The sequence below is a fragment of the Aplidium turbinatum genome, chromosome 6 (genome assembly GCF_918807975.1).
Source record: "Aplidium turbinatum chromosome 6, kaAplTurb1.1, whole genome shotgun sequence".
NCBI classification, from domain to species: Eukaryota; Metazoa; Chordata; class Ascidiacea; order Aplousobranchia; family Polyclinidae; genus Aplidium; species Aplidium turbinatum.
The window spans coordinates 30372113-30516291 of NC_137477.1; the positions used below are offsets into that span (position 1 = coordinate 30372113).

The following is a 144179-nucleotide window of genomic DNA, read 5'->3' on the forward strand; positions in this document are numbered from 1 at the left end:
AGGTTATTTCGCACGCAACCACGAAAATTAAATTATCTTTACCAAACCACTTTTTTAGTTAAAATGTAACTCGACTTGGATTACTGAGAAAGTGTTGGGAAGTCTGGTGGGCGAAGCCCCCCCAGCAACTAGGATAATCACAGTAAAAATTGCTTCCTCCCAGTAGAAATCTGTTTAAAGAAGCCCTGAAACATGGCAATGAGGTTATTCTTGCAAAAGCTCAAGGTCCACAATCAACACCCAGACGGTCCGGATTAGGACCGCGGGTTGAGTAGCCCTGACCTAAAATATGAATAAACAGGCTACTGAGTATAACTATGTTTTACCTTTTTACCTAGAAACCACTTGCACACTCATCTAACATAGGCTTCAACATTATTCATAACTTCACTAGTAAAATTACCTTTCAAATTCTTAGATTTCTTAAATGTAGGCATATTTATTTTGGTTCCTGCAAAACGTGTTGTTTAGAGATTTCCGATGGGACCAATTCAACAGTCTGTTTACTGTTGAATTAGTTCCTGAGCTGAGTGTTGAATACCACAACTAGCATTTTTACACTTCACTTAAAAACGTTCTACTTGTGATAGTAGATGTAAAACTATGCAACTGCCTACACTAACTGCCAAGCAATATTAACCAACATCACAGCTTGGTCAGTGTGCTGTCAAGACTATTAATCAAAGATTAACTGCACCCTTCGAAAATTTTTTTTTACATTCAAAATCGAAAACTTTGTTTTTCTCTTATGCTTTAACCGCGTGCCTGATCGCATAGATGCATCATCTTTATTTAATTAAAACTTGGAAACAATAAAATCAAATAAATTTTTTTGCAAGGGTCCAAATACGGCAGGGTTGAATAGGTCCCACATGTCCCCTAAAGTTTTGGGCTACTGGAGTGACCAAAACATTAATAAAAAAGGAGAAAGATTTCTACGTTTTGGTTAACCACAATGTCAGCTTTATTTTTAGCCTGCTCTAAACGAGAATTCTAAACGAAGTGAAGTCAAAAGATTGGACTACTACCTGACATGCCCTTGGAAATGGACAATTTTTGTTAGACATAGTCCTACGTGCCTCTGAAAAATTCCAGTTGTTCCCGAATCTCGTGGCCCGAATGTCACGTTGAACGATTGAACTTAAATTGGAACTATTGATTAGCCTACATATTGGAAATGCACTCGATAGCTAATAAACCAGTGGGCATTTTAACGTAGGCCTATTACACTTTCCCAAAAAACAATAACGCAATCATGCGTAACATAGTCTACGATTCCTCGCTAATCGGCTGATTGCAGTCATGTGACTCAGCACTTCATATTGTGAGCGTTCTTCTCGAAAGTTTATTGATACAAATCAATCAATCATTTTATTTTTCGTCATTAACGCGTCCGGGACGAAAAAGATACTAACTACAAAAATCTATAGCCTATAGACCTACCAGCACGTTAATGAACGGGAAAAGGTGGCAAAACCTTGAAAGGTTTAAAACGTGCCTGAATAGAAAATCATGTAGGCCTAGTAGGCTATAGGCCTATATCAGTAGTTAACACGGCCACAAAACCCAAAAAACAAATAGCAAAAAACAAACCAAAAACAGAGAGAAGCACACATGTAGCCTAGTAATGAATGACAGCCTAATGAAAAGTGTTGCGGATTAAATTTGCCAATTTCAATATTGATGTGGATGAGCAGTCATAATAATATTAATAATAGGTTGGAAAAAGAAAACCGGACATAAAAGAAACCCATTCTCAGGCAAAAGCCCGTTTCGATGTGGCCCGGGAGAGCAGGTGTTGAGCTCTTTCTGTGGTCAGACTGCACATCACACAGTAGCCTAAGACGTTGAGGTTTGAGATCCAGTTTAAGTTATTGTTTCTTGTCCTGGTGGGTGATGGAATGGATGAGCTAGTAGATGATGATGTCCTGATGGTGTTGATGAAGCTCTCATCCCCTTTTGCGACGTGTCGTGTTGATTATGGAGTGTTGCGTTTGCTGTTATCTACAAACATAAAAGTACAGCACAAGCAATCGACATTATTGTTAGGTAGGCCTAATCTTTTGTAAATTATTTCGGATTTCCACTAAAATATTCACAAGAATGCAAAAAAGCCTTTCTACGTTTTCTTTCTATTGCGTGTTCGTTTTGCTTGCTTTTCTTTGCTATGAGCTAAACGCATCAAGACATGTTCCCCTTACGACCATCAGCACTCTTGATAACGTACCCTGGCCGATCTTCATAGCAACTGTCCATACAAATCTTAAATATATCAGCTAAAGCTATGTGGGCTAATAAAGCTATAGCCTAAATATATGTTGTTTATTTGTTTTTTTTGTAACATTTTCTTTTTTTATTTTCCCTTTATATCTTAAATTTTTCTGAAAGTGTTGCGACCGTGCCAAAGTTCTTTCAAATCAATAACTTACTTCGGTCTCAAGCACGTTTTAACGTTCGCGTTTTGTTGCTTCTACCTTTTTCTCGACCTTTGCTATGTTGACGTGTATTGTTTTGATATGATGGTCAGAAATAAAAACAACTGAACTGAACTGCTTAAATGTTGTTTTAGTTTGTGAACAAAAAGTGACTTTGTATCAAACTAAACTAAGTGAACTTATCAGCCTAATGTATTGGAGTTTGGGCAAGAGATATAGTCATTTGGATTGCTTAGGATCGATTCCCCCCTCATGTCTTTACTCTTTTTTCTTCTGTAACTGAACTGAGTGCAAACAAAGTCTTTGGCTGCAATCAGGTGGTTTCAAACATCATTGATGTCATATGTCACGCATGATTGCGTTATTGCTTTGGAAATTGATTGATTGATTGAAAAGTGTAATACGTTAAAGCATAGATATCTTATATATAGATATGCAACTCAGTGGTGCGTAACGATGTTTGAAGGCTAACAGCGTAGCTATGGCTGTATGCATTGACTTCAAACTGGGCACAGCAAAACAACTTTATTTTTAATATAATTTTTTGGTTTTTGTTTAAATAAAACTTTCTTTGTTTTCAAGTTGACGTATGGATTGCTTGTGATGACGTCACATTCTCGTTCCGCATGGACTGTTTTATGGAGATTCTGGCGATTGAAAACAAATCATAGTCACAGAGGGTACCTCTAAATACCCATTGTCTGGCATTGTAGGCATTGTCGGGCATTGTCAGGCATTGTCGGCTTTTTGGGGGGTTGTGGAGCATTTTCAGGGGTTGTCGAACATTTTCAGGGGTTTCAGGTATTGTAGAGTAGGCTAACTACTTTCAGGCATTGTTGGGAATTTCTAGGCATTGTGTAGGATTTACAGACATTGTCGATCATTATCAGTGGTTGACAGGCTTGTGAGGCATCGTCGAACATTTTCAGGCATTATCGAACATATTCAGGGGTTGTCGAGCATTTTCAGGGGTTGTCAGGCATTGTAGAGTAGCTACTTTCAGGCATTGTTGGAAATTTCCAGGCATTGTCTAGGATTTCCAGGCATTGTCGATCAATATCATTGTTTGACAGGTTTGGCAGTCATTATGGAACATTTTCAGGCATTGCCGAACATTTTCAGGGATTGTCGAGCATTTTCAGGGGTTGTCAGGCATTGTAGAGTAGCTACTTTCAGACATTTGTTGCGAATTTCCAGGCATTGTCTAGGATTTCCAGGTATTGTCGATCAATATCAGTGTTTGACAAGTTTGGTAGTCATTATGGAACATATTCAGGGATTGTCGAGCATTTTCAGGGGTTGTCAGGCATTGTAGAGTAGCTACTTTCAGGCATTGTTGGGAATTTCCAGGCATTGTCTAGGATTTCCAGGCATTGTTGATCATTATTAGTGGTTGATGGGTTTGTCAGTAACCTCTTTACCAAAATTGTATTGTCAGGCATTGTCGAACATTTTCAGGGGTTGTCTAGCATTTTCAGGGGTAGTCAGGCATTCTAGATTAAGCTACTTTCAGGCATTGTTGGGCATTTCCTAGCTTGTCTAGGATTTCCAGGCATTGTCGATCATTATTGGTTTTTGACACGTTTGTAAGGCATTGTCGAACATTTTCATGCATTTTTATTCGCAGCTCTGCATGCGCAGCAGAATGATCCCTTTCTATTTTGCGTAGGTTGTAAACGTATTTACGGTATACACAAACACAGCAGCGTTTAAATGACCTGGCTATCATAAGTATCGACAATGCCTGACAAACCTGTCAAAACCTGGTAATGATCGACAACCCAAGAAAACGTTCGACAATGCCTAACAAACCTATCTACCACTGAATATGTTCGACAATGCCTGGAAATCCTAGACAATGCCTGAAGATGTCCGACAATCAGTGGCGTAGCAAGGGGGGAAGGAGGGGCGGACCGCCCCGGGCGGCACGTCTGGGGGCGGCACTTTCAGACTACGATATTTGATTTTGATTATAATCTGATAAAAACGCATTTCATTTTCACACAGGGCCGGATTTAACTGATGGGGGGCCCGGGGCACTTTTAGATCAGGGGCCCCCGTGAAAAAAAATTCGCCTATGGCGCGAAACACCCCCTCGACGTCTACAGTAGCATCAATCCAGCACTGCACAGCATTTTGCAGAAACCACCAAAGCTAAAAGAAAAAAAATAACACAAAATCACATTTTTTTCACGTAGGGGGGCCCTTTAAAAGTCGGGGGTCCGGGGTACCTGCACCCTCTGCCCCCCCCTAAATCCTAGACAATGCCTTGAAATTACCGACAATGCCTGAAAGTAGCTACTCTACAATGCCTGACAACCTCTGAAAATGCTCGACAACCCCTGAAAATGTTCGACAATCCCTGAAAATGTTCGACAATGCCTGAAAATGTTCCATAATGACTACCAAACCTGTCAACCACTGATATTGATCAACAATGCCTGGAAATCCTTGACAATGCCTGGAAATTCCCGACAATGCCTGAAAGTAGCTACTCTACAATGCCTGACAACTCCTGAAAATCCTCGACAACCCCTGAAAATGTTTGGCAATGCCTGAAAATGTTCTATAATGCCTAACAAACCCGTCAACCACTGATAATGATCGACAATGCCTGGAAATCTTAGACAATGCCTAAAAGTAGCTACTCTACAATGCCTGACAACCCCTGAAAATGCTTGAAATTTCCGACAATGCCTAACAACAAGCCTGTCAACCATTGATAAGTAGCCTAGGTAAAGACTTTTTTTGGAGCTGTAGTTCCAGGACAAGCTGAAGTTTTATTCAATTAATCTACTGAGTGTTACCAAAATGAAAGTTACTGGTGGCTACCGAAAGCTGTGCTATAGCATTTGGTAGCCTAGTTATGGTGTGTACCAAACATTAAAATTGTCTTGGTTTGGCGGTTGGATCCGTGATGCTAATGAAGCTGTCTCAGCAGGGGGGAGGATGCCCCCTGCCCTCAAATTTTCTCTGGATGGGGGGCAATGGTGCCCTTTTAAGGTCATGTAAGCTACTGCACATTTTGCAATATAGGCTAACAACTTCTGCTATTCGCTTTTAGCCAAATTATAGGGCCTATAGCCTACAGTAGGCCCACACAAATTATCCCGTGGACACATTTTATACTTTGCAGCAGATTGTGATGCTATGAATGTGAAATTTACCTTTCGTTTCTTGTTCAAGTTATTGCAATTATTCATCTGTCTCACATTTCGACTTTCATGGCTAATAGCGGGAAAACGAACGAGTTGCCCAGCATTATCGCTACCGTACATCTCACCCTAAAATCGTTCCGGCGCCCCTCTATCTCAGGTTTGTAAACTGCCTACAACAAGCTTTAATGAGTCACTGGAAATAAGCTTAAATGGTAGGCCTAGTTCCAACGATCATGAAACAGAAGTTGCATAACCTACGTGAAGAAAGATTATTGTCTTGATTTTTCATAGTAGGCTATTCTGTGAAAACTTGAAATATACGCCAAACAAAATATTCCAAAGGAGCTCAAAAGCCGCCACTCGCCAAGCCCAAACCGTACAATAATAGCCTACCATAGATACGCTAGCCAAGCTGGCAACCTTGATTGTTGATTGTGTCCATAAAGTCAGTCGAGCGTGACGATAATTCCACGATTGCTGAGTTGCATATCTATATATAAGATATCTATGGTTAAAGTGCCTTACCCAATTTTGCTGGCAGTTTTCGTCATGCATGCCTAGAAGTGTTGCCAACCTTGGAATTTTCCTGCAGGGTTAGGCTTGTTTTTTTTGTTTTTTTAGTTTTCGTACTTTTTTTAAATTTGCGAGTTGCTTGTTTTTTTAGGTTGTTTTTTGTCAATCTCACTTTTTTGACTTATTTTCAACACTAAAAGTAAAAGTTTTTTTTATTGTCGACAACATTGAATCCTTTGGATTTCAAGATTTGTATTTAAAATTTTTTATTGTTAAACTGAGTACTTGATTTGGTTGCAATATCGTTGGGCTTGTTTTTGTTTTGATTTGCTTGTTCACTTGACTTGCTTGTTCTTAAAAATAACCTGGCATCACTGATGCACAATGACATTATGTCTTTTGATCAGGGTTACTCAACTAATCTCAACAAAGGTCCAGTTTGACAAGTTGAATATTTTTAGCCGTCTGGTGAATAAGTTATTACACACGCAACCACGAAAGTTAAACTATCTGTACCAAACTACGTTTTTAGGTAAAATGTAACTCGAATTGGATTTTTGAGAAAGTATTGGGTATGGTACCGTAAAATGGGGTGACATTGATATACGGGGTGACATTGATAAAACAAAAGATTGAAGCATTACTGGGCTGCAACACGCTTGGGGTTGCACATTTTCGGATCTGAGATAGATTTTTAAAATGAGGTTGGAAAAATATGCGGACAATGCCCAGCGATGCCTGACAATTCCCAGGGTTGCCAGTTCCATGGTTTTCATTCCAAACTGGACCATTTTTATTTCTGAGTTAAGGAAAAATTTTGAAATTGCGAGTTGTGGTCTGCTTGATTCGTTTAATTTAGTTTTAACCGACGTTCATGTACTCATGTACATGTACTGTACTCTAGGAGTCGAAGATTCCCAGCAACTAGGATAATCACAGTAAAATTTGCTTCCTTCCAGTAAAAATTTGTTGAAAGAAGCCCTGAAACATGGCAATGAGGTTATTATTCCAAAAACTCAAGGTCCCGCATCAGCACCCAGAAGGTCTGAATTCCTGATTTAGAAGAATGAGAGGAGCTGGTATACAAGTCCCCCCCCTTGGTAACTCATGGCAAAGAAAGGACTCAACCAAACATATAGGGTGAAACTACTTTACCTTTGCTTTACTGTTCACACACTTCAATCCACATGTTTTGGTCAATTCCTTTTTGTCATGAGTTGCCAAGGGGGGGGGGGGGGGGAGGGAACTTGTATACCAGCTCCGAATGAGATTTAGATAGATATATCAAATATAATTATTAATCTGGTTTGGTTAGTTTTTAATCTTTATCCTCGGACTGACAAAGCCTTGATAGGTTATTCCTGGTAGTTTCGCATACTTGTAGAATGTAGAGGCTTTTGACGCAGGACCGGTTATCGAGATTGACAGAGTGCAGTTTTCTGATTGTTAAAGTGTTAGGCTAGCCTATTGTATTTACATGTTTTGTATTTTTACATATTGTATTTACATGTTTTGGTACAATTTTGTCGTAATAAACGTTTCACAGCAATTGCCGATGCAATTTCAACTTTTGCTGTTTGGCCTCGGCAACGTTTTTGCCGAGTAAAAATATGCTAATTTTGAAGACTGCGTGAGTATTGACAGCAAGTAAAATAGTCCGAGGTGAGGTCTTGATGTTTCTGCTGATTAAACTCCTGCTGCGAGTAAATAACACCGGAAGAAATTTCTGAACAATTTTTGTCCTAATTAAGCGCTCATTTTCCGACTACATTTTTATTGCCATAGCAGTATGGCCATTATGACGTTTGCGGCAGCATTTACCACGGCAATTGCCGCGTGCCGCCGCTAATTTTGAGGACTGGTTAGGTGCCTGCCAAATAAGTGTGCACACTGTGGCATCAGGATATTCAGGTGTGGTGTCCATTCATTTAAGTGGTATTCCCAGTAAAGTGTATTTCATTAGGTGCTTGATGGTAATTTTGTATTTAAAACCAACAATATGATGCAACATATGATAGCATATGATATTTCACGTAGATAACATAATTGGCTTACTCTATCCAGGGAGCCACGCGTATTAAGGGTAAGTTCAGTGGCGAACGCAGGATTTTGTTACTGCGAGAGTGGGCATTCGATATAATTTGACACTTTTGATCAGGAGTAGTCCAATGCTGCTTTAGTCTGATTAAGGTTGATCTATGACTATGCCGCGGTCCAAATGATACGAACGTGAATGATGCCATTCTTAGGGGGTACCTCTAAATACCCATTGTTAGGCATTGTCAGGCATTGTCAGGCATTGTCGGGCATTGTCGGGCATTGTCAGGCATTGTCAGGCATTGTCAGGCATTGTCGGGCATTGTCGGCTTCTCGGGGGGTTGTGGAGCATTTCTAGGGGTTGTCGAGCATTTTCAGGGGTTGTCAGGCATTGTAGAGTAGCTACTTTCAGGCATTGTTGGGAATTTCCAGGCATTGTCTAGGATTTCCAGGCATTGTCGATTATGATCAGTGGTTGACGGGTTTGTTAGGCATTATAGAACATTTTCAGGCATTGTCAAACATTTTCAGGGGTTGTCGAGCATTTGCAGGGGTTGTCAGGCATTGTAGAGTAGCTACTTTCAGGCATTGTTGGGAATTTCCAGGCATTGTCTAGGATTTCCAGGCATTGTCTAGGATTTAAAGGCATTGTCGATCATTATCAGTGGTTGACGGGTTTGTTAGGCATTATAGAACATTTTCAGGCATTGTCGAACATTTTCAGGGGTTGTCGAGCATTTTCAGGGGTTGTCAGGCATTGTAGAGAAGATACTTTCAAGCATTGTTTGGAATTTCCAAGCATCGTCTATAGGATTTCCAGGCATTGTCGATCATTATCAGTGGTTGACGGGTTTGTTAGGCATTATAGAACATTTTCAGGCATTGTCGAACATTTTCAGGCATTGTTGAGCATTTTCAGGGGTTGTCAGGCATTGTAGAGTAGCTACTTTCAAGCATTGTTGTGAATTTCCAAGCATTGTCTAGGATTTCCAGGCATTGTCGATCATTATCAGTGGTTGACGGGTTTGTTAGGCATTATAGAACATTTTCAGGCATTGTCGAACATTTTCAGGCATTGTCGAGCATTTGCAGGGGTTGTCAGGCATTGTAGAGTAGCTACTTTCAGGCATTGTCTAGGATTTCCAGGCATTGTCGATCATGATCAGTGGTTGACGGGTTTGTTAGGCATTATAACACATTTTCAGGCATTGTCGAACATTTTCAGGGGTTGTGGAGCATTTTCAGGGGTTATCAGGCATTGTAGAGTAGCTACTTTCAGGCATTGTTGGGAATTTCGAGGCATTGTCTAGGATTTCCAGGCATTGTCTAGGATTTAAAGGCATTGTCGATCATTATCAGTGGTTGACGGGTTTGTTAGGCATTATTGAACATTTTCAGGCATTGTCGAACATTTTCAGGGGTTGTCGAGCATTTTCATGGGTTGTCAGGCATTGTAGAGTAGCTACTTTCAGGCATTGTTGGGAATTTCCAAGCATCGTCTATAGGATTTCCAGGCATTGTCGATCATTATCAGTGGTTGACGGGTTTGTTAGGCATTATAGAACATTTTCAGGCATTGTCGAACATTTTCAGGCATTGTCGAGCATTTGCAGGGGTTGTCAGGCATTGTAGAGTAGCTACTTTCAGGCATTGTCTAGGATTTCCAGGCATTGTCGATCATGATCAGTGGTTGACGGGTTTGTTAGGCATTATAACACATTTTCAGGCATTGTCGAACATTTTCAGGGGTTGTGGAGCATTTTCAGGGGTTATCAGGCATTGTAGAGTAGCTACTTTCAGGCATTGTTGGGAATTTCGAGGCATTGTCTAGGATTTCCAGGCATTGTTTAGGATTTAAAGGCATTGTCGATCATTATCAGTGGTTGACGGGTTTGTTAGGCATTATAGAACATTTTCAGGCATTGTCGAACATTTTCAGGGGTTGTGGAGCATTTTCAGGGGTTGTCAGGCATTGTAGAGTAGCTACTTTCAGGCATTGTTGGGAATTTCCAAGCATCGTCTATAGGATTTCCAGGCATTGTCGATCATTATCAGTGGTTGACGGGTTTGTTAGGCATTATATAACATTTTCAGGCATTGTCGAACATATTCAGGGGTTGTCAGGCATTGTAGAGTAGCTACTTTCAGGCATTGTTGGGAATTTCCAAGCATTGTCTAGGATTTCCAGGCATTGTCTGAATACGCCAGATTCCGTCTCCAAAGCCATGTTTCACACTGCGCATCCACGATTATCGTGTTTTTTATTTCCATTATCTTGAATCGTCATATAGGCCTAATCATAAAAAGCTCTGCATTTTACTTGGTGTTTTGACTAAACATGGGCCAACTCGAGATGCGATTTTTTCAAATTGCGAACTGCAAAATTGGAATAAGAAAGACATTAGCTTATAAAAGTTAGACTTTCCACTCTATCTTCATTGTGAGATTCAGTTTGTTTTTATTTCTTCGATGCAGCTTGAAATATGAAGATCGCGGGTAGGCTATGCTGTACAGTAGGCCAGGGGTTCCCAATAACCGGGTCGCGACCCAGTATGTCCTTAGCCATAGAATAAACTAATTACAGTTAAACAAGGTCAAGCGGCGCTGGTTCGGCTCTCGGGGTGTGTATTTGACTGAGCAACGCATTTCAGTTTAGCTCTCCATTTAGTGGCACCAAGTAGATGGAATAATTCACCGACAAGAACACTTCAACACCGACAAGAACACAAGCGAAAATTCCACTCCGTCAATCTCAGTGACCGGCTGGTTCAAAGCCTCTACAAGTACCCGAAACTGTCAGGATTAACCTAAGCTCTCAAAGAAGCTTTCCCAGTCCGAGGATAAAGATCAATCAACTACCCAACAATAAAATTGAAGTATAAGGTGAAATGTGCATTGTATAAGCTATATACGAAAGGTGGGGGCACCTGAAATGGATTTTCGAAATTTTACTTTAAGCTCATACAATATACTACTATACAAACTTTTAACAAATAAATTATTGAAATCCTTCTGTAGTCGAGAAAGAAAATATATTTAAAAAGTAACTTTAATTTTAAATCAAAATTTGTCACTCAAACTTCTAAAAATCTATTTTTAATTTGATGATGTTGAGCAATTACGAGGTGTGCGACTTCATAAATAAATCATTATTGGGCCTAAAAGTGCATCAAAATGCGATCAAAACAACGTAAATTTAGTCAAAATTTTCTGGGGAGCAATCCTCACAGACTCCCTGCTAAACTAGCTTCATTTTCCGACCTCAACTGTTACATTGTCTATTATATTTTACAAATCTTGCTCAAAGTGTGTTTAAACCGCAATAAAAAATTGGACCTGGGCTATAGGCCTACGTAGATGTCAAACTTTGTTTTTCCTATCGCCGGTCCGCAAGGCTATTTTTATTTAAAAACGGTTCGTGAGAGCAAAAAGGTTGGGGACCGCTGCAGTAGGCTATTTCGATTATCATGCGTATGGTGCTGATACCATACTCAAGTCCTACTTTGGATGGGGGTGAAATACCACAGGGTGAGAAAAGTCAGCTTCTATCGTAGCCTATAACCAGAAAATACAGTATGGCAGCTCATCTTCGACTATTTAGGGTAGGCCTATAACAATGTAATAATGAAGTAGCCTATGGCAATGCATTAAAATCAATCAATTGAGAATTAAAACAAAGTTCCTCCAACCCAGCCTCTATGCTGGCGATTTTAATTGCCACCACGTTCACTGGGGCTACAACACCACCAACACAGACGGAGAAAGCCTGGCCTCATGGTCAGCCAATAATAACCTCACCCTACTGCACGATCCCAAGGGTGCAGCGAGCTTCTTCTCCGGGCGCTGGAACACTGGTACAAACCCCGACCTGGCTTCGTGAGTGATGACCCCGATAATGGCCAACCGGACAAACGTGTGCTAGAGAAGTTCCCCAAGTCCCAACACCGACCCTCGCTTATCACGGCTCCAACGCTCACAATGCCTATCTCGAGCAAGCCTGTTAAGCGATGGAACTTCAGAATGGCTAACTGGGAGTACTATAGCCTCCTCACCAACGAAGCCAGGCAGTATCTTCCATCACCACACACCAAGAACGTGGAAGAAGCTTACTAGGACTTTTGTGATGCAATAACATCAGCGGCAAAACACTCTATCCCCCGCGGCCGACGAAAGAACTACATGCCGTGCTGGGACAAGGAGTGCGAAAGCCTCTTCTCCGACTTCCTCCACGCCCCTCAGGGCAATGACACCAACAGTTCAGCCACAGCCCTGTTGGCAAAGCTGGACTCAAAGAGGAAGGAGCGCTGAACAGAAGCCGTTGAATCAATCAACTTCACGCACTCCAGTCGCATAGCATGGAGTACATTGAACAACCTAACTGGCAGATCACATGCCTCTAGTCAACAACGTCCCGTTTCAGCAAATTCCATCGCCTCACAACTTGTGGAGAACGGGAAATACAAACCGAGAGACCGTGAGTCAGACAGATTCGTCTTATAAGAAATGACGGACCTCTGGAGGGTAACAACCCCAGACGGAGACAACATCTCGGGTGAGTTCACCACGGACGAATTTTCCGCCGCCCTCCAGCACATAAAGCCAGGTAAAGCCCCGGACCCTGACCACCTATGCCCGGAGTTGATACTCCATGCTGCTGCCTCCTCAAAGTCCTGGTTAAAAGACTTCCTTTCCTGCTGCTTGCGCCACCTGAGAATTCCCAGGATCTGGAGAAGAGCCCTTGTGGTTGCAGTTCCTAAGCCAAAGAAGCCCCCAGGGGACCCGAAGAGCTACCGCCCAATGTCACTGCTCTGCATCCCCTTCAAGATCCTCGAGAGACTCATCTACGCCCGTGTCGAACCAATAAAAGATCCGCAGCTCCCCGGTGAACAAGCTGGCTTCCGACACGGACGACCAACCGTAGATCAGGTCACACTTATGACCCAAGACATTGAGGACAGCTTCTCGGCTAAGAAGAAGGCTGGCGCCGTGTTGTCAATCTCACGGCTGTCTAATGCCTATGATACTGTATGGTATAGCGGCCTTACTTGCGAGTTACTCCGTCTGCTCCCTGACAGACACATGGTTCATATGATGATGGAACTTGTGCAAAACCGCAGTTTTACCCTCACAACCGGTAGCGGTCGTCGAAGCAGACTATGCCGACTCAAAATCGACGTCCCACAGGGCTCAGTCTTGGCTCCTGTCCTGTTCAACACATAGCCTAAACCTACGACATGCCCCCACCATCTCCACGAAGTATGCTTACGCAGACGACCTGGCACTCCTGCACTCAGAGGGAAATTGGCAGTCAGTGGAGAGGAACCTCAGCCAAGACATGCAAACACTATCAGCATACCTCCAGAAATGGAAGCTACAGCTCAGCAAAGCTAAGACAGTGTCGGCGGCCTTCCACCTTAACAACTGGGAAGCACAGCGCGAGATAAACATCAACATTGACGGGGAACGCCTTCCCTACTTGCCGAACCTACTTATCTCGGCATAACCCTGAACAGGTCACTCACGTACGGCCGACACTTGGAGTCACTGCGCAAAAAAATATCTCCACGCTTCGCACTTTTGAGGCGATTGGCGGGTTCCTGCTTGGGAGCTGGTGCCAAAACTCTTCGTACAACTACCCTAGCCCTTGTTCATTCCACTGCTGAGTACTGCGCACCAGTCTGGTGCCGTAGTTCTCACACCCACCATATTAATACCGCCATCAACGATGCGCTGCGTACTGTGACTGGATGCCTGCGTTCCACCCCGACAGACTAAGTCTACCTATCCTAGCAGGCATCCAATCTGCTGAGCAACGTCGTAAAGGAGCCACGATTCCTCTCGCTCGCCGCGCTCTGGACCCCGACCATCCCCTCCATGCAACATTCAAGCGACCCCCACCTATAAAGCAGCGACTGAAATCAAGACGCCCCTTTGTGCCTGCCGCACAACAACTACTTAAGAACGAAGAAGAACTTGGGTTAAGTGGGGAACACTGGACGAACCACATGTGGAACACGGAGTGGCAAAACTATATACCTCCACGCTCCGTGACTTCATACCCGACGCCGATCCCCGTCCACCGGGGATGTCCCTCGCAAGGCTTGCGTGGATCAGGCTTAACCGCCTGCGAACTGGCGTCGGCCGCTTTCGTTCGGACATGCACAAGTGGGGCCTGGCTCCTCCATCAGAATGCGAGTGTGGCGCCACAGAACAGACCGCAGACCTGTCATTCACCACTGCCTAATCCACCGGCCTTCACACGGTGCGCATGGCCTAAGGGTCCTGAACGACGAGACTGTTGAGTGGCTGATGACTTCCTGCCCTCCAATCTAGCCTGGAAAGACCTGCTCATACGTCGATGATGATGATGATTCAAACACTATGAATGTCTTTAGCCAATTCACTTTCTAACTTCGCAATGTTTGCAAAAACATTGAAAAAATATCAGGCAGTAGTACCATTTTTGGTTACTGTTTAGGTACCACAAATGGGAAGCCTTTGCTCCACATTTTTATTTGAATTTCGTCTGCCACGAGAGCCAAATTATCCTTAAATAGTTGACTCTCTTCCTCATGGTAGACCCCAATTTTATCCGCTCTGCCTACAGGCAGACCAGGTATAAGAGTCAAGTACCTGCGCCGAGGTCGCGTGAGGGAGACGTGGGCGCCGTCCGGCGGTCAATTACTACCGGTTCCAGCGTCCACACGCGACGGGTCGCCCAGCCCGTCGCAGGCCATCTTTCTGGGCAATGCAGAAAGAGCCTGTCTCCCTGGCCCGCTCCGCCATTCTAATTTGCGGACGGGTCATGTAACGTTTTCGATCCACACTCTCCCTCCACAGGTACCTCGACTCCCCAGCCTGGCCCCCGCGACCTAAGCTGGTAGACTTACCCCTCCGGGTGCATCGTCACCCCTAAATCACGCCGCTCCCCGCCGCCGCGGGGTGTGGCAGGCCGGTTTCTGAAAGTCTTCGACCTGGCTATGTTTGTTTGCGCTCTCTCGCCGTGTCAATTATTTGTACCCGTGCGCTGTTGATGCGAATAAAACAGTTTAACACCTTAACTACTGCACTGATGAGACCGGGAGGTCGAAACGGTGTGCACTGTCTGCAGTTAAAGCAATATTTTAGATTATCACACACTACCTTCTCCCGATATGCTGCTCTTTCCCGCTCGGATCAACCTCGCGTTGCTTTTAACTCATCGATAAACATGATTTCCTGATCAACTCGATGCAACCTCCAAAGTTTCATCCCACTATTCTATATTTTTCCTGGTAACGTAGCCTAGTCATATCTATGCTTCGATCGCTAGTCCCCCCGACCCATCTGGGCGAACCTGCCTCAACGTCTGGCCAGTGCACATCCGTGCTCGTTGGTTCAACGTCAACACTTTTTCGGTAGGTAAAGCATACAATATATTCCCACTTGCCATCTTTTTTTTTACACCAATTAATTGAGCCTTTGCTCCAGATTTTATATAATTTTCGTCTCCCACGAGTATTCAAATCGTCCTTGTAGCTAAGCTTCTCTTCCTCGTGGGAGACCCCAACGTTTATCCGCTCTGCCTACGGGCAGACCGGGTGTAGGAGTCAAACGTACCTGTATTACGGGCGCTGCCTGGCTTTATAAAACTTCTGTCGCCCGGCCCGTCGTGAGCTGACCTTTTTGCGTTTGCAGAAAGCAAAGCCCGTCTCCCTGGCCGTTCCGCCATTCTAACTTTTGCGGACGAGTCGCACAAAATTCTCGATCCACACTTTCCTTCCACGGGTACCTAGACTCCCCAGCCTGGCCCCCGCGACCTAAGCTGGTGGACTTCCCTTCCGGGTGCATCGCCACCCCATAATCACGCCGCTTCCCGCCTCCACGGGGCGTGGCAGGCCGGTTCTTTAAAGTCTCTGACCTGGCTATGTTTATTGTGTTCTTCTCGCCGTGTCAATTATTTTGTACTCGTGCGTCGTTGATCAAAATAAAACAGTTCATCATCTAGGCCCTATATGCACCAACTACAAAAGTAAAGGTTTTCAAATTCCTTTCTTCAGAAACATCATTACAGCCCAGTGGGCTACTTTGTAACCAGCATGCCGTGGCACAGTAGTGTGCCGAGCGGCGGCACTAGGTGTAGCCAACGGAATGATAATTGATTTTGAGATGTTTCTATCCTTGGACTAAAAAACCTTCTTTGAAAGCTTAATTCTTGTAGTTTCCCATAGCCTACTTATAGAGGCTTTGAACCACCGCCGTTGGCCCGGTCACCTAGATTGGCAGAGTGAAGTTTCCGTTTGCTGAAGTGTTGTTATTATTCCATCCAGTAAGTGTAGCTGAATGGAGCTCTTCTTCATGATGCAATACCTTCAATAGCTTGCTCTCCTCCATGATGAGACACCCACCCCATGACTATAACGCACACCTCCAGACCATCAGCACTCTTGATAACGCACCAAGGCCGATCAACATAGCAACTGTTTATTATTTTTTGTTTTTACCAATATAAATTTAAAAAATTTTCCTTGCTCTTTTTTCCTCGTCGTTTTTCTAAATATTGAAACTCTTCGAAGGTGTTGGATGGATGGATGGTCATTTTATTTTTGTTTGGATGCGAAACGCCGAAACATACATAAAACAAAAACTGACAGTGTGCAGCCAATGAGAGAGTGCGAAAGACCGTAGCCCTGAAGGCGTAGGCCGTAGGAGGTCGTCGAGTCTGCACTCTCTCATTCAAATAGTTATACGAAAGAAAGTAGGCCTATTGGGTTTTTAAATATTGTAGCAAATTGACACAAAAAAGAAGAAGGAAGGAAGAACAGAAAAAAACAAATACAGATACTACAAAAAATAATAACAATTAACATAGTCAGGTAGTGGATGTCGTTTCTATAGCTCTTGATTATTGAAGAAGTGTTTTTTGCACATTTTAATGAAAAATTTGAAGCCTTTTTTCATGTTTTTTTTTTTCATATTTTGAGGTAAACTGTCCCATACCTTGATTCCCATGCATTTTAAACTTTTTTGAAATAATTGGGTATTTGCCTGTTTAGTATAAAGTGAATTAGAGCTTGAACGTCGGGTGTTATACGAATGAATAGCTGATACATGTGTAAAGAAAGTTTTGAAGTTTTCCGGTAGTTTATTATTATAAAATTTGAACATAAATTTGCTTATTTCCAGTTTAGGCTATAAGTAGAATTAATTAGAATTAACAATGTCTTCTTAAGTAACTTAAATAAGTAGAATTAACAATGTCTTCCTGAACCAACAATTTGCGTGTACTGCAATGATAACAAAATTGAACAGGTTCAAAAATTCAATTATTTGGGCTCAATACTGAATCCAAGCACCCGATGTGAAGAAAAAATTAGACGACGCATTGCATTATCAAAGTCAAGTTTCAACACCATGGCAAAAATCTTTAAAGATCGAAAGCTCTCCAAAAACCTTAAAAATTCGTTTGTTAAAATACTTTGTTTGATCAATTTTGATGTATGGATGTGAAAATTTTGACATATTATGGAAGCAAGTTTGTTTCCTATCTTGACTCTTTGTTGCTAGTGTAGATATTTTAGTGTAATGTTTACTAAATGTTTATCATCGACTTGGCTGAGGGTGGCTGCTTGACTCGAAGACCGTCATGGTCACTTCGCAGCTTCCCGTTGTGATTTACTTCAAAGATGCAGTGTACATTTGTTATTTTTCTTTGTTTCAATTGTGTTCGTTAAGCGTAGGCTACTGCATCATTTAATGATTTTGCTGTTATAATATTGCACAACAAAATAAACCAATCAATCAATCAAACACTAACGGCAAAAACACGAAAAAAACTTGAAGCTGCAGAAATGTGGTTTTACCGAAGAATTCTTAAAATTCCATGGACAGCTTTTCGAACCAACAGAGCAGTTCTCCAACAGATGGGCCAGGAGCAGCAGATACTGAGATCTTTAGAAATGCGGCAGCTGAAGTTCTTAGGTCACATTATAAGGAAAGGCGAACTTGAAAATTTATCTTTAAGTGGAAAAATTCTAGGAAAACGGTCAAGAGGAGCTCAAAGATTCACATTTTTGCACAATTTTCAACCACTTATCAAAAACCCTACTAAAATTTGGCAAGAAGCACGAGATCGATCAAACTGGAACATCATTGTACATCGAGGGCTGTATCAGCTATGATACCTAAAGAGAGAGAATTAACAGTTAGTAGGCTATTTTATTTTCTTGATAGAGTGGCAGTAATTTAGTTTTCATTTTAATTATCTTATTTTGTCTAACTTGGATTCTATTCAAGTATTTTGTGGGTGCGCATTCCCAGTTGATAATTCCATATTGTAGGTGCGAGTGTAGCCTACAATGCTATAATAAATATTGATGAGAACTTTTCTAGAAGTAAATTTTCTAAGTTTACTCAGTACGCCTGAAGAAGAGGATAGTTTTTTCGAGATAGTTCTTGCTTACCTTTGTGTCATATTTTAAGCTGATTATTCTATTTTGGTGTCAAGCACGTCATAACTTTCGCGTTTTGTCGCTTCTACTTTTTCTAGACCTCTGTTAAGTTTGACATATATTGTTATTCGCTGTGATGGTCAGAAATAAAAACAAACTGTCCTTAAAATGCGTTGCTCGTACGTACACCCTGTGAGCTGAATCAGAGAGCCTTGCGGTTTCTCTAGTGCATAAAGGGGGGGGGGGGGGGGGGGGCGCTTAACCAACTGAGCTATCGGGACGGACCGCAATCTGAACATACTTTTAAAAAAGCGACTCGCAATTTGAAGGCAGACTAGTGATTTGATAGGATGATTTGATTTTCAGACGTCAGCATAAATTGTCGGTCGGAGGTCCTATGAAGTTAGTTCTTTATGGGCCTACTGTTTGTTTTCCAGATTTGAATATGGAAAACTGCTTTGAAGTAGCCTACATTGCTCAAGCTCATATAGTTACATAGCCTACTCCAAAAATTAAAAAATTACTTTCGTTTGATCTTGCTGCTTTTTTGTTTATTTTACTAAAATATGATATTTATCCACAGACCATTCGGGGCAGACGTTTTCACCATTATTGAAGAACAAAAAGATTAGGCTTAAGTTCTATTTGAGCCTCATACTAAAATTCCGAGGCAAGGTTTGTCAGGTTGTCTTTGTTGAACTGACGGAACTCAAGGATTAAAGTTGTTTCAATACGCTATACCACTTGACTATTTTTGGATTCCTGTTGAAGAAGATATACGGTAGCCTAAGCAAACTTCGGAAGCAGTTATTACAATTTGCTCCTGTTATACACTAGGCCAGGGATGGCCAACTTCTCATCGATTGTGATCGACTAGAAAATTTCTTAATCACTAGCGATCAATCGGTCGGTGATAAAGTCACTAAACAATTTTTTTCCAGTGACACCTTTACTGTAAATGCATTTACATTTATCACACATCTACCATCGTCAGCACAGAGCAGTCTATTCATGTTTCAGTTAATTTGGTTCTTTACAATAAAACACGAGAAGAATAATTATGTTCTACAAGTAAATTTACTTTAAATTTATTCTAAATGAGTCAGTGAAATATTAGAGTCATCATGTTGTAGGTACTTCAGCTTGCCGTTATCATTAGGCTACATCAGATGTCTAAAGCAATCGTCCAGGTGGCGGTCGGTTAGCACAGCACGTTGCTTTTTTTTGATTACGTTCACAAATCAAAATGCAGATTGACATAAATAAGTTGAACCAAAACTAGAATGGATGTGTTCCGCACATCTTTTGATATTGCACTATTTTGCATCAACAACAAATCACCAGAAATCATCTTCGGATGCTCGAACCTTCAATGTCTACATTTCCACTTCAATCGTACCTACGTACCTGTTTCCAACAAAAATATTTCATTTATTTTGAGAGAAATTAGTAGAGAGTAGACACAATTAAATCCGACTTGAACGGGTATGAGACGTAGTCGACTATTTCTTCGATTTCATGAAAAACACTAAATCGAGATTCAAAATCATCAAAAACAGTTTCTATTTTTCAGCAATGGATATTTTGTTTCTATAGCCTACTTACTAAAGCTCTGACTGGATTTATCTACCAAGCAAATTATCTGAGTCGATCGAAAATGTTTCTCTCCGGAATATTGATGAAAAACATGCTTTTTAGGAATGTTTTTCTTCCTTGTATGAATGTTTGTTATCGAAAACATGTGTTAATGTATGTTTTTTGCTGTGTATTGTGGATAGTGTGTAACATCGACAATGCCTGATGAACCTGGAAATGATCGACAACCCAAGAAAACTTTCGACAATGCCTAACAAACCTAACAACCACTGAATATGTTCGACAATGCCTGGAAATCCTAGACAATGCCTGGAAATTCCAAACAATGCCTGAAAGTAGCTACTCTACAATGCCTGACAACTCCTGCAAATGCTCCACAACCCCTGAAAATGCTCGACAACCCCTGAATATGTTCGACAATCCCTGAAAATGTTCGACAATGCCTAACAAGCCTGTCAATCACTGATAATGATGGACAATGCCTGGAAATCCTAGACAATGCCTGGAAATTATCGACAATGCCTGCTGAAAGTAGCTACTCTACAATGCCTGACAACCCCATGCAAATGCTCGACAACCCCTGAATATGTTCGACAATGCCTGAAAATGTTATATAATGCCTAACAAACCTGTCAACCACTGATAATGATCGACAATGCCTGGAAATCCTGGACAATGCCTGGAAATTCCCAACATTGCCTGTGCGGGAATTTTATATGAAGGGTATGATGCGGGGATCGCCACACCTGAATGTAGCTACTCTACAATGCCTGACAACCCCTGAAAATACTCGACAACCCTGAATATGTTCGACAATGCCTGAAAATATTCGATAATGCCTCACAAGCCTGTCAACCACTGATAATGATCGACAATGCCTGGAAATCCTAGACAATGCCTGGAAATTCCAAACAATGCCTGAAAGTAGCTACTCTACAATGCCTGACAACCCCTGAAAATGCTCGACAATGCCTGAAAATGTTCGACAATGCCTGAAAATGTTCTATAATGCCTAACAAACCCGTCAACCACTAATAATGATCGACAATGCCTGGAAATCCTAGACAATGCCTGGAAATCCTAGACAATGCCTGGAAATTCCAAACAATGCCTGAAAGTAGCTACTCTACAATGCCTGACAACCCCTGAAAATGCTCGACAACACCTGAAAATGCTCGACAATGCCTGAAAATGTGTTATAATGCCTAACAAACCCGTCAACCACTAATAATGATCGACAATGCCTGGAAATCCTAGACAATGCCTGGAAATTCCAAACAATGCCTGAAAGTAGCTACTCTACAATGCCTGACAACCCCTGAAAATGCTCGACAATGCCTGAAAATGTTCGACAATGCCTGAAAATATTCGACAATGCCTGAAAATGTTCGACAATGCCTGAAAATGTTCGACAATGCCTGAAAATGTTCTACAATGCCTAACAAACCCGTCAACCACTGATAATGATCGACAATGCCTGGAAATCCTAGACAATGCTTGGAAATTCCCAACAATGCCTGAAAGTAGCTACTCTACAATGCCTGATAACCCCTGAAAATGCTCGACAACACCTGAAAATGTTCGACAATGCCTGAAAATGTTCTATAATGTCTAACAAACCCGTCAACCACTAATAATGATCGACAATGCCTGGAAATCCTAGACAATGCCTGAAAATTCCAAACAATGCCTGAAAGTAGCTACTCTACAATGCCTGACAAACCCTGGAAATGCTCGACAACCCCTGAAAATGTTCGACAATGCCTGAAAATGTTCTATAATGCCTAACAAACCCGTCAACCACTAACAATGGTCGACAATGCTTGGAAATTCCAAACAATGCCTGAAAGTAGCTACTCTACAATGCCTGACAACCCCTGAAAATGCTCGACAACCCCTGAAAATGCTCGACAATGCCTGAAAATGTTCTATAATGCCTAACAAACCCGTCAACCACTAATAATGATCGACAATGCCTGGAAATCCTAGACAATGCCTGGAAATTCCAAGCAATGCCTGAAAGTAGCTATACTCTACAATGCCTGACAACCCCTGAAAATGCTCGACAATGCCTGAAAATGTTCGACAATGCCTGAAAATGTTCGACAATGCCTGAAAATGTTCGACAATGCCTGAAAATGTTCGACAATGCCTGAAAATGTTCTACAATGCCTAACAAACCCGTCAACCACTGATAATGATCGACAATGCCTGGAAATCCTAGACAATGCCTGGAAATCCTAGACTATGCCTGGAAATGCACAACAATGCCTAAAAGTATCTACTCTACAATGCCTGATAACCTCTGAAAATGCTCCACAACCCCTGAATATGTTCGACAATGCCTGAAAATGTTCTATAATGACTAACAAACCCGTCAACCACTGATAATGATCGACAATGCCTGAAAATCCTAGACAATGCTTGGAAATTCCCAACAATGCTTGAAAGTAGCTACTCTACAATGCCTGACAACCCCTGCAAATGCTCAACAACCCCTGAACATGTTCGACAATGCCTGAAAATGTTCTATAATGCCTAACAAACCCGTCAACCACTGATAATGATCGACAATGCCTGGAAATCCTAGACAATGCCTGGAAATCCTAGACAATGCTTGGCAATTCCAAACAATGCCTGAAAGTAGCTACTCTACAATGCCTGACAAACCCTGAAAATGCTCGACAAGCCCTGAAAATGTTCGACAATGCCTGAAAATGTTCTATAATGCCTAACAAACCCGTCAACCACTAATAATGATCGACAATGCCTGGAAATCCTAGACAATGCCTGGAAATTCCAAACAATGCCTGAAAGTAGCTACTCTACAATGCCTGACAACCCCTGAAAATGCTCGACAATGCCTGAAAATGTTCGACAATGCCTGAAAATGTTCGACAATGCCTGAAAATGTTTTACAATGCCTAACAAACCCGTCAACCACTGATAATGATCGACAATGCCTGGAAATCCTAGACAATGCCTGGAAATTTACAACAATGCCTAAAAGTATCTACTCTACAATGCCTGACAACCCCTGAAAATGAATCCTAGACAATGCTTGGAAATTCCCAACAATGCTTGAAAGTAGCTACCGGTACTCTACAATGCCTGACAACCCCTGAAAATGCTCGACAATGCCTGAAATATTCGACAATGCCTGAAAATGTTCTATAATGCCTAACAAACCCGTCAACCACTGATAATGATCGACAATGCCTGGAAATCCTAGACAATGCCTGGAAATTCACAACAATGCCTGAAAGTAGCTACTCTACAATGCCTGACAACCCCTGAAAATGCTCGACAAGCCCTGAAAATGTTCGACAATGCCTGAAAATGTTCTATAATGCCTAACAAACCCGTCAACCACTGATAATGATCGACAATGCCTGGAAATCCTAGACAATGCCTGAAAGTAGCTACTCTACAATGCCTGACAACCCCTGAAAATGCTGGACAAGCCCTGAAAATGTTTGACAATGCCTGAAAATGTTCTATAATGCCTAACAAACCCGTCAACCACTGATAATGGCGACAATGCCTGGAAATCCTATAGACAATGCCTGGAAATTCCAAACAATGCCTGAAAGTAGCTACTCTACAATGCCTGACAACCCCTGAAAATGCTTGACAACCCCTAGAAATGCTCCACAACCCCCCGAGAAGCCGACAATGCCCGACAATGCCTGACAATGCCTGACAATGCCTGACAATGCCCGACAATGCCTGACAATGCCCGACAATGCCTGACAATGGGTATTTAGAGGTACCGATTCTTAGGTGGCAAGTCTCGAATGCCGCTATACATAAATGACACAAGGCTCAAATGCTGCAATGCATGAATGACATAAAATTTCATTATTTCAAACTAAAATTAATTGAATTCAGTAGTAATTTCATTTGTCATGGTTTTTATAGCATACAAACAAAAATATAAAAATTGTTTTTTACGCTCAACAATGAGACTTGGTTATTTCTCATTAAAAGTAATTGTTTTTTTTGTTTTTTAATAAGGCAATAATTTTATTTGTAGGGATGGGCAAAATAGAATAATTAGCTAATACTGAAACCGAATATAGAATACAAATATCTGTTCTAGAATAATTGACCGTTTTTACTATCGACACATTTTAATAATTTTTATGAGTTTACAAAAACAATGAACATCACAAAAATTGCCTATTGTAGTGTAACAAATTTAGGCTTTCTAAATGTGCACCAGATAAACAGGATCTCAACTTGGTGGCAGTTAAACCTGCACTTGAGAAACATTTGTCTGTAAAAGCAGATGGATTGTGGCAGGTACACGAAAATATTTTGAAACTAACTGATATAAACAAGTAAATTGGTTTTTATTTGCTTTCCACCAAACAAGGGCATTTTCAACAGATGTAGTGGATGCTTTCAACAATGTGAGATAGGTAGCTATTTCTGAAGGTGGGGAAGCCAAATTTGCTGATTCATCTTCACTACTGCATCTTCAATCCCGCAGCTCAACAAGTCCATGTCACTGTACTGGCATGGTAAAAGCTAAGACAAAACTGTACTTCCTCAAGACTGTGACAACTGGAAAGCATTTGACAAGATCTCTTTAATGGGAAAAACAAAACTTGTGCGTTTTTTGTACGCCGCATTGCACCAAATCGATAAACAATTCAACTTTTGCTGTAGCGAATTTGTTGCGACCAGACAGAGTGGTACGAAGTTGATCGTTAAAGCGGTTTCAATTATCCGATTTCATGTGCATTGTGCATTTTGAAACCGGTTAGGCTTCACAACCGGTTATTCTATATTTGGTATTCTATTTTGCCCATCCCTATTTATTTGTCACGAAAGCAATTTCAATTTTTTCCACTTAACAATATAAAGATGAAGCTGCCACTAATTCATTTGTTGCTTTTTAATCTTAATGGACACGTCTGCTGGGAACTATTACTTGTCAGAAAGGTTTGGCAAACTCGAAGTGTAGGCTAAGTCTGGTCATATATTCTTTTAAAGTAGCTTAGGTTATCTGTTGGTGAAATATAAACTCTCACTATCTTTATGTATGTCACTGTATTTAGTATTCAATTATTAGATATGTGAATATGAAAGGGATGATGGGCAATGTGATTAGCTTAATTAAAGCATAAACTGAATTTCTCTGTTAAAGTTTGGTGAAAGTTAAAGTACGGCATCTTGTATGTCTGTGGTGCAACAAAGCAAACTTTCTACCAAAGCTTAAATACGGAATGCAATTTAGTTTCTACCAAAGCAGCACTTTCTACCAAAGCTTAAATACGGAATGCAATTTATTACTGTAGGTACTTTAAACAAAAATTACCACACTTTGAGCATACTGTGTATAACGAAAAAGAAGGCCTAGATTACAGGGCCGTGTGAGCACCATCTCCCCCCCAACCCCCTGAAATTCACTAGTGGACATGTCGTATTTCTGATAAATGATTATGAGTGTAATTTGACACACTGAATAGCACCTAAATGACCAGGAGCTGCACCTAAATATCCAGATGCCATAGTGCGCGCACCTATTTGGTATTCGGGTCATTCCATGTCAACTGTCCCAAAAAAATGAAAATTTTAACCCAACATCTCAGATTTTGCACAAATTTAATATACAGGAAGAACTTTTCGTGCTGATTTCAAAGAACTAATTTTTTTGGAAAATGGTTGAGGTTTGACGAAGTTAAAGCCAATATAAAATGGCTACTTTTGTGGTCAATGAAGCGGAACAATTAATATGAAAGTCATTAACTAACTTCAAAACTAAATTACTTTCTTAGTAATTATTTTATTGTAATGAAATCTTGAAAAAAGGTTACCTCTTTTATCGTTTCTTTACTTATGAAGATAAATAGCAAAAAATTCATGTGCTTACCCCAATTTGGGGGTAAAGAAAGAAAGTGGTCCTCAAAATCACTCATGCGTGACCCAATTTTTGAACACTATTTACTCGAAGAGCACAGGTGGTATTGGCATGTGTAATACATCATTGGAAAGCAATGGCTGAGAAGATCTTAGTCGCAAAATATCCTCAATGCTTATTTGATGTCTTCTGAATGTAAGATGCATGAAATTTGAATGTCATTTTCCATAATTTACTATAGACTCTATAGAGCCAAGGCTGTACTTTTTGAATTGTAACACTTTAGCAATGCAAAATCTTAGCCTTGTAATGAGGTAAAATGAGTTGCTGTAGATGCTCCTTGGAACTGTTTGACTATGTACAAGAACTTTCTCAGATATGGAGCAGTGCATAAGTTAATATCAGCAATGTTTCTTGGCTTGTGGGACATTCTCACAAATTTACAAGTCAAAAGTACAAAAAGTGAACAACAGAGGGGTTGTGTGCACCAGTGGCGTATCCTGGTTGGTTGAGCAAGGGAAGCAATAAAAGTCGTGGGGAATCAGAGCGTGCCGAAGGCACGTGTTTTCTAAGGGTGTCCGGGGCATGCCCCCCCCCCGGAAATCTTTTTGCAAAATTGCTCTCAAATAATGGATTAATGTGCTTTCTGGAAACACTTTTAGGGTAATGTTTGTATAAAATTTATAAGCAGATAAACAGCTATTAACTTATTAAAGGTAGCTCTTACACACGAACGGGCAAAAAATGCGGCTAAAATTGGAAAACACCAAAAATTCAGCTACAGCTAACTACTGCTGTAGTAGCTTAAGCCAGAATTTATTTCAGTCAAGTTTAGCCTAGACATCACATATCCTGTCTTATGCCAAAGTCTATCCAGCCAGGATAGCAGTGTAAAGCCAACATTTGGCTCAAACTTTTGCTTACAAGGCCGATATTATAACCATAACAGCGCTTTAAATTTTTTAATTTCAACCCACGGGCGCAATATCCAACAAAGCAGAGTTGCCAGATTATGATAAGGTCTAAAAACTAAAATAATACAAAAAAAGACCAAAAATAAGGAAAATATTAGACAAAAAGGAAAAATGGATATATTTACCTGTTTCTATTAAAAATAATAAAATGCACATAGATTTTATGACTTTTAGCGGATTTCAATAAATTGAAGCAAAAATAATTCTGCAAGTATAGCCCGAAAAATAGCAAGTATAAAAGGACTGTAGTGGATGAGTTTTAATCCGCCACATTACGAGTATTAAACAAGTATAGAACATATATTGAACAATGGTGAACATGGTTTCATCTGGTAAGGTTACAATATTTGAGAAATATTCATTATTATTATGCATTTTGAAGAATTAATTCAACAAAACAGCCTAATTTGAGGAATTTGGCCAATCTGGTAACCCTGCGACAGGGAAGCGATTGAAAAATTGCTTCCGTGGATTAGTTAAAAGAAACGTAACTCGCGCAAACTTTGCTCTGCTTTTTTTCCTTAGTCTCTCACTTGTTTCTTAGTATAGCAAACACGAGAGCAAGGGAAGCGATACGAATGTTTGCTTCCGTAAGCTTCCAACTTTTTTGAAATTAAAACCGAGCTGAAATTACACGGGGACAGGAGTTAGAAACCGTTCTAATTTGTATTCAGGTCAAGAAATTACGAAACCGTTTTATTGAAAAATATAATTTTCTCTTTTTTGAATTTTGACAGGGGAAGCAATGCTTCCCTTGCTTCCATTGAGGATACGCCCCTGGTGTGCACCCTATTGTTGACGTAAGTTATCTGAAAATATAATATCATAATTCATTTGTCTCCAAAACGAATATGGCAAAATAAGCAATCAAGATTTTGGAAACAATAAACTACTATTCAATAGCTTTCATTTGAGCCCACTTTTACAGTTCTAGCTGGTGTGCTCATGTAGATACAGCAGTTTAAAATTGTTGTTACGCATGAGCGCACATTATGCCTACACCTCCATCTTTACCCCCTAACTATGCAGGCCACATGCAAAAAGTGCTAAAACGTTTATAAGCTTATTAAGTAGGACTTAGACACAGCTCTTGCTGAATTTAAAGGTAATAACATGATCAGATTATAAGAAATTGAATTTTTAGTGTTTGTACTAGTAAATGGGAGCAAGCGTTCTGGTTGAGTGATCACAATAAATGCAATATTTCAAACTCACATAACTTCACCAAACAATAATGGATTTAAAAAATTTTTTTTTTGTTGAGTTCAGTGTTTTGACCTCAATCTGCTCATGAAATGTCAAAACAATCTGAGATGGTGGGTTAACTGGCTGGGACAGCTGACAAATAATGACCCATTCATGAACCCACAGTTTTTAAAGCATGGATTAAAAAAGGCAATTATTTTGTATAACCAAATTAACCAGTTTTATAAAAAGGTTATGTTTAAATGATATGTTCCAGAGTTGGTGTCATAAAATTTTCAAAGTAACTTTATTTAATGGAATGACATGTCCAATCATGGCAATTCAAACGCCCAGTATACTGTTCAAGTGTTCAACTAATCAACTAGAGTTGACTGTGCTCAAAGTTTTTAAAAAGATTTAACAGTTTGACTTTGTCTTTTGTTATTAGGTGTTTGTCTATTTACGCTTGTTTTGACTTAGAGTTAAAGGTCTGAAACTAGTATTGTCATTTCTTTTGTGTGCTTGTATTGTATTATTGGAATCTAAGTTGAAAACACGATCAAGAATGGCGGAGGACACTTATTCAATAACAATTAAAACCCCCAAAGACAAGATAGATATTTCAGTATCATCAGGAATGTTAATAAAAAAAGTAAGACATTTTTATCAGCTTTTACTCAGTACTGTTTGTGTGTTTTAGATATATTCTGGTAGCGTACAAATTTTGTAGTTTATTGTATGTATTTTGTGAATACATAATTTTAATATTTAAGTTCTGTACCACAAATCAACTCTTTACAAACCAATAAGTTTATTTTTGCATATGTCGTTATCATGTTGCAGTTGGTAGAAACTGTGTATGTTATGCAAACATAGGCTAGTTTAATCTTGGATATGATTAATATGATATTAACTACGTAATCTATATCTTGATTATTTCCGAGAAGCGAAAGCAAAAATTTTGTTCCAACATTAAATTTTAGAGTTAGACAGATTGTTGGTGCAATAAAATGACTCACCAATCTAAGATTAATAATTGGTTCAATGTTTTAGAAGCTATATTACAACTTTAATCCAGTCCAGTCCATTTACTTCATTATTATTTTTCAATTGTTTAGTGTTTATCTATCAATGCAATATATTGTACCATTTTCAACTAGTCTTTGCTTACAAAGATTTAACATTTGTGATTTAATGTTTTGTAATTCAAGTTTTTTTTTTTTAGGTAAAGGAAAAAGCTTCAGAAAAGTTTAAAGCCACAATAGAGCAACTAGTGCTCATTTATTCTGGTAAAATTCTCAAAGACACTGAAACATTGAAAAGTTACCAAATTAAAAGTGGCCATGTTGTTCATCTTGTAATAAAAACAGCGCCCAAAACCACCCAACCACCCCCTTCATCTGAAAGCACACCAGTTGCAGCATCAACAACGCCTTCAAGTAATACTTCTCAACCTGCCACAAACAATTCTGATACCCCACCTTTGGGACTAGGTGACTAGATTATACCTGAGTATAATAATATTATATGTAGTATGCGATTGTCTACTAAACATCTTTATGTACCTAAACAAAAAACGTTATTTTGTAGGTCTATAGACTTTTCACAGTGCTGTGTCACACTGTCAAGTAATTAGTTTTTGACAGTGTGACGGTTTTTGACTTTTCATATATCATATGACATTGCACAGCAAATGGTTGTTGCTTGATTTATCCTTTTTGATTTCAAGATCATTGACACACTTTTTCATCTTGAGTGAAGGAGGGTAGAAAAAGTCTTCTTTGCTCATAATTCCAGGTGCTCTTAAAAGCGTCTCATTGTCTTAAAAATATGGATAGCTACCGAAACATCCTTTAAAACATAAATAATATGACATCATCCACAAAATTTTCACCAAAAATAATCACACAATTTTACTTAAGGTCTTTCTTTGTGGTCTTCGTAAAATAGGTATTATGTATCAGTCCAGTGGTTAATCAGCATATCATCATTCATCAGTGTCCTAGTCTTCTTTTTTTTTATCCGCAACACTAGTAAAGCTGTTTGGTATGCTTTGTGTGTGAAGTCTGATCAGTATCAAACTGTGACATTTTGCGTTGTTTACTTTTCAGCAATGTACTTTGTAAGTCGAAAAATTTTTCACCAAATATTAAAAAAAAGTTTGTAACACGTAATCGTGTGACTTACACGTGAGCATAGGCGCCGACTTTTATTTTTGCACGGGGTGGCGGATAGCACAATATGGCAACCTAAAAACTTTCAAACTGCATGTTTTTGTTTGATTTTTACTAAGCGTGTTTCGTAGATGCAATTGTCCTTTCACACCTGATTTGTAGCTCGATACTTTACAAAGCAACTTTAAAACAAAGCACAGGAGGTATGTCGTGAATTTTATTGTTACGTTGCTGCTCTGACACTTAGCATTTGGCAAAAGTATTTTTGCGAACAGAAGCTCTGTCAATCCAACTGTTAATCTACTGGTCAAGTTGTAACCGTGAAGCTTCAGCTTGATAAACATTTAAAATTAGGACGTGGTTCAATCGCTGTTGCGTCATGGTAGATCGCAAGTAAGTTTTTATCGCAAGTAAGTTTTTATGCGCCCGAGTGCACTAAACGATCACTCCGCACAATGCAGACCACGTTTGGAAGCATTAATGAAATTGTTTCATTGCTTGCAAATAGATCAAGCAGTTGCAACATAGTTGCAAATCGGACAGAATGCTCTATCTTTGCATCTATCGTATTCTAGCCACGGGAATTCGCTCTCCCACGATTTATGATAGCTTCTCCCTTCAATAGCGATTATCCTGCTCGTGCTCGGTTCTTCCACCTCCCTGATCGTGCCAACGCCTTTTGGCAGTGGCACACTTTCGTTTCGTTTAGGCGTTTGGTCACTTTCATGCTGGCTGAAATCTTGACTAGACGCTACAAAAAATGACTCAATGGAGGGCTGCAATTTCGAACGCTTTTTCGGTGGCATCTTTAAGCTGAATAAAACTGGAATGTCGGCGAAAACTTTTACTAGACAACTTTTCGTAATTTTTTCTATCATGTAACCAGGGAACAAGCAACTCCTATGTCAGACCAATAAATTCCCGCCTCACAGTTTGTCACGCAATGTTACTGCATGAAGTACATAACAAAGTAGAAATTAAAACATAAAGTAGATGACAGTACACTCCAATTGAAATCGGAAAATAATTCCAAATGCAAAATCTTGAGTAATTGAAAAAGGTTGCTTAATTATTATTGGGAATTGGCAGGGGGTGTAGCTTTCCTCGAATAGAATCATGTCAACGTGTAAATTTGCAGAACGTTAAAACTGCTACTTTGCTAAGTGCACTTTTTAAATAAAACTCAAAAAGTTTCGAAAGTTGCATTTTTTTAATGAAATTTGAAAATAGATATTCATTTATTCATTTACGGGGTGGTGCTATCAATCATCGAGATAATTTTATTTCCAAATATTTTATAGCTGGCATAATTTAAAGCGATATTTTAAGCAGTTTAAAAATTTTCAAAAAAGATTTTTGAGGGAGGCAATGGAAAGATCGTATTTTATTGATTAATAAATCCCATGGTAAACCTAACGAATGTAACAATGACTTATGACAAGTTACAAATAAAACGATCGCAACAACAACAACAAGGAAAAAACTGGTAGCCACGTGTTGCGTAATCTTCACGTAGCTTGCTTGATGTTACGCGAGTATCATGCTTGTGACAAAAACAATCATTTTCTTCGCAATACTGCATTGGTTCGCCTCTTGCTTTACGTTGACTTGAAGCGAAAACCAATGATCAAAAAAAGATTTAAATGTCCGTTCAAATTGCATTTATTTGCAGTAAGTAATGTAACCTAAACGGGGTGGCTGCCACCTCGCCACAGCGGTTACGGAGTGGCGTGGCCACCCCATAACCCCGTAAGTCGGCGCCAGTGCACATGAGGTTGTATTGTCTATCAAGGTCCAGTCGAATTTCAAACTTAGAATGAAATGTATTAAGAGTTTTAATATGATATATATATTACTCTAGGTTTAATGGATGGATTGGGTGCAAGTTTAGGTTCAATGGGGTCTGGAAACTTCATGGAAATGCAACAACAGGTGCAAAGGGAGATGATGTCTAATCCCGAGGTAATATATATTCAAATACTAAACTACATACATTACAAGCTTTCCAGATCATCATTTTTTTAGCAGTCCAGACCTTTTCTTGCTGTTTACGTAGTTATATCATGCCATATAAGGTTCAAGCACAAGTGTGCTTGCCATATTTATCACACTGTGTTAGTCATTGTGAAAAGCATCTTTATTGAATGTAACTGCAGCCTTGTTGCAAGTTGGAACTCCGTTTCTTGTACCAATGTACCAATATGAATTATAAGTTGTATCATATTCTCACTACTTTCAATATCACAATCCTTCATAATATGTTCGTCGATCAACAAACTGTATTTCCTGCTGTGCATGAGTGCATCATTTGTCAATATTTTCAGCTGCTTCAACAAATCATGGAGAACCCTTTTGTTCAAAACATGATGTCCAATCCCGAAATACTGCAACAACTCATGACCAATAACCCACAAATGCAACAACTAATGGAGGTAATTACACACAAGTTTACTGTTCTGTTCCAAGCTAGAAATTATCACTTTTGATAATTTCTAGCTGACTGCTGTTTGTACGCAGCACATTAGCAACAAGTCTCCAGAAATTTTGCGATCGTTTTTCTAGACCTACATATATTTCAATTGCTGGCCGTCAACCAACAGACCGAAGCCGGTCGTTCAGTTGTGTTTTTGAGGGACTTGATTTTGCCTTTTTATCAACTTCTTTTTTTATCGACAATACCGATGTAGCACTCCTTGGGTTACATCGGTCCACACTGAACACTGTAGGCCTACTGAAAAGTTTGAATGTTCATCAGAATTATTATCTTCATCTAAAAGATCAGTCCAAATGCAACGGTAACTTCTGGACTGCATATATATTAGGGTGGGTCAAAATTTGGACTTTTTCTCCGATTTCATTGCTACAAACTTTCTTTGTTGCAAATAGTCATAAAACGACATTTCTGAAAGTTTGAGCTTGATCGGACATTCAATTGTCTTCATTTAAGCGATTTTTTCGAGGCTTGAAAATGCATTGTTTTTAATAGGAAGTTGTTTTCACGAGATTTGAAAACGTCATAACTTATACTTAATTCTTATTGTAAAAAAATGATTTATGCGTCAACAGATTCAATATAATTAGAAGAATCCAATTCATCGTGTACTGATTCCGAAAAATGATGACGTCATCAATGACGTCATTAAACAGTAATTTGCAAATAGCGACAAAACTGATAATCCTACGACCTACATGCTTCATCTCTAAGTTATTTGATAATGAATTGATGTACTTTCCAAACATAAACATCATGCTGGTACTTGATGACGTCACCTACATTACTAAGATGAAACTGTTAAGATACCATCAAGAACAGATGGCAAGATTTTTGTTCGCGTAGAACACTACAGTGTTGTTCAGAAACCTGGAAATCAGTATTTAACTGCTGTCAGTCCAATATCAGGAACAGCTGAAGATATTACAAATGCTCTCATGGACTGTATCAAAAAATATAATATGGTGCATTGTGTCAAAGTAGTTGGGTGTGATTCCGTGAATGTAAACACTGGATTTAAATCAGGTGTGATAACTAGACTGGAACAACGCCTTTGTCATCGTGTGAGTTGGTTTATATGCATGTTGCACAGTTGCAGCCAATGAGTTATCCCTTCGACACGTCTTCGCTACTTTAGATGGACCTACCTGTGGTGACACACCATTTAAAGGGCCAATAGGAAAGCTTCTAAGTAGAGTTGAATTTGAAGAAGTCAACCCTTTATTTGTGCCTGTGAAGATGGGGCCAGGAAATCGTTTGCTACCGGAGAACATAGTAAAAGATCTATCGACTGATCAAAGGTATCTGTACGAGATTACCAATGCCATTAGGAATGGCTATGTTTCATCTAAACTGATGTACGCAAAGATTGGTCCGTTAAATTATTCGTGGTGGCTAACTTTCGCTTCACGTTGCTACAAACTATACATCAGTGATCACAAATTGCCAAGTGACATTGCAGAAAACTTGAAAATAATTGTTGCGCATATATGAATAGTCATTTAATATGCCCCATGTTGGTTCAATATAAAATGTGAACCATTGTACAAAGACGGACCAAAGCATATCCTCAAATCAGGCATGTGCAACCTTTTTCACTGGAGGGCCAAATACAAAATTTTGAATGATAACGCGGGCCACATGATTTTTTCAGAAAAAAATCATAAAACTACTTTCCTTTGAAAGTAGTTTATGTAGTTAAGAAATAGATTTAATGCAGTCACGACACACTTGTGCAAAGTTTATTGAAAAACTCTGAATAATTGTCGATGGAAGATGAGGAAACTAAATTCAGTCAAGCGTATTTAATCACATATTAATCTGATTTTTACTGTTTCAGATCTCTGCAAACTTTTGGAATATTTGCTTTCACAGAACTACAAGCAACTCGAAGTTGACTTTTCAAATGTTGGTCCGATAGTTGGCCTCTTTGCTTTCCTTTGCAATATTTCATCTTAGAGAAAAATTGCTCGCAGCAATATGTGCTTCCAAAAAGCGAAATGGTTATTTAGGCATGGTCGACAAGGTTCTGATGCTTCCCCCTAACATAGTTTTTATAAAAGTTCACCAAATCGTTTTCAACAGTAAACTATCTGTGTAGCACCAACAACTATGGTACTGTAGCCTACATTACAATGCCACACAGCTTTCTCTAAGTGGTAATTTTGCATTGCAAAATTATGCAACGCAGCATTCTTGCATCACAAAGCGCAATATTTCTGTGCACAGCGTGCGAAAATTTTCATTGCTTTGATGTAAACTGCATCGAATAGTGATGGCTATTGGCTAGTAGGCCTATGAAATTTTTGGTGCCTACATAGACCTACACAATTTTTGGTGCCGGCAGTTTTTGAACTGATATAGACTAACTTTGGGGCGCTGATTCCGAAAATGCAATCAGTTTTTCTCCATCAGGTCAACTTTTTAAGTTACAGTGATTTTGACGTTTTTCCGATTGCCCTACCAAGTAGCACAAATACAATAGTTTTAATGCTGTCATTATGGGATTACAACCTTTAGTATTACTCTTGCATTACATTCTAAAACAAACAATGAAAGCAGATAATGCCAAGACAATTGTTTTCTGTGTTAAATGCTAGTAGGTGCAAATCAAGACAGCATAATGGTGCTTTTGGGGGGGGGGATCTAGCGCGCTTATGGTTACAACATCTAGAAGACGTTGTCTCTTGTCTCAATAACACAAATATTTTCTGCTACATCTGTGGTGATTACACACTATAAAAAGCCTAACAGAAAACCAATTGATGATTTTGTAAAGCGTGCTTATCTTGCTTACTTTAAAGTGAAGTTGGGGATCAAGATAAGTCTTGGGCTCTCCACATTGTTTGCAAAAATTGCAAAGAACATTTACGTCAATGGACGAACAAAAGAAGAAAAGGATTAAAGTTTATTATACAAATGGTGTGGCGTAAACCAAAAAATCATAATAACGACTACTATTTTTGTGCAGTAAACATAAAAGGCATAAACAGGAAAAATAGGACCTCCTTGCAATATCCAAACCTAGCTTCAGCAATCAGGTCAGTGCTACACAGAGAAAAACTTTCTGTTCCTGATTTTGAAGGGTTGCCACAATTGGATTTACTTCCTGACAGCGAAGACGATCAAGCTTCCACTGACAGCGATTCCACCCTTACTGAAATCGAATTTCCTCCTGCTATTTTACCTTGTCAACTTTTTTCTCAAAAGAACTCAATGACTTGGCAAGGGATTTAAATTTTCAAAGAAATCTTCTGAGTTACAGGCTTCAAGACTCAAAGAAAAAAATATTTTTGAACTAGATACTGTAATCACTTTCTATCGGAAACGCCATGTCGAATTTTTGCCCTATTTTTCTCAGGAAAATGATATTGTATAGTCACTATACTATAGTGTATACTGTACCTATGTGGATGGTCTTTTTAAAAAGTTTGGTGTAGCAGAATACAATCCTCAAGATTGGCGAATTTTTATTGACAGCTGTAAACGAAGTCTAAAATGTGTTTTACTGTACAATGGAAATGTTTATGGATCTGTACCGCTGGACATCCAACAACTCTCAAAGAAAAGTATACTGGTAACGAAATCAAATTTGTTTTGGAGAACATTTCATATTATGAACACAATTGGACTTCTGCGTTGATTTGAAAATGATTGGATTTCTGCTTGGCATGCAAGGTGGATACGCAAAATTTTCTTTGTTTTCTCTGTTTGTGGGACAGCAGGGCAAGAGATCAGCATTAGAAAAAGAAACATTGGCCTATGAGAAGTGAAATGATTCCTGGCGAGAAAAATGTTCAAGGTCATTCTCTGGTGGAACGATCAAAAATTGTGTTATCTCCTCTTCACATTAATATAATAATAGTGATGGTGTTGCAAGCACGTAATGCTTCTTCACCTTTATGATAACTTACCTAGCAAAGTTGGCTATAATGAAGCAATTTGTAAAAGCACTCGATAAAGATGGAAAATGTTTCAGATGTATTTGCACAAAATTTCCAGGATTAACAATAGAAAAGTTAAAAGCCGGCATATTTGATTGGCCTCAAATCAGAAAATTAATCAATGATCCAAAGTCCAAACTTCCCATCTTCTATGAATGAAAAAGAATTGAGTGCCTGGGATGCTTTTGTGAAACTTTTTAAGAATTTTTTGGCAAATAAAAAGGCATCCAATTACAAAGAGCTCGTGTCTAACTTACTCAGAAGACTCCAGGATATTGATGTTTACATGAGCATCAAACTTCATTTTCTGCACAATCATTCTAGACTACTTACCTGATAATCTTGGCAATTTGAGTGACGAGCAAGGGAAGCGATTTCATCAAGACATTAGTGAGATTGAAGTCAAATATTAAAGGAGATGGGATGCTACCATGCTAGCTGACTATTGCTGGTCTATTAAAAGTGATGATGCTTTGGAAGTTCACTCGCGTAGATCTCTTATGTGCAAGTTTATGGCAGACACTTAAGCAAGGTGAAGAATAAAAAGCTACCATACCTATTAACCATATGTTTGTGTGTACGTTTTTAAGTTCTTTGTTGGCTTGCTGAAATTGATTTGTATCTTTTGACAATAGATTTTACATGAGCAATTATGCATGTGCACTCATGCAGTGGAATCGCCGTAACTAGAAAACTAGACCTGATAGACAAAAACTGACTGCATTTTCGAAATCAGCGACCCCAAATTAGCTAAAAACAGTTGAAATATCTTTGGCACGAAAAAAAAATTTTTTTGTCGGCTAGTGTTATCTATCACAAACACGCAATATTTTCAAGAAGTCATCATACTGAAATATAATTTAATAAAGCAGGGCTTCTCAAACTTTTTTGTTCTGCGACCCCATTTTGAAAAATATATTTCTATGCGACCCCATTATGGGGACATCCACGTTAATGACATTAAAACGGATCATTATGATCACTATATTTTCTTTTTGTTTCTGATTTATCTATTGTTTTCTTTGTGCTTCCATTGTTACCACATGAATCTACCTAACCACTGATCCATAGTCAATTAATCTTGTGACTGCTTTAAACTTTAGTCTAGGTTCCTTCAGAAGCTAGTTGCTAGGCTACTCTGAAATCATAATGCGAGCGGTGCAACGATAGCGTAACAATGCATCAATTGTTACGATTGGTTATATTTTATCGATCGACATTTCACACTAACAGTTGCGGTCAATTGACATCATGGCAAGACTACAACCTACCGGCACTAGACTAAATTAAACTATTTCATTATGACCCCAAAATTTCATTACGCGACCCCATTTGGGGTCGCGACCCATAGTTTGAGAAGCCCTGTAATAAAGTATATGACGTCATCAATTACGTCATCAAGTACCAGCATGGTGTTTATGTTTAGAAAGTACATCAATTCATTATCATGTAACTTAGAGATGAAGCATGTAGGATTACCAGTTTTATCGCTATTTGCAAATTACTGTTTAATGACGTCATTGATGACGACATCATTTTTCAGAATCAGTACACAATGAATTGGATTCTCCTAATTGTATTGAATCTGTTGACGCATAAATCATTTTTTTACAATAAGAATTAAGTAAGTTATGACGTTTTCAAATCTCGTGAAAACAACTTCCTATTAAAAACAATGCATTTTCAAGCCTCGAAAAAATCGCTTCAGGTACGGTACCTTTATAAATCGCGATTTTTAGAAATGAAGACGATGTCCGATCAAGCTCAAACTTTCAGGAATGTCATTTTATGACTATTCGCAAGAAAGAAAGTTTGTAGCAATGAAATCGGAGAAAAAGTCCAAATTTCGACCCACCCTAATAATGTATTCTCGAAGTTACGCCAGATCAGAAGTTGCGGCGTTGTGCTATACTTATGGCAAAGCAGTTGTCAGTAAGTGAACAATTTGTAATAAGTTAAGCCATTTGAGATTTGTTTGTTGTTGTAAGGCAGCAATGCACTTCAAAAACTTAATAATTTTGGAAAAATTTCATAAATAAAACGTCTGTCTACCCTGGTAACTTCCACATAGGTAACTCCTGTACCTCTGCACCATTTGCGTTATTGTATGTATGTATAGTTGTATACTCATTACTCATGTAGGTTATCCATGTCATTAAGTAAGTCAGGAAATAGGTTCATTGTGTCTTAACCAGGTTAAAAAATCTCAGCCCGTCCAGGTTTTTATGGGCAAAAGTGGGCTTTTTGTTTTACAGAATTTGCTTATATTGGTTTAAGAATAAGTTGACTATTATTTACATGCTGTTAGGCAGTGAGTTGCTGTAACAAGAATTTGATTAGTTTTTTTTCTATTCTAGCGATAGTTGCAACAAAACTAATGCTAGAAAAGAGAACAATCTCGATAAACACCCAAAGTTTGACAATAACACCTTCGAAATTTTTGAGAAAAGCTTAGTTCTGTGACAGATGTTGCCATACATTTTTTCTTAAACAGCTTTGAAGTTTTCTCAAATTGGAGAAGAATTCCTCATCTGGCAACACTAGTTTTGTAGATCTAGCCACTTTCTTTTAAAAAAAACTCAATTTTTTTATATACAAAAACAGTCCACCCGGGCAACTACCCACTACGGGTCTGCTACTATTTGGCTAGTCGGATTCGGCTAGTTCCCTATTCGGCTACAGTCTTTTTCTGCCATGATAACGTAACATCAACTGAGAGTCTAACGAAGGAAGTAACCAAAGGAATTTCAGGTCATGTAACGCCGAAACCCAGGTTTATTCTAAACCGCCACTTTGGTTTTAACTTCATCTTTTATGTCGAACGCTATTTGGCAACTGTCTTTTTTTCGTTGACACGTTTTCGCTGAGACTTTATCTCATTAACCTCTATTGTTAATCATGAAAACTGTTGTTTTGATGTAAAACACTAATTTTGAACGAACCCAGACAACAAAATTCGTCAATGTAAAAATGACGGATTTTGGTGTCTGGGAAGGCACTCAAAGGTAAACACTGGATAAAATGCAAGAATGCAAAAGAAACGATATTGTGGAATAAAATACAAAATTCTCTAAATAAACAGAAGAATCGGACATACATCTCTCTGTTATCATTTTGATGTAAAAATTCCTTTTGTGGTCCCTTTGTCTGGAACAAATCCAAACTGTGCTGTTGAAATTTCCGATTTTAGTTTTGGTCTCAATCTCATCATCATGATTCGGAGTAAGATCTTTTTTAGATGGTTCACAAGGCTAATTGTTCTGTGGAGTGAGCAACTGAGCATTCTGTTGCTCCGGTTTTCTTTGGTAAAGTTATGAATATTGAACGTACCATATCACTAGGGATGTTTCCGGTGTCATCAATATGATTTAAGATCTCAGTGGTTAGGTCTAAACCCCACTCATCTAAAGCTTCGATAATTTCAACTATGAAAGAAACGATATTGTGGAATAAAATACAACATTCTCTAAATAAACAGAAGGCGTCGTTGGATTGGAATTTTGTAATAGTTGAGGATTCTAATATATTCTAAGTTTACATACAGACGGTGACGTAGGATACATGTCGATTTTATTTGAGCAAACATTTCTATTTAATTAACAACTTCAAATTAGCATTAATTAACAACGATATATTGTGAAATAAATTACATTCAAAACTGTAGCCGAATAGGGAACTAGCCGCGGACTAGCCGAATCGAACTAGCCCAATCGGACTTGCCGAATCGAACTAGCCCAATCGGACTTGCCGAAACGGGCCATTCCGACCCACTACAACCTAGTCTTAGACCTTCACGCTCCATGTTGGAAAGCGACTATTGGAGTATTGGTGCAGAATATAGATGGTCTGTTTTGTTTATTTTTCGTTGATATACGGTGACAGATGGAGTGCTTTGATATACGGTGACAGATGGAGTGCTTTGGTAATCCACTAACTTTGCTACGATTTTTATGTTTGAAGTTGTATATGCGTTTATTTACAATAGTATTCGAAAGAGACTTTAAACACGTCACTTTATGCAGCGCAACCCTGAAATAACACATATGCTGAACAACCCCCAGTTGATGAGACAGACCATGGAGCTTGCCAGGAACCCAGCCATGCTGCAAGAAATGATGCGCAATCAAGACAGGTAAGAACTTGTTTCAAGTTGCATAGAAACTTACTCTGCATATTCACAAAGTACCATCTTGTTTATCTCAAACCAATCTTTTCATGTTGATAAACTTGGTTATGAAATACCGTACATCAAAGGTTCTTGTAAAAATATTCTGGAAAACTATGGGAAAACGTTGAACCGTAAATTCAATAATAAGAAGATGTTTTATCATACTTTTAATTTTGCTAACTCTCTAGTCTATACCACCTTTTGCAGTAAATATGTGTACTTGTGTTTACATTTAAGTTCTATCAATTTTGCAGAGCAATGAGTAACTTAGAAAGCATACCTGGCGGTTATAACGCGTTGCGGAGGATGTACACTGATATCCAGGAACCGATGATGAATGCCGCCCAAGACCAGTTTGGACAGAATCCATTTGCAGCTCTGGTTGGTGACAATGGCTCAGGTATGTTGTTAAGCTTGATAATGTCACGTTAGCGTAGCAGAAGTTTATGATTCTCACACAATAGGCCTATCTTCTAAACATGGAGTTTTGGATTGTTTCTGATCTTCGGATTTTTAATTGAAAATTACAAGTAAACGACAAAACACTTATCATCTTGTCGTTTATGTGATAATGAAAAACAAAACCCATAGTTCCTCACGTCATTTAGTCATCTTAAAACCACAGCTTCTGGAGGTTTTCAGGAGGCTTAGAGGCTCATTTGCAGTTTTCATCGAAAAGTTAGTACATTTGACATACAAGCCTGATTCAAAGGAGCGACTGTCTTTGTTTAATGTAGCTTACTCCGTTGCATTCGGCGTCGTGTTATATAAAACTGTAAATTAACAGGCTACCAGCAATTCTTTAATATTTTGTGATGGTTGGTTGAATTCAAGCTTTCATGTAAATGAGATTGGTTTAACACATCATCGTGATAATGGCGTACTTTGCTTTGCGTACCAAGGTGAGCAAGGGAACACCAACACAGAGAACACGGAGCCATTGCCAAATCCTTGGGGAACAGCGAGTGGTCGATCGACCGGTGCGCCTCAAACTGCCACAGCATCATCGAAGTCTTCCACAACCGCGACACCTCCCGGTGGGAACCCTGCTGCAGGATGTAAGAAAGATGTTTCAGCTTGATTCTGTCCGCCCATGTGTTCAGTTAATACAATCGATTGTTTGAGACGTTTGAATTTTTTAACTTTTTTTTTCCAGCGTCAAACAATAAAAAGCTAAATAATTAATATTAATGGCATATGCAGCTATCTATCATTGGATAGTTTGTATTCAGCAACTGTTCTGTGCTCCGACACAGGTAGATTGGTTACCTTGGTTTGTGTAACTTTTCATACTTTTTTTAATTTTTCAATGTTTAGAATTATTTAAGTTTATGTATTGATTTTATTTGAATCAGGAGTTGTGGACCTTCTGATGATCCTCCTTTTAGGGTGAAACAGGCTGTAGAGGTTTTACAGTAGAGATTAATAACTATATTTGATGTAAGTTTAAGTATATACCAGCACTATCTTTTTATCTGAGATTGATGAAACTTTGTTGTTACTGTATTTACTTTTATTGTAGCGATGTTCAACACACCGGCCATGCAAAACTTAATGCAACAAATCACTGACAATCCTTCTATGATGCAAAACATGATGAGCGCACCGTACATGCAGAGCATGATGAGAAGCATGGCCGAGAACCCGGATCTAGCCAACCAGGTGAAGTGAAAGCTTAGTTTCATTGCAGTTGCAACAACGTTTAGGTCTTGGTTGGTTTGGTTTAACATTCAATGACTTGATGTTGATGTATTCGCGAGTTTCACGTGAAGATAAGGTAGCCGATAACGTTGGGTTCAATTTCTACTTAATAAGCGGTCTTCGCTTGTTCTGGCCTTGTATATGGTCATAGAAGTCTTCAGCTCATCTAATTTTCTGTGATTGTCGTGTAAACTTTATGCAGGCTCACTTTTTTTTCGTTTAAATACTCGCATTTTCAGGATCTGTTATGTACAGAAGATATGTTGGAAATAATTTGAGGACCTAATAAATTTCAAACATATCCCGTGTTTAAAAACAAAATTTTCATTAATTTCATTTAAACTCAGATATTTTCGCACAATCCGCTTTTTGCAAACAATCCTCAAATGCGCGAGATGATGCCTGCGATGCTGCAGCAAATGCAAAGCCCGGAAATGCAAAATCTCTTCACCAATCCCCGAGCTATGGAAGCAATGATGCAGATACAACAAGGGATGCAAACCTTGCAGACAGAGGCGCCGGGAGTCGTACCAGGGTATAAAGGCTAACAAATTTAACTTTCTGTTGCATACTCTGTTATGCGATTGTTGTGTTGTCACTTTGTAAATCGTCTAATTCATGTCTTTGAATGTGTTTTCAAATTAGCTTAATGTATAGGATGGTGGTCACTGTCTTGGAAAATATGATCACTATGAGTGTAATTTCATATAAAGCCTTTTTAAGACGTCAGGAGATTCTTATGCAAATATTCCACAAATGGGAAAACGTCACACGGAGGTATATATCTCCGTTGCCATACCCAGTGCACCTACTGCACTGAGGAGGCTGGAAGGCCGAAACGGTGTGCACTGCCTGCATGAGTCTTGATATACCGTACATTGTACTGAGTTTTGTGCCCGTGACTTGGCAACGAGGATAGACCTTTCAAATGAAGGTTGATCACTTGGCAATAGTCTTTGTCGCGTTTGAAACTTGTCGAAGCCATGCAAATGTGTCTTGGATTCTGACTTGTTTCCGGTTTATTTGATCAAAATCAAATTGTTCAAGGTGACAACTAACTCAATTGTATCCACAGTTTTCACCATGGGCTGTTTGTCTGCTACGAAACTGTTCTGCTATTGCACAACGCACTGTTACAGTTGCGTTACTCGCGATTATATATTGTCACAACGGATTTAATGATTCGTTGCTTGAGATCATGAAGTTACATAGTTCACTCGTTATTCAAGAAAGTCAAGATTTCTTTTCAGTCAGTTTTCAGGTCATTGGGTCATGTGTAGAGATGTACCGATATATCGGTATCGGTGATATCGGCCATTTTTTGAGTATCGGTATCGGCAAAATTTGGCCGATACTGTGACCGATACAAAACATGTAAAAAAAAGACGTTTGCTGCGGATTTTCTGCAGAAGCAAAGATATAGATTTTTTAAAGTAGTAACTAACGTCACATTGAAGTAGAAAAATAACAACCTGTTCAAATTTTTGATACCTCACACTCCCATGACTTCATGCGCGCATCTTTTGGCATTGTTTGCTTACAGTAATTCTTTCACTCAAACAAAACGTTTTGTTTCAGCAGTTTTGTGTTGTTCGATTCTTAAGTTGTGAAGGAGACTCGATTTCTCCAATATTTATCATTTGTGTTTCTTTTTTACTGTCAGCAGAGGATAAAACCAGGCCAAGACTACCCAGGTGGCGGAAATGTGTAGTTTTGCATCGTTTTTGCGTTGCTGGACGTTTGAGGGACCCGTGTGGCTTGGTTGTTTTTGGTGGGCTGGTTCTGTCAGTTTGTGATTTGGTTTCCGCCTTTCATTATGGTGGACTCACCAGGCTTGAACAATGTTGTGGCGGATTGGGTGGAGGCGGTGGGACTGGAATCCTCAGTGAACTAATCAATAAGTGGTCTTGTTGCGCCTGGGATGGCGGCCTCATTGTGGGGGTGGGAGTGTCCTTCCCTGCTGTTGGCATGGGGCTGGGCGCTCACTGGTGCGGCGGCTGTTGCGATTCGCTGGCCATAATGGTGTAGCTTCTACGCTAGCCATTTAGACCATCCAATCAACTATATGTTTCTCGGCAGCCGTTTTGTAGCAAGAATTGACATCGACAACAATTGAAATGGCTAGTGTGGAAGCTGCACCGTTGTGGTTGGCGGGTCGCGGCAGCTCGCTGTGCTGGTGAGTGCTCAGCCTTGTGCTGGTGGCCGGGGGGGGGGACGCTCCTTTCTTCGCAATAAGGTTGTCATCTTGGGCGCAACAAGACCATTTTGATTGGTTTGGTGAGGATTTGTGGTCTCATTGCTTTCTTTTTGGGCCTACTTATTCTGCCATGACATTGTTTGGGCTTGGTGAGTTTGTTGCGGCTAAGGGTGAAAGTTAAATCGCCGACTGGTGAAGCCGGCTTGCTGGGGGCAGCCGAGTTGCACGGGTTTTTTGAGCGTTTGGCGGGGTGGGAGCAGTGGCGTAGCTAGGGGGGGGGGGCGGACCCGGGCGGCACGTCTGGGGGGTGGCACTTTCAGACAGGACGTTTTTTTTTATAATGCAAAAGCACACGAAAAATAAAAGCAAACAGAATGGCAACGTTCAAAACACAGGGCCGGATTTAGCCTAAGCGCTGCCCTAGGCAGATACGAAAAGTGCCGCCCCCCAAAAAAAATTTTTCGATTGTGCGCTACGATTTATATTTTCAATTCCTTACAAAAAAGTTATTTGCACTGTTTATTTGAATACATCAATGAATGTCATTGTATAATGAACTAATTGTTTAAAATCGCTTGCGGCGGGCTTTTTCTCTTGCAAACAAATCAATAATTTCTTCAAAGTCTGTAGAAACAAGTAAAGATGAGCTAATCCTCAAAAATGTGAGATCATTCATGGTTTACATACTTTAAGCATCAAGGCAAGTACACAAAATAGCCTGCAACTTTTCCATCAACCTAGCATTGACTAAAAACATTTTTTCTAGGCTCCTTTAAATTTACTAACAGTGAAACAAACCGAACAAAGATTAATAAAAATTGCACAGACAAACCCTAGTCCTCCATACTAAGCGAAACAGAAAAATAAAACAAGCGCTAAGCAGCACATATTGTTGAAAACCAACCAAACGTGAAGTACTCTAGGGGCGATGACTTGCCATACATGACTTGCCGCACTGTTTATAAATGTGTGTGATGTGATAACATATTTATTAATTCCTATATATCTGTTGTGAATTATTATATTCACGTACAGTATTATCATTTATCAATGTAATATATTCGTATATTTTGCCGCCCCCAATAATTTGCCGCCTTAGGCAACTGCCTACTCTGCCTACTGCTAAATCCGGCCCTGTCAAAACATCTTAAATATCTAAAAACGTTTCAAATTTTCATGAATTTTTCTGCCGTTATGTTTTTAATACGTTACAAAATTCCTACTAGCCTTTATTAAGCAGAGGCGGAAACATGCTCTTCAAATTTGGGTAGCCTTGTAAAAAGTTACAAATTGATTATTTTAATTCTGCAGCAGTGTTTGTGCTTTTGCATTCAGTATATTACTAAATTATAGTGGTCAGTGGCGTAGCCAAAGGGTGGGGAGGGTTAGGGGCTTCAACCCCCCCTTTTGAGAAAAACTAAATGGAGAAAACTGAATCACTCTTTGAATTTTACGAAGCAGATCTGCCGTGTATAAACGCCCTTGCTATTATATCTGAACTGCGTATATGTGGTATCGATGTCTTTTCAATTCTTCCCGAACCAGTTTGCCAAAAAGTGCTGTAAGTGCATTGCCATTTTGCCCGCAGTCAACGTTTCCAAACATTAATATTTTACTCCGCATTCTGGTTACTCTTCCAGTTAGCCTACCACTTGCACCAATGAAACATCTTTTTCTGTTCTTCGAAGACTTAAACTTATTTAAGAAATTCAACCTCTGAAAACCGATTAAGGGTCGGATGCACCAAACGTGGTTAACTGCTGGTTAAGTTAACCAATCGGTTAACTTTCATTTAACCAAAATGTGATATGCACCAACGCTGACAATGAGTTAACCGCAGGTTAACTTGGCTGACTTAACCGAAAAGTTAACCCAACAGACGATGTGGGTTAACCATTGGTTAACTTGATGAAGTTGTTTGTTTTCGCTTCAGTTAGCTTACTGGTGCTGATTGCTGAGTTTAATTATCATTAGCTGTATTTTACCACATGTTTGTATTATATAAACAACAAGTTTGTACATCGCGACATTAACATTTAAAATGAATTTCAATAATTCAGTTATGGTCGCTGTAAATTTTCTTTTTCACCTTTCTCTAATTTCAATTTCAGAATTTTCATTTTCACTTCATGTTCTTCCCTCTTCCAATCAAGTTCTTTCTTCTTGCAGTCGATTTCAGGCTCTACCATTTCCATTTTTCTTTTCAACAGATCATCCATTGTTATTTTCTTTCGTTTGTGTAATGATTCCACAATCTCTGCACCGGTACTTGCTTCTATGATTTGTGTGGTGTTTATGAGGGTACTGTTTGCCACAAGGCTATCATGTATGAACACCAGTCCCACTGGGTCTGTTGCTTCTTGTGAACATTCTGCAATAAAAAAATTGACATCACAAAGATTGTGCTTCAGGTGTTAAGTAAAATGACTGTTACAGTCACTTGAATTTGAACTAGCAGCGTTTATTAATGGTTCCTTGAAATCTGTGAAAGCATTGACTTTTTTGCATATGATGGAAGGTTGGCATGGCACAACTTTTCACTACCTACACCTAATATAAAAAAAAGTTGGGGGCCCCAAAAACCAGGGGGGCTGAGGTCTGTGTCTCATGGTTAATTGGGCCCTGGTTACAGTGAAGCAATTCAGCTATTTACCTCCACAATCCTGTACATCAAGATTCCCAGCATCAAGCACTGCGTCGTCATCATATTGAGTGGGTAGACGATTTATTTGTTCGGCTATCATACCTGTTCCACAATACAATATTGTATTATACTTAGCATTAAGGCTGCATGAAAATAAAGTGTTGAAAATGTATGCATAAATCCACTCACCTTCAACTTCATCCAAAATCGGGTCATCAAGTTTCTGGGGAGGACCACCACCAGTTTTGTATAGCTTAGTGAACGCCTTAGGTCTGCCGTGCAAATGAATTAGCCTATTGTTAAAGCTACTACATCATGTTAAATGTAAGAACATAGCCTACGGTATCAAACGTAACGACTCGCTGCCATGCTTTCTTGTATTGGATAAAAGTGACCGTGTAACCTTTAAAATTATATTAACAAAACACGTAATGCCTCTAAGAACGCAATAACAAACTGTTTTCTGATTGACTGCTGCTGATGACTCAGCAAATTCCGACTGTTCGCGCGGTTACCTAACCAGCGGTTGGTGCATTCGGTGGTAACTTTAACCGGCGGTTAAGTTAACCGGTGGTCAGCTAACCACCGGTTAAAGTTAACCGGCGGTTAATTTAACCACGTTTGGTGCATCCGACCCTAAATGGTTTGGCTTTGGTTAATCTGTATAGAAAATTGGTCCCAACTGTGGAGGATGTCATTAACAAGATGTGTGAAAAGGTTCGTCGACTTCCTTTTTCCCTTTAGTTTCATCAGTATCAATGATTTTTTGCATTCTTATTGCTTGTGTTGATGAATTTTTCATAGCTGTTAGCTGTAAGCATGATTCTACTAATTCGACATGTTAAAGCAATTCTGGTGCTTTATCTTTTAAAATGAGTAAGAACTTGTGTGTCATATTATGCTTTATAATTCGAATGACCTTTCATAATTCATATAGCAGGGTGTGACCGCTCTACAACTGTTCAGTATCCATGGTATCCAGCTAACTCGTGCAGTCGATGGAAACACTGCAATATCTACAGCTGTGAAAAATTGCACTAACCTTTTATAGCCTATACCCGATTCCAGTGATTCGTTATACAAAACTTGAATATATCAGAAATAAAGTAACTTCTTTGTCTCAAAGCTTTTTGTCTGACACTCATTAAAATGTATGACGTGTATGACGTTACATTTTTTAAACTTCGGGTTAACTTTAAAATATAAAAGTTAGTGACTTACCGGAGTAAGATCGTTTTTTGGATCAACTAAGGAGAAAATTGATAAATAATAAAACTGTAATAATCTCGCAAAAAAAAGCAATCAACCTATGTCTCTAAAAAAAAGTTTGCCTAATTTTAAATGAAACTGCATTAAAAGAGCTAGTTTTTCCAATACCAAACATTTAAATATCTCAGTCAGGAATTAGCAACAAGAAAACATAAAGACTTCAGCTTTATTTTCGAAAAATGCCGAAGAAAACATGATCTTATTCTTTTGCTATGCCACCGGACAGCACCATTTTACAGGAATATTTATACCCACATTTTTGTTGAAAATGCTCTCAGAATGCACCAAATTCAAAATAATTTTTCAAAAATTTCTGGGGGAGGCCCCCCAGACCCCCGCCGATAAGTGTCGTCTTCGGCGAGTACACCGTTGGGCTTCGCCCGCCGGCCGTCAAAACCTCTCCCTTTCACAATTCCTGGCTGCGCTACTGATAATGGTACGTTCGTCTGACTTTGCACCGCAAATTGAAAATAGCACGTTGCGTATTGCCATGCTGATAAAAAAACGCATTTCATTTTCACATGCTTTTTCTTGAAGGGGCGGCAAAATCTGAATCCGCCCCGGGCGGCACATTCCCTAGCTACGCCACTGGGTGGGAGCGATGGAGAATTGTACATTTTTGCTACCTGGGTAGTCTTGGCCTGGCAAAAGCTTTTCATCCAAACGACAAGCGCCCTTAGGTTGCACATTACTTGTCGAATAGTTTTTGTACGACTACAAAAATCACTTGGTTTACATTTTACATCTTATTATCAATTATGATAGCCTATTTGGAGAGTTTACGCAAACACTTTATTAATTTTTCAGAAATCCAAATTATGATGTAATGTTTCTTCCCTCATACCCCTATCCTCAATTACGGTGGCCTTTCATTACTAAAACCTACTATTATGACACAACAATGCGGTTGAGATTGGTTTCTTGAATCTTTAATAAATTATGCCAATTCAAATCTTTTTTTAATAGTTTTATGCATATAAGGTAAAACTTAACATTTGATATATTTCCTTGCAAATACCAAAATTACTTCTTTTTGTAACACCAAAGTATCGGCCAAAATATCGATATCAGTATCGGTATCGGCCTAAAAAAGTGATATCGGGATCGGTATCGGCCAAAATATTGGTATCGGTACATCTCTAGTCATGTGTATTGCATGTTGCGCAGGTTGAGCAATCCATTTGGAGCAACTCCTCAACCTTCCTCCACTGCCACATCCACCACCACGACTCCTCCATCCTCTAATTCAACTCCTGCTCCATCTGCCTCGCAACAAGCTCTTTTAGCTCAAATGATGCAGACTTTAAGCGCTGGTGGAGTCGCTCGCCCCCAAGTGAGTTTTCCAATAATACTTTCATTCGATCTTAAGAATTTATCGGTTGCTTCTTTCAACATGATGTTGTGTTTTTTTTATCAACACTTTCAGCTATTAAAGCAAAAAACATCTTAAATATTTCAACAAGCCACTTTTGTGGAGATTTCTACACATTTTGCTGCTCATGTCGGATTAAAATTATCTTAATTTAATGTTTTAAGTCTCCACTACGTTTTGTGTAGGATATTTACGAAAGGAAACTGTTGTAAATACAACTAATTACACAATGTCAATCTCAGTACACCCGTGGCATGACAAATATCTACCACGTCTAATTCAAGTAGTATTGTTCAATGACTGCCAAATTAAAGAGCGGCAAAAGCAAAGCATGCGATGTTCTATTCAGTCCAGTATGCAGCATTCTATGCGCACGCCAACATAACATGTTTAGACCAACGTACTTACAAGTACGAGCCTCTGTCGCAGGAGCCACCCGAGACGCGCTACAGGCCGCAGTTGGAGCAACTCACTGCCATGGGCTTCATCAACCGTGAAGCCAACATCCGGGCTCTTGTCAGTACGAACGGCAACGTAAACGCCGCCATTGAACTTCTATTACGGTGAGTGACGTCGATATTTCTGACCGATTTATATTTTGTACTGTCGGAAACTATATCTTGCCACTGGTCTTCTATGTGGTGGGCAATATAACTTAACCTGTATGGAGATAGCAAAGTACAAAATCCTTATGTCGTATGGTAGTTTTTCCTATTTCCCGACACCCAACTGGTGGTTTAGCCTTCATCCGCCACGCGTCAATGGAGTTCAGTCTTGGTAACGGGATGGTAACTGCTGGGTCAATTTACGAAAAGCTACATCAGGATAAACTATCAATGAGTTTCCGGAAATGCTTGAATTTCAGCAACAATTTTTGTAACTTTAAGTTTAGTTTGGTCGTATTTCTGGCCATGCACTACAAATAAATTGTAAGGCTAGTCCATAACAGTGAAATGGTGTGACCGTCAACGTAATGTGAAGAAAATGAGAATTATAAAAGATTAAGAAATTGTATTGTGTGAATAACTGTTTGCTATCTTTCGGTATGAAACACCGAGGTGGTCATGCAACAATAGAAGCGTCAATTTGTAGTTAGTAAACGTTATTTTTTTCATTTCTAGAGCTCTCAATTAGATTCTTTTTCCGACGGTAAAGACATGGACTTATTTTTGTGGGCAACTTCAACTTCAATCGTTTTATTTTACGGGAACCTTTCAGTGGTTTGATGTCACTTTTCTGTCCCCTGTACCAAAGACATTACACTTTTAAAAGGTTGTGATGAGCATGATAATTATTTATTAACGGTGAAGTGTTTGTGTGAAACAGGTTGCGCTTTTTCTTACAGACTTTCACAAACCTATATTACTTTTAAACACGTTATCTGGCCATGATAGAATCGGGTTTCTTTGCGCAAATCTCGTGTTGTGTGTCAAATAAGTCCATGTCTCACAATCTACGTGCCATTTCTGCTGAAGTGTAATATTTTGTGCCTATTCAACATTTCTTTGCGTGACTAAGAGCCGTAAGTAAAGTGATGTAGCATCGTAGCGCCGCAGTGTATGACGATATTTTTTAATTTTACTAAATTCCTGAAACTAATTATACAATTTTTGAAATTTAATCTTTATAATGGAAAACATTAGATGTTTTGCATCGAGCGAAGATCTTAATGTTTCGGGTTCATTCAATTGGCATTTTTAAATACGCATTTGAAAATTGCGGTCATTTTTACGCATTTTAAAGGGCGGGGAAACCCAAATTAACTTTTTGCGAGTTTTTTGTTTCAGCGTGATGTCATTGTGTACAACATGCGTTTTAGCAAAAAAAAAAATCCAAATTTTGTTGCCCTCGTCTCGCTAAGGCCGCTTTTGTTTCATACCCGTTTGCGAGGTCTCGCGCGCATCAAGCTGTGATTCTGTTCGCTGTGACGTCACAAGGTACATATAGTTGTGGCCAAAAGTTTAAGACCAGACTTGATTTATGACCATTTTTGCATTACTTCAAAATACTGCATCGTATATTGTTTCAGTTGCATCATCTTTATGCATCATCTTATATTTGATGCAGTATTTTGAAGTAATGCAAAAATCGTCATAAATCAAGTCTGGTCTTAAACTTTTGGCCACAACTATATGTACCTTGTGACGTCACAGCGAACAGAATCACAGCTTGATGCGCAACGAGACCTCGCAAACGGGTATCAAACAAAAGCGGCCTTAGCGAGACGAGGGCAACAAAATTTGGATTTTTTTTTTGCTAAAACGCATGTTGTACACAATGACATCACGCTGAAACAAAAAACTCGCAAAGTTAATTTGGGTTTCCCCGCTCTTTAAATGTATTTTTTGTGTATATCGTCAGGTTTATTTCACTGCAATAAATTTAATTTTAAGTGTAGAAACCCTATTCCCAGTTCTGTCTACCAACACTATCAACATACGCCTTGAATACTGAAAAGTTTGGGTGTTCATCAGGACAATCGTTTCTAACACTAGTTGCAACGTTCATCTGATGAAATTGAAAGTAAAATTAACAACAAACAAGATGGTTTATTGCTTCACTGACGTTTCGCGCACCATGACATATTAATAACATATGTTATTCGCTTTGAGGATGCGCAGTTGCACATTGTTATGTTGCGCGAAATATCAGTGAAGCAATAAACCTATTAAACCATCTTGTTTATCGTTGCTTTTACTCTCAATTTCATCAGATGAACGTTGCAACTAGTGTTAGAAACGAACATACGCCTTGCAAACTCGCCAGTTTCCTGCTAATTGATGCCATGAACCATTTTCTTAAATTTGAAAGTAGTTTATTTTAGTTTGCTAAGTTTTCCAATTATCGAAAATAATCTGGTATGTCGGATATCAACCTTATCTCCAATTCTATTCGGATGCTCATTCTTTTACAACTTATCAAGCCAACTTTTGCAACTGATCGGTTGCTGAAATGGTGGCTACTATCACTGGCGGCATTAACGCAGTGCAAAGATGCGACTCTACTATTTCACTTGCTCATCGTTCATCTACCACGTCTGTTATTTTGGCACCGTGTTATGGCAGCACGAACTTTCCAAGTAATTAATATCTTTGCGAAATGTTTTAGTTCGGTGTGTAAAGAGCGGTCACGCTCTTCAAGCTGCTTGTGTTCAATCGATTGAGCTGATTTAACACAAAAAGAAACACTGATGTATAAAGTGTTTTCAAATAATTCCCTAGGTACAGAGATACACTGCAAAGAACATTCGCACATTCATTAGAGACCAACTATTGTTGCATTTTATTTGTCAAATCAGTTATTACAAATGCTACCACTGACTAATGGTCTCCGTTTCCTATCTTACCGACAAATATTGTCCATTTTCTTAACGAAACGAGGCCACTAACCACGTGTTCTCTTTGGTCTTAACCATGTGACATCATTATGCGTCGTATCAGCATTAAGAAACCAACGTAGTGCTGAGCTGCTGTGGCTATGGGTCATATGCAAACATCAATGTTCAAGCCATTGAATTGAAACAACACATATTAAATTTTTGAATATATGAAAGTTGTTCAAGATATCAACGGAGTCCAGTCCGATACAAATCATATCCATGAATCCTGAACAGATTAAAAAGGTGATCCACTTTACAAAATGTACTCGCATTGGAGGTTTTATTTTTAGAATACCGGTATAACAACAATATGATAACCGTGTTATATTGCATGTAGCTTTTGCATATTTTGATTGACCAACATAGTTGTGAATGTCATTCCGCTGATATATTGACTTAATCTGGAGAGAAATGAGAAGGCGACCATTTTGTAAAATCTCTGGTGACCATTTTTTTACGAAACTTTTCAGCTTTTTTGAAATGTGTTCTTGTTTTGCGTAATCCACAACATGTGGATTGTGGAACTTCTGGATAGCAAGTTTTTTTTGTTTTCCATAAAGCGTTTGTGTGTTTCGACAGTGATTTTACGCATTTTGATGCATAGGCTATTGATGTAAAAGTACATTTTTGCAATATCTTTACAAATTTGTGATTGTTGAAAATGTTGCGTGGTGTAATGAGTTGAATAAAGTCTTCGCTTTCGTTTGATTGCCCATGTTTGAGTTTTAAGCCTGGACTTTACCAGCAGCTTTACCCCATGTTAGTAATTTGCGTGATGTTTTAATTGGCAACAGCTGTTGATACGGTATTTGATTAGAGAGGAAAAGCTGGAGATTTTGCAATTCTCCATCAATTTGATTTATATCTTGTCACATGGGGTAAATTATGTTCTTAGTGCGAAATATGTCGCATGTTGAGATGGCGTGCCAGCAGTGTGATGCACGTAGTAATCGTAGTATGTCGACTGTTGGAACCCGCAGGAGCTTCGTTTCTCATCCGAGGCTGCTGTTACATAGCAGTGAAACATGAACATATTTCTCTTTTTGCCATTAATAGTACAGTCGTTGAAGCGAAAAAAAGGGCCGAACCTTGACTTAATTGGTGTAAAGCTGAAACTTTGCACATTGTTTCTGTTGATTATGTACATTGACCAGAAAAAAATCCCCGTGAAAATCTTTTGGTGAAAAAATGTTATCCGCCTTTTTTGAAAATCTGCCATTTTTTTTTCTCAAATTGGCGGATAAACAAAATTTGAAAATTTTTCCGAAGTATCGTCATACTACGGCTTCTTTAAAATATGATATTATCATTGTCACAATTAATTAGCAAGTAGGTGCTCAATAACAACTATATTTGACTTTAAACGAAGTGACATTAACAAAATATTATATAATAGCCTACGCTAATGCATAATAGTTCCAAAAACGATAAATTTGTTCACTTATAGTCAGGTCAATATATGGTTTGACCCAAAAAAATTCCTACAAAAGGTTTTCCAACGGCTTTTTCTAGTATTTATCATCAAGAATAATATATTAAAAATCTAGGAGAATCAGAGCACCGGAAAGTTGTCATTTTCCAGATGGCCGCCAAAACAGTATAATGACAATAATTCACTTAATATTCATGCTAGAGCTCTAATTCTGGCGTCTATCCCTAGGTTTAAGGTGGTAAGGAATTCATTAAAACAATTCAAAATGAAATTAACTAATTGGTTTTATGGAAAGACTTATATGAAACTAAACCAATAGTGAAAGACTGACACTACAAGAATCGCAAACCACTTATTAAGTCATTTACATTCAGTTGCTTAATAAGTCCTGGTCATCATCTTCATCCAGTAATGACTGATTGTACGTATTGTCACAGGCATCAAGTTGCACTGTCCACATGCTGAGGTACAGAGTAGATTATTCTGCCTACACCTGGCAGTGCTACAGGCAGTTGTGCAGTTGCAGTGGATAATCTATAAGAGGGAATCTGGGTCCGCATTCATGTCCGACTCTGTTGTCACAAACTGACTGCCTTCCAGTTTCCAACCCCACCCGCAAGTTTCCATATCACTCTCCTGTCCTAGCCCGACCATTATTTGATAGTAAACCCTCAGACAGTAAAATTTTGTTGATGACTCAGTAGGTGGTATGCGTTCTGGTGTCACAAATGATTGGGAAGAGACTACTTTTTTCTTAGTAGCCTACTCTGTAGTGCAATGACGAGAGGAAATCCGTTCGGGTGCCCCAAAAATCACAGCCATCGCTTGACAATCTTTGTTCACAATGGATGCTGCTGTCTGCTTTGGCAGAAGGGGGTAATTGGCACAGTCTTTCAGAATAGCATCACCCTTTACCAGATTGTGAAAGACAGATTTTCTTACCCACACCAAAGATTCTTGATGTTGTGTCACATCCAGTGTAGGCATGTAGAAAAGTAACTGGGAACATAATTCTTCACTCATCACCATTTTCAGTTCGTTTATATGATACACTATGTCAGCATTTTTCTTGTCGGAACGAAACTATAGATCTCTGTTTACTTTTTGCGCATAATGAAGAAGCAGGACCAACAGATCTGTGTCTTCTCCAATCAACGTTGTCGAGTGTGACACTGCACTAAGAACAGTAGCCTTCACAATCGGAACATCAGGATCCCCTGGGGCATTGATCACTTCGCAGCCTTTAGGCTACCCCGAAGTGTTTTACTGATCGAATAGGTCGATCATTTTTTTTCGTTCATGTTCATGTACCATAACGTTATCCTCGGCCACAACACCATTCACAATATTCCTCAGGGCTTGATCTTGAGAAAAAGGTACATAACCAGCCAGTGATGTCTTCTGCGCTTCATTGGCAAAGCGGAGTTGCATGATTTCAATCCTAGTCTTGTCTGTGATGTTGAGTTGTGATATGTTGTGCCTTAGAATCATACGGTTTGCTTTCTGACCCGGTGTCAAGGTAGCAATCATTCCCATCCCGTGGAAAGTCCCCTTCCCATCCAGGGTGATAATATTATGATCAACATTGTCAGCTGCAAATAACATTGTACTTTCGAGTAGGTCTATGTTCTCTAGAACAATGGATTCTGACGCTACACAATCAGCTGCATTCTTTTCAAACCTCAGGACTTCTGCGTAAGAACAATATCCCATATTGTGTAAACTGTAAAGTATCAACAAGAAATCTCGACCTGTACAGTGTACAAATGATGTCCTTGAACAGCAAGATCAATTTGCAATGATGCAATCACCGCTCGTGGTCTGACGATCTGGTCGGTCGAGTGGTGAGAACGACAGCTTGGCCAATACTTGCAACCTATTGCTTTGTGTCTTTTCCTACAAATAAAGAACCCAACAGTGTACGCAAAGTTTCAGGCAAGTGGGCTACGTTACAGCAGGACCGAGATTGAGTGTCGGTTGCGTAGCCGAGTGGTGAGAACGTCTGCGCGACGTTCGAAAGGACGTGAGTTCGACACCGCTCCAGAGCACGCGACTGTGTCTCGGCGAAGACACTTAATGGCAAGCCAAAATAAGGGGAGCAGCTGACTCGAAGACTATATGTCACTTCCCTGCTTCCTATCGTCTGTTGTATCGCATCTGCGATCGCAGTGTCACTGTATGTTATGTATCGCAATGGGCGCACGTAAAACACGATTACTATTATTATTGAGTGCGTCTGTGCTTGGATAATGATCATTAACAGATGGAACATCATTTTTGATGAGCCTTGCCGCAGTTATAATTATTTCTCTCTTGTGTGACTCTTCATCATCCTCATGCCTAATTGTTTTTAGGTAATGAGATAGGAGGAATTCGGATGTCTTCTCTCTCATAGTGACAATGTCATGAAGGCCCTGACCTTCAGTTATATAGATAGATTCATCGATTGGGTCTTCAGATATTTTGATCCATAAGGAAGGCAATCATCATTTGCTAAAAACTCCTTCACTTTAGATCTGCGGTCTGATATCGTTAACTGTTCTTCATCATTCTGTTCAAGATGTGAACACTTCTTTAGAGATGCCTGGTCCTGTTCCTCATCCTTCGGTCGCCCAGATTTTCGACGTTTTGCCTCAATACTCTGCCGCATTACAAGGTTACGTTAAATCCATATATAAAATTAACCCTACAAGAATGATGGTATAAACAGTGCAGCATGCAAATCGCCACCGTAATATTCAATACGACCTTTCACGGCGAATGACCATTGATCAATCGTCAGAACGTCTCTCACAACACTCTAACATAGTCCTTGCAAAAACATCTGTTTTAACAAAACTAAAGCCAGGTCTGTCCGTGAGAACTCGAGTCCCACAAAACAAACAATGAGTCTTACTGCCGAAATTTCCATCAAGAATTCGAACACTTCGTTTCCTCGTGACGCAAGACCCACTTTCCTCTCTGTTCTTCTTAAGCTGTAGGTATCGATTGGGTTGGTGTAACGTTTAGGCCTACGACAGTCTATGTGTACTTATCGACCAGCTGTCGCAACAGTATTGTCCCCTCTATTAGTACTGGCAGCATTAATCCCATCAGCACCCTTTTGACACAGTATAGCCTACTGGAGGCTTCAGAAGCTTGAATTTCCTTGTCACAGATCGTAATTTCTTTGCAGGCATTTTCCCTGAACCCTTTTCTGTGTATCCGTAAACTTCTTCCGGCAATCACGGTGGACCAAAACTTTGCCAATGTGAAATAATTGCAGTATGAAATTTACTTTTAAATGAGCACCACCACTAACAATAATTTCATAAAAATTGAATATTTCAGTATTTGTACATCAGCCATTTTGAAAAAAACGGCGGAATTTCGAAAACAGCGGATAAGTCAAGGTAAAACCCTTCAACGACTGGACTATAAGCTTAGCCTAAGTATCATGGTTATTATCAAAGGTAGATTTGGAAGAGTAGGCAATCGCACCAACTATGGTTATGGAAAATATTGTTGCTCGCTTCTCGCTCCCAGAGACCGCCATAGAAAAATGAATTTCCTCGGAAACACGCTGATCTAAAATAAGTAGCCTACCTCAGGTTTTCTGGATAGACATGACTGGTGAGGTGATTGATGTAGATGTGAACCGAAGTTGGCAGACGAAATTTCGTTAATTGTTACCGCTTAGGCTACTGCCGTGAATAGCATATCCTGCACTGATAAGCATCGGAGTTTGTTTTGTCTAATCTACGCTTACACCAGGTGGTTGAAGCAGGGAAGCCAATCTTCGTGCCCACTTTCAGGCATATCTTCAAGTGTTCTGCCATACACAGCCACTTGCTTTTGGGCAGTGTCGAACTGGGGCCCTTTCGAGTGAGTAGTCACTTTAACATAACAACTATTGTAAGCGCCTGTAAAGCATGAACCAATCACACTATGCGTTGTCTGTAACGTCATTACGTAAATGGAAGTTAGAGGTAGAACAAAGAAAAAACGCAAACAGCTCTGATTGAAAGTAAATTAAGGAACGTTCCGCCGTAGCCAGCTCTTAGAGAATACATTTCGATGACGTGGGTTCGTTTTCCACCCCTGTCATAATTCTTTTTTCTGCTGTAATTACACAGCAACGTTCAAAGCACTGATCAATTCTCTGGCTGACCTGAGTTCTAGAAGAGTCACAATTGGACGGTAGCCAATTAAACATCTTCTGCTTAGTTAATGCTTTACAAGCTCTTACAAAAGTGGTTACCTTAAAATGGCTACCTTTCGAGTGCCGTATCAGGACTTTCACCACTCGGTTAAACAGCCGACAAGTATCGAAGATGATCACACCACTTAGGGAACGTTCAAATATTACGTAACGCCTTCGAGGGGGAGGGGGGGGGGTTATGCAAAGCGTTACGTTAGCGTCATATCGGGGGGGAGGGGTTCAAGCAAAACGTTACGTAACGCTTTCGAGTACGGAATGGTAGTTTTTTGTGCTGAATTCGTAGTGAAAAAGCGTTACATGGGGGAAGGGGGGATTGAAAAAAGCGTTACGTTGGCGTTACATGGGAGAGGGGGGGGGTCAAAAATTCGGAAAAAAAGCGTTACGTAATATTTGAACGTTCCCTTACCTCTGTGACAAGGCATTTTCCATATCAAAACAATGGGCCGGAACATGTTTATGATCAAGACATTAAAACTGCCATGAGGCCGGTGTTGTATTTCTCGATCTCACAGACGCTCCGCAAATTCCTCTTCCCAGGCAGGCGCGTGATCATTGAGCTCACTTACAACAAGAATAATTTTGTACTCTCACCACTAAAAGCAATAATCTTAGCGAGCTACCACGCTTTAAAAATGGCACTCCTCAGAGATCTGTTCTGGCTCCTTTTCGGATCAACATCTACTGTTTCTACCCCTATGACCGGCAACACACGGTCGGCTAACTGCTATCACGATCTGCAAATTCCAAACCTGTCGAAACATTAGAAGAGAGCTGAAGAAAGAATATGTCGACACTTTCGGCATACCGGTACTCATAACTGAAACAGCGACGCAGCCTTCCTTCAACAATTGGGATGCAAAACGTGAGCTCAAAATCAACACCGATGGAAAAGCCCTGCCCAAACCACAAATGCCTGGGAGAAGTCCTCGACAGGTCGCTTCACATAATTATATTGCTTTGTGAAGGCGATTGGTTGGTTCTGGCTGGGGTGCCGGTGCATTGCTTTTTTATGGCCGTTTTAAATGTAGCCAATCTTGTTGCATGGCCACGGAAATATTTCAAAAACTACTTTTTTCACAAAGTTTTGCATGACATGTTTCAGAGAAATTTTAAATATTCGTCTGCAGTGCCCCTTCTTAGGCTACAACACATTCAACACAAGTACAGTAGGTGCACAATTCAATTCTTGTGAGCTCCGAAAAACACTCCTTATATCTACTGCTGAAAACACGCGGATTATGATAATGTCGCTAGTTAGGTCAATTTCTAAATGGTATGCGATTTAGCAAGAGAAACAAAAAATTTGGAAGAAAAACACCTGCTTTTTGGGAATATTAGGTAACCCAGTGCACGTCATTTAATCTTCTGCTGGCAACGTGTCCTATACTAGCGGTTACATGTTCGCGTTTTGTCGCTTTCGCCTTTTTCTAGACCTTTGTTATGTTCACATCATGATTGTAGGAAATAAAAACGACTGAACTGAGACCAACTGATATCTTTTTATTAACAAATTACGGCGATTGACCGATGTCTACGAAAATCCAGATTAATTTACAAAGTTTGCAAGATCAACGTGGTACGGTACACGAAAGCGGCAACGACAGACATTAAATCACAAACCGAATCATTGAAGCTGGCAGTCCTGAATATTGTGCAGTACTCCAACATTTGTAATACCATGCACACTGCACAGAATACCATGAAAACCCTTTGCAGGCTTTGTGACATTTAATCACGCTTATAGCAACTCAATAACTGCATCAGGGCACAAACACAACGACGCACATTTCTGATGTGTATGCACTATGCAGCAATCTTTCAGTGTGCTGCCAACGCATTTCTTTTATAAACTTAGAGTTGGAAATGTTCAGTTCATTTCTTGTTTCAATGAACACCACCCTCTTAGCGCACAGATAAGATTCCTACATCTATAAGCTTCTGAATGTTTCGTGCGACTTCTGGGTTCTTTAGATGCCTGAAAAATTGCAATAAAATTTACCAAAAAAAATATATACTTGAGATTACGAGCAATTGGGCTCCTGCGGTATCTTCGACGAGATGCAGATCAGAGACAGCAACCACTTCGATGTGATATTTTCACGTCACAGCCTGCAATCACTACGGTTTCAATTTTTGCCGATCGAGGATGTCAACCACGTGAAAACATATGAACAACTTGGAAAAATGTAGGCTACAAAACTCACTCATTCAAAGCTTTGGGGTCTTGCTGAATTTGATCAAGAATCATTTTCATTGCTGGATCTCGAATGATCCTCCCAACTTCCGGATCAGCCATGGCTCGTTTCCTAACCTCCTCCGGATCATTGCGGTTCTGGTAGTTACTCTATAAACGCAAGAAAATGAATTAGTGGAGAAGTTTCCTGGGACTCCCACACAGTGAGTACACTCAAATCAATCAAACTGTTTATTTGAAGTTGAGTTTTTTTTTTTCTTCCAGAAAATAGTTTAGTTCTCATCAAAACCACGACCAGCAACCGGTTTAGGTTAGAAGAATGTCACAGCCTCATACCTTGTGATAAAGTGAAACAGAAACGGATTAGATCGTCAAAGTCGGTTAAAAACAGAGACCGACCACTGCTTAGTGCAAAACGTTTGAGATTACGAGTTTTATTGACACAACTAGTTACGAGGCACATGCTAAACTTGATCTAAATGCTATGTGGAAATCACTCCGAACAGTAATTCAATGGCAATTTTTCAAATCTGAACTGTGTCATTAAAATTGTAGTTTACAATAAATTCTATAAAAAGATTGGAAGAGGTATCAAGTGATATTTCATTCATCATTTCAACGCACATGAAGACATCTTCTGCATCCCTCAGTTGCCTCTGTGTTGTTGGGGTCGATGTCGAGTGCCTTCTGATAAGCATCCACCGCTCTCGAAAATTCCTTTAGCGCCTCAAGCGCCCCACCTCTCCGCACATGACCTTTGACTGGAAAGAAACATCGACTTCAAGTTTACGATTAAGATCTAATAAAAGAGTAAATAAGGCACGGTAAAAATAAAGCAACTGGCAACACTGAAAGTGCAGTTCATTTGGTATGGATATTGAATAACCTATAAATATCATTATACCAAATAATATGAACAAAATACGAAGATAACCAATATCATATGTATTACATTTAAGTATTTAACATATACATCATATTTCATTTCTGATGTTTAAAAAGTTAACTTAAAGCATGCTCTTGCATAAAACGTTTTGACCGATTTCGCCAAAGCTTTCTTAACTGAACAACTAATTTTTTAATTTCCAAAAGATTTAACAGTGAGTCGAAAAGTTTTAAACAGTTTTATAAATATCGTCTTTCTAAGGTCCGTGTGGCCTAAATCATTACTAAAGAAAAAAGGATATTTTTTTCAAACAAAATATGTATAAAAGTCTCTGTTGCAACGTACAAGTGGAAAAGGCATGAAATAATGTCGAGAACAATACGCACTGAACTGTGGGTCTTTCTTGACGCATTCGTCGCAATCTTTTAGGGCGAGCCGGAATTCCAACAACTTCATGTAGCAAGCTGCTCTGTTGGAGTAGAGAGCAGCGCTGTCGGGGTTACGCTTGATCGCCTCCGTGTAGCGCTTTAGGGCTTCGGGATACTTTCCTGGAACAGATACTCACACTGTAGTACCAACTTCACGCTTTCAGACTCGAATTTCAGACATGAGATTTCAAAGCGATTTGTTGAGGTATTAAAATTCTACCAAGAAGCTTTACCCGCTTTGTACAATTCGTTTCCTTTTTCCTTTTCTTCGACAGCGATGTCAGGATTGACGTAGGCCAGCTTCGCCGCTTCTGCGATCGCTTTCTGGCATTGCTGGACTTTGGCTGAGACCTCCTTTGTCCGATGCTCGGTCAAAGATTTGTTGAAGGTTTGCAAAGCGAGTTCGTAATTTTTCTCTTTCAAGTGCGAGTTGCCGATCCGCGCAAATGCCCTGCAATGATGTAACGACGTTGATAACATATCGCTATAACGTTTGCGCACTTCAATAGGAATATCGATTTTGAAATCAAAAGTAATTAACGTGAGAAATTGCAAGACCAAGAAAAAGTTCAGCTTCCAAGATTATTAATGTACGTATCGTTATTGACAAGATCAAATAAATGTGGCAAAAACAAAAGCCCGTGCTTTATACAACGGTACCTAAACGATAATGTTTACCAGTGTTTTCTTACTTACTTAGCTATTGACTTGTAGTCAGTTCTACTTTCACGGCCAACATCAATCGCTTTAAAACATGTTTCTCTACACTTTTCAAGCTCGTTTTGCTCAAAATACACAGCAGCTTTGTTGGTCAAAAAGGCCATATTTGTGGGGTCCAATTCGATGGCTTTGTTGTAATGTTCCAACGCGATTTCAAATTCTTTCTTTTTGTAAGCAGCGTTGCCCAATTCTTTTTGTTGTAACGACTGCAAATAAATCACATTAGAGTCCAATAACACAAAAATACTCTTTAGTTATATCAACTGGCTAAAAAGACAGAATGTTTTTTATGCCAATGTGCTCAGGTCGTGTCAACATAATGCTAGTTTTGTTGCTGTGAAATTGTCTTGTGTCACAAAATAAACTATTCTTTTGTCGAACCCTCTGTTAGCCTTCTTATAAAGCATGCAAAGTGGGAAGCTACCCACACAAACGATGACTCAAACAAATCAGACGAAAACAACTTTAAAGTGAAAATACCTCTTTGATGTGGGAAGGTGCCTCTTCTTTTGGAGGTGGAGGAGTTTTTGCTTTTGGTGGAGGGCTAGGTTCAGTATCCATTGACTCGTCTCCATTCATGTCAGGCATTTGCAAGTTTATGCCAAGGAGAACACTTAAAGTGTCTTGCACTCGGGGGTCGGAAAGATGTCTACAGAATAACAATTTCAGATTAACTTCGAAACTTCATCTCAATGTACAATTTCACTTTACGATTGCCGGTTAGATTGCTGTTCGCTGCAGTATGTTCACGACAAACAGTGACAAGAGGCCATCAGCTGGATGATCAATTTTACTTATTACAATGCTCTGAGTGTCTAACTACAATATTATAAGGCGACGATGCACGTTGACAAGAGACAGCTGTATCGTGTAGCATCTGAACTGGAAGCCAAACGCAAGGCTTCATCTTGCACGGCAAACAGGATTGCCATATTGGCGATTTTAACGCCAAATTTTAGAAACTTGACGTTTTTTTAATACATTTCTAAATTGGAACGGTCGCAATACCTTAGGCCAGGGATGTGCAACCTTAAATACAGGAGGGCCAGATATAAATAACTGAGAAAAACCGCGGCCGCACATTTATTTAACAAAGGATTTCTAGTACAGTAGTTGCAGGTAGTGATGGAACAACCTCCCGCTCAGGTTCCGGCTAAACTCCGGTCACTTTTTTCAACTCCAGCTTAGGGCCGGAGATGGTAGTGGCTCCGGCCCGGAGCCGGAAGTTGCTCCATCACTACCTGCAACTACTAGTAACTGTACTGTACGTCCAGCGGTGAAAACAGCAGCAATTAAACATTTACGAAAAAATAGTTCAAACGTGTTGAGATTTGCAAATGTACAGTATGTTTCGAAAAGACCAATATGTTCACTCACGTTCCTAAATTTTTTGGGTCACCGCTTAAGCTTGCTAATAGCTGCAGGTAACTGGGATCCTTGAAATAATTAGCTGTTTTTGGGTGATTCATTAGCTTTTGTGACATGCCAGCAAGGTCTCCAAAAGGATTTTTTAGAGGTTGGCTTCCAGCTGGTCCTGGGTGAAACAAGTTTAACGATAAAGTTAATCAAACCTACAGAAGAGATAATTTTACTCTTATTTTTAAGACTTCTTCTCATATACAGTAGTATGCCGACCAAATTACATCCCAGTGAGTCATTTTATTATCGTGATCTAAAAAAACACTGTCGGCATAAAACGTATGTGATAGGCTAGCATTCTGATAGCGTTTTCACGACAGACTTACTAAAGCTGTTAAGTTACCTGCATGAAACAGGTAACTGTAACAGGTAACTTTAAGAGGTAACTGTAAAACGGTAGCTTTGCTGTGTACTCAATGAAATACTCAAAATTTCAAACTAAACTACATAATCAATAAATCCTAGCCTATAACATGTAACTACTTACCAGTGAGATGAGCTTCACATTGCTCGATTCCTTTTTTCATCTGATCATTGTTGGGATCAGACTTAAGACCTTCTTCATACACCATCTTGGCTTCTTCAAAGCGATTTAAGAACTCCAATGCAGAGCCCTTCCGTGAATAGCCCTATCAAAGTTCAAAACTGACTTTAAACTACGGTGCTGCTGCGCATTCAATTTTCAATACAACACATTATGTGTTGCCGCTTGTACAAAGTTACTGCTATGTGGTTGTGCCATGAAATAGGTTCTTTTAAAAACAAGCAAATACCGTTATACTTACACCTGGACCTGGATTAAAAAAAAACTCTTGGAAAAGCAAAAAGCACTCATCTCATGTGTGTACAGACTATGTGTGTACAGACTATGTGGAACTAGACAATTCAACGTTGAATCAATGTAAAAATGACGAATTTTGTAGTCTGGGTTTGTTCAAAATTAGTGTTTTCCATCAAAACAACATTTTTCATGATTAACAATAGAGGTTAATGAGATAGTCTCAGCGAAAACGTGTCAACGAAAAAAAGACAGTTGCCAAATAGCGTTTGTTATAAAAGATCAAGTTGAAACCTAAGTGGCAGTTTAGAATAAACCTGGGTTTCAGCGTTACATGTCTTAGTTGTCATTGAAGTTGACCATTTAAATGCTTGCATATGTTCGCAGGTCGTCCGTCGAAAAATACTGTAGCCGAATAGGGAACTAGCTGAATCGGACTAGCCGATTAGGGAACTAGCCGAATCGGACTAGCCGAATAGTAGCAGACCCAAATTATTTACGCACGTGACAATTCAATAAAATTAGCACCCCTGCAAGCGAATGCAAGCTTTAACATCAGATTTAGGGCGGCCGGGGACTATTCGTAGTGTTCGGACACTCTGATTCAGAGATATCCCAGTTCGGAGAAGACCGATTCGGTTGTTTCTTGAAAATCCAGCGACGGCTTTTGTTTATTTAGGGTGGAAAGTTTTTGTGTTTACCTTGCTATACCTATACCCAGGCCAATACCCATGCAAACGAAACGTTCTATTTTTGCTGAGACTTTAATTAGTCAATCTCCATTACAAGCTAATTCCTTTAAATAAACAGATGCTGCTGTGAGATTTTACAGAACTTCCATTGTATTTTAATTGAAAGCGTGTTAATCATGAAACGTTGTTTTTATTTTGTTTTTTTGTTGAGACTTTTTGGTCATTTGTTCGAGATTTATTGGTCGAGATTTTGGCAAGTGATTTTAACCTTAAAAAGCAGGAGTCGACCTGTACTCGAAGTATATACATACGTAATCAATGTTTTATAATACAGTTTTACAGCTGAAATTTAGATTAACTTAGACTTTGAAAACATTTTCAAAGACACAATATCGACAGAAAGTATATACAAAACACTTTAAGTATGGTACCGTATAGAGATGTACCGATATATCGATATCGACATCGGTGATATCGGCCATTTTTTAAGTATCGGTATCGGCAAAATTTAGCCGATACTAAACATGTAAAAAAAAGGCGTTTACTGCAGATTTTCTGCAGAAGAAAAGATATAGATTTTTTAAAGTAGTAACTAACGTCACATTGATTTAAAAAAATAACAACCTATTCAAATTTTTGATACCTCACACTCCCATGACTTCATGCGCACACCTTTTGGCATTGTTTGCTTACAGTGATTCTTTCACTCAAACAAATCGCTTTGTTTTAGCAGTTTTGCGTTGTTCGATTCTTAAGTTGTGAAGGAGACTCAATTTCTCCAATATTTATCATTTGTGTTTCTTTTTTACTCTCAGCAGAGGATAAAACCAGGCCAAGACTACCCAGATAGCAAAAAATGTATAATTTTGCATCGTTTTTACGTTGCTAAACGTTTAAAAAAACCGTGTAACTTGGTTGTTTTTAGTAAGCTGATTCTATCAGTTTGTGATTTAATTTCCACCTTTCGTTGTAATAAACTGACCAAGCTTAAACAATGTCATGGCAGAGTAAGTAGGCTCAAAATGAAAGCAATGGGACTACGAATCCTCACTAAACTAATCAATAAATGGTCTTGTTGCCCCTAACATGACATCTCATTGTGAAGAAAGGAGCGTTCTTCCCGGCTATCAGCACAAGGCTGAGCACTCACTAGTACAGCGAGCTGTTGCGATTCGTTAACCATAACGGTGTAGCTTCCACGCTAGCCATTTAGACCATCCAATCAACTATATGTTTCTCGGCAGCCATTTTGTAGCAAGAATTGACATCGACAAGAATTGAAATGGCTAGTGTGGAAGCTACACCGTTGTGGTTAGCGAATCGCAACTGCTCGCTGTACTAGTAAGTAGTGAGTGCTCAACCTTGTGCTGATAGCCGGGAAAAACGCTCCTTTCTTCACAATGAGGTTGTCATCTTAGGCGCAACAAGACCATTTTGATTAGTTTAGTGGGGATTCGTAGTCCCATTGCTTTCATTTTGAGCCTACTTACTCTGCCATGACATTGTTTAAGCTTGGTCAGTTTATTACAACGAAAGGTGGAAATTAAATCACAAACTGATAGAATCAGCTTACTAAAAACAACCAAGTTACACGGTTTTTTTAAACGTTTAGCAACGTAAAAACGATGCAAAATTATACATTTTTTGCTATCTGGGTAGTTTTGGCCTGGCAAAAGCTTTTCAAGTTCAACCAAACGACAAGCGCCCTTAGGTTGCACAATGCACATTACTTGTCGAATAGTTTTGTACGACTACACAAATCACTTGGTTTACATTTTACATCTTATTATCAATTATGATAGCTTATTTGGAGAGTTTGCCCAAACACTTTATTAATTTTTCAGAAACCCAAATTATGATGAAATGTTTCTTCCCTTATATCTTATATACCCCTTATTATATACTCCCTTATATACCCCAGTCCTCAATTACGGTGGACTTTCATTACTAAAACCTTGATATAATTCCTTGTAAATACCAAAATTGCTTCTATTTGTAACACCAAAGTATCGGCCAAAATATCGGTATCAGTATCGGCCTAAAAAATTGATATCGGTATTGGGATCGGCCAAAATATTGGTATCGGTACATCTATAGACTACCGTATACAAAAATTATTTCTATTTGAAACTATGCTGAAAAGTGAATCATAACTATTTCGTTAGTGATACAGTATTCATATAAAATTGCTTGAAAACTTAAATTATGTATATAGATTGAATCCATGTTTCATTGTTTAGTGGAAAACAAAAAATTTAGGAAAAATACATAATCCTTACTTTTGGCCAATCAGGCTTAATCTCTATCACAGTTTCGGCATCTAGCAAAGCTTTATCATAGTCTTCGAGTTTGGCATATGCAGCTGATCTGTTGCTAAACAACACATGATTCTTGGGATCAATTTGTATGGCCTGAAATATAATTGTGAAGAGACATTGAGAAATACTGGTTACATATCCAATACTGAATCGACAATTATGTATGAAACAATTATAAACGATTACATCTTTCATGTAATCTAATTTATTATCAACAGTAGTTCTGTAGTTGTATTCTTTAATAAAAAAATACACATCATTGTAAAGATCAAGCAACAAAATTGTTATCCTACAATATTAAAAACACAAGCAATCAACCGGTATTGTAGTTAAAAGTTTTAAGATTCCTCTATCGCTGGTTTGTAAAATGGATCAACAGATGTGCAACGTCTGAGTCAAACAAGGCATGAGCATTATTGAGCAAGCTGTGAGCGCTAATCGAATTAGTAGGCTTAAGGTCAACAAAGTCTACAAATATCTCCTCAATGCAGGCACAAAGTAGAATTTGCGCCAATTTGTTTGACAGTGTAATGTCTTTGTGACGGATCAGCCGCAACAAAATGCCGAGTACCACTGTACCCAGTAGTCAGCACCTGGGTGGTGCTTTGCAGGCAGTGTGCAAATACATCCCAATGCCCTGCCTCTGGCCAAAATGTTGCCTCCGTGCAACACTAGAAATAACCTCGTCTGCTCAACATTCCTTTCTTGACTTTATTGCTAATTTTATGTGCATATTGTGTGTTTACTGCAAGGAATACAGCAAGATTAAATCTGGAGGCTCATTACTTTTTGATCTACCCTTGTATGATACATTGGTTGTCACATTACCGGTACACTGCCATTACTACGCAACAAAAACATTAAAATCAACAGAATATCGACAAGCACTTACTTTGGAATAAAAATCAATTGCCTCTTTTATTTTCCCTTCTCCAAGTGCTGTATTTCCTTTGGTTTTTAAATCCGCCACATCACCCTTAAAACAAAAAAATAAAAGACAGTTACAAACTATCAGCATTAGCAATAATGCTCAATGCTCAGGTTATAAACAGAATTTAATAGCACTGTTTTTGATATACAATAAACATATATATCTAAACAACCCTTTGGATAAGGTTAGAAATGGACATTTTCAAACAGTTGAGATTTTGAATCTACTTTAGAATAGTTATATCAAGTACAAAATATAGAATTCAATTTGGTATATATATATATTTTTGCCAAAGAAAATCAATGAAACAAGCCTTAAAGCAGCCGGCGGCCATCGCGGCCATGGCCGCTAAGTAGTGCTTGAATGACCGCCGGTGCTACCTCCTCAGTCGGCCAAGTTTGGCCGCCGGTTTCTTCTAGCCAATTATTTAATTTCACAATAGAATGATCGTGGATCAACTGTCGAAAATATCTAATATCAAAGAGTGACGCAGAATTAGGTCAGCGCGTCATTATCACCACTGTTGTATTGTGCGGAAACATTTGCCATTGTATGGAAAATATCCAGCTGCGATCACCAGTGTTTGTAATTCCCGTTTATGTTAACAAAGTGTTAATCCGAAGTGCTAATTTACATCGGCTGGCAATATTGTCGTTTTTATGTCGATTCGATGTTGTATCTTCGTAGTTTAGAAATGTTCCCGCTGTGGGTTAGTGACTTCACACCCTCAATGGTGACATCATAACGGTATAAATGGTCAGGTTTTATGAAAGGCGGTATGCAGTTGAAACAATTTAGTGTCATTAGATGGTCCGCAATACCGGATTACAATCCCGATAAAGCAGTCATTGCGTGGTACAACCATTCTATAGCAGGACGTCGCCCAGACTTCAACAACACCAAGCGATCATTTTGGCCTTGTTGCAAGTTTAATTCTATTTACTTGTGCTATCGTTATTTGTATTTTGGCCTCCAAGCACGCAGATATGGCCGCCGAGAAGGAGCTCTCGGTAGGCCACGATGGCTGCCGGAAAAAAACACGAGTTTTAAGGCCTGATGAAACATTAAGTTAACTCAAAAGTTGTGTTTGGAACACAAATTACAGAATGGCCTGTTTAGAATTTAATTTGGAGAATCCAATTAGGTAAATTTTTCGAGAATTTGTAGGGATTATTTAGGTAGGCAGTTTTTTTGTTGATGATAAACTTTGTGATGTTGGCATCCTTTTTGCTGATAAAAAATTCCAATACAATTAAATGTCAGTGAAGCAATAAAACGATATACACAGCGGCGCAACTAGAAAAAATCAAAAGGGGTCGGCAACGAGAGAGAAAACTAACAATTATTTGTAGAAGTGGATATATCACAGTTAGAGTGTTAGAATATTAGCCTAATGTAAATTGACAGCGCAATGATCCAATTCTGTGACGTACAAAGCGGCCTTTTTCGCTCTGTCTGCACGTGCTGCTCACTCTCAAAAAAAGTTTCCCGCGCTTTTGATAGTAGGCAGCAAATTGTTTGCTCTCCAGGCCCACATTTTAAAAAGTAGTCCACACAAGCTTAGAGCCTGGATACACATCAAGTTTGACAAGATTTTAAAGAAAATTTAATTGCCGTCTTTTTGATACCAAAATTATAAAATTGGTGAATGTGTGAAGTTGCGACCATACGAAGATTATGATACAAATCAGACTAGCCTAAAGCCAGCTGCAGTTTCATTTTGTGGGTTAATAAGGTTGCATCCTAAGTAAGGATGCCCAAAGTAGAATTTCGAATCCATCCAGAATCGAATCTAAAAACCGCTTTTTATCGGGTAATTGGATTTGGAAATAATACAGAGAAAGGAAAAAAAATTCTTTTGAAAAAATGCTTCGCCGATCCGCAAAACGCCTGCAAGTCATGTGCGTCGTGCTTGCCAATCCGTTTCTGCATGTGATTAACAGAGGTCCCTTACGTGTGTGTTGTTTTGAAAGAACAAAGGCAAGAAGAAGAAAACGATTGAACTTGAGAATGAGAACTTGTTAAAATGTTGGCTTTGTAAAGGGGAGCAAGTCTTTTAGGCGCCGGTGAAATAGGTGCGCACACTGTGGCGTCTAGATATTTAGGTGCAGAGCACTGTGGCGCCCGTTCATTTAGGTGCTATTTCTAGTAAAGTCTGCAGATTGTATCAGCTTGGCAGGTAGGGCAATGCTTTTCACACAAAATGTTATCTTGAACAGAAAAATATATTGTATTTTAATGGGCGTGTTCGGCATTTATTTGTTGTTAGTCCAGGTTTGCGTCGGCGAAAGCTTTATCAATAAGTTATTCAAGTTTCCGATCATGACTTTGTTCACTTTTAGTGAATCAAATAATAACTACACTAAACATCAGTAAAAAATATACCGTAGCCTATATTCAAGCAGGTGGTAGGCTTGAGTAAAGAGTAACTTAATTTTCCGTCAAAACCCCAACTAGGTTTGATAACGAGCAAAGTCGCACCATTATGCTTGCAACTTGTAGCCAGGGTTCATATCCCCTTTAGAAATGTATTCATGCAGTAGAGAGTTGTCTCATACGAACTCGCCACACGACCAGTCTATCCCGAGTAGAAGTAATTGCGAAAGATAACAGATTAAATAAAGTTCAATCTGTGTTCAGGATGCATAGCAAATGTCCTGTGGAGATGTGCTAATATCAAGAGTAGTAGAGCTTTGTCTCGCACCTCATATCCACAAGCGCATTAACAAAACAACATATTTTTCTGTTCAATATAACATTTTGTGTGAAAAGCATAGCCCTACCTGCCAAGCTGATACAATCTGCAGACTTTACTAGGAATAGCACCTAAATGAACGGGCGCCACAGTGCTCCGCACCCAAATATCCCGACGCCACAGTGTGCGGCGTGCGCGCCTAAAAGACGTGGACCCTTGTAAAGCTTTTTTTTCATGTCGTTGTAAGCGTAAACCTGAGCCGGTTTCCCTCACTTCAAGCTTTACTACCCTGGAAAGTCAGCCATTTTGTTTTTATGACATCATATTGCGTGAATAAATGACAGTCTGTTATAGAGATGCAGCAAACCCAAAATTTTTATCCGCACACCGCACCGCAACTGAATCACCTAACCGCACGGCGCACACCGCAATTTATCTGAAACTTTGACACTGCACCGCACACTAGGGTGGTCCTTAAAATTTTTTTTTTTGAAAATTGAATGGGCTACCCTTGATTATTGTTACATATGATGAAAAAACAACCACAAAAAAATTTCATTCGAATCGGAAAAAATTTAGAACGTGCTACTGCACATTAAAAATCTGGAAAATTCAAGAATTTTGGCAATTTTCATGATTTTTATAGAAAATATTTTAATACCACTAATGGATAATAAATGCTCAAACACAACTTTATATGACAGATGAAAGGTCTTAAACACTATTTAAACCTATTTTGGGATTACTGCCTCACTGGGTAATGATATGAGCTTCCTGGCGGACTTAGAAAATCGTGAAAAATTCAAGAAATTTGGCAATTTTTATGAATTTTTTGAAGTTATTTTAATGGCACAAGCTAACAGCAATTGGCTCAAATGCAAATTTGTTTGACATAAATTTTATTATTTCTGCAGGAAAAAGGTGTACTTTAAGCATTAGCATTGTATTGAATTCTTCAAATTTATGACTTCAAAAACAGTTGGTCGTCATCAAGATGAGATATGGCTCGTACACAGTTATAAACGTTGTCTCACTGGGGCGAAGCTGCCATCAAAAAGAGAAGTTCTGCAAGTTTATTTCTACTTGCACTGTGTGAAAAAAAGAAGGTTAGAGAGAGTTCCTCTGCACTATCTGACATAGTATTAGATTTCTGAAAAAGAGCGAAAGTTCCTTGCAAATAGAAAAAAAGTTGATTGTTACTTTTGAAAAACTTGTAAACAACTGGCAGAAACTGAAAAACAATAAAGAAAACAAAGCAAAACGTTCAAATACTACAAAAAACAAGGAAACTAAATTTTCTGAAGACTCTGGACAGATTGTTTGATATAGCACATCCAAATGCCTTGGAACTAATGCAAATTCAAGAAGACTGAGAGTTTTTAATTGCTCAAAGAGAGAAAGGGCGAAGTGGTACCATGGCTGGAAAAGATATGACTTTGGCCGGTAAAGAAGAAAGATCGAGTAACCCTGATTAACCTTACCTGAGTAACCCTGACATGAGTAAGACCTGAGTAACCCTAACATGCCCATACTTTATTCTCAAGTAAATCTGGAAGCACAGCCTCAACTGGTTACATTAATAGGTCACAATACCCATTACCCAATATGCAACAAAAAATAATACTTGAATTATACTCACCATTGTATTCAAATAATCACCAGGAAATGACCTAGGTACGATATCTAGGATCACTCAACAATTCTTACAAACATTTGCTAAATTCTGAAAAAAGCTCAAAAATACAAATCTAACTTTAATTCAATAGCCTATGTATCCTACTGGTTAAGAATACCATACCGTACATGGCTAAATGGTCTTAAATCTTTTTTTGCGTACAAGATACTTTGGCATGCAGGAAAGCTGCACCAATAAATATTTTTGATAGGTTGAGTTACGCTAGGAAAATGCACTTCGTACCCGGCAGCCTAACCAGCGCTACATGTTGTTAATATTTATCTTAGAATATTGCAACAAAAAAGTAGGAAGTGACTATGTTTACAGCGCTGTAGATATAGCTGTTCCATGCCTTAATTTTAATCTTTACGTCGCTTTTACGGGTCTGCTACTATTCGGCTAGTCCGATTCGGCTATTTCCCTTTTCGGCTACAGCCCGATTCGGCTAGTCCGATTTGGCTAGTCCGATTGGGCTAGTTCCCTATTTGGCTACAGTCTTTATCGGTTGGTTCCCTATTCGGCAATTTTTTGAAAATCCAACGATAATCCTTCTGTAAATCCAATGACGCCTTCTGTTTATTTAGAGAATTTTGTATTTTATTCCACAATATGGTTTCTTTTGCATTCCGACAAAAAAAAACAAATTGAAATGAAATTTAGCGAAAAATCTTTGAACTATTAAATTAAACTGTTAAATAAATTAAAAATAAAATCGACAACAACGCCTTCTGTTTATTTAGAGAATGTTGTATTTTATTTCACAATATCGTTTCTTTTATAGTTAAAATTATCGAAGCTTTAGATGAGTGGGGTTTAGACCTAGCCACTGAAATCTTAAATCATATTTATGACACCGGAAACATCCCTAGTGATATGGTACGTGTAAAAATGACGAATTTTGTTGTCTGGGTTCGTTCAAAATATGTTTTTTTACATCAAAACAACATTTTTCATTATTACCAATAGAGGTTAATGAGATAAATAGAAGTGTTTTGTTAGTTGTTCGAGTGTGTTATTGTTCAAAATACATGTAAAAACTTACATACGAGTTATTAATTACGGAGATAGCATAAATTTGATGCTGTAAAACAAAGTCATATATTATATGTCAAACTGGCAAATGCGCGGACGAACAGTTTTTTACGATAATGCGCGGTCCATCAATTTAGAGTATTAACTGGCGGTAAGTATTAACCGGCGATTCAATTCGACATACGCGCCGACTTCCGGGGGGCGGCGCCCCCCGTAAATTTATGGTTGAGGGGCAACAAAAGTGGTGATTACAAGTGGTGTTTTAAAGATAAAACACTTCGCGAAAGAGATTTAGATAATTTAAACGGACTTAAATAATGCCGAAAGCAAGAAAAGCCTACGTTGCTCTTGCCCGCAAAACAGCAGCTGATCGCATGGCTTTCTCATACGGTATGGAAATTTCAAAGTGGATGGTAGAGTAACTTACGCTGCTGGTATAGTCACGTAACTATTCACGGCAATATTCAGTAAACCAGCTAAATTAGACGTGCTATTTTCAACGAGGTCTTCCCGCTGTGAGACAATTATGATTTAACAGAACGCATTGTTTTTTTCGCAATGTGTAAGAATTAAATCGAAAACCGATAAAAGAAAAAGGGTTTAATGGTCTTGGTCGCAGATATTGCCTGCATTAACGACGTCTCTTACCGCTATTATCACCTAGCTGACCTGACATGGTTGTTTTATGCGGCCGCTAAGGTTTGACATCGACTTTAACGATCATGGAATGTTACGTAATAATAACAACGATTATATCCTACACGCAAAAATAAAAAAATGATCTCTTAAAACAGCTCTTTCTGTTTTGTCTCGTGAGCTTTGCATACTGCTAAACAAGTGCATAAAGTTTAGAATTGACAAGAAATCATTGAATTTGAAAAATAAGTTTGAATCACTGCAAATAAACGTATTCAAAACTTTTACTTAGGCACACTCCGTAATCTACGTCGACAATGATTTTTGTTGCGTTCATTTTGAAAACTGCCGAGCTGGAGACAACAGCATGTCCCGTGTTGGTTGAACTTGCCTTTTTGATGTGAAAATCACTTGCGAACATCTCGACCTTTACTCGAGTATACAGCCTACTGTATTCAATAAAAGACTACAAAGACTTTCGATAAAAAACAGAAGAGAAAACACTTCGCCGTTGTCAACGCTTTGAAAGAAAGTAATTAGCGAAACGAGGTTAATAAAACTGATAGCGGGTTTTCCCTCTGCTTGAGATCATGATTTTTTACGTTTTATTTCGATAACTTCACTGTCTTGATCGTTGTTATTCACTCCCACGAAAAGGAAACGAATCGTCTTGTTTTTCAACTGTTCCAATTATGAGCTAACAATTTCAAAATTTTTACGACTAGGCGTACTGCATGCGTAAAACTAATCCTTTCAAGCAGCGGTTCTAATAAATTCGGTTTGCGACCTATTTGTCAATATAAACAAGACACTAAGCTTAATCAAAGACTATTTTAATTGAGTAAAATAGCGTTACGGTTATGACGTCATCACCTTTCTCGCCCCCCAAGGTTTTTTGAAAAGTCGACGACTATGCAATTCGATAATATCAAACCTCCATCTTTTACACTCTGACTACAAAAAAAAAATTAGGCCTATATCACGTGAAAGTTACGAGTAATTAAGCATTGATTTCAACAACCTAATTTTTGGGCAAAATCAACTTTACGACTAGTTTTGCGAACTTTGATCTTCCGCTTTGCAAGGCAACTTGATAGTTACTTTGCGCTTTAGTCCAACGTAGAGTGGTTTCACTTTAACCTGAATAAAAAAACGTCTACTTCTGGCTTTCTTTCCCAATTAAAATTATTAATCAACGCAATCGAAAAGGTTTTCAAGAATTTCGTTATTGCTTTGTGACAAGCATTACTTTTTTCTCCGCTATTCTCTTTTAAATACCGGCGCGCGTGGTCTTGCTCCTCGGTCTAGGAATGGTAATTACGCAATTCATTATGACGCAACCAAAGGCTTTAATTTATCACATGGCTCACCCAGACAGTAAGATCTGCCATTTTTACATTGATTTAACGTCTGCAGACGTTGAATTATTGTAAAAATGACGGATTTTGCCGTCTGGGAAAGCACTCAAAGGTAAACACTGGATAAAATGCAAGAATGCAAATGAAACGATAAATTGTGGAATAAAATACAAAATCTCTAAATAAACAAAAGGCGTCGTTGGATTTAGAATTTTGTAATAGTTGAGGATTCTAATATATTCTAAGTTTACATGCAGATGGCGCCGCAGGATACATGTCAATTTTATCTGAGCAAACATTAACAGTTCAAAAATATATTTTATTCGCTTAAATTAGTTTTAAGATCTCAGTGGTTAGGTCTAAACCCCACTCATCCAAAGCTTCGATAATTTCAACTATAAAAGAAACGATATTGTGAAATAAAATACAACATTCTCTAAATAAACAGAAGGCGTCGTTGTCGATTTTATGTGAGCAAACAGTTTAATTTAATAGTTCAAACATTTTTCGCTAAATTTCATTTCAATTTGTTTTTCTTTGTCGGAATGCAAAAGAAACCATATTGTGGAATAAAATACAAAATTCTCTAAATAAACAGAAGGCGTCATTGGATTTACAGAAGGATTTTTTTGGATTACAGAAGGATTATCGTTGGATTTTCAAAAAATTGCTGAATACGAACTAACCGATAAAGACTGTAGCCAAATAGGGAACTAGCCGAATCGGACTAGCCAAATCGGACTAGCCGAATCGGGCTGTAGCCGAATAGGGTAATAGCCGAATAGGACTAGCCGAATCGGACTAGCCCAATCAGACTAGCCGAAACGGGCCATTCCGCGCTTTTACTGCGCGTGCATGCTCTTGCTGCGTTTGCAAGCTTGCTGTGCTTTTTTTCTTCCACCTCATGTTTCAAATCAAAAGACAAACAAATGAAAAAAAGTGCATATATAACTTCTAAATTCAACTGTTTTTGCCAAGTGAAACACTGGGCAGTGGCGCGTGCAATATTTGTCCGGCTCGTACTCCCAAGGATATGAGTTCGATACCACCAGGAGGTTTTTTTTTAAAAGTAAATTCTAACCCAAAGTGACTCAATTGTTAGGCTGCACATTTTTGTGGCCGTTCAGTTTAGTTTGTTTTTATTTCTGACCATGACAACGAAAAAACAGTATATGACAAACATAGCAGAGATCCAGAAAAAGATAGAAGCGGCAAAACGCGGACGTTATGGCGTGCATGATACCATACCAGGACAATCAGTTTAAAATATGACACGGTCGCAACACCTTAATAAAATTTTTATAAATTTAGAATTAAAAAAAAAACAACTCACTAGTCCTTTTTCTCTTTTTTCTAAATTTATAAAAAAAAATAATAAAGTGTTGCGACCGTGCCATATTTTAAACTGATTGTTCTACTTTGGTATCATGCACGCTATAACGTCCGTGTTTTGTCGCTTCTATCTTTTTCTAGACCTCTGCTATGTTTGTCACATACTGTTTTTTCGTTGCGATGGTCAGAAATAAAAACAAACTAAACTGAACGGCCACAAAAATGCGCAGCCTAACGGTTGAGTCACTTCGAGTTAGAATTTACTTTAAATAAAACACCTCCTGGTAGTATCGAACTCATATCCTTGGGAGTTGGAGTCAGACAAAGATCGCACACACCACTGTTTCACTTGGCAAAAACAGTTGAATTTAAAACATATATATATGCACTTTTTTCATTTGTTCATCTTTTGCTTTGAAAGAGAAAGTGGGAGAAGAAAAAAGCGCAGCAACAGCATGCATGCGCAGTAAAGATTGAAAATAAGGCATGGAACGACTATATCTACGGCGCCGTAAGCATAGCCACTTCCAAAAAAGCAATGAAGAGTATACAGGCTACAGCTCCTTTGACTTCTTTAAAGGAAGCCACTTGTTAAGTGCACTTATAGCAAGCAAGTGATTTTATTGGAATATTTATTGCCATGCAAGAGTACCGTACTGTTGTTTCTTGGAAGTGGCTACAGTTACAGCGCCGTAAATACAGCCGTTCCATGCCTTTTTTTAATCTTTACGTCGCTTTTACTGCGCATGCGCGCTGTTGCTGCATCTGCGTGTTTTTGTTTTTTTTTTCACCTTCTTTTTCTGAGAAAAACACGTGAAAAAACGTGCATATATATATAACTTCTAAATTCCACTGGTCTTGCCAAGTGAATTTGTGGCGCGTGCGATCGAACTCACAAGGTATGAGTTCGATACCACCAGTGGTGATTTTTTTTTTAAACTAAATTGTTAGGCTATGCATATTTATGGCCGTATTTAGTTCTGACCATCACAGCAAAAAACAGTATATGACAAACATAGCAGAGGTCTAGAAAAAGGTAGAAGCGACAAAACGCGGAGGTTATACCGTGCATGATACCAAAGCAGGACAATCAGTTTGAAATATGGCACGGTCGTAACACCTTAACAAAATTTTTATAAATTTAAAACAAAGAGAAAAAAAGGCTAGTGAGTTTTTTTTCTTTAACAATTAAAATGAGTAAAAAAAAAATCTAAATTTATAAAATTTTTAAGTGTTACGACCGTGTCATATTTTAAACTGATTGTCCTGCTTTGCTGTCATACACGCTATAACGTCCGCGTTTTGTCGCTTCTACCTTTTTTTATACCTCTGTTATGTTTGTCATACATATATTGTTTTTTCGTTGTGATGGTCAGAACTAAAAACAAATGCGTAACCTAACGATTGAATCACTTCAGGTTAGAATTGAGTTTTAAAAAAAAAACAAAACCTTTTGGTGGAATCGTACTCAAAACCTTGCGAGTACGAGCCAGACAAAGATTGCACGCACCTCTGATTCACTTGGCAAAATCAGTTGAATTTAGAAGTTATTTACGCACTTTTTTGGATGCAACCTAATTCGTACCATGAACAGTTCGGACCGTCAGTTCGTACCTTGAAAAGATAGAGAGAAAAAATAAAAAAGCTGAAGTCGTTGATCGCAGTTTCCGCAATCATTTTAAAATTTTTCCCCTAAAAAGATCGAGAGAAAAAATAGCTCAAAACCGAAATCCGCTGATCGAAGTTTCCGCAAACATTTTTCCGCAGTTTCCGTTAACCCTAATTCTAACCATAGAGTAATCTATACTCTAACCCTCGCTGATCGCAGTTTCCGCAAACATTTTTCCGCAGTTTCCGCTTACCCTAACTCTAACCATAGAGTAATCTATGCTCTAACCCTCGCTGATCGCAGTTTTCGCAAACATTTTTCCGCAGTTTTGCAGTTTCTGCTAACCCTAACCCTCGAGTTTGTTTCAAATTGTTTGGGGAAACTCCAATCAGCGACTTCGGCTGTGTGCTATTAAATTGCGATCAGCGACTACGGCTTTTTTAATTTTTTCTCTCGATCTTTTCAGGATACGAACTGACTGTACAAATGGTTCAAGGTACGAACTAGGTTGCACCCCACTTTTTTTCCAGCAACAGCGCGCATGCTAGTGTTGGGCGATATATCGAATTTTCAATACGATACGATATCTTTTCAATATCGATATTTATTTCAATATCGTTCGATATTTTAACTATTGCAGCCCTAACTGGTAACTGCAAACCCCTACAAAAACGTTGCCGCGGCCAAACGGCAAAAGTTGAAATTGCCTCGGCAATTGCTGTGAACGTTTATTACGAAAAAAATTGTACCAAACATGGAAAACGAGAATCGAAAAATATGCTAAAGTTAGCGATAAAGCGAGCAACGCGATATGCACGCTGTTACAGTAATTCACATTGAATAACTCACGGGGCGGAAAAGTAAATTAATTTTAGGTTGATTCAACGTTCGAGTCAGCACAAATCGATTTAATTTTCCTGGCGGGATATATTGCGTAACAACAATGCCCAATAAGAAATTTACGTTTGTTTTGCATTGATTTGACATCTAGCGACGTTGAATTATCATAAAATAGCGTTAATTGCTCAACTAAGTACCGATAACAAATTAATAGCTCCCTGCGAGAAGATTGTCTCGATTTACGTATGCACTTACATAATTTCGGCACAGTTGAGATACTGCGAGCAATACAAAGTCTGTTTGATGAAGAACTAGATGACAGAATCGGAATCATCAATCGGAGGATGAGGCTGTCGCGTCATCACTGAAATCAGAAACATCAAGAGGCTCATCGCTTAGCTGTAAATCTACACTGTCTTCGTCGCCATGAAGCGTCCACGTTTTGCCGTTTTCGTGCTTTGATACCCATCCACACGCCTCTTTTGCAGAGCTCCATCAGGGTGTTGACTAAGGAACAAATCTATGGCTGTGGCATAACGACTGGGAGGAATGTCTGACCCTAACTTTACAAGCGCTCGTGTGGCCTCGGTATTTTTATTGCCGACGCTAATGCGCCACTCTTGCATCTGCGTCGGCAATCACCTCCGCAATTGCCGACGCTAATTTCGAAGACTGAGAAACTCTTTTCGTAATTAGAACAAAAATATCGAAAAGTATCGAAATATCGAGTATTTTTTCAAATATCGTATCGTTTTTTTCAATATCGCCCAACACTAGCGCATGCGCAGTAAAAGCGACGTAAAGATTAAAAAAAAGGCATGGAACGGCTGTATTTACGGCACCGTAAATGCAGCCACTTCCTTGTTTCTTTGCTTTATAAGTGGGTATGATACTTTTTGAACAGACAAGCCCACACAATTTTTTAAATTTCAAAACCTCTATCATACCAACTGTTTGCTGCCAACTGTTCTTACCTAAATTTTCTTTAAATGTACTGCACTACATTTATACCAATAACGAGTAAGGTTGATGGCTTTAAAAATTAACAATACCTCAGAGTTCAAAATAGGCAGAGGCTATATTCACCCAGTTTATTCAAAGGATTTTTAACAGTTTTACAAGGAAATTTTGTCTTAAAAAGGAATTGTTGTTTTTAGCAATTTTAAAGAAAATTTTATTAATATTTCCTTTCAAAAGTTCTAAAAACGACTGGAATAATGATCAGCTGGTTTCCGTCGCCACACGCCATCCGGAACCCCTCTCATTTCCATTCTCGCCTTTCCGAGTTTCCGTCGCTTGATCTCTATTGTCGCCATTTTGGAAATTGGATGTGAGTGCAGTGAGTGAGTTAGTTCTCAAATCTTTTAGTTGAAATTAGGTAATCCGTTGATTAATAAAATGGTTGATTGATTACGGTTGAACTTGAGTAGCAATGACAAAGTTCACTGAGCTAACCTATTATGGTCATAATAATAGAGCTAGCTAGGCTGTGTATACGACATCAGTTCAGTATCATGAATAGGCCTAGTATCCTGAAGTTTTTCATCAGTCTCAGAATGGAAAAAAAGGAAAAAAAAGATAGGCTAGAGTAGAGACTGAGTTGAACAAGTTAGCGCATCAAGGAAAACCGATCTCAACACAAAATTATTGTTTTAATCGATGGATAATTTGTTACTGGACATTTACCCTTTGTATATTTTCGGTGTTAGGGATAGGTTAAAAGTCCGTGTGGGAAAGATGAGAGTGGTAATTGGTAAATGATGTCCAGGACTCCAGGTGGTAAATGTCCCAGAACCGACTAACTGAGAAGCAGTTTTTCAGCTGGACAGTGAACAAAGGAAGTAAACCATGTTATTGTAAAATATGTGCTGCTTTTGTGTGGGTGCAACCTAGTTCGTACCTTGAACCATTCGTACAGTCAGTTCGTATCCTGAAAAGATCGAGAAAAAAAATTAAAAAAAGCCGAAGTCGCTGATTGCAGTTTAATAGCACAAAGCCGAAGTTGCTGATCGGAGTTTCCCCAAACAATTTGAAACAAACTTGAGGGTTAGCGGAAACTGCGGTTAGCGGAAACTGCGGAAAAATCATACGCGCCGACTTCCGGGGGGCCGGCGCCCCCCATAAATTTATGGTTGAGGGGCAACAAAAATGGTCATTACAAGTGGTGTTTCAAAGATAAAACACTTCGCGAAAGAGATTTAGATCATTTAAACGGAATTAAAGAATGCCGAAAGTGAAAAATAGGCTACATTGCTCTTGCCAGCAAAACAGCAGCTGATCGCATTGCTTTCTCATACGGTATAATATGGATATTGCAAAACAGATCGTAGATTAACTTACGCTGCTGGAATAGTCACGTAATAACTATTCACGCAATATTAAGTAAACCAGCTAAATTAGACGCGCTATTTTCAACTAGGTTTTTCCGTTGTGAGATCAATTATGATTCAACAGAACGCATTGTTTTGTTTGCAAGGTATGAGAAGTAAATCGAAAACCGATAAAAGGTGTTTATACTGTTTAAATGGTCTTGGTCACAGATATTGCCTGCATTAACGACGTCTCTTACCGCTATTATCACCTAGCTAACCTGACAACATTGTTTTATGCGGCCGCTAATGTTTGACATCGACTTTAACGATCATCGCATGTTATGTAATTAGAACGATTATATCCTATGCGTAAAAATAAAAAAAATTGATCTCTTAAAACAGCTCTTTCTGTTGTTTTGTCTCGTCAGCTTTGCATATTGCTTAACAAGAGCATAAAGTTTAGAATTGACAAGATATCATTAAATTTGAAAGTTATGTTTGAATCACTGCTAAAAACGTATTCAAAACTTTTGCTTCGGTCGACGAAATGTCACACTCCATAATCTACGTCGGCAATGATTTTGCCGCAGCAAAAGTGCATTCATTTTGAAAACTGCTAAGCTTGTCCCGTGTATGAATTGAACCTGAGTTTTTGAGGTGAAAATCACTTGTGAACATCTCGAGTAACGTCACAGGCTATATACGGTATTCGATAAAAGACTATAAAGACTTTCGATAAAAAACAGAAGAGAAATCACTTCACCGTTGTTAACGCTTTGAAGGTAAGTAATTACCAAAACAAGCGAAACGAAGCTAATAAAACTGATACCATAGCGGGTTTCCACTCTGCTTGATATCATGATTTTTTGCGTTTTATTTCGATAACTTTACTGTTTTGATCGTTGTTATTCAGTTGCACGAAAAGAAAATGAATCGGCTTGTTTTCCAACTGTTCCAATTATGAGCTAACAATATCAAAATTTTTATGTCTAGGCGTCCTGCATGCGTAAAACTAGTCGTTTCAAGCAGCGGTTCTAATAAATTCGGTTTGCGACCTATGTGTTAATATAAACAAGACATTAAGCTTAATTAAAGACTATTTTAATTGAGTAAAATAACGTTATGGTTATGACGTCATCACCTTTCTCGCCCCCAAGGTTTTTTGAAAAGTCGGCGCCTATGGGAAAAATGTTTGCGAAAACTGCGATCAGCGAGGGTTAGGGTTAGAGCATAGATTCCTCTATGGTTACAGTAGAGTTAGCGGAAACTGCAGAAAAATGTTTGCGGAAACTGCGATCAGCAGACTTCGGTTTTGAGCTATTTTTTTTCTCGATCTTTTTAGAGGGAAAATTTTAAAATGATTGCGGAAGGATGCAACCTAGTTTGTACCATGAACAGTTCGGACCGTCAGTTCGTACCTTGAAAAGATCGAGAGAAAAAATTAAAAAAATCCGCTGATCGCAGTTTCCGCAAACATTTTTCCGCAGTTTCTGCTAGCCCTAATTCTAACCATAGAGTAATCCATGCTCTAACCCTAACCCTCGCTGATAGCAGTTTTCACAAAAATTTTTCCGTAGTTTCCGCTAACGTTTACCCTAACAATAGAGTAATCTATGCTTTAACCCTCGCTGATCGAAGTTTCCGCAATCATTTTTTTGCAGTTTCCGCTAACCGCAGTTTTCGCTTACCCTAACTCTAACCATAGAGTAATCTATGCTCTAACCCTAACCCTTGCTGATCGCAGTTTTCGCAAACATTTTTCTGCAGTTTAGCAGTTTCCGTTAACCCTAACCCTCGAGTTTGTTTCAAATTTTTTGGGGAACTCCGATCAGCGACATCGGCTTTGTGCTACAGTATTTAACTGCGATCAGCGACTTCGGCGTTTTAATTTTTTCTCTCGATCTTTTCAGGATACGAACTGACTGTACGAATAGTTCAAGGTACGAACTAGGTTGCACCCATTGCGGAAACTGCGATCAGCGACTTCGGCTTTTTTAAATTTTTTTACTTGATCTTTTCAAGGTACGAACTGACGGTCCGAACTGTTCATGGTACAAACTAGGTTACATCCTTTTTGTGTAGCCTATAGCCTACCGTACTGTTCTAATAGATTGGGTTTGGTTTTCAGGTTAAAACGTAACTTAGGTGAGATTAAATTAACTTTAAAGTTGTATTGGCACCTCTTTTAACTTAAATAACGTCTAAAATAACCTCGTCTATGAAGGAAATTTTAAAGGATTTCCGACTGATTTTCATTTCCAACTGATTTTTCAAAACAAAAAAGGAAACTGAAAAGGATTTATCAATTGTCAGAAGTGGAAGCACTGATATCTTTGCAAAACATCAAATCGTGCATACAGCCATGCATAGGCCTAATATACGTATCGCATGAATAGGCGGCAGCAATAAAACAAAAGAATTGCTAAACTCGTTTCGGAGTAATTGTTCAGTTCAGCAGGCCATAGACCTAAGAAGGGCCATAGTAAGAAGTTCTCTCTAGAGCAGCTTACTGTTCATAGTCATGACAGAAATCAAGAGCTATAGTCAAAGGGTGCCACTCCGCATTGACGAACAGCCACTAAACAACAACCAATGGAAAGTACGTACAAACAGAAAACAAAGGAAAAATTTATTGTGATATTTTGAAAAGTTTAAATCAAAACTTTTCAGAAAATTTACACCTTGGTGTTGTCATTCCAGAATTCTGAAAAGCTTTAGGTATAACAATATTGTATATTTTTAAACTTTAATTCCTGCATGATAAGTGGATTCATTACACTGTTGTGTACCAGTACTAAACTAATCAAAAGTGAGAAAAACTAACTGGTAAAGGTGATCACTGATCAGGTACTATGACACTTCCTCAAATGGGAGATCAACCTAACACAGAAAGCAATCATTAAGAAAATAAATCAATAGTTTTTTTTCAAGTTTTAGACTTGAAAAAAAACTATTGATTTATTTCAGTACTAAACTATGTTGAAACGTTACTTGAGATTGTCAAAAACATACAACCCTGCAGTCTTGAAGTTATTAGGCTACCGTACGGTACATTATGTTCATGCATCCACCTGGACCAACTTTAGATCTCAAAAAGCTGATTAGCAACAAATTTACGGTAGGTAAGCTCGAGACTTTCAATGAAAAACTACAAAACCACAGGCAATCCAAAAAACTATCCTCAAAAACAGCTACCAAAATAAGAACTAGCCCAACAACCCGCGAATGCTGAATTTTTCCAGCAACTCGGCAGCAAAACTACGGTAGCCCAAGTCCGCGAGAAAAGTGTGGAACTGGCAACTCTGGCATACACCAACTGAAAAACAATGGAAGAACAACATTCTGGAAAATTCGTTCAATTTATTTTTTTTGAACACAGCGTGATGGTTGTTTTAGTGTTTCCAATTACTAACACATAATTATTGGAAAGGTCACTCGATCGAATGTCAAGGAGCTTAACACTCCCGAAGAACACCCAAACTTTTCTGAATTCGGGAGCTTGTAAATCAATGTCATCATTCTAAATGAAATTCAATTTATTTAAAAGAAAAAAATATATATATAATACAAAACTATATTCAAATATTCAATGTGCCCTAGATAAATATGTTAGTGCCTGCTGGGGCTAAATGTATTTTAAAAGTTGCTTGTATAAAATAGATTGTATAAATATCCATAAAATATTGCATACAATATTCTACTATTGAGATTAAAATACAAAGTTATGGTTTGTAATTGTACGCAATGGCGGATCCGGAAAAACACATGACGGCACCAGAATTTAAACGACACAAAAATTCTTAGCAAACTTATCAAGGTAAATTTCGAAATCAAATTTTTTGCCTTGTTTTGGTCGCTTTTTGCGTAGCCTACTCCAATATTCTGTTTGATTATCTAAGACTTACACTTCGTACTTAACTTAATGCATCCAATTAAAATCCAGATTTCTGTAGAAGCTAGACCTACAAAGTTTGTTAAAATTGAATTTTACTTTCAAATCCATTTTTTTGTTGCACATGATTTTAATAGCACACCATGCATTGACCAGAGCCACTATATGGTGGTGTTCCAGACAATGGTTCACCTAATCAAACGTCATATAAAAAACCGTTCAAGTCTACTGAATATTACGTCATGGAAGTTGCTAGAAAATGTGCCAAAATTGCACCATCGTTCATAAGACTTGTGTCAAACCTGTTTGGACCTGTTTGGGCCTGTTTCAGTTTGAAACCTGTTTAAACAGGAAATATTACATCAGCTTTAAACACCTGTTTGAATGACTTCATAATTGTCTTTCATTATTGCGTCACAGTACTGCATATGTGAGTTTGAGATATTGCTATCTATTCTGGTCATTCGTAAAATGATTGTTTGAAAGTTGGCCGCACATTTAACTGTTGGCTTAGTGCTTGCTAGCTGGACAAAAGTTCCGTCTTTTATCCAAGTAATCTGTATCGTATTGACAGTTTTTAGTGGTGTATCGCGTTGCACCCCATTTCGATAGCCGCGGGCTAATTTTACAGGAATACACTTAAGCCTTGTTCACACTGACAGGCTTGTGCTGTGCCTTGTATTGAGCGGAGCTTTGAGCATTGTGAACGTGGGTTTACCAGAGCCACTATATACATAGTCTGGAAAGTCAATGGCAAATCTGCCTGAGGTTGTTGTTTACAGCGCCACCTAGGAGAGCTATGGTTAAATCACAGAATCTGCTTGGAAGGTATGCAAATACAGGCATATTGTCTACTATCAACGGTGAAACTGTGCATGATATTGTGGTTGCAGACTTGTTTTAAACTATTGTAGAATGTTTAGGATGTTAGTTACAGTTATTATCTAGAAAAATTCGTTTGGTTTACTTTTCTGAGGCTTAGGTTAGCATGACTACAAGTAGTTAAAAGATGATGTGAGTTTTCAAATTACTAAGGAATTGATTAGTTTATAGTTTGAAGTAGTGGTCTTTAAAGTTCATAAGTTTCAATGTACCAAGTATATACATCAGCTTACTAATTGAAGGGGTTAATTAGTAAATATTTGTGGAAGCTTTAAGCTGAAGTAGGCTTGAAATTAGTACCGTAATTGGCAGATGCTACTAAGCCAGCATCATTTCCTAAAACATTGATTAATCGATTAATTCAGTTGACAGTTATTTTAAAAAAGTCTATAAAGTTGTTTTAATTTAGTGATACAACAAAACGGTGATAGGTTTCAATCTGTGATACTCAAAATAGCCACTCCCAAAAATAATTTATAAACAAAGAGCATTTGCAAGACAAATTTGACTACCGGTAAGTATGTAGGTTCAATAATTTAAAGCAACAATGCCACAAAGGTTAACAGTCCTGAGATTTAACTTAAAACTAATTAGGCTGAAGGAAGATACAGCAGAATCAGATACCGTAACTTCTTCCCATATTTGGGGAACCTGGTTTGCGACATAGCATCTTAATTGGTTATGTATTATACAGATTGGAAATTTGTTTGAATGGACCAGTTAAGGCAGTTATGCTGACAAAGGTTATGTTTTGTTTATTTCCTTTGTGTTGTAATTTTCTATTTTTTATTATCTTTAAGCATGCCACTTTTTGTAGGTCAATCAGTCTACTTTGAGACTACTACCAAACACTGGTTTAATGCAGTAACCAGTTAACCACTACTTTGCTTTGTATCATATCATTTTCTTTTCGCCCTTTTTCACATCACAGAAAACATAGCTTATGATTGCTTGAGGTTTCAGTGGCATGGCTGAAGTTTTTCTTGTTGAAGTGGCTACCGTTACTAATCGCTTGTTATCTGCTTGACATATGTTACAAACAACCTATATCGTAACTTGTCAAAATCAGCAACTTGGCAGTTTATTTTAAATATGTGAATTAGTTGAAAAATTGCCCATTCTTATGGTTAGTTTTCTAGGCTACACCCAACAAGTTTATTCTAACTTGCCATTGAATATTTATTGTTTGTCAGTTTGCACTACAGATGTACTGGAAAAAACTTGTTTGTTTACTGCTGCCAAAAAATGTAGTTCTGTATGCAGTCTCCTTCCTTCTTTCACTTAATATATTTTGCACCAAAATGAAGGAGTGCATTTGACATGGCACATTTGTATATCATATACTATGAGTTCTTATTCACTAACCATAGTTAATTTTGAACCAATTCCACTAAACATAAGCTTGCGCCAATGGTCGTAAGCACATAATCAAAATATCTATGTTTGAATTAGACACTGGTGGTGGGCTAAGAAATACAGCAGTTCTATATTTGGGATATGTTGCATTTTAGCATGTTACTTGTGGGCCTGTCACTCCTGATATAGAAAACAATTTATATGCTTAATACAAATAGAGAATGTTCCTAAATACAGTGTATATTTGTTGCAATGCAGCAATAAGTGGACAAAAAGGTTTACAATTATACAATTCTTAAAAGTCATTAAAATGTTGTCACAATGCTGGGAAGCTCTTCAAGACATGAGTGAAGAAGATCTTATATTTTTCGATGAGGTATGTTGAGATAGACTTGTTTACATGCAAAATACTATTCAATCAAATATAGTTATTACTATCTAAATCCTTGACAGCCTGTTTCACCCAAAAGGAGGATCATCAGAAGGTCGTTAAATTCAACTAAAAGTTATTACTTAATATTAATAGTTCTGATTGAAAAAGGACCTTCTGATGATCCTCCTTTTAGGTGAAACAGGCTGTCAAGGATATATTTGATTTAATTCGCCCTGCTTTGCTTGGCATCGAGCACCTTTTGTAGTATTAATAGTTTTCATTGTTCAAAATGCTATTCATATATCTCACTAAGTCTTTTTGTTTAAGACTCCTATTATCAATATAAAAAATTGGAAGTCTAGCCAATGAAATAAACTTAACTGCTTCAGGGTTGGCTTCCAGGATTAAAAAAATTAGCTTTCAAAAGTATAATATGCAATATACTACACCATTATTAGGGTGCTACTTTGGAAGTGCATTAATTCAATAATTCCGTAGCTATATTTTCATTTTGAAAGATTTATTTACTTGCATATGAACATATTGGATTAATTTCTACCTGTATGACAACTACAATTTAAGATGTGTTCATTTTTACACCAGCATGAAGAGAAGTCACATCATCAAAATGTCACACCAATCACCATAGAAATTGTCAGATAAAAATCAAGTTTTCTGTTAATGCTATAGCGATTGAACGTAACTTATGTTACAAATATGCATTACATTACTTGTATGCTAAAGAACAATCACATGGTCACCTAAGTTCTGACAGAATAATGGCACTTGATGAATATGGTGCATAACTGAATTTATTTATGATCAATCTTCTGTCTTCCAGCATCGTGATCGTGCTCTCCAGCCTGGAACTTGTGGTTAATATTTGTGTAGTACCGATAGCTGCTACTCGTTCTCTGTGTGGTGTTGTATTTCGTTTTCTTTGTGTGTTTGTATCCTATGGACCAATTCTACTTGTGTCTGAAACAAAATCCAAATAAATAAATATTTGTATTTTACAGTCAAATGAAGATTTGGAAGGTGGAAATTCGCCTATAACGGTCGAAATTCTCTTCGAAAAGCGTGGTCATTACGCCGAAATATTGTCCAATGAAATTGACAACCTTAATCTACCATATCATGACTATTGTGAACAAAACTTATTGCCGGACTTGGAGGAGCTTCATGGGCTTTCGAAAAAACAAATGCTGCAAAAATATTGTGATATACTGCAAAAAAAATATGGGAGTGAAGAGATACCCGAAGGGCATATTAAACAAATTATTGTTCGTGTTATCCCAAGAGTTATTTGTGATGCACACCCGCCCACGCGGGGTAAAGAAAATCAAAACGATGCAGTGAGTGAAGAAGACAAAAGCATCATTACTTACCTCAGTGGTGCCATCATCAAATGGGGTCTGAAAAAATTCAAGGGTCAAGAATACGATTGGTGCAAGAGTCAGGTTTCACATAACGGCACGTTGCCAATGTGTTATGTGAGATATGGGAAAGGGCTCATTTCTCCCTGTTCAAAATTTGTTGAACTTATGATCATGTGCGAAATAGAGTTTCGAAGACAACGAAGTATGCGAAAAATTTCTGTGCAATGCATACAGCAATCTATTCATTGGAAAACCCTCTACGAAGGCGCGTCTGAAGAACTCATAAAAAAAATTCTGGAAAGATACGTGCGTATGAGGAGTCACATTTTTTGCCACTACAAGAAGACTTCTTACACCAGAAACAAAACAGCAAGACTATCGCACAAGCCGAACAGTGCACTACGTAGCACTCTGAAAACTATACACAATTCCAAAAGCAAACATTGAGACAATTAACAATTCTACACCACAATAAACATTTCCAAGAGTGTTTAAGTGAGTGTATAATCTAGCCTAAATATTTAATTACTACTGCTTTTACTGATTAACTACTTAATCAAAGACATGGATGCCCTACGGGAGATGGTTGGTGGACTATCTGCTTCAATCAAAAACATTGAAGCCAAACAAGACAACATCGAAGCTAAGTATTCTAAAACAGCTGATTACACCGATACTAACACACAGCCTGAAACAAGTGATCACTCCTTTGAAAAATATGTTTTGGACATTTTGAACTACTACCTAAGAATGCAACTCACTCCGATAGATATAAGTATAATGCATGCTCTCCCTAAAGCTTCCAATGGTAAACGACCCATCATAATAAAATTTGTCCGACGAACTGTAAGAAATCCTGTGTTCCAGCAAAAGAAAAACTTTGCTGGATCATCTGTGGCGTTGACGGAGTCCCTCACTAAGCGGAGAGTTCGACTCGTCAATGATGCAAAACAGAAATTTGGAAAAAGAAATGTGTGGACAATCAATGGCAACATTTTTGTATTTATTAATTCACGGACACACATAATCAAATCCTCAGAAGACATCCTTAAGTTAAGTACTGATTAATTAATCTTTTGGGATAGGCCTATAATAGCCTATCTAATTTGTTAAAACTTCTGATGTGTATAATTTTAACCAATGTATAGGCTAGATTGTCACTCTCCTGTTGGACACTTCCTTGTTACTTGTCTCCTCACTATGCATATCAACATTCGCTCCCTGCTAAATCCAAACAACTCTTCTAAATTGCAAGCTCTTACAGCATCTTTGTCCTACAAGCCCCATATAATTTCAATAAATGAAACATGGCTGAAGGAAAATCAATATGGAAATTTTAACAACGTAGAAAGTCTTTGTTGCATTCTTGTGAAGATTTTCGTGGAAATCCGAAATTACTTACAAAAGATTAGGCTTACCTAACAATAATATCGATTGCTTGTGCTGTACTTTTATGTTTGTAGATATTAACAGCAAACGCAATACTCCATAGTCAACACGACACGTCGCAAAAGGGGATGAGAGCTTCATCAACACCATCAGGACATCATCATCTACCAGCTCATCCATTCCATCACCCACCAGGACAAGAAACAATAACTTAAACTGGATATCAAACCTCAATCGTCTTAGGCTACTGTGTGATGTGCAGTCTGACCATAGAAAGAGGTCAACACCTGCTCTCCTGGGCCACATTGAAACGGGCTTTTGCCTGAGGATGGGTTTCTTTTATGTCCGGTTTTCTTTCTCCATCCTATTATTATTACTATGACTGCTCATCCACATCAATATTGGAACTGGCAAATTCAATCCACAACACTTTTCATAAGGCTGTCATTCATTACTACATGTGTGCTTCTCTCTGTTTTTGTTTTAATGTTTGCTATTTGTTTTTTGGGTTTTGTGGCCGTGCTAACTACTGATATATAGCCTACTACATATTTTTTAATTCAGGCACGTTTTAAACCTTTCAAGGTTTTGCCACCTTCTCCCGTTCGTTAACGTGCTGGTAGGTTTATATCGATTTCTGTAGTTAGTATCTTTTCGTCCCGGACGCGTTAATGACGAAAAATAAAATGATTGAAGGAGATTCCTGTTGTATTTTGTTATCTGTTTTTTATTTGTGCAATGAATATTAGGGTGTTTCATTTTTTCACCATTTCTGAAATTCAAAATGCCTGGGGTCCCATCTGGTGGTATTTGGGGAAAAAAGTGGTGAAAAAATGAAACACCCTAATGAATATCGTAGTATACTTTTCAAGCTGATTTCTTAGGACATTACTTTACCAAATACGATAAGGGTTTGTATTAGCACCGTCCTTAACTTAAATAGGCAAAAAGTACAGAAGAGTACACAGTAGATACAGGCTACAGTGCTAAATTCAATCGCTTGTAGTCTCGAGTAAAGCGCGCAGTATGCCGGAGTGGTTAGTCTAATGTTCACTCTCGACATTAGATCCCTTCACTGAAGAATGCTTTACAATATCTAAAGTGTTGGCGGTACTGCTGAACATTCGAACTGTAGGCGCAGAATTACGTGCAACTCTTTGACGTTGATGACCGAAGTAACGTTCAAGAGGATCCTGATTTATTCTTCTTGCAAGTACATACTCTGCGCCCGCAGCAAGCGTTTCTCTAATTATCGCCGGTAAGGACAGGGAGGATACGAGAAGAGCATCTTCTGAAGCTTTGCTTAGTAGCATCTTTTCTCTATTGACTTCCCCAACTAAAGGACGTGCTTCTGCACTCGCCCTCCAGTTTTGTAGATATGCAACAAAATCTTGTTCCAACCAGGTCAAACGAGAATCTGTGAGTTCATGGTAGACCATTCGGGAACGTTTAAAACTCTTGCTTTGAAATCCTTTAAAAAATAGAGAAATGTTATGGCGTTTGCAAAGTAACAACAACCTAACTTTCATTAATTCATCAAAACAATGAGTTACCTCCATTCATGCAGTCAAACCACTTGTCAATGTGAAGAACAAATTCCGCAAGGGCTGTGTATCCTCTTTGTTTCAATGCCATTCCTGAATGTTAATTATATGCATTAGTGCGCCGATGCAACAAAAATTAGAATTAATGCAGTTTCATGATGTAGCATCCTGCTTACCAACAGTCATTGACATGGTTTGTGCAGCAATGGCAACATTCATTTTCTCCCAACTGGTAGGATTGACATGTGCTTCTGTGAGTTTGTGGTACACCCGAAGTTCACCTCTTGCAAAATCTTCCTAAAATTAATACTTCAATAATAAGCGAAAGCTGCAAACTCAGTGGTAGTGTATTTAAGTGGGAAGACATTTACGAAAAACGATTACAACGGAAAAACTTACACGAACTATATCGTGTATGGGCTGCATGTAAATATCACCATCATTCCATAAGTTCTTTTTGGGATTGAATAAATTATTTCTGCAAGTCTTCAATGTGTGAGGAGGGTCCGGAACGAAATATATCCACCTGAACAATCAGCATATATCGCGATATTGCATACTATAGTGCAGTATCCTACATGGTCAACAATCATTGCCGGTGTAGTGTGTTCAATCGTGTATTTCTTTAACATAGCGTAACTAAGCATGCTGCCAATGTAACCATTGCAGCCTATACATACAGTGTATGATTACTGATCACTTGATTACATATATACATCTAAGTAAAAAACAATGAAAACTATTAATACTACAAAAAGTGCTCAATGCCAAGCAAAAAGGCAAAGCAGAGCGAATTAAATCAAATGTAGTTATTACTATCTGAAGCCTTTACAAATTGTTTCACCTAACGGATCATCAGAAGGTCTGCAAAAAACATGTAAACAGTAAAGAATCGATAATTCTGAAGAGATATTAAAAAAAAAAAAACGTTTTTTTTGCAGATTAAATTACAGTTGTAATATTTAACATCTCCTCAGGAAGTACAGGTTTAGAGATTTTTTTTGGCAGATTAAATTACAGTTGTAATATTTAACATCTCCTCAGGAAGTACAGGTTTAGAGATTTTTTTTGGCAGATTAAATTACAGTTGTAATATTTAATATCTCTTCAGAATTATCGATTCTTTACTGTTTACATGTTTTTTGCATACCTTCTGATGATCCGTTAGGTGAAACAATTTGTAAAGGCTTCAGATAGTAATAACTACATTTGATCTAAGTAAAAAACTGTACTTGCCTGGATACATCAACAGGATTTCGCATTCGATATGGAATTGCATCATCTACGCTGCTGGCCAGCATTTTCATCACAGTGCGATTGGAAGCAAGCCCATCAACTAAATATAGTTAACCATATTTGTGAAGAGTAACAGCAAAGTAATTATTTGTATGAAGCGCTACTGCATAAATATCTACTTACATACAATTCCACATATTGTACAAGAAGTTTGAAGCTGAATGTTTACTAAAAGGTCAGCTAGTACAGTCATTAATTCTGCGTAGTCAAGGTTTTTAGTCGGGTAGTATGCCACAACACCATCTAAGTTGTTGTTGGTGATTCCTACAAAAGAAAATGAAAAAATTCATTTAAAACATATTTTTAAATTAATTTTTTCTAATATTTTTAAATTAACTTTTTCAATACTAAAGCAGTTAGCATTTCATAAACATATTGAATATACACAACTTGTCTGTAAGTCAGAAAAGTGAGATTTTTAGTCATGGCATATTCGATGCATCATCTATTGCCGATTATTAAAAAGCTTAAATTGTCTATACACTATGCAATAGCAGTCACCTCTTAGAAAAAATGCTAGCATGTGAGAAGCAACATCATCACACGACTTTGAAAGACTTGTAAGAGTTTCATCACCAAAATCCACGTATCCTATTATTTGACCAGTTGCTGAACAAAACGCAATGTCTTCTGGAATTGCAGGTGTATTGTTAATAAAACAAATTGTACACTATACAGTGCACTACTAGCTTATTGTGGAGAATTAATGATAGGTTACTATTTAGAAGACTCAAAGGAAGAATATGTTGAAGCTAAACATTTCAATGGAATGTTAAAAAAGCTACTTGTCATACCCAACCTGTAATAGTCATTTCATCAAATGCTAGCACAGCCTTTCGGTCACACTCCTTCTGAGATCGTGCAACCGCACTTGATATTCGTGAAATAACAGAAGCCTGAAGTCCGCTTGTGTTACCGCCACTTTTATGGCGTTCTCCTCTTAACATTCTTGGCGAAGGCAATGTTAATACTTTTTGCATCATGTTGTAAGCAGCAGGAGACTTTGCATACAATTTGAGGCAATATCTAAATAAATCATGCGTACAAAAAGCACAGAATCAAAAAAGGTACAGATGCCCACATTCATGACTGTTTGTGTTGTCTTAAATCGTGTGTAATAGCAAAAAAGAATTATTTAAAATATGCAATTGCTGGCATTAAGCTGTATTACCTTTATAATGGTAATTATGTCGCTGAAAAACTGCAATATATTAGTTACTTGAAATGTTCATTAAATGTCACATGCATAGGCGCCGACTTTTATTTTTGCACGGGGTGGCGGATAGCACAATATGGCAACTTAAAAACTTTCAAGCGTGGCCACCCCGTAACCCCGTAAGTCGGCGCCAGTGGTCACATGCTTACCGAATAACAGAAGGTGGATAACGGTGACTGTATTTGCTATCACTTGACTGTAGTTTATGTTGAACAGACCACCATTCTTTTAAAAAGTTTTGATCTTCAGCATTTGCACTATCTTTCACATGTTGCAATATACCAGCTATGCTGTCACTGACCTCCATTCCTTTACTGAAAAATGCTCTTTCAAGTTCCATGATTCTACAACATTTCAGCAAGATAGAAGCATATCAATTGCAGAGTCTTCATTCATAAACACATTTATGGCTATTGGCTTGACATTAAGTCAACCATTCCATAATTTGGATTGTTTATATTCACACTAAGCAATTAATTATAAATGCCATTAAACAGTAAAGGTTAAGTGCACTTACCTTTCGCGATGTGCAGAGATGGTAGCATGAACTCGTTTTGGGTTAGCTGTAGATATTGGGCTGAATTTAGGTAAAGGCACATTTTGAACTACACATAAACGACGCTGCTGGCGTTTAAACGTTTCGTTCTGTTTGACATGCAATTTCATGCACTCATCACAAACTTGTGATTGTTCAGATACTATAACTTGACACTTCTTACTTGTATATCTGAAAAAAGATTAAATATGATAGAAGTGGCATCAAAGTGTCTTTATCGTACAATTAATGTTCAACATGTGTAATAACAATATCAACCAGAAAATATAAGTATCAATAGGATGCATCAAAATTCGACCTTACACTGCACTTAGTGTGCTAACCTTATCTTAATAGCATCTTCAAGTGGAGATCGTGTACAGCAACTAGATTGCAGCCATTCAGAGGAGTTTAATACTATGTCGTATCCGCAGCAGACGCTTTTCAGCTCTAAAAACTCGAGCACTTTCAAGAATGGGCACTCCATAGATGCAATATCACTTGCAAGTAATGCAGCATATTGCCCTTGAACAGCACATGAATAAAATATGTCATTATCTTCTGTTTCTTTCATAAGAAGACTGACATCAGGCATGTTGTGATTATCATCCTCCTTATAAAAAGTAAAATGCACCTTCTTTTGCCCAAGTTCATACATTCTCCATTTTGAACTTTTCAAATTTGCTTGAAATTCCCTAATAATTTTTTCAACAGATAACTGTCTTTCTTCATAAACCTTTTCTTGCACGGAAACTTCAGTTGGCTCTGTTGGAACATGCTTAATAATGTTCCTTCTTTTCTTCATGGCCTTTGAAGGAACATACTTTTTCGGGAGATGCAATGTTGGCAAGACACCATGTTTCAGATAACTTTTTGTTAAAGTTTGCCGAATATCATCTGGAGTGAAATGTTTTTGACATATATATGCCTTGCCAGCAAATACCTTCTTTTTAAACATTCGTTCTCCTCTATATGAGAAAAGAATCTGGAAATCAATGGTACCATGAATAACATTTAGCAATGCAAGTTACTATTAGCACACGTGTTCAATTGTTTATCACTAATTAACTACGTAATAAATAGGGATACCAGAAGAGTGCATCTTCTCAATGTATAAGTACCAGTAACAGCAAGCACCATATGCTTATTGCTTAAATTTAAAAAAAAACATAATGTGTGTGGCACATTACGTGATCACTAGAGATTTTAAGCTCTTAATTTATACCAATGTCAACCATCATGACATACAACATAAAATTACACTATTTTATTGTGTTGATCTTACCTGATGAAACTGTTTTGCCCACTGTGCTGTTGAAACAGCAAACCTTTTCCTTTCACCACTTGGAACTTTGTACAGACAAAATCCCATATTTGTAGTGCTGTTACATTGTGGTAAACAGCAGTTCGTTCCACCACATTTACGCTTAACTTGCGACATTATAATATCAAACTAACTAATCACAAGTAAGATAATTCATCATCCTAAATAGCATACAGCATTTGATTATGAACTGTATATAATGCTAATACCAACAAAGTATAATAGTTAACAAAGGTTAACCGGTTACTGCATTAAACCAGTGTCTGCTAGTAGTCTCAAAGTACGGTAGACTAATTGACCTACAAAAAGTGGCATGCTTAAGATAATAAAAAATTACAACACAAAGGAAATAAACAAAACATAACCTTTGTCAGCATAACTGCCTTAACTGGTCCATTCAATCAAATTTCCAGTCTGTACATAACCAATTAAGATGCTATGTCGCAAACCAGGTTTCCCAAATATAATGGAAGAAGTTACGGTATCTGATTCTGCTGCATCTTCCTTCAGCCTAACTAGTTTTAAGTTAAATCTCAGGACTTTTAACCTTTGTGAGATTGTAGCTTTAAATTACTGAACCTACATACTTACCGGTAGTCAAATTTGTCTTGCAAATGCTCTTTGTTTATAAATTATTTTTGGGAGTGGCTATTTTGAGTATCACAGATTGAAACCTATCACCGTTTTGTTGTATCACTAAATTAAAACAACTTTATAGACTTTTTTAAAATAACTGTCAACTGAATTAATCGATCAATCAATGTTTTTGGAAATGATGCTGGCTAAGTAGCATCTGCCAATTACGGTACTAATTTCAAGCCTACTTCAGCTTAAAGCTTCCACAAATATTTAGTAATTAAACCTTTCAATTAGTAAGCTGATGTATATACTTGGTACATTGAAACTTATAAACTTTGTAGACCACTACTTCAAACTATAAACTAATCAATTCCTTAGTAATTTGAAAACTCACATCATCTTGTAACTACTTGTAGTCATGCTAACCTAAGCCTCAGAAAAGTAGACCAAACGAATTTTTCTACATAAAAACTGTAACTAACATCCTAAACATTCTACAATAGTTAAAAACAAGTCTGCAACCACAATATCATGCACAGTTTCACCGTTGATAGTAGACAATATGCCTGTATTTGCATACCTTCCAAGCAGATTCTGTGATTTAACCATAGCTCTCCTAGGTGGCGCTGTAAACAACAACCTCAAAACATGACTTTCCAGACTATGTATATAGTGACTCTGGGTTTACATTGTATGTACCAGACAAGGCTCCAGATCCCGACAAGCGGGTGTTGCTAGTGGAAACCGTCACGCTTGACTGATATACTGAAGCGCGGGAAAGCGATTGACTGAAATATTGCCAATGCTTGCAAGAAGCCCTACACCAGTTTAAAGTTCAGTTCAGTTGTTTTTTATTAACTAAACTAACCGAAATAAGTGATTTCTACTTTCGTGTCGTAATGAATCGCAATAGAGCGAAAGGTTTAGTTCTTCTGATGTGGCTACGTCGAAGAAGAAAGAATAAGCAAAGAAGAATGCGAAAATGGTGGGTGCATCCTATCCTTCAACGAAGAAATGAACTGGGTGAGTAGGCTATTTGGGCTAGCTTACCAGCGGCGTAGCTAGGGAATGTTCCGCCCGGGGCGGATTCAGATTTTACCGCCCCTTCAAGAAAAAGCATGTGAAAATAAAATGCGTTTTTTTATCCGGCTCGTGGCCTGTAAAAGTGAGGGTGCTGTCAGTGAGATTTCCCTGCGAACGTTCCGGCGGGGGTCTGGGGGGCCTCCCCCAAAAAAATTTGAAAAATTACACTGAATTTGGTGCATTCTGAGCGCTTTTCCAGCAAAAATTGCAATCAAAATAATCAAGATTAATGTATTGATTACCTTCACAAAGAGTTTTAACAGACATAAATTTCCATAATTAAGGTGCAACAAATAGATTTTATATAACAACAAGTCTCAAATACAGGTAGAGTAGATGTGACCCCGACTTGACATGGCGTCGATGGGGTCATGAAACTATTGTAGAGACTAAGTTAATTTAGTCAGTTTGCAATAAAAAAAGACCTTGTAGTTTCAAGACATTTGCAATAGATAATTTCATTTTCTTAATTGACTTAAAGTGAATTTATTCTATGTTTTGAACGTTGCCATTCTGTTTGCTTTTATTTTTCGTGTGCTTTTGCATTATCAACAACAAAAAAACGTCCTGTCTGAAAGTAGGCTACCGCCCCTAGACGTTCCGCCCCCACCCCCCCTAGCTACGCCACTGTATCTTACTGCAAACTTTCGCCGAATGATGGATCAAATGCATGCTAATTCCATGTTATTCAGGAGAATATCATCGTCTGGTACAAGAAATGCGACTAGAAAGGGAAAGTGCGTTTCATACGTATTTCAGGATGACACCCAGCCAATTTGATACATTGTTGGCCAAAGTCGGCCCGAAGATTTCGAAATTAGATACGCAGCTACGGAAGTCTATATCTGCTGGGGAACGACTTGCGATGACTTTACGGTAAGAATAACATTTCTTTAAAGCGTAGGCCTATGAGACAGAGATCAATTATGAAGCAAATAAACAGGAGTTTTCTACTTATGCTAACTTGAGGAGCAGGGGCGTTGACAAGGGGGTTCTAGGTGGTACTTTTGGACCCAGAATATTTAGGGGGCCAGGATTAAAAAGATTCCCAGCGACTTCAAACATTATCAAGATCTTACCAATAATCAGATTTAAAGGAATTGTCATCGGAGGGTAAAACAACCACTTCAGTTCTCTGGTGGGAAAATAGCCACTTCAGCCACAGCACATCAATAAAAGTTTGTACACAACCTTTGCACTCATAGCATTATCGATGAAGGGGGCCCGAAAGTACATTGGTACCGGGCCCGAGAAATCCTGTGAACGGCCCTGTTGAGGAGTGTCCACCGACAATAAAAATGCTTATTAGTTTTTTGTGTTACAGATACCTTGCTACCGGAGACTCCTACACAACAATAGCGGCATCGTACAGAACTTCGAAATCTCTTTTAAGCGCGGTTATCCCGGAAACGTGCGGTGCAATATGGGAAGAGATGTGCAACGATGTTATGCCGCAACCTCAAACTGACGACTGGACAAAAATTGCCGATGACTATAACAAGTTCTGGCAGTTTCCAAACTGCGTTGGTAGTGTGGATGGCAAACATGTCACCCTTCAGGCCCCTGTTAACTCCGGATCTCTGTTCTTCAACTACAAGCGCAGTTTCAGCATTGTTCTCTTGGCCGTAGTGGATGCGCAATACAATTTTGTGTGTGTTGATGTGGGAGCGTATGGAAGTCAATCTGATGGAAGCGTTTTGTCCAATTCTGTGTTTGGGTCTAGACTTGCCAGCTCAAATTTGGGCCTACCTTCTTCTCGTGTACTGCCAAACACTACCAAACGACTTCCATTCGTCTATGTGGGTGACGAAGCGTTTCCACTGAAAGAGAACCTGATGCGACCGTACCCCGGAAAAAATTTGGAGTTCCGCAAGCGCATATTTAACTACCGCTTATCTAGAGCGCGTAGGATCGTAGAGAATGCGTTTGGCATTCTCTCAACAAAGTGGCGAGTATTTAGGCGCCCAATTGGAATTGCACCCGAACGAGTTGATGCAGTGGTCAAAGCGTGTTGCTGCTTGCATAATTTCTTGCGTCACACCAACACTTACTGCAACGAACAAGACTTCGATCGAGAAGACCGGATGGGAAGAATTACCCCCGGAAGATGGAGGGAAAGTGGTCCTTCTTCATTGCAAGACCTAGACAGGTCTGGCAGAAGAGGCACGACAGCTGCTGCAGCAATAAGAGAAGTCTACGCAGATTATTTCGTGAATGAGGGGGCGGTTGCGTGGCAAACAGACATCGTAAACAGATGCTCAGCTTAACCCGTTAAGTGCGTAATTAATTTTTCGAAGCTCTTCTTACTGTGCGTATTTAATTTGATCACTCGCAGTATTTTTCGTCGCTTATTGCTTGCTAGGATATTGGGGAACCCCCATGACGCAGTACAATACGCTTTTGTTCAATTTCCTTTTGTGTCTATTGCTTTACTTTTCATCGACAGTTGCAGAGAAGTCTCCGGCTGGACTATTGTTTTCTTGTGTAATCGCATTACTCTCAAGTGATTATTCTTTTCACCATTGTGACATTATTCAAGTAGTTGTTTATTATGAAGAAAAAAATACATCAGTTCACAGAACAGATTAATTTCTAAGCATTTATAGGACACTGAGCAAAGCACACGTAAGTTTAGTTTGGAAATATTCAAACTGTATCATTTTCTGACGCTTACAGTTCTAACATTAGCAGCAACACAAAATCCTATTGTTTTGTTAACTATACTTTACAAAATATGTTTTCGAACACAAAATATTTCTGAAACTGCCAGCAACATTACATCGCCAAGAAAGTTTTAACGGTTTTGGGGTATTTTGATGCCGCTGAATTCGAAAATGATTTTGGTTTTAAGAATTGCCTCCAGTTTTTGAGATGTTTCATGGTTTTGCTCCAAAAAGTGAGTCATTCCATATCAAAACAGTCAATATGAAGATATGTTGTATATATATGGTACCCCTCAGATTTGGCTGAAAGTTGTCATACTATGCCTCAGGCTACCACACGAAAGAATCCCCAGTTTAAGATCAATATCTTAAACGGTTTTTCCATGGCGGCCATTTGAATTTCGGGCGCTACCCTCGTTTTTGACTTGTGGGGTAGCGAATAGCAATTTCAGCCATTTTCAGAACCCCATAACTTTTATTGTTGTGGTAGAAGACTAGAAATTGCTGTGCTAGTTCATTATAAACTATACTACACAATTAAATAGTAAAAAACAAGATGGGTTATCAAAATCCTGTTTTTTTGGCCCTTTTAAGTGTTCTTTTTTCAATTTTCAAATGCTTCTACCACCCAAACCAATCAAAATATTTCTCTAAAACCTAATTATTAGTAATATTTGGAAACTTTTCTTCTGACAACTTCAACTTGAGAGTTGTGGTGCCATTAACAGAAATCTTATGGGGGTCTAAAACCTTATCAAGCAGAAATGGCCCATTTTTACTCCTACATTTAGAGCCCCAAATGACCGCGTGGGCATTTTATGGTCATGCTGAAATTTAAACCAGACAAACACGTACATTTATTCTTTCACTTAATGAAATAAAATTTTTGACTATTAAACTCCTTCACTATAATATTTATGTATTTAAAATGTAACATTTTGGTAAATTTTAGAAAATAATCTCAAGTACAAGTGAAGGAGTTTGATAATAAAAAATTTTATTTCATGAAATGAAAGAAGAAATGTTTGTGTTTGTTTGGTATAAATTTCAGCATGACCACAAAATGCCCACGCGGTCATTAGGGGCTCTAAATATACGAGTAAAAATGAGCCATTTCTGCTTGATAAGGTTTTCAGACCCCCATAAGATATCTGTTAATGGCACCACAACTCCCAAGTTCAAGTTGGCAGAAGAAAAGTTTCCAAATATTACTAATAATTAGGTTTTAGAGAAATATTTTGATTGGTTTGAGTGGTAGAAGCATTTGAAAAAAACACTTAAAAGGGCCCCAAAAAACAGGATTTTGATAACCCACCTAACAATTATTCATCACGAGATGTTGTTTTTTACTATTGAATTGTGTAGTATAGTTTGTAATGAACTAGCGCAGCAATTTTTAGTCTTCTACCACAATTACAATAAAAGTTATGGGGTTCTGAAAATGGCTGAAATTGCTATTCGCTACCCCCCCAAGTCAAAAACGAGGGTAGCGCCCGAAATTTAAATGGCCGCCATGGAAAAGCCGTGTAAGATATTGATCTAAAACTTAGGATTCCTTCGTTTGGTAGCCTAAGGCAGAGTATGGCAACTTTTCAGCAAAATCTGAGAGTTACCATATAATATACAAGATATCTTCATATTGACTGTTTTGATATGGAATGACCCACTTTTTGGAGCAAAGCCATGAAACATCTCAAAAATTAGAGCCAATTCAAAGAAACCGATGTTATTTTCGGATTCAGTGGCCCAAAATTGCCCAGAAACCGTTAAAATATCTTCGGTACTCGGAAAATTTTTTTTTTTTTGTTGGCCAGTGTTATGATTCGAATTCAATGTTGTACAACACTTGCAACATTTGCATTTTGGCTTTGGTTGTTTGTTGTGGCGTCAATCTGTTCATTGTCGGCAGCAAGCTTAACAGAAACAGCCGATGTTCGTCTTGAACGTCTTCTGCAAGTAAATAAAATGTTTCTTGAGTATTTTTGTTTGTCATCATGCGAGGAATGCTACCATATTAAATAGGGTAGCTTCTATTTTGATCAATCAATGTTGTATAGAAACAAACTACAAGAATGCTACGCCAGAAACAGCTATATAGCGGTATCAATACCATACCTTTGCTCTCCTCCAAAAACTCGAGAACTTTCAGATCCAACGCATCCATTTCTTTTCTGTTCTCATTGCGCCTTTTTTTGGCTGGTGGAACTGAAACCTCGGGTTCAAGAGAGTGGGTAGACACGTCCAGCTGGCTTCTACTGCACTCACCACCACTGGACATGCTGGTGTTGTGCAGTTCGCTGGAACTCTCTACCGGTTCCAGTTCGAGCACCACCTCATCTTCTTTGCTTTCAAAGAAGTTAGTTGAAGTTCTGCATAGATAATGAGTAATGGCACGCCAGTTAGCAAAATAGAGTGCAGGATTTGAGCATTTGTAATCAGTATGTTATCAAAGACCTACATTAATAAAACTGATGAAGCTATGACGTCACGTTTAAAAAAATCAGGATCAGAAAAATGTTTTTATAACTTCATTAATTCACTTTTCCATTACCCTCGTGGCGAAATATAGGGGTCTATGTAGCTCATCGCATCTGCGAACGTCCATTTCGGAATGTAGTTCGCTGCAGAACCCGACTTGTGTGCGTCATACTCCCTTTTTTTTTTCACGTACAACCTCCTCAATCTCGTCCATTCCTTTTTCAATTCATCAGCTGCAAAAAAACTATGTCAATCAGCAAACCACAATTTCCTGAGATAAGAATATAGCCGATATATATATAATTTTGTTTATGTCTTAACTGCAGACGGTGGCACACCATTTCAGCCTAAATAGCCTCATGAGTGCAGTAGTACACCGAAATGACCACAAAGATATTTTGTGTTGTTGAGAAGGGTTCTTACATCAGCTACAGCGATGCATGAACTTTAATATAAGTGGAACTACACATCTAGATAATAAACATCCTTTTGATACACCATTGACCACACAGATGCAATCTTGGCTTACATCCAGAGATGAGGAACATTTCCAACTTGGTAATGTCCATTGGCATAAAGTATTACTTGTAGAAAGTATCCTTGAAAATCTTTCCATCACTACTTTAAGCAAACCTGGTTTGAATTTTATTTTAAGATTTAAGATTTAATATTTAATTTTAAGAATTTTATTTTATGTTACCTAAATTCAAGTCATACAGTGTGGGTGCAGAAGCTGTTCAACGCAGCAGCCTGTATTATGGATACGTAGTGCAAAAAATTATTGACCTATAAATAATCGGCCTAAAATGAAGTGTGTTTACAACAAAACTATTCAAAAACCACAGAAGTGAAGTTTTTTGAAGATACCACTATATAGCTAGATTTAGATGTTTATATAACTTGTTAAATTTTCCAAAACTGATTATGTTACCATGATCTGAGTGATACTGCAGAAAAGACTTACCAGTGTGTTTGTTCTCCATTGATGAAGCTATTTTTGCCCAGCAGTTTTCCCGAACTGCTGGCATGTGGTACAATGGCAGCTTCTTGTCGTACAGTACTGGGTACTGTTGCACCAAATTGATGAGCGTTTCAGTTTCAATGTTTGCCATAGGTATATATATGCTGTTTTGCTATATGCTTTTGTAATAACTGACTACAATCTCTGCAAAAATGTGGGCTATACATTGTATATCTTTGTCATATTAATAATATCTCAACACAAAACTTCAGTAATGGACTTCGGCAGCTAACATATTCAGTTACATTCATATTCATAACCAGTCACAAAACTTAGGAGTGCCGGTATATCATTTATCATGTGGGGGCACCTTGACTTAGATTACCGCATGGTTTTTTCGGTGCCTCCAAGGTGTAGTTTCCATATTAAAAGAAAGCGATTTGTTATATCTCCTGATGTGTACATTGAAAATGAATGTGGAGCTATGCCGAAATAAACTTGATTGATTTAAAATGATTAGCCTACATGTTTAAAGAAGCCTGCTGATGCATTTAAAATTTCAAAGCAGCTTTTCTTCTATGATGTAAATGTACATAAAATGTTAGTCGCCCTACACTTAACTTGACTCTGTATCAGTAAAAGCCTAGGCCTATTTCATCTCTCCACTCTGCTGTTCTAAGCCTCATCATGCATCTTGTATACCTGGAGGGCAAACACTAGAGAAGCACTGCACTTGCAAGGAAGGTTAAATAAAATGACATATTTTGCCTCCTATCTCAAGTCAAAACCTTTTATCGAAGTAATTTTCATTTAAAGCAGTTTTTGTGATGTCACAGCACCCGCGAAGGTCCTGCTTGCCTTTCAACCTCTGTTTACAAACCTTGCCTTCTCGCTTGTGACTTGAGCCAAAATCACTCCGTTGCAATTTTCGCTCAAGCGTACAAAGAACGTCTCAAGCGACCACGTCACAAGCCGCGCAGTGTGAACAGCCACACTGAAAACCATTGGAGCGAAAACGCCTCAAAGAACCGCACGAGACATGGCACAACAGTGTGAACGACGCTTTATTGAATAGACGTTTCAAGGAGTGTTTCTTTTTCGGTCGATACATAGCCTACAGACGAACGGATTCGGGAATCTTATGTTACAATTTTCCCACGAAGAGATTATGATTTACCGCTGTGACCATACCCAGTAAACATTGATTGTTGGGGCAACATTGGCAAGAAGTTGGCCGCAACATTGGCAAGATGCAGACGCCAACGTTGGCAAGATGTTTTATGCACCATTTGGATGCATCTGGCCAGCGTTGGCGTCTGCATCTTGCCACCGTTGGCTTCTGCATCTTGCCAACGTTGGATTATGCATCTTGCCAACGCTGGCTACTGCATCTTGCCAACGTTGGTTTCTGCATCTTGCCAACGTTGGCAAAATGTTTTATGCACTATTTGGATGCATCTGGCCAGCGTTGGCGTCTGCATCTTGCCACCGTTGGTGTCTGCATCTAGCCAACGTCGACTTCTGCATCTAGCCAACATTGGCTTCTGCATCTTGCCAATGTTGGCAAAATGTTTTATGCACCATTTGGATGCATCTGGCCAGCGTTGGCGTCTGCATCTAGCCAACGTCGACTTTCTGCATCTAGCCAACGTTGGCTTCTGTATCTTGCCAACATTGGCAAAATGTTTTATGCACCATTTTGCTTCATCTTGCCAACGTTGGCATCTGTATCTGGCCAGCGTTGGCAAGATGGCTTGTGCACCATTTTGCTTCATCTGGCGCCTAAATTCTGGTTGACTTTTATGCACCATGACGCTGCTTCATCTGACTTATTGACTATTGTGATGCCCGCGCTTTGACCAAGGTTGGCCATGCGAAGCAAGCTGGTGCATAAAACATCTGAACAGCATTGGCATTTACATTTGCCAAACGTCTCTGTACCTAAACCTCGCTCATCACCAAAAGTTTATTGTTGAACCTAGCTAATCCTTGGGCGAAAGAACAGCAGCAACACGGATTTATAAGCAACACTACTCCCTTTGTGACAAAGCAAAGTAACAGCCGAGCTTCTTATATTTTCACATTTATTAGAAACAAGCTACATCAAATCGTATTGACAGATGGATATTCATTGCACATCAGCAGCTTTTTCTTGCGTATCTTTATCATTCTGAATTCCTGCGAATGAAACAAAAATATTTAATTCAAGAGGGCTGTTTGGCAACAGTGTAGGATTTTGATCAGTTGTTGTCCAGGATAATACGAAGTTAATTGACAATCTGCAATATCAATGTAATATCCATGGTAATATCCCTCTCTCCAACGTGCGTGACAAAAAACTTATCATTCGATTCTGCGCCACGCAGAGCGATAATCAAATTCCAATACATTCTACTTGCGTGTACAGATAGTTATTCAACAACTAAAGCAACACATTCGCAGTTGTCTTTCAAACATACAACAAGCTCACCAAAAGTTAGTTTTTGCCGTTTTCGGCCACCTTGTCTGTCCTTCCAATTTCGAAATCACTCTGAAACTCTTCACCAATTTGCTGCACGGCAGCAGCTTTGTCGTGCGCCATCACCATGTCTAATCATGAAAGTAAAAAAAGAAGTGTTAAATCAGTATATAAATGCCGACATAGCCTACTAACCACCATGTTCGTTGTTCACATCAATGCGAGTACACCACTAAAACATTTTCATACATTACTCAATACTCTTCACAATTACATCATACATTAATCAAAAGAGCAAAATGGCATAGTTATGACATAATCATTAATCATTTAGTCGTAGTAGAAACATTTATCCGTACTCACCAAGAATAACCTTTTTCAGATTCTTTTTTAAACAATCAAACGAGTGCTTAGACTTCACGATGTTTATTTTTCTTTCTTTGTTCTCGACATGACTTGAACTGTGTTGTGTTCGATAATAATAGTTGGAATAAGTCCACTGATACAATCGCTTGCATTTTTGCCAACAACTTGACTTAAATTTGCCACCTGCAAAATGTAAATCGAATGTAATGACAGGGGTTTCATCCATCATATTAAAAAGCTTCAGCACTTGTTACAGACATTTTCGACTGTTACAAATGACAGCCAACGTTTAAAGTTTTATTTGGGATTCCAGTCGTGTGTTGCGTATGTAGGTCGCAGTGTAGGCTACTGTAGGCTGTGTTGTCGCAATGGGCGCAAAATAAAACATGTTATTATTATTATTATTCAGTTGACGGCAATGAAAGCTACATTTGCAAATACTCTACAACCATCACAGACCTATCCAGTATCCACACGACATAAAAATACAAACACATTCAAGCAGTCAGGCAAACACTGCCGGAGCAGCAGAATCAAAGATTGAGCAAAACCCTACACATGTTGTGGGACATCACAAGCTCTGCTACTTTGCTGACATCTTCTTAGCACTCATCTAGGAGCACTGGCACTAAATTTGTCACGAGAATATTTCATATGAAAGTTTTCCATTGGTCATTGAGTTTTATAAATCCCAGTCTAAGACTAACCATGGCATCAAAATAAATGATAGTACAGTCATTGACAGATTAACTATTGCAAATCACTTCAATGATCACTTTTCCTGTGCTGCCCATTCCCTTACAAAAAAATTCCCAAATCAAATACAATATTTTCAACATATCTCGATTCTCCATGCTCTGAGACAATTTATATTTATCAAACTACTTTGAATGAAATTAACAATATTATTCATGCTATGCCAGCAAAAACTAGCAGTGGCATCGATGAAATACCATCCATAGTTGTAAAGTCAACCCCAAACAATATACTGCATGCTTTAACTCATATATTTAACTTATCTTTAACGAGTGGAAAATTCATAAATACATTTAAGTTGGGGAAGGTGATACCTATCTTTAAAAAGGGTAGCTGCAAAGATTCAAACAACTACAGACCAGTCAGCCTACTACCTGTGTTTTCAAAGATATTAGAAAGAATCATGTACAACAGATTATACTCGTTTTTAATTAGACATAAATTTTTCTATAACAATCAATTTGGTTTCAGAAAAAATCATTCCACAAGCCATGCTGCTTCAATGCTAATAGAAAGTATCACCAGTATAATAAACGACAACCATCTTGCATTAGGAATCTTTCTTGATTTATCTAAAGCATTTGACACCATCGACCATAAAATATTGCTAGCTAAATTATATCATTTCGGAATAAGAGGCGTGGCCTATGATTGGTTCATGAGTTACCTGAGTAATAGAAAACAAAGAGTTGTTTTCAATGGCACACTATCTTCTAACGTTAACAACATATCTTTGGGTGTCCCACAAGGGTCTATCTTAGGCCCTCTTCTATTCCTGATTTATGTAAATGACTTTCCTAACTGCCTTCAACACGGAACTGCAATTATGTTTGCAGATGACACCACCATTATATATAAAAATAAAACCGTTTCTGCTGTATATGATATTGCAAATCAAGAGCTTGTATGCATAGATCAATGGCTATCAACAAATCGATTGTCTCTAAATGTCACCAAAACCAAACATATATTATTTTCAAGTCAAGGAAGCAAGACACTATCAAGCCACCCACCCTTAAATATTCGAAAAAACAGCATAGAACAAGTTGCCTCAATAAAGTTTCTGGGAATAATTATAAACGAGCATTTGTCATGGAAATCTCATATGGAAATCTTGCTTCAAAAAATAAGATCAACACTCTGCGTGACAAAAAAAATTAAGCCTTTCCTAAACAAACAAGCACTTCTCTCCATTTACCATTCTCTAGTTGAGAGTCAGATATTATATTGTATCTCAACATGGTGTCATGAAAACAAAACTACATTGCAAAAGCTACAACGTACATGCAATAACTTTCTTCGTACTGTATTTAACATTGACCGCAGAGAAAGCGTAAAAGGTGTAATGGAACTCAACAATTTAAAATCAATTAACCAAATGAAAACTACAGAGATTGCAACTTTCATGTTTAAATATTCAAAAAGGCTACTTCCCACAACATTCAATGATATAATTATGTGTAAACAATCAAGTAGCCTAACAACAAGAAGTAATTCTCCTTATATTCCGATATATTGTAGAATTAACACTTGCAAACAATCAATACGGTACACGGGGCCAACAGTTTGGAACAAGCTTCCCCCTACTATAAGAAATGAATGCAAAACTGTAAAAGGCTTTAAATTAAAAATGAACAAGCTAAATCTTTCTTAAAATGATCCTATCTAAGTATTACATGCACCAAACATGCTAATATTATTATTTTTTTTGCCCATAAATGATAGGCCAATGTGTGTAGATTCATTAGCAAAATAGTAAGGTTGTAAGTACTCCTATACTGGCCTTCTGGTTCTTGTGTTTTTTGTCCACAGAAGTTCTACAGAGTCTTCAGAAGTTTCTCCATCCTCTTCGACCAATCGCCATCTTTCGGTGAAGCGGTGGCCATGTGCTCCAACCAGTTGTTTTTTATATCGATATCTTGGACTGGATCGTCATGCTATTGTCTGATTATTTATCTATTTTTCTAACATGCCAAATTGGATTTCTTTATCACTTTTGTTATGGTTTAACGCAGTGGTTCCCAACCGGGGAGGAATTCCTCCCTAGGGAGGAATTTCATGAGTTCAGGGGAGGAATTTCAGTTATTGCCCGTTCGTGTGCAAGAGCTACCTTTAATAAGTTAATAGCTGTTTATTTGCTAATAAATTTCATACAAATATTACCCTAAAAGTGTTTCCAGAAAGCGCTATAATCCATTATTTTAGTGTAATTTTGCAAAAATTTTCCGGGGGAGTATGCTCCCGGACCCCCTAGAATATGCGTGCCTTTGGCACGCTCTAACCCCCCACCAGTTTTATTGCTTTCCTTGCTCAACCCACCAGGATACGCCACTGCACATGAGGTAGCGATGTCTTTAATCAAACACTTTGTCGTTCTCTTCGATCCATCAAATATTTGGCCCCCCCAAAAAAACATTTCTAGCTACGCCACTGGCCAACACGCCACTAAAAAGCCTTCACATACCTTGGGTTCCGCTTGCGCAGAATGAATATGATCGACACGATGGTTTTGAGAAGCCAAACCAAAAACTGGCTTATCCGGTAATTTTTATAGACCGCCGGCTGTGCGGTCCCTGATCCCGTTTTTACTTCCGATCGGAATGAGGAAAGAGTCTTAGAACCCTAACATTAATGGTGTCTATTACAATCTGGGGGAATTGTAGAGAAACCATTTTAGTTAAAATTCTAGGGTTTCTAAAACTTAGGACTCCCTTTTTTGTTTTTAGTAATATGGGGAGGAATGAATAGTTCCAAAATAGGCAAAGGGAGGAACGCAACAAAAAAGGTTGGGAACCACTGGTTTAACGTGTAAAACATATACACGGTAACCCAAATTTATCATATTACTGTGACATGCCACTACTACTTCCCAGCTAGCGATGCCTGTCGTTTTTGCATTAATTCAACGTTTGCTAACGTTGGATCAGTGTGGAAGTGACGAGTTTAGCTGACTGGGTTTTAAAATTATCGCTTTAACAACGCAACTTTTATCAAAGCACGCTTGATATCTTCAAGACATAACTTCCCTGGGTATAATTGAATTTCCGAAAGATGATGATGTTGTTTTTGCTAGTTTGTTTTATTTGTTTTCGTCATTGTTTTCAGTGTCGTCAAGTTATAGCCTATCTACTGTATTTTGTGAGTCGTGCAAGGCCTATGGTGCGTTGCGCTTGAAATGGCTTTGCCCGTGGTAGGATTTCTTTGTGGGGTTTTCTTTGCCTGCCTTGCTCTTTTTGCTATGAGCTAAACGCATCAAGACGTGTTCCCCTTAAGACCATCAGCACTCTTGATAACGCACCATGGCCGATCTTCATAGCAACTGTCCATACAAATCTTAAATATATCAGCTAAAGCTATGTGGGCTAATAAAGCTATAGCCTAAATTTATTTGTTTTTTTGTTTATTAACATTTTCTTTTTCTTTTTTTAACATTTTCTTTTTTTTATTTTCTTATATCTTAAATTTTTCTGAAGGTGTTGCGACCGTGCCAAATTTTTTTTTTTCAACTCAATAACTTACTTCGGTCACAAGCACGTTTTTAACGTTCGCGTTTTGTCGCTTCTACCTTTTTCTCGACCTTTGCTATGTTGACGTGTATTGTTTTGATATGATGGTCAGAAATAAAAAACAACTGAACTGAACTGAACTTATAACTTTCTCTAAATTGAGTTTTATAACTTTCTTTAAATTGTGTAAACGTAGCCAGTGACAAAAACGACTTTACACAATTATTTCAGGTTCAATGAATAAAAGACATTCACTTACCAGGTTTTCATAAACATTGTCGTAAGTCATTCCTATAATTTCATTTTGATCATTTCTAAAACTTCTTTCGGCTCATTTCTAATTGATCATTTCTAAAACTAATATCTCAATTGAATTCGATTTTTTATATTTTCGATGCAAGAAGCGAAAATTCCTCTTAGCGCTGTTCACATAAGCATTGTGCTTTCGGCTCTCCGGGCCCGGCTCTCCACGTAATTGTGTATTGCGCACAGCCGCCATGCTTGAACAGTCGAAGTGAATCGAGTGACGTCATAATCCCTTTAGCAAAGGATTAAGTCATGGCCTTTGTCTTCCTTCATCAAAACAAACCAAGTTCTTCTGCTAAATTGCATCTCCTCACGTTGATATAACACATCGCCGCATTCTAAAGCTTTGTTGCCTATTTCACTTCAACACATCATATTGCCCAGTCAAAGTTTAAGTAGTGACGTCATAATGGAGTTTTCACAACAATTATTGTGCCTGCAGTGTTTTTCTATGCACCGCGGGAGGAGAAAAAACGATTTGCCGGATCGTTGAAAGTAAAAGTAGCAATCGTTTTGTGAAATCTCGCTTCAAGAAATTGAGGAGAGATTTCGACGCAACATGACTGCTCCTGAAGCTGGGAATTGCCCACCAGTAGCGGTGTCAGGGGAGTTCAGGGAGTACTTTTGAACTCGGGCCCTGGATAATGTTAGGAGCCCGTAACTTCTTCAAGGTGTCCTGAAAAACAAACAAACTACCGCGTATATTTAGATGTAGTGCGTTATTTTTAAAACTGTTTAGAGGCCCAAAGATCTCATTGGTACCAGGCCCAAATTATCTTCTCACTGGCCTGGTCTGTAGCAAATGATGGTGTACATTTGCATAAATTGAAAGAAAACTTTAGAATAGCTGTTCAACTGGCACAACGTTGGCAACATTTCTAACCGATGTTTGCTCACAGAAACATATTTTTAAACAAAACCGCATAAAAAAGGTTTGTAGGCTATTGATATTTTTAAAAATTGAAATAAGTAATAAAAGCATTGGCTACTCTTCTGACCAACGCTGGTCTTAAATATTCATAATATACTTGTATTGTATCAGAAAATAATAACAGCATTGATAGCCTATTATTAAAATTTAAAATTGTAGCAAAATGATGGTAGCCTATACATTTGCATAATTTTAAAGAAAACACCGAAATTGTTATGAATTGGCACAACGCTGGCAATGCTTCTGACCGATGTTAGCCAATCACACAACTGTGTTTTGAAGCAATACCACATGAAAAGAGGTTTGTGTTAGTATTTTTCAAGTTTAAAACAAATTAGCTTAAACTTGAAATAAAATCTTTGAGATCTTTTTGAACGCTTAATAAGAAGTATTGAAATTGTTGGCGTATTGTTGGCAATGTTGGACGAAATTGCCGACCTTGTGCCCTCACATCCAGCATATAGCCAACGTTGCAATTGTTTATTTTGTGGAAACGTGTAGGCTAATGGAAACTTTAAACTGTTTCGGTATCAAGCACGTTATCGCGTACGCATTTTGTTGCTCCTACCTTTTTCTAGACCTCTGCTCAGTTTGGCATAAACAAACTGAAATGAAAGTACTTTGTTGGCAAAGCATTGGCTACTCTTCTCACCAACGCTGGTCTTAAGTATTCATAATATACTTGTACGGTATCAGAAAATAATAACAGCATTGATAGCCTATTATTAAAATTTTAAATTTAAGCAAAATGATGGCATACATTTGCATAATTTGAAAGAAAACACCGAAATTGTTATGAATTGGCACAACGTTGGCAATGCTTCTGACCGATGTTAACCAATCACACAACTGTGTTTAGAAGCAATACCACATGAAAAGAGGTTTGTGTTAGTATTTTTCAAGTTTAAAACAAATAAACCTGAAATAAAATCTTTGAAACCTTTTTGAACGCTTAATAAGATGTATTGAAATTGTTGGCGTATTGTTGGCAATGTTGGCAAAATGTTGGACGAAATTGCCGACCTTGTGCCAACATACCCAGCATATAGCCGATGCTGGCCCAGCAATCAATGTTTGCTGGGTAAAAAATAAAAGACGTTTTTGTTAGCTGGTAGGCCAAGAAGCACTTGAAGGCATAAAAAAAATAAAAGACGAGTTCTTGTCAGTTGGTAGGCTGCAGAAGCACATAAAAAATAAAAGACGTGTTTGTTGTCAGCTAGTGCAGAAGAACTACTTAGAAGTACAAGAAATAATAAAAGAAGATTTGTTGGTTGGTAGTCTACACTCTTACAGAAGCAAGGAAAAGTAAAGACATTTCTTCTCAGTTTGGTACTGAAGAAAAATAACTTTGACATTCATTGGCAAGAAAGAAGATTAAAGACAATCCATCTGTGCTTGTAGATTCAAGTGGAAGAATCCAAGCAAGTTTTGTGGACTTTTGGACTTCATATACTCGTACAGCTACGATATCGTGCATTTAAATTCTTTTTTGTATTTTTTTTACGGTCTTTACAGTTAAGTTTTTTATAACTTAAATTTGTGTGTTTGTGTAATTTAACTTTTTAATTGTTAAATTTAGCCCCAACATTTAATATGTCTACACTCGGTGGCGACAGGGACTCGACCGCCGTCGACTCGACTGAGTTTAAGCCTGATGATGTTCTTTGCGGTCGGGCAGGCCATTCTGGGGAGGGACCCAGTAACGATGAGGCTAAGTCAGTTCGAGAGGCCCGGCATCTTAGACGGGATATTTTGACTCAAATTGGGAAACTTTCTGTAGCCCTAGGTTCTTTGAGTGATAAGCAGGAACTGTTAATTTTTCGATCTAAGTTCTCTACTTTAGAAGAGGAATTAAGGCATTTCCATGCTCTTTTGAGTAAAATTGTTAACTCTGCAATCTTGGCAGAACTTCGTGATAGGGTAGATCCCGAATTTAACTCGTTAAAAAATAACTTCGAACAAAAAGAAAGTGAGTTCTCAGATAGGTTGGATGCTGACATACATCCTGAGGATAGCGCCTCAAATGTAAGCACTAGGATGTCTGAGAGCTCGTCACGGATAATTACACAAATTAACCTACAGTTAAAACGAGAGGAGCTCCAGATACAAGCTGAGGCCGAAGCAAGAGCTGCTGAGGCCATCGCGAGAGCTGAGGCCATACGAGCTGAGGCTGCCGCGAGAGCTGAGGCCGACACGAGAGCTGCTGAGGCTGCTGCGAGAGCTGCTGAGGCCGCCGCAAAAGCTGAAGCTAGAGCTGCTGAGTTCGCACTCAAAGACGCTCAGTTGAGGGCCGAACAACGTAAAGAGGTAGTTTTAGCTGAATATCGTTCTGAGTTGGGCTCCCGGCGTAGCTCTAGGAAGGGCTCTTCTAGGCATTCCAGAAGTGAACTTCAATCGCAGTTTAATTTACCTAACCTTTTCCAGACGCCTGTTGAATCCGTAAGTGGACCTGTACAATCCACATGTTTTCCAGCTGTTTCAGGAGGTCTCGGGGCCGCGGCTAAGGGTCTTCCGAAGGCTTTAGAGCCAAGGTCTGCAAATTACAACCGAACTCTTCCCCCAGAGCGTACAGGTCACGGGGCCGCCATTAGCAGTAATGCTTTGCCCCCTTCAAAGTTTTCTGCGCCGCTAGTTGTTGATCGCCCAGCTACACGTAATTTGGGTGGTTGTGAGAGGCGTATCGTGTCTCCTGATTTTAACGTGTGTGAGGATCGTGATCGGGCTGTGCATGTGACTGAGCCCCCTCAGCCCCTTAAGGGATATAGCTTGTCTTCTCCCGCTAAATCGAGTTCTCAACAGCAGGATTGCTTTTTTGAATACCAAAATAGTAGGACGTTTTTCGATAAGGCGGCCTTGATTGGTTACGATGGTAATAATATGCCATTTATCTTCTTTAAAAATCGTGTTACGGCCTTAATGGCAGCTTCGCCCTTTAAACGAACACGTTTGACTTTGTTACAAGCAGCTTGTGTTAGAACAGCTGCGCAAACGATTGCTAATTTGGTTTCCGACACTCCTGGCTTGTCAGAGGAAGACAGGATAGAAATGTCATTAGCTCGCTTGTCCCAACGTTTTGGAGTTCGTGGAGGTCTTTTCGCCGAACCGGAAATTAGAAAGTATCGTTATGGTAGCAAATTGAATTCAATCTCTTCCAGTGATTTGAAAGAGTTTAAAGATGAATTATCGCAGTGTCTACTTTACGCGCAAGCTTATGGTCAGCGTGATAAATTAGAAGGACGTTTTGTTTTGGATTTGGCTAAGCGACTCCCGTTTGACGCTAAGCAGCGTTATCTTGACTTTTTAGGTGATCAGTATGGTAGCACTGATGAACCTACTTTTCAGAGTTTGTTTGAATTTGTAGTTCGAGAAGAAACGCGTAAGTCGACTGATTTTAGCATTATGCTAATGGGCGATTCTGGTGAGTCGCAGCATTTTAAAAAGTTTGGCAAAGGAAAATTGCCTTCTTGTCCGGTTAGGCAGACGTCGGTAAAACCCATGATGATGTGATGTCAGGGAGTTCGCAGTACTCGACTGTTGTTGGCGCACCGCGCGGTGGTGTGGCCAGACGTAGTGACATACCGGCATGTTTTTATTGTTCGACACGTGGTCAAGTTGAATATCATTTTTTGTCTAATTGTAAAGAATTTTTGTGCTTGACACCTAAAGGTCGGAGAGATGTCATTGTGAAAGCTGGCAAATGCTTGAATTGTTTGCGCCAGCATATTGTTAGGGATTGTGTTCATGCAAGCAACTGTCGTAAGTGTGTCCCTAACAACGATAGGAAACACTATTTTCTTCTGCATGATTTTTATGTGACGTCACGTGATTCTCTGGATTCGGTCGGCAAAGATGATACTGGTGCCAGAGTTCCTGTGCGTAATGTTAAGATTGGAAATGTTAAAGCAGCCTTTAACCGCGTTACTGCTGCTCGTGTTTTGAATCCAATGACTGGCAAATCGAAGTTGGTGTAGCCTACTGTCAGCATGATCCTGGTTCGCAGTTGACGTTTGTTTCGAGTGATTTGGTGTGCGAACTTGGTCTTAAACCGTACGATAAAGCGTCGTTTAAAATGGATACCCTGGCTGGTCAGAAACCTACTTGTGCTAACCTTGTTAAACTCAACATCCAGTCGTTAGAGACAGATGAACTGTTTTGTGATATCACTTCGGTGGTTAACCCAGCTTGGGCTGACGATGTTAAAACTTTACCGCATAAACAAGATTTAAATGGTTTCCGTCATTTTCATGACGTGAATATGTTTCATTTGAATGATTGTAGTATTGTAGATGTACTGATTGGCAACGACAACGCTTATTTGATGCGGGCCAAAGAGGAGCGTGTTGGTGAAAATCGTAGTGAACCGCATGCTTTACTCACTCCTCTCGGCTGGTTGGCTTGTGGTGGTAAGTCACCCTTAGATGAAAGCGTTGCTAACGTGTGCAGAGTGCAGACGTCTTCAGAGTCGGATGTCATCTCTGGTTTTCAGCGTAAAATTGAGTCTCGTGATATGGAAATAGCAGACCTGAATAAAGTCATTCAGGATTTGACCTTGCAAAATGAAACCTGTGAATTGTCTCGCAATGACATTTTGGCTAGAGAACTTGTTGAACCGAATATTGAGTTGAAAGATGGTCGATTTGAGATACCTGTTCCGTTGAAGGAAGATATTGATCTACCTAACAATTTGTGTTGGCGTCAGATGGAGCTGCTGCTTTAAGGAAGAAGGCTTTAAAACAACCTGAACTTCGTGATTTCCTTACTGACACCATGAAAGATCTTAAATCTAATGGCTATATTGAGCGTGCTGGTGAAGCAGGAAATGTCAAGGGATTTGAATGGTAGCCTATTTACCATACTTTGTGACGTCACAATTAAAAAAGCGTATTGTTTGCGATGGCAAGTCTGAATTTCGAGGAACTTGTGTTAATGATGTAATGTTTTCGGGTCTTGACTTGTTAAGCCCTCTGGCAGATCTCTTGGCTAGATTTCGGCTTGGTAGATTTGGTTTCGTGGCCGATATGACCAAGTACTTTTTTCACATTTTGGACTCTTCAATTCGTAAGCCCAATTTTATTGAACTGCTTACGTACACAGGCAGTGCCGTTCGGATCGTGAACGAACGCCCTTTGGTACCTTTGAGTGACGACCCTAGGGATTTTACTGTCATCACCCCTGCCTCACTTTTGACCCCATACTTAGACCCATACTGTGCTGTTAGGCAACCACATGATCGTGACCAATTAAGAAGGGATTATCGGTTCAATTTGTCACTTTCTCAGCAGTTTTGGAGTAAATGGATCGATTTTTACTTGCCAGGTCTTCAGGGCCGGAAAAAATGGCTAAAAATGGCCGAGAATTTGGAGCCTGGTCAACTTGTAGTGGTAGGTTCTCTCCAGGACATTGGTAAACGTGGGAAGTATCAACTTGGGAGGGTGCATGAGGTAGTTCCACAAATTAGGAAAGGGAAGCCTGTGGTTCGTAGAGCTAAAGTTGCCGTCTGCAACTATGATGAGAGTACGGGGAAAGTGAAAGTAGACTATGTGTTGAGGGATATTTCGTGCCTCGCCCCCGTAAAGAACACCTAAGTGTTAGGGTTTGAGCCTGGTTTTGTCTGCGGTGGCCGACACTTGTCTGAGCCCGGAACAGTCGGTTATTATCGCAACCATTGTATATAGCGTCATTTTAGTGTGTACCTATGGTACCAATTTCATGTATCGTCGTGTTTATTCTTATTGCTGTTCATTCTTTGCATGCCCTTTGTATTTGCGTATTAACTTAAACGTGAGTGATTCAAACAGTTTGTGTATCATGTGTTTTTATTCATTGGCTCACAATTGTCGTCAATTCTTTTTTAGTTATGCCATGTCAGACTGTCATAACTAGGGGCCGCTATATGGTGGTGTTCCAGACAATGGTTCACCTAATCAAACGTCATATAAAAAACCGTTCAAGTCTACTGAATATTACGTCATGGAAGTTGCTAGAAAATGTGCCAAAATTGCACCATCGTTCATAAGACTTGTGTCAAACCTGTTTGGACCTGTTTGGGCCTGTTTCAGTTTGAAACCTGTTTAAACAGGAAATATTACATCAGCTTTAAACACCTGTTTGAATGACTTCATAATTGTCTTTCATTATTGCGTCACAGTACTGCATATGTGAGTTTGAGATATTGCTATCTATTCTGGTCATTCGTAAAATGATTGTTTGAAAGTTGGCCGCACATTTAACTGTTGGCTTAGTGCTTGCTAGCTGGACAAAAGTTCCGTCTTTTATCCAAGTAATCTGTATCGTATTGACAGTTTTTAGTGGTGTATCGCGTTGCACCCCATTTCGATAGCCGCGGGCTAATTTTACAGGAATACACTTATTGAATAGACGTTTCAAGGAGTGTTTCTTTTTCGGTCGATACATAGCCTACAGACGAACGGATTCGGGAATCTTATGTTACAATTTTCCCACGAAGAGATTATGATTTACCGCTGTGACCAGGTGGCTCTGCATTGACGAAGGTTGTTGAACTTATTAGTCACAGCGGAAAAATATACTGTTTTCGTGGGAAAATTGTATGATAAAATTCCCGAATCCTTCGTCTGTATGCGATGACACCGAGCGAAACAAACTTGTGAAGTCTCTTCACGAATTGTACTTCAAAAAAGGACAGCAGCAAAGGAAGTGCAACACGTACGCACATAACACCGCAGGACAGATTTCTGGATAAAGGATGGAAATTTTCTGCCCACCACTGTCTTTAAAGCGTAGGATTAGAGCCACAAAAAGAAATGGAAGATTTAGCAAAAATAGCCTATGTAGATTTTTGAAGGCAATTCCATTCTTTGGAAGTAAAACAGCTTCAAATTCAATATCGAAGAATAGGCTATGCGAAGTTGCGAAGTCAATACGAAGTTTTAAGTCATAGTATCCAGTAGGATTCTGCAGCATCTGAATTGGTGCACAACGTTCATAGGCTGTTCAATCGATTTGAAGTCTCAGTGGAACGCAAACAGTTTTTCACAAGTTTTAGTGTTCTAAAGCTATGTTTTCCACTAATTGTTGGAAACAATTATGTAGACTACAATAGGGTACCGGTAAGTTAAAATACTTCATATTCAGTGCTGTATTCGAGGGTATAAGCAGAGATGGGCAAGATCACCTGTTTGGGTGATCTTGAAGATCAAGATCTTGAAGATCAAGATCACTTTCAAGATCACTTTTGGGGTACCGTACCGTACTTGAAAAAATGCAGTTTTTTATCAATAAGCGTGCAAAAAAATTTTTTTACTTGTAAGCAACCTAGTTAAAGGTGATTGGTAGGCCTATTGCAAACTTTTGTTTTTAACTACTTGAACACTGGCCAAAAATTGTACAAAGTTAATGACTGTTACTGTTATCAATCGTTGCTGTATAGTTTGAGTAGGATCGAAAGTTTGCAACCTCAAGGCCGAGGATTATTTTTGAACTACTTCGGCCTTGTATAGTCGACCCGTATTGGATGCCTGCGCATAATTTGAGCTGCTATACAGTTATACCTTCATCAAGGGCTTTCAGACCATCCAGCTCTGATAGAGATAGGCGCAAATGGTTGTCTTGATTTGCATCCATTGGGATAGTTCTCCAATAGATCACTTGACAAAGAAACCTCAAAATCGAACGGCGCTGGTTCTGCTCTCTATAATCCGTTTCAAACAAAAACAAAACTACCGTAGGCTATATAAAAAGCGATAGCATCTATTTACACATTTTACGTAGCCTACCGTACTATTTTTTATTCTTAACCTATATTATCCGAAAGAATTGTCAGTCTGGTTCAGTGCCGGATTAACCATTAGGCAAAGTAGGCACGTGCTTACAGGCCAGTCAAAAATCCAGGCCACTTTAAAATCAATAGAAATTTAGTCATGTTTTCAAAATAATTATTTTCTAAACTAATAAGTATTTATCTTAACAGCTCTGTTTTTTCAGATGAATTAAAGGTTGCAAAAATTCAATTCAATTCAATTCAATTTATTTTTCTTTGTCAGAACGCAAAAAGAAATGATATTGTAAAAAAGAAATACAGTAACAAAACCAACAAAAGGAAAAGGTGGCAAAACCTTAATGGTTTAAGACGTGCATAAACAGATCTAATATTGCGGTATTTGCATCGATAAGTATAGTTAAGCACGGCCACCAAACCTGATACTGTAAAACAAGTAGCCTAGATGAATTAGTTAAGAATCAGTCGCCTCCCCGTTGCTGAAACAATTGAAGCGCCAATTCTTAAAGCAATGAGAACACGACTGAACCTAACAACATCACAAAAACAAACTAACACACAAATCGTTAAACAGGTGTTTATAATGCATTTCTAAACACTGAAGTAGCACTTAGAATGTAGGCTACTTGTCTCTAATGACTACGAATTACTCGAGGGAACGCTCGTTTTTACAACTGAAACTAATCAAAGACGTTAAAGTTAAACGATCAACAATGTGTCAACAACGTCTTGGTACACTGGCACTTTTGTGTGTTGAAAGCGATCTACTCCGTAAGATTGACCTCCAAAAAATAGTTAGCGCGTTTTCAATCGCAAAAACGCGCAAAGTTGTTATTTAGTTAGGCATATGACCAAGTTTTTGCACGGTTCCCTGTGTTATAGTTGCAACAACGATCTTTGTGACAATGATTTGGCAACACTGATAATTTTAATTTTTTAGTTGGCCACCCTGATTTTCGGGGTAAATCAGGGTTGCCAGATGACCTTTTTTTAGGCCAAATTCCAGAAAACTGGCCTTTTTAAATTGCAGTTGGCCTAAAAAAATTGATGCAAATAAGGCCAGAAAATCTGGCCTTATTTGGCCCTTTTTATAGCTGCAAATTTTGACCGCTTTAGAAAGTATTATTTTAAGGAAATTCAATTTCAATTGTAATATAAAAGTATCACTTATCATGACTTAGAGCCTGACCTATATTCGTTTTAATTTTAATTAGTGAGTAGAGACATAGGTAGAGAGTAGAGAATGTGTTAGCGGTGGACAGGGCGGTTCTATTAAGTTACACCTGCCGTAAACCGTAAAGTACGGTATACACTTGCCTTGTTTGTTAATGTGATGTGTTTGCATTCCATTTGTGCAATCTTGTCGTATTTTGTTTGCTGCTAAATAATTTCAAAACCGAGTATTAGTTTTAGTTCTTATGACATCTTAAATGTATTGATTTCGTACTGGGTTGGTCTGTGAATAAGTTTATTATAAAAGCCTACGACAACACATTTCACTGGTTGTTGAAAACTCCTCGTTGTTTACTTCCGATCCGGTTTGCAATACGTAAAATGCTAAAGAACGACAGGGAATCTTTGCATTCGTTTATTTTTGATTTTTTAGATTCATGGTTTTAAACTTCTATACATCAAATAAGCTTTGATGTGAGTGTTTATATTTTATATTGTTATTGCGAAAGTGAATTTTATACATTGTTTAGTTTATACAAACAGTGTTTTATTTTAATAATTCTTCTGTAGTCATGTATAGCACTGAAAAGAGTTTCCAATCCTGTAGTTGTAGACATTCCTGGTAAATATACTCAATAAGACAAATTCATGCTTATTTCTTTGCTAGATGTTCCGAATAGCACTGTTCATGAATTGAAGTAATAATGGTTTCTAGTTTATCTGCTACTACAGTAATTTTTCATTAATCAAATTATGCAAACGAACCGGTCATTATGCTCTGACAGTGCTAAATTATTATCTGTCATATTTGATCGTAAAATGGCATTTTTACAATTAAGTTGTTAGCGTTTATTTAGCCTTAGAAGTAAATAAAAAATTTGGCCTTTTTTTGGCCTTATTTTATAATGGATTTGGCCTTACTATAGCTTGAGTATCTGGCAACCCTGCCACTTACCGGTATAAAATGTGCCTACAGGCCAGCAGACCCTTAATCCGGCACTGGTCTGGTTGGTGCACTGCAGTGTGCAATAAGCTACTTTACGTGACCAAAGTCGACTAGAGTCCATTTTTTTATCATCGCCAACCTAAACTTTTCAAACATCTAAGATTGGATCAACAAAAGCAAACATTTTTTTAGAATTCACAAAACAGATATGTAAACAAATTTTAGTCAGTTTTTGTCATTCTATGACATACAGTCGTGGGCTAGGTTACCACAGAAAGCTTTTTCAATTTTGAAATGGCAACACTAACCAAACTCGATTTAGATATCAAATCGATTTTTACTAGATGCAAGAGTCATATTAACATTAGCTAAATGGTAGTAGTTACCATTAATTAGGCCACTTCGTACAGTACCAGTTCAAAAAAGTGTCTCTATAATATATAATAAGTCAAGTTAAATTTCAAAGTGATCTTGATCTTTTTGACTTTCAAGATCAAGATCACACAAAAAAAAAAGTGATCTTAGATCAAGATCACCAAAATAAAAATGATCTTCAAGATCAAGATCATGCCCATCTCTGGGTATACGACGGTATACGCAGTATCTACTTTCTGCTTCTTCGAGCAACTAAGTTAATAGTAGGCTACGGTATACCCTCTGGTTTTCCAAAGAGAGTATCTATGCTATTCTTACTGATTCCTAATGTATGATGTTCTGCAAGAATTATCCATGATATCCATTGAACTTCAGTCTCGAAGTACAACTTTATCTTGAGCCGAACTTTTAATAAAAAGGACACTATGGTACGAATTATTGAGAGCTTCAAGGAAGATCCAGGAGAAAAAATACAGTTGGCTTTAGCAGCGAAGGATAATTTAATGTTCAGAAATAGGTGCTGGTTTAGGATCGGCCGCCTTGGTTAGTGACGTCACAAAAATCTGTGACATCATGCAAAAAAACGCAACTACTTGTAGGAAGGGTGCAAAAACGCGGAATAGAAGTAAAAGCGGAAAGCCTATTGATTTTTAAATATTTGTAGGCATTATTATTGATCTAGCGCTAACTTAAACTGTTACTATTTTGTACCAATTCTCAGCAATTGAATTTTTACAATAAAAATACTTGCTTTATTAACGTAACAAGTTTCACGTTTATATGTTATCTACAAAACGAGCAATCGTGGTTCAGTATAAGCCGCCCACAGTTTGCTGTGATCGATGAATACTGCCTCCACCAAATATGCTGTAGCTTTCTCATTTCTGCTTGGATTCTAACAATTTTACTATCGTTGGATGGCATTATGATTCATCTACTCGAATGGATTAATTGCCAGTCTAAAGTAGGCATTACATTTATGTAGCGCTAACTTAAACTTTACTATTTTGTACCAATTCTCAGCAATTCATTTTTTACAATAAAAATACCAAACCAACACAAATTAAAAGAGTATGTCTTGGTTTATTCATATGTTAACTTTCACATTTATATCTAATCCACAAAACGAGCAATCGTTGTTCAAACGTAACCGCTCGACGAAGCTTTTTACCAAAACAATGCAAACACAAAGCGATCAGTTTCGAGTGTTCATTACAAGCCGCCCACAGTTTCACGCGATCGGTGAATAGTGCCTCCACCAAATGTGCTGTAGCTTTCTCATTTCTGCTCGGATTTTAACAATTTTACTATCGTTGCATGGCATTATGCTTCATCTACCCGAATGGATTAATTGCCCATCTAAAGTAGGCACTATAATTATGTAGCGTTAACTTAAACTTTACTATTTTGTACCAATTCTCAGCAATTCAATTTTTACAATAAAAATACCAAACCAACACAAATTAAAAGAGTATGTCTTGTTTTATTAACCTAACAACTTTCACGTTTATATGTTATCTACAAAACGAGAAATCGTTGTTCAAACGTAACCGCTCGACGAAGCTTTTTTCCAATGCATTTTTCAAGGCGATTCGATCGTGGTTCAGTATAAGCCGCCCACAGTTTGCTGTGATCGATGAATACTGCCTCCACCAAATATGCTGTAGCTTTCTCATTTCTGCTCGGATTCTAACAATTTTACTATCGTTGGATGGCATTATGCTTCATCTACTCGAATGGATTAATTGCCAATCTAAAGTAGGCATTACATTTATGTAGCGCTAACTTAAACTTTACTATTTTGTACCAATTCTCAGCAATTCATTTTTTACAATAAAAATACCAAACCAACACAAATTAAAAGAGTATGTCTTGGTTTATTCATATGTTAACTTTCACATTTATATCTAATACACAAAACGAGCAATCGTTGTTCAAACGTAACCGCTCGACGAAGCTTTTTTCCAATGCATTTTTCAAGGCGATTCGATCGAGGTTCAGTATAAGCCGCCCACAGTTTCATGTGATCGATGAATACTGCCTCCACCAAATATGCTGTAGCTTTCTCATTTCTGCTCGGATTCTAACAATTTTACTATCGTTGGATGGTATTATGCTTCATCTACCCGAATGGATTAATTGCCAATCCAAAGTAGGCATTATATGTATGTAGCGTTAACTTAAACTTTACTATTTTGTACCAATTCTCCGCAATTCATTTTTTACAATAAAAATACCAAACCAAAGTATTTTAAAAACTCTGAAAGAGGCCAGTGACACCCCTTTTTGGGGTTGGCAATGAGCATGTCTTGAAAAAAGATTACTGCTTATAGTTTTTTTAAAACACTGGAGTGAAAACCACTTATAGTTTTTTTTTTTTTTTAAACTCTACGCATGGACCAAATGACTTCAAACTTGGTAACATGTAAGGGCTCTTGATAGCCCTCAATATGGGTAAACTAAAGTTTTCTCCCAGAACCATTGTAAAATTAAAGTAAGCGGTGTCTCATAACTGGACCAAAGTCACCCCATTCTACTTCTCGTATTAAGATAGGCGATGTTAAACTGCTTCAAGACGTAAAATTTGATGCTGTTAAGACTACTGATTTCTGCATCATTAAAGTGTTTCTATTGTTCAATCTTGAAAAGTGGTGCTGCTGCGTTTTAGTTCAGGTCCTTAGGGGAATCTTTAGGCTAAACGTGTTACACGTTGTTTTTTTGCATATTTTTGCAGTTGATCAACCCAACTTTGATTTTAGTGGGTGCCGCAACTTTTTGGGTCACGTGATCACCCCCAAATCGGGGATTTCCCCAGAAATCACGTTTCAGCTCTTTTTACGTCATTTTTGTGCAATTACATATTCGATTTTTGTATATTTTAACTTAAAAAGCACATACTAATAAGTGAGACAAAATAAACACAAAATAATTTAATTGATGACGTCATTGTGACGTCATCAAATACTTTTTTTTTGCTTTTTTAACCTATTTTGGTCGTTTGCTGTTGGTTTTAGTTGGAGTACCGGTTACTAAAACCATTTCACAATTCCTAAAAGTAGTTTCGTCATGATTGCGTCTTTTATGACGTCATCATTACATTATTAAAACTAGACAACTTCAAATTCAGGAACCAAAGGTAAGTTTATTCCGAAAAAAGCGATCAAATACTCTCATTATTAGTTTTGCAAATGCTTAAAATTTTACAATTGCAAGCAATAACAATAATTCCAGTACAGTATGACGCAATAACGACGTCATCAAGGGAATAACCAGAAGAGCAGCTACCAGGGGTGAATTTCCCTTTTGGTCATGCCACTTTAAAATTTAAAATAATTATGTAGCCCTAATTATGATCTACAAATCCAATTAATACACGACCCCAGATGATGCAATGTCAGAGTCTTAACACTGTTAATTCAAGATGAAAAAACTAGCGGTTTTCGATGTTAAATTCCTACCATACGTAATTTGATATTAAAAAAAATCGTGTACGACAAGTTTTTTCAAGTTACAAGATAGAGTTTAGAAAGTCAAAAGCATTTCTTGAATGATGATTGTGGATTGGAGATGAAACGTCAATGTGGATTGAAGATGAAACATCAGAGAGGATTGGATATTTTGTGGTCGAATTGCATGTTTCGTACTCGCATGAACAAAGATTTGTGCATTTTATGGATTTTTTCTTACAGGGACATCGAGAGCCACAAGTAGACTGACAAAACGGAACAAGCTGATTTGCATCATTATGTTTCCAACCCCAAGCTAAAGGAGAAGGTAGTTGCTGAACATTTACGAGGCTTGATTTCCGTATTTCAGCTTGATGTCCGTATTTCAGCTTGATGTATCGCTCTGCGTGTATGTTGCATCAAAGCAGCTGACGTTGGTGGCAGCTTTTCAATAGTGCAACCATTGGTAAACATCATATAACGGCATTCGTCTACATCCGTGATAGTAGGACCATTGCCATAAAGAGCTATGACATACTTTTGTATGTCATTTATAGAACTAGGTGAGCTTGAGAAATTCAGAGAGTTAAATAAGCCACACATTGCGGTAAGATTAAGCATCCAACAATCCCAAGCCTTTTTTTCCGAAGACGAAACAGTATCACAGATTGTGATAGCATAAAACAAAGGTAAAGAAGCGCAAGTTATCTGAGATTGAGGTGAAGATGAAACAATATCATGGATTGGAATGAAGCGAGTTTTTTCTCCAACTCCAAATTCAACCCATAGTTTACAGATTTCTAACTTGTCAAAACACGAAATTGCAATAATTACCACATCAGTATCTACTGTTTTGACTATGGCATCGGATTTTCCATGTTTCACATGGAGAAACATACGGGTGTCTGCCTCTTCGTGATCACATGGGGAAACATCAGACATGTCCAATGTTTGATTGTTAAGAGCTGTATCTAATGATGTTACAACAATCGTAAACAAGTTTGGATCGACTGAAGTTATCACAGCTTGTTGAACCAGTTGATATAACGCAGTTTTGTTGCTGTCATTTCCCAAAAACTCAGACCAGTTGAGAGGAAGACGAGTATTACTTGTGACAGCCACGTAACATCCAGACCCTGTTTCTTGCAGAAGATAAGCCTCAGATAGCTACTGCCATCACAGAACATGCCAGCAGTGTGATGTCAGCCGATTATGAAGTAGTGAAAGAATCTGCCTCGAAAACCGATCACTACGTCCTTGATGGAGGGTTCTTGTTGCATCGAGTGCCATGGAAACTGGAGACAGTTATGGGTCTATTGCACAGTCGTATGCAGATTTTACCATTCGTCATTATCGCTTAGCAACGGTGGTCTTTGATGGATATGGTGGTCCGTCTATCAAAGACAATACCCATCAAAGACGCGGCATGAACGTCCACCCGGTTGTTCACTTTACTGTAGACACCCAGTTCATTGGAAAGAAGGAGCAGTTCTTGCCTCGAGCTTCCAACAAGGAAGGATTAATTTCTGCTCAACTGAGGAATAGAAGCTGCAATGTGATGAACGCTCCAGGTGATGCAGATGTTGACATCGTCAAGACGGCAGATGGACAGCCCTCATCGACATAGTACGGCTTTAATTGGTGAAGACACGGACCTTTTAATATTGATACTACGCTATGCTGACACTGACCCAGACATTAAAGACCTCTACTTCCGCTCCGAAAAGGCTTACGCAACCAAAATACACGACATCAACAAACTTAAAGCAATCATCGGACCAGACATAATTATGCTTACAGCTCCTCTTCATTCATTCATTCACCGGTTGTGATTCAACGTCAAGGATATTTGGTATCGGGAAGAAGACGCTTTCAAGAAACTAGTGAAAAGTCAACCAATAATCAAAGAATGTGCAAATTGCTTTATTCTCCCAAATCAGACAGACCACATCATTAAGGATCTTGGAAACAAAGCTATGACCGTTATGTTTGGCAACGATGGCAGTAGTAACCTAGAAACACAGCGATACAATACATTGGTCAAGAAAATTAAAACAGCCAAATCCTTTGTTCACCCTGAACGCTTGCCACCTACATCATCCTTTACCAAATTCCACTGCCTCAGAGTTTACTACCAGATTATGGTCAGGATGGGTAGGCTACTGACGATGGTATGGATGCTCTAGACTGGGGATGGAAAGTAGACAATAATCAGATGGTTCCAATCATGACGAACATGAAAGCTGCTCCGGACAACCTACTGAAAGTGATCACTGCAATTGCGAATCGTGTTCACCTCACTGTAGTTGCCGGAGATATGTGCTACCATACCATGCTGGATGTGGACCATGCCAAACTGGTTCATGTGTCCATACAGCAATCACATAATTACAGACGATGACATCGAGAGTCACAGCGATGAGCATTAGTAATACTTGATCCATTTGCTTTCTTTACGCTGATTATGTCAAGAGTCTACATGACCACATCGTATGAGCTCTTTATGCCTGCTCAGTTAACCCAAATACATATAGAAATTTACCGGGTTTATTAATAAACAATACATTGTTATTGTACATTTTTAATTGTTTTGGCAGCCATCTTGGATTGCCATATTGAATTTATAGGTTATCAGATAATTTAACAATTCTGAGAATGGTCTCATTGACTTCACAAGGTATAAAAACCTAGATATAGACACCAAAACTACACGTTTTGGTCATATGATAACCTAGTTATGGTCAATTTACTGTCATTGGTTTGGCAGCCATCTTGGTTTGCCATATTGAATTTATAGGCTATCAGATAATTCAACAATTCTGACAATAGTCTCATTGACTTCACAGGGTATACAAACCTAGATATAGACATCAAAACTACATGTTTTGGTCATATGATGACCTAGTTATGTTCAATTTACTATGTTATTTTAATGGTTTAGCGGCCATCTTGGATTGCCATATTGAATTTATAGGCTATCAGATGAATTAACAATTCTGAGAATGGTTTCATTGACTTTACAGGGTATAAAAACCTAGATATAGACACCAAAACTACATGTTTTGGTCATATGATGACCTAGTTATGGTCAATTTACTATTATTTTAATGGTTTGGCGGCCATCTTGGATGGCCATATTGAATTTATAGGCTATCAGATAATTCAACAATTCTGAGAATAGTCTCATTGACTTCACAGGGTATAAAAACCTAGATATAGACACCAAAACTACATGTTTTGGTCATATGATGACCTAGTTATGGTCAATTTACTATGTTATTTTAATGGTTTAGCGGCCATCTTGGATTGCCATGTTGAATTTATAGGCTATCAGATGAATTAACAATTCTGAGAATGGTTTCATTGACTTTACAGGGTATAAAACCTAGATATAGACACCAAAACTACATGTTTTGGTCATATGATGACCGAGTTATGGTCAATTTACTGTTATTTTAATGGTTTGGCGGCCATCTTGGATGGCCATATTGAATTTATAGGCTATCAGATAATTCAACAATTCTGAGAATAGTCTCATTGACTTCACAGGGTATAAAAACCTAGATACAGACACCAAAACTACATGTTTTGGTCATATGATGGCCGAGTTATGGTCAATTTACTGTTTTGTTCAATGGTTTAGCGGCCATCTTGAAAATAACCACTTTCCGGAAGTTGGATTCCTTAAGATTTTGAATATGTTAGTACTGACACTCAATACTAATCAAATCAGTTGAAAAACCATTGGTAACTTATTGTAACCAAAAAAGTAACACCAACAACAAACAAGCGACTACAATAAGAAAAAAACAAGCAAAAAATTAATACATGACGTCACAATGACGTCATTAATAACATAATTTTGTGCGATTTTTATCTCGTGTATTTTGTAGTGGCAGTCAGTCCAAATGTAAAAAAAATAACGTATCTAATTGCATAAAAATGCCGTGAAAAGAGCTCAAAATTGACTTGGGGGGAATCCCCGATTTGGGGGTGATCACGTGACCCAAAAAGTTGCGGCACCCACTAAAATTGAAGTTAGATTCATCAGCTACAAAAAAATGCAAAAAAACAACGTGTAACACGTTTAGCCTAAAGATGCTCATTTTTGCCCCTAAGGGCCTGAACTATTTGGCTAAATGTGTAGCCTACTATTTTTGCTTGACCAACTGAATCTTGACTTCAAAAACTGCGTAGGCCAAGCACATTCATCCAACATGTCTGGAATAATTAAAAATGTTCAAGCAAGATTCAATTAAAGGGAATTAGTAAACACTTTTTGCTATTGTCTGCTTATGGATATCATAGCTTAAGTCTGTTTGGAGTTCATGGTGTTGTCCAAATGTCATAGGCCTATCACTTTTGGAGTAATTGATGTTTTAATAGTAAAGTTTAAATTAGCGTTAGATAAATGTAGGCTACTGTATACCTTGGACATGCAACCAATTGATTCGGGTAGATGCAGTATCGTGCTTTTCAACGATGGTAAAATTGTCAAAAAAGCTTCGTCGAGCGGCTACGTTTGAACAACGATTTCTCGTTTTTTAGATATAATATAAACGTGAAAGTTATTAGGTTAATAAACCAAGACATACTCTTTTAATTTGTGTTGGTTTGGTATTTTTATTGTAAAAAATAAATTGCGGAGAATTGGTACAAAATAGTAAAGTTTAAGTTAATGCTACATAAATATAATGCCTACTTTAGATTGGCAATTAATCCATTCGGGTAGATGAAGCATAATGCCATCCAACGATAGTAAAATTGTTAGAATCCGAGCAGAAATGAGAAAGCTACAGCATATTTGGTGGAGGCAGTATTCATCGATCACAGCAAACTGTGGGCGGCTTATACTGAACCACGATCGAATCGCCTTGAAAAATGCATTGGAAAAAAGCTTCGTCGAGCGGTTACGTTTGAACAACGATTGCTCGTTTTGTTGATTAGATATAAATGTGAAAGTTAACATATGAATAAACCAAGACATACTCTTTTAATTTGTGTTGGTTTGGTACTTTTATTGTAAAAAATTGAATTGCTTAGAATTGGTACAAAATAGTAAAGTTTAAGTTAGCGCTAGATCAATATAATGCCTACTTTAAACTTGCAACCAATTAATTCGGATAGATGCAGTATCGTGCTTTCCAACGATGGTAAAACTGTTAAAGTCCGAGCAGAAATGAGAAAGCTACAGCATATTTGGTGGAGGCAGTATTCATCGATCACAGCAAACTGTGGGCGGCTCATACTGAACCACGATCGAATCGATTTGAAAAATGCATTGGAAAAAAGCTTCGTCGAGCGGTTGCGTTTGAACAACGATTGCTCGTTTTGTGGATTAGATATAAATGTGAAAGTTAACATATGAATAAACCAAGACATAATCTTTTAATTTGTGTTGGTTTGGTATTTTTATTGTAAAAAATGAATTGCGGAGAGTTGGTACAAAATAGTAAACTTTAAGTTAACGCTACATAAATATAATGCCTACTTTGGATTGGCAATTAATCCATTCGGGTAGATGAAGCATAATACCATCCAACGATAGTAAAATTGTTAGAATCCGAGCAGAAATGAGAAAGCTACAGCATATTTGGTGGAGGCAGTATTCATCGATCACAGCAAACTGTGGGCGGCTTATATTGAACCACAATCGAATCGCCTTGAAAAATGAATTGGAAAGAAGCTTCGTCGAGCGGTTACGTTTGAACAACGATTGCTCGTTTTGTTGATTAGATATAAATGTGAAAGTTAACATATGAATAAACCAAGACATACTCTTTTAATTTGTGTTGGTTTGGTATTTTTATTGTAAAAAATTGAATTGCTTAGAATTGGTACAAAATAGTAAAGTTTAAGTTAGCGCTAGATCAATATAATGCCTACTTTAAACTTGCAACCAATTAATTCGGATAGATGCAGTATCGTGCTTTCCAACGATGGTAAAACTGTTAAAGTCCGAGCAGAAATGAGAAAGCTACAGCATATTTGGTGGAGGCAGTATTCATCGATCACAGCAAACTGTGGGCGGCTCATACTGAACCACGATCGAATCGATTTGAAAAATGCATTGGAAAAAAGCTTCGTCGAGCGGTTACGTTTGAACAACGATTGCTCGTTTTGTGGATTAGATATAAATGTGAAAGTTAACATATGAATAAACCAAGACATACTCTTTTAATTTGTGTTGATTTGGTATTTTTATTGTAAAAAATGAATTGCGGAGAGTTGGTACAAAATAGTAAAGTTTAAGTTAACGCTACATAAATATAATGCCTACTTTGGATTGGCAATTAATCCATTCGGGTAGATGAAGCATAATACCATCCAACGATAGTAAAATTGTTAGAATCCGAGCAGAAATGAGAAAGCTACAGCATATTTGGTGGAGGCAGTATTCATCGATCACAGCAAACTGTGGGCGGCTCATACTGAACCACGATCGAATCGATTTGAAAAATGCATTGGAAAAAAGCTTCGTCGAGCGGTTGCGTTTGAACAACGATTGCTCGTTTTGTGGATTAGATATAAATGTGAAAGTTAACATATGAATAAACCAAGACATAATCTTTTAATTTGTGTTGGTTTGGTATTTTTATTGTAAAAAATGAATTGCGGAGAGTTGGTACAAAATAGTAAACTTTAAGTTAACGCTACATAAATATAATGCCTACTTTGGATTGGCAATTAATCCATTCGGGTAGATGAAGCATAATACCATCCAACGATAGTAAAATTGTTAGAATCCGAGCAGAAATGAGAAAGCTACAGCATATTTGGTGGAGGCAGTATTCATCGATCACAGCAAACTGTGGGCGGCTTATATTGAACCACAATCGAATCGCCTTGAAAAATGAATTGGAAAGAAGCTTCGTCGAGCGGTTACGTTTGAACAACGATTGCTCGTTTTGTTGATTAGATATAAATGTGAAAGTTAACATATGAATAAACCAAGACATACTCTTTTAATTTGTGTTGGTTTGGTATTTTTATTGTAAAAAATTGAATTGCTTAGAATTGGTACAAAATAGTAAAGTTTAAGTTAGCGCTAGATCAATATAATGCCTACTTTAAACTTGCAACCAATTAATTCGGATAGATGCAGTATCGTGCTTTCCAACGATGGTAAAACTGTTAAAGTCCGAGCAGAAATGAGAAAGCTACAGCATATTTGGTGGAGGCAGTATTCATCGATCACAGCAAACTGTGGGCGGCTCATACTGAACCACGATCGAATCGATTTGAAAAATGCATTGGAAAAAAGCTTCGTCGAGCGGTTACGTTTGAACAACGATTGCTCGTTTTGTGGATTAGATATAAATGTGAAAGTTAACATATGAATAAACCAAGACATACTCTTTTAATTTGTGTTGGTTTGGTATTTTTATTGTAAAAAATGAATTGCGGAGAGTTGGTACAAAATAGTAAAGTTTAAGTTAACGCTACATACATATAATGCCTACTTTGGATTGGCAATTAATCCATTCGGGTAGATGAAGCATAATGCCATCCAACGATAGTAAAATTATTAAAATCCGAGCAGAAATAAGAAAGCTACAGCATATTTGGTGGAGGCAGTGTTCATCGATCACAGCAAACTGTGGGCGGCTCATACTGAACCACGATCGAATCGATTTGAAAAATGCATTGGAAAAAAGCTTCGTCGAGCGGTTGCGTTTGAACAACGATTGCTCGTTTTGTGGATTAGATATAAATGTGAAAGTTAACATATGAATAAACCAAGACATAATCTTTTAATTTGTGTTGGTTTGGTATTTTTATTGTAAAAAATGAATTGCTAAGAATTGGTACAAAATAGTAAAGTTTAAGTTAGCGCTAGGTCAATGTAATGCATACTTTAAACTTGCAACCAATTTAATCGGATAGATGCAGTATCGTGCTTTCCAACGATGGTAAAACTGTTAAAGTCCGAGCAGAAATGAGAAAGCTACAACACATTTGGTGGAGGCAGTATTCATCGATCACTGCAAACAGTGGGCGGCTTATAGGCTACTGAACCACGATCGAATCGCCTTGAAAAATGCATTGGAAAAAAGCTTCGTCGAGCGGTTACGTTTGAACAACGATTGCTCGTTTTGTGGATTAGATATAAATGTGAAAGTTAACATATGAATAAACCAAGACATACTCTTTTAATTTGTGTTGGTTTGGTATTTTTATTGTAAAAAATGAATTGCGGAGAGTTGGTACAAAATAGTAAAGTTTAAGTTAACGCTACATACATATAATGCCTACTTTGGATTGGCAATTAATCCATTCGGGTAGATGAAGCATAATACCATCCAACGATAGTAAAATTGTTAGAATCCGAGCAGAAATGAGAAAGCTACAGCATATTTGGTGGAGGCAGTATTCATCGATCACAGCAAACTGTGGGCGGCTCATACTGAACCACGATCGAATCGATTTGAAAAATGCATTGGAAAAAAGCTTCGTCGAGCGGTTACGTTTGAACAACGATTGCTCGTTTTGTTGATTAGATATAAATGTGAAAGTTAACATATGAATAAACCAAGACATACTCTTTTAATTTGTGTTGGTTTGGTATTTTTATTGTAAAAAATGAATTGCTAAGAATTGGTACAAAATAGTAAAGTTTAAGTTAGCGCTAGGTCAATGTAATGCCTACTTTAAACTTGCAACCAATTTAATCGGATAGATGCAGTATCGTGCTTTCCAACGATGGTAAAACTGTTAAAGTCCGAGCAGAAATGAGAAAGCTACAACACATTTGGTGGAGGCAGTATTCATCGATCACTGCAAACAGTGGGCGGCTTATAGGCTACTGAACCACGATCGAATCGCCTTGAAAAATGCATTGGAAAAAAGCTTCGTCGAGCGGTTACGTTTGAACAACGATTGCTCGTTTTGTGGATTAGATATAAATGTGAAAGTTAACATATGAATAAACCAAGACATACTCTTTTAATTTGTGTTGGTTTGGTATTTTTATTGTAAAAAATGAATTGCGGAGAGTTGGTACAAAATAGTAAAGTTTAAGTTAACGCTACATACATATAATGCCTACTTTGGATTGGCAATTAATCCATTCGGGTAGATGAAGCATAATACCATCCAACGATAGTAAAATTGTTAGAATCCGAGCAGAAATGAGAAAGCTACAGCATATTTGGTGGAGGCAGTATTCATCGATCACAGCAAACTGTGGGCGGCTCATACTGAACCACGATCGAATCGATTTGAAAAATGCATTGGAAAAAAGCTTCGTCGAGCGGTTACGTTTGAACAACGATTGCTCGTTTTGTGGATTAGATATAAATGTGAAAGTTAACATATGAATAAACCAAGACATAATCTTTTAATTTGTGTTGGTTTGGTATTTTTATTGTAAAAAATGAATTGCGGAGAATTGGTACAAAATAGTAAAGTTTAAGTTAGCGCTACATAAATGTAATGCCTACTTTAGACTGACAATTAATCCATTCGGGTAGATGAGGCATTATGCTTTCCAACGATAGGAAAATTGTTAAAGTCCGAGCAGAAATGAGAATGCTAGGAGGCACTATTCACTACAAATATTAAAAAATCAATAGCCTTTCCGCTTTTACTTCTGTTCCGCGTTTTTGCACCCTTTTTAAAAGTAGTTGCGTTTTTTTGCATGACGTCACACATTTTAATGACGTCACTGACCAAGGCGGCCGATGCTAAACCAGCACCCAGAAATATTTCTCTGATACAGAATTCTAAAATGGTGCCAATTAACGTGAACCAATTCATTCAGAGCATTGTTAGCAGAATGCAAACGAGACTTTGCACTAATGCCGACACTGACAACTGGTCAGCTACTGGTTGATATTGGTTGGTTGGTTTTGAATCTTTATCCTCGGACTGACAAAGCCTTGATTGGTTATTCCTGGTAGTTTCGCATAGCCTAGTTGTACTTGTAGAGGCTCTTGACGCAGAGCCGGTTACCGAGATTGGCAGGGTGAAGTTTTTTGATTGTTGAAGTGTTGTTGCCGGGGAATTATTCCATTTACTAGGTGCCACTAAATGGAGAGCAGTCCTTAACGTGCGTTGCTCAGGCGCACATTTCGAGAGTCGAACTTGCTCCGCATGATTTTGAGCTAGGCGCGTAACCACTGAGCTAACGGGGTGATATTGCTAGCTTGTAACCTGAAAAAATGACAGAAGGAAATTTGCGTCATGGAGAAGCAGAGGTGAGAAGAATTTGTAAGCGCTTTGACATTGATGAGATACAGTCAATCCAAGGATTAGGAGACTTAGTGAAAAAGTTGAAATTGTTGCCAATAGTTTGAAGTCTCTTTTAGTTATTTCAACTTTACCTTGTTCGACAACAGAATGTGAACGTGATTTCAGTTTAATGAACAATATTATCACAGGTTTAATAGCATCTTTGCTCAACTTGTTTGCGGCCCGGTGCGTCATTTTAGGTAGATTATTCTTTGTTCTTCACAACACATAGTTAAAAAAGCATTTGCATTTGGCGTTAATCATTCGACACTCAGTCATTGCCGATGCTTGACATCTGCCACGTTAAAAGGAGGCAGCAGACTTGATGACTGATTTAGCCTAGTCTTTCACTGCTTCCTGTCTATTGTGGTATCTAGATTGCAATGGTGCTATTTTATTTGTATTGTTTGTAATTGTACCGTAGCCTACTATTCTCGCAACAAACGAAATAAAAGGTTTTTCTCTGTGCCACACAAAATAAAAAAAACATCAGTGTTTAACCCTTTGAAGGTTGGGGGGGGGGGCTGTCAATTCAACTTTTTTGTATCAACAGTTGTATCTCTAAAACCACTGAGGCTGCGACTACGAGATTTCTTGACTTTTCCTAACTTTTATTCACCTCTATTGAGCTGAAATTTTGAGCAAATAAAGGTTATGAATTGAGAGATATAAGGCATTTCTCAGCACATCCTCTGAAATATTTCATATTCTATTGTTCAAAACTTTCCCACCAGCTAGATGAAAGTAATTAATTTGGCCCATGTCTCGTTAATCAAATGATTTAAGTTGAGATTATGTAAAAAAAATTTAATCACAACATTGCAATGCATGTTTTTCATTACTCTATCAAAAAATGCCAAATAATTTAAACGTCATAAGTCACATCAACATTTCAACGTATATAAGCAGTTCTAAAATTCACATAGTTTTAATTTTCGGATATGCTCAGCGTGAATAGTTTTACAAAGTAAATCCCAAATTTTGAAACCGTGCCTTAAAAAATAACAGAGATATCACTCCTAAAGCATAAGAAGAATCGACAGCCCCCCCCAAACTGAGCAAGACTCCAGGAGCCCAGCCACCTAAGGGTTAAGAAGAAAAATCGCAGAAAATACTGTTGGTGTTTTTTAAGTGATCTTTCAGATCAACTTGAAAACCTAAAATCAACCACAAGCTATAAAAATATTAACGACAGCAGTAGCCTACAGCACTAATAAACTGGTAGGAAAGATATACAGTAGAATTCGCCTATAACCGCACTTCTAGGGAATTGCAAAAACTGACGTTATAGTTATAGACCAGGGGTGGGCAAACTTTTTGTACTGAGGGCCACATTTGAAAAAATGTTGCAGCCGGGGGGCCGCACACTCTCATTACAAAGTAGGAAAATTTACCCGGTGTGTAAATAAACGCATATTCATATTAAACACAATTTTTGTATTTCACAACTGTATTTTTATTTTTCACCATTTTTGAAGTTCAAAATGCCTGGGGCCCCATCTGGTGGTATATGGGGTAAAAAGTTTACACCCAATTTTTTTTTTTATTAAGACGTCATATTGAGGTGGTCCACAAGGTTTGAAATTTTTGGGCCTCAAAATCTCGAAATTTGGCCGTGTCTCTGGAACCGCTCATCATAGATCGACAAAATTAGTATCAAAATGCGCAGAAGGGTCGGAAAAGTGTACAAGAAAGTACATTATTTTTCCATAAATGATAGAAGTTATGTACTTGCTGATCGTAGGATGACTTCGGTACGCCAGCAGTCAGATCTTATGAGGCCAGTTCTTGGAAAAGATCAAGTAGCTGCAATGCTGCATCACCTTCGACAGCATACCGCCAACGACAAAAACGAGAGAAAAATCTCTGATGGAAAGTGAGAACCTTCTCAACTCAGCTTCTGCCATGCAGTTATGTTATGAAGGGCGCGTTGTCGATAATATAGATCGATGCGTTTTCTTGGGCCAACTTGTTGATGATAATGGCATGAAGCACGAAAGTGTACTTGCTGTTAGCCTAAATCTTTTCCCAAAAGTGTGTCAGTCACTGCAGAACTGATTTTTGGCACCATCATCCAGGAGACTTGCAGAGTTTACCTATTCCAAGTATATTCCGTCATGGCTGATATGACTGCTCTCAACACAGGAAAAAAGTCCGGAGTCAATACTCGACTGGTCAATTATTTTAATGATGAAGTTGGTCATGATATTCATACCCTTAAAAGCATGTTCCACATAAACGAAATATATCTTTCCCATGTCATTTCTTTTGTGGACGGCGCCAAGAAGGGTCCCGGAGCAATGCAAGATGGGGCTTTGCTTAACCAAATAGCAAGACTAGACAAGCCCAGTACTGAAACCTTAACACCAACTATTATTACGCAATAACAGCTTCCAAGAGTGGAAAAATACAGAAAAACTTTTATCTTGATCACCTGATCTCTGTTCATCAGGAGAAAATAGACCCAAAATCAGATTTTTTGAGATAACTTTTTTTCTGAAGCACATAGACCTTAATATTCTCTACATCATGTATAGGAAACCGACCCTTCTGCGCATTTTGATACTAATTTTGTCGATCTATGATGAGCGGTTCCGGAGATACGACCAAATTTCGAGATTTTGAGGCCCAAAAATTTCAAACTTTGTGGACCACCTCAATATGACGTCATAATTGAAAAAAATTTGGATTGTAAACTTTTTTCCCCAAATACCACCAGATGGGACTCCAGGCATTTTGAATTTCAAAAATGGTGAAAAAATGGAACACAATAATATATAGGCTATACTATAATTTTTGTAAATAATTATAAACTGTTTAACATGCTTAAGATAGAGGCTATTCATAGAATATGCTGGAGCAACCTTGCGGAATAACATCCTAAAGCACGTATTAATGTTGTCGTTTTATTCATTCAAAAAAGAAGATAGAAGCAACTCATATCAAACTATTAAAACTGACTTTTGGCATTGTTTACTTTCTGAACAACAGGCTGCTATTATCTGATACATTGAAGCGCTATTTTTGATTATTATTGCTTTCCTTTTGTTCATAACTAGTTTTTATTTCTTTTTTATATTTTTTGTTCGGACTACTAATGCAATTAGTTATTGTACATATTATCAGCGCAACAGGATGGCAACAAAAGACCTGTAAGGTCATCTGACATAGATGACCTCTGGTCTTCTGACATACCGGTATATGGTCATCTGACATGCAGTAGAACTTGGATAACTCGTCTTCGGAAAACTCGTCAGTTTGCCCAAGTCGTCAATGATTGCCAGGTCCCGGCAGAAAGCCTATCTTTTGTACACAATCAAGTTCGGTTAAGTGGTCATCGCATAATTCGTCAATTCGATTATGTCGTCACTGTTTTTCTTTCCCTGGGACGTAAAATTCGTCTAAGTTGTCATCCACCCAAATGCTGACGTGGCATTTACAGACTCTTTCGAGAAGAAATTACTGCGCTAAGACGTGTGCACGCACACACTCTATCGGGCCAGACGCACATGCGTGGAGTATGTTGGTCTGGTCGATTGCGGGTGTGCGCGCACGTGTTCTGTTGCCGACAAGAGAAGCGCTGTTCGGCACGTGCGTGGTTCGTGCAAAGACAACGAAGAAGATAATGGTCAAGAGGAAGAAGAGCCTTTGCCACTTCCCTCTACAAAAGAAGCTTTGCAGATGGTTTGAAAGCTCCAACACTATATGTTATGCCAAGAAGACGTTGGTGAATTCGCAAGCTCACTATCAAAAATGCATGACTACTTGGTTGACAAGACACTTGCAAGCAAAACGCAGTCAAAAATATCTGCGTTCTTCAGTTAAGCTGTTAAGTGCGTTATTATTGTACTGTACCGTACTTAATTGTGTACTGTAATTAAATTCCTTTCTCCTTTTCTTCTTCGTCTCACTTTACCACTATCGCATTTAATTTGGTGGCGGAGCACCATGAAATTAATGCGACGCAAAACAATGGCAAAATTTAGCTGTTTGCATTGGTCGTCAGTTCGCGTAAGTCGTCACTTTTTCTGTTATCCTTGGGGTGATGAGTTATCCAAGTTCCACTGTATACGTCAGATAGATGACAGGTTATCTATCTGACATAGATGACCTTACAGGTCTTTCGTTGCCATCGTGTTGTGCTGATAGACACTCAATTTGCATGTATTTTTTGTTTGTTTATCGCCAGAAAAACAATAAACTGAACTGAACTGTACACAGTAAAATATCCCATGCATGGCACATTGACTTGGTTGCACAACTGCATGATTTTTCAATGCCTCCATGGTGTAGCTTTCGAATGAACAAAAGAAATATGTTATATTATCTGCTATTGTACATAGAAATAAATGAATGTGGAAATATACAGAAAATAAACTTGATTGATTGATAGTGATTTCCTAACACTGTTTCATCGATGCATATTTTAAAATTGTCGGTTTTGTCATCTTGCTCTTTTGTTGGTGCCAAACTTGTATGTTTACTTTGTCGTTTTCTACATGTTTTGCATCAGTAATGAAAAAAAATTGAATTGTAGGGAGCAGGTGACTAGATAAGCAAATGTTTTTTTGCTGCTCCTTGCTAATCAGATTGAATTATTCAACACTGAGCGTGCTTATGCGTTCTTTTATGTTTATAAATTATGTATATATATGTTATTGTTATACTGTATTATTATTTATGTTATTATATATCTGAGACTGATTGGAAAATAAAGTTATATATTTCTTATATTATTCTCTCTTATATTAGGTTGGCTTATGAATGAAAACTACGATATGGTTTGGGAAAGCTTAATTTTTTTGTGCTTATATCTGGTGGTTGAAGATGCCTGGCTGCATGGACTTGAAATCAATGTTGTCCACCATTGAACAACTTATAAAGTGTCACCATAACAGTGTAGCATTCTTACCACAGGCATGCTCCATATAAAGGAGTTATAAGTTAAGAGGTCCGATTTTTTATGCTCTTTAGTCTTTACTTTACATTTTTCTGTTGCCTCATCTTAATGAGCAGGCTTCATGACTAGTTTACAACAGTTTTTTAACCTTATAAGTTAATTTGGAGCTGGTGTACAATTCTTCGCCTTGGTCAAATTACTGTATTGTCAAATTGAAATCGACCAAGAAATTTAAGATGAAGTATGTGAATAGCATTGCCATTAAGCCATGTGAAAGCTGTTTTATGCCTTGACTGCTTCACCTTTCCTTGGCTGTTTTCTCAACCTAGACCCTAACCTTTAAACCTTTGAGGTATAGCCATGGTTCAAGGCTAGAAAATAGCAAAGTGAAAGTTGTGAAGGCGCCATTCAGACACATTCACCTTATATTTCTGGTCGATTTTAATCTATGACGTTATGTCATTTTTGACCCAAGGCGGAGACTTGTACATCAGCTCCGTTATTTTTGCCTTGAATATTTTGTATTTCTCAACTTATTTGCCTTGTACTAAATGGTCCAAACGTTCAACATAAAGTAAACGTTTTCACAATTTCATGTTGTGTGAAACGTGTGAAGCAATAAAGCTTTACTTTTACATTCATCAGATCAACGTTGCAACTATTGCTAGAAAGACAACCATTCGTGTTAAATTTTGCTCCAGTAGCTCAGTGGTTACTTAAAATACGCACCTGACTCAAGATCAAGCACACTTGTTCGGCTCTCTGGGTGTGTGCTGGAGCAACGCCTTTTACTGTAGGACTGCTCTTTATTCAGCGGTACCTAGTGGATGGAACAACTATCGGAAACTCCAACTCTGTCAATCCTTGGTCAATCTCGGTTACCAGGCCTGTGTTAAAGGTTCAAAGCCTCTACAAGTATTCGAAACTGCTAAGATTAAGCTCTCAAAGAATCTTTCCCATTCTAAAGATAAAGGTCAAATCAATTAATTGTGTGTTTTGTGATCGCAGAGTATGTCTTTTCTAACAACTAGGTCATTTTTTGTAACTAGATTC

The 144179-nt window shown here is 38.3% G+C and overlaps 5 protein-coding genes and 1 long non-coding RNA gene across 6 annotated transcripts in view; 3 read left to right on the plus strand and 3 right to left on the minus strand.

The window, feature by feature from the left end:
* Positions 1 to 28651: 28651 nt before the first annotated feature.
* LOC145771871 (ubiquilin-4-like) lies at positions 28652 to 54244 on the plus strand. Its single transcript, XM_082583621.1, has 12 exons — positions 28652 to 28849; positions 29423 to 29690; positions 32233 to 32333; positions 32696 to 32803; positions 40829 to 40938; positions 41229 to 41374; positions 41877 to 42032; positions 42497 to 42636; positions 43023 to 43210; positions 49953 to 50118; positions 50587 to 50720; positions 51279 to 54244. The coding sequence occupies exons 1-12, from the start codon at positions 28763 to 28765 to the stop codon at positions 51289 to 51291; spliced, it is 1617 nt and encodes a 538-aa protein (XP_082439747.1). The 5' UTR covers positions 28652 to 28762; the 3' UTR covers positions 51292 to 54244.
* Positions 54245 to 60649: 6405 nt separating this feature from the next.
* Positions 60650 to 73965, minus strand: LOC145771633 (stress-induced-phosphoprotein 1-like). Its single transcript, XM_082583354.1, has 12 exons — positions 73870 to 73965; positions 69497 to 69580; positions 68566 to 68697; positions 65304 to 65445; positions 64775 to 64931; positions 63878 to 64046; positions 63374 to 63603; positions 62911 to 63128; positions 62636 to 62797; positions 61988 to 62124; positions 61374 to 61513; positions 60650 to 61144 (listed from the first exon to the last, which is right to left on the minus strand). Exons 1-12 carry the CDS (start codon positions 73870 to 73872, stop codon positions 61072 to 61074), a joined length of 1647 nt encoding a protein of 548 aa, XP_082439480.1. The 5' UTR covers positions 73873 to 73965; the 3' UTR covers positions 60650 to 61071.
* A 15451-nt stretch (positions 73966 to 89416) lies between these two features.
* On the plus strand, positions 89417 to 92995 carry LOC145772045 (uncharacterized). Its single transcript, XM_082583854.1, has 3 exons — positions 89417 to 89530; positions 90547 to 91401; positions 91774 to 92995. The coding sequence occupies exons 1-2, from the start codon at positions 89465 to 89467 to the stop codon at positions 91351 to 91353; spliced, it is 873 nt and encodes a 290-aa protein (XP_082439980.1). The 5' UTR covers positions 89417 to 89464; the 3' UTR covers positions 91354 to 91401; positions 91774 to 92995.
* Positions 92742 to 98334, minus strand: LOC145772044 (uncharacterized). The gene is made up of 12 exons (XM_082583853.1): positions 98172 to 98334; positions 97231 to 97871; positions 96869 to 97078; positions 96501 to 96695; positions 95935 to 96161; positions 95637 to 95765; positions 95259 to 95399; positions 95076 to 95175; positions 94239 to 94365; positions 94016 to 94136; positions 93849 to 93932; positions 92742 to 93766 (listed from the first exon to the last, which is right to left on the minus strand). The coding sequence occupies exons 1-12, from the start codon at positions 98325 to 98327 to the stop codon at positions 93339 to 93341; spliced, it is 2559 nt and encodes an 852-aa protein (XP_082439979.1). The 5' UTR covers positions 98328 to 98334; the 3' UTR covers positions 92742 to 93338.
* Positions 98335 to 104166: 5832 nt separating this feature from the next.
* On the minus strand, positions 104167 to 104800 carry LOC145771579 (uncharacterized). Its single transcript, XR_014289245.1, has 2 exons — positions 104651 to 104800; positions 104167 to 104485 (listed from the first exon to the last, which is right to left on the minus strand). It is a non-coding gene; the product is annotated as an uncharacterized LOC145771579 (long non-coding RNA).
* Positions 104801 to 143362: 38562 nt separating this feature from the next.
* LOC145772580 (glutaredoxin-related protein 5, mitochondrial-like) overlaps positions 143363 to 144179 on the plus strand; it is a 1363-nt gene continuing 546 nt past the window's right edge. Inside the window, exon 1 of the mRNA XM_082584442.1 lies at positions 143363 to 143367. Coding sequence (XP_082440568.1) covers positions 143363 to 143367 — 5 coding nt within the window. The remainder of the gene's footprint in view (positions 143368 to 144179) is intronic.

Bases quoted from the DNA above. Each gene is read 5' to 3' on its own strand.
- LOC145771633 (XM_082583354.1), bottom strand. The intron at 68,698-69,496 runs GTAAGTGCTTGT...ATTATATTTCAG, and splicing joins CAATTGATTTTTATTCCAAA to GCCATACAAATTGATCCCAA. The intron at 63,604-63,877 runs GTATTTTCACTT...ATTTATTTGCAG, and splicing joins CACCTTCCCACATCAAAGAG to TCGTTACAACAAAAAGAATT.
- LOC145772044 (XM_082583853.1), bottom strand. From the start codon at position 98,327: ATGTCGCAAGTTAAGCGTAAATGTGGTGGAACGAACTGCTGTTTACCA. The intron at 97,079-97,230 runs GTTAGCACACTA...ATCTTTTTTCAG, and splicing joins GAAGATGCTATTAAGATAAG to ATATACAAGTAAGAAGTGTC. The intron at 96,162-96,500 runs GTAAGCATGTGA...TGATTTATTTAG, and splicing joins TATCCACCTTCTGTTATTCG to ATATTGCCTCAAATTGTATG.
- LOC145771871 (XM_082583621.1), top strand. From the start codon at position 28,763: ATGGCGGAGGACACTTATTCAATAACAATTAAAACCCCCAAAGACAAG. The intron at 41,375-41,876 runs GTATGTTGTTAA...TTGCGTACCAAG, and splicing joins GGTTGGTGACAATGGCTCAG to GTGAGCAAGGGAACACCAAC. The intron at 50,119-50,586 runs GTGAGTTTTCCA...CCTCTGTCGCAG, and splicing joins GTGGAGTCGCTCGCCCCCAA to GAGCCACCCGAGACGCGCTA.
- LOC145772045 (XM_082583854.1), top strand. From the start codon at position 89,465: ATGTTGTCACAATGCTGGGAAGCTCTTCAAGACATGAGTGAAGAAGAT. The intron at 89,531-90,546 runs GTATGTTGAGAT...TGTATTTTACAG, and splicing joins ATCTTATATTTTTCGATGAG to TCAAATGAAGATTTGGAAGG.